Genomic DNA, 137,555 nt, shown 5'->3' on the forward strand with positions numbered 1-137,555 from the left:
CTGCCTTTCCCCGCTCTCCTGGTGTCAGGACTACACTGAAACTCCAGGGTCAGGCAAGTCCCTGAAGGCTTCTTTCAGCTGAGTGCTGCGCACACACTACTCATCCATTTCTTTTTTTCTTTTTTTTTTTTAAAAAAAGGACCAAAAAAGAAAATTTTCCAAATATTTAATTTTCTTCTTTATTATTTGACAATCTTGTATCCTCCGGGCTGTCCAGAAGCTGCATCCTTGATCCCTTCCACCTTTACTTTGAATGTAGTTCCTCCACCCCCATGGGAAAGAGAAGCTTTGACAGGTCACGATGCGCTGCTATAAGCCGGGGGGGGCGGTTTCTTTGTTTTGTTTTGTTCTTTTAAAATTTCCAGCCAAAACCAAAGATTTCCTAATGATTGTATAAACTCAAAACAAACAAACAAACCAAAGACAAAGGGCGTCTTCAGCAATCCCATCTGTGAGGCCAGCCCTGGTAGAGGAGGAAGGGGTTCCCAGCAGGCTGCTAAAGTGGAAAGACTGGCTTCCCATGGCCCGATACTGTGTGGCTCTTCCGCAGCAAAGTGGACTCAACCTGAGCCAGGCCATTTCCATCCCACCCTTTGCTAATGTGTTGCGGAGGAAACTTGCTCTTTAAGCTCACAAAAACCCAGGGTGCAGCCACGAGGGGAGGTGGGTTGGGAGAGCAGAAGGGTTGCTGCAGCCAATGGGACTCCTCAGATTGGTTGAGAAGCTGAAGACACTGGTGCATGATTGGCTGCTCTGATAGGTGCTTTAACCCTTTGGGGGCTGGGTGATGTTGATTAATACACGCTGAGGTGCACTTCTGAGCTTTTTTCCCTACCGCCCCCCACCCCCCTCCGTAACTGCTTGGAAGAGGCTGTCCTGATGTGAGAAATCTCTGAAAGAAGAGAGAGCTTTTCATTTCTCCTCTAGTTTCTTTTTTTCTATATTTTTATTATTTTTGCAGCACCACTGTGCAACTATGCATTGTATTTCTCAACCTTTTATGCTTGGTAGATGCCTGTGACTTTTTAACTTTTGGGGGGGATTGCAAATGAAGGAACTTTATACATGGATCTTTTTAATCTCAGTTGATTGGGGGGTGTTTGGTTCTAGGGTCATACAAGCTCTATCCCAAAGCAAAATCCAAATGTTAATAATATTAGCCTGATGCAGATACCAAAGATAATTTCTTTCCTGCAGAACCTTAGACTTGTGTATTAAGTACGATTACCCAGCACTTGCATTAGTCTAACCTCAGTAATTCCAAAGCTTAGATGTATATTTTGGTATATTTCTGGGATATTAAAAAAATTGTCGTTTAAATTCTTGTTTGTTTCAGTGTAATGCTCTTAAAGTCATAGCATGGAGATAACTGAACTGTCCTATTCTTAGTAGTTTGAAATAATAGTATTTTTGTATGTTTTGGGTGTGTCTATGTATGTATTAACATAACAGTTTTCACTGCCTAGGTGTTCATAATTAAAAAAAAGAATTAAAAAGTTCTAAAGTGTACATAATATTCCATAATGAACTTCCACCAGACTGTCAGTTTGGATTGCATTTTCACTGATTGCCATTCCCAGCTGGGATTCCTTTTTTTTTTTTTTTTTTAAGGAGACAGCATCCTTAAAGACCTGAATTTACTTTTTACATAACTGGGTCAAAGAGTGTTTTCCATTATTTTCGGAGGGGCGGGGGGGGGGGGAGTTAGAAAGTGGCCCAAGATTTATTTAAGAAAAATCTTGGAAGCACGTTAGTTTAAAAACTATCAGTTTCTCATTGAGTGAAAAGTTGGAATTTGGGGGAAAACCCTTTCCGCTGAAGCTGGCCAATAGCTTTTAGTGAAACAATGAGTTGTGAATAGTCTGTGGGGGAGTCCTTTTATGCTTCTCTTCAGCCAAAGATCAATTTGCAGTCTGGGTGTTAAAACCCTTTTTCTCACCTCTCCTCCTATACTATCACTTGTACACCTGGGGTCAGCTGAACACTTGAAGTCAGGGACCTTAATGCGATACTTGTACCCAGATGAAACACATTCTCATCTGGTCTTGAGACTGAAATGTGAAAGACCCCTATGATTTTGAAACTGATATCTTTTTCTTGATGGGGGGATAAAAGGGATGCTGTTTCTTTAAAGATGTCCCCCGTCCCCCCTGCCCCAGTGGCTGCCTGCAGGTGGCTATAGGCATTGAGAGATCGTGTAGATTACAGTGAATCAGGATGAAATGGTAGATTTTGTGTAGATGCATTTGTCTGCTGTAATTTTTTATATATATTAAACTTACTGTAACTGTACAGTTCATTTCTGTTGTAAACATCATTAAACCATTTTCCAAGTGTTTTAACATGTATGCACTTGTTTGTGGTTTTTAAATACATGTCAATAGTTTGCGGGCAAAAAATCTCCTTATTTCTGTTCCTCAGATCCACCAAGCTGGGCCTGAGAGATGTTCCCTCTTGCTATTTGTCAGTTGTGCCCAACAGATTGCAGGATATTGCCGGTGATCAGCTCTTATCTAGAAGCTTTTGCTCTACACCATTGCATTGTCCACTCTTCTTTTTTAAAAGAGAATCAGCAGCCTGGGTTGTCTTCTTGGGACTGTGGGCAAAGTTTCTTGAATGTAAAGACTGAATTTGGAAAATAGGAAAGGATGCAATTACCATGTGCGTAGCACTAGGGCCAGCCCGTTAGTCTTCCAACCACCTTGCATGTTCGATGCCTTGTGAGTCCTGGAAGAACTACTAGAGCCAGAGACAGCATAAAGGGGAACTCCCCCGCCCTCGGTTTGTGGTTGTCTTATTCCCTAACACAGATGAGGGGTTTTTTTTAAATCCACCTCTTTTTTTTCCTGTTTAATATGAAACTCTTGGCTTTACTGCCCTATAGCTGTCAAGTCCTAGCTTATTTGTGGGGTATATAACCATTTCTTTTTGGCAGTTGTAAACTCCGTGTCTTCTAATTTCAGTGACTGGCAGTTTGGTCTTGTATTATGAAAGGGGGTAAATATGAGTGCTGGATTTACCTTCTCTGTTTGTTATGTTAGTGAACACTCTAGCATATCCCCTCTTTACTCAGTCTTTCCATGCCTCTAATCATTTTGTCTCACAACAGGAATAGTAAGTCCAAAAATTGATATTTGAGAGGGCCCCCAATGCCATATTAAGGGGTTGTCTACAGCCAGTATTTGTATTGGTTTAGAAACTGTATAGTTCAGGTGGCACAAAAAAATGTGGTAGAACCACCAACACCTTACTACAGATGCATTGATAACACTGTGAAAGGTGCTTATATTGGTATCGCTCATTTCAGTGAATGTCCCTGTTTCTAAACCAATATAATTATTAAAGCAGTGCAAAAAAACACCTACATACAGACCAGGCCGGAAGCTATTGCTGCCACCAGCAGAGATTTCAGCAATACTTCGATGGAAGCCTTCCAGCAAGTCCTCACCCTGTCCAGCCTTGCTTAGTTTGACATCGCAATTGTGACAGTTCAGGTGGGTGCAGGCAGCCCTTGTGGTGGGATAGCAACGGCAGGAATGGCACAAGGCTCAGGTAAACACATTTACGCGTCCATGGCTTCCCCATCAATTTTATTACCTTATCAGAAACCGTCTGAATTGCTGAGCCACCATCACCTTTGTCTTGAATCTGTTTTGCTCATCTTTAAACTTATCCTGCAAGGTATTTACAAATTCTTACATTTCTTTCGGCTTTTGTACACTTTCCTTAGCAATATACTCATCACTTGCTGGCATTGTTTTATATAACAGGAACATACTTTGGTGCTGTACTTTAAGTGGGGAAGGAATAGCCCTTAAAAAATTGTGTGGCTTGAGCAACAGTGAGGGAAGAGAGAGGTCAAGTTTTGGATTGTCTATTTAAAAACTTCCCTTTTTAATTAAATCCCAACTTTCCCAGTGTTCTCCAGCATTATTTCAAATGTCAGTCCTTCCAGAGGCCTAATCCCCTGGCTCACATCATAATGGATGATGGAGGTGGTAAAATCTGTATGCTGCACCACTCCTGTTTTTACTGTGGAATCTCACCGGTAAAGGTGTCCTAGCTTTCATATATTTCCATTAGCATTTCTGGATGCCGTCCATGTGCTGCAAGAGCTGTTCACACTGGGATGTTGTTTTCTTGATAGCTTGTTGCAGCCGAGCACTGATTCCTCCTCAGCCTGCTTTTAGCATTTGTCTTTCACTCAAGGAACATGTCGTCATCCACAGTAAGAACAGCTCTCCACAGCTAAAACCAGCTTAGAAATAAAGCTAAATTTACAGCAGAAAAATATTGGCGCGAGACTGCCCTAGTTATGCTGATGCAGATTATTCTTCCTGTAGATAATACTGGGTGTAGCTATAGCACCTTCCTTTCGAGGACCTTAAAAGTGCTTTAGCCAGTAATTAAACATCAGCCACCTGTGAGGTGGGGTGTAGTTTGGGGGGTTTTTTGTTTTGCTTTTTAAATAGCTAGAGAAACCGGCTCAATGAGGAGGAGGAGGAAGAGAACCCAAAGTCCTAGTCTCCTGCCCAACACTTGCTGGTACAAAACAGCCACGATCATTAGGAATAGTTTTACAGATATGTACATTTAAAAGCTAAAGCTTGAGATAGTATAGTTTTGAAGGGGGGAAGGGAGGAGGGGAACTAAATCCAGACTTGTCCTGCTTCGTGCAATGAATCGCGCATATGTAATTTGCAGCCCTGAAAAAATGGGTGTTAACTGAATGGCCTTTTTGGATTGATGATTGTTTCCCTTCTCTCCTCCCCCAAAGCATCTGGACTTCTCAGTCTTGCCCATCCACTGCATGAATGCCACTTAGTGAGGGGGCAACGGCTGCATCTGGAGGGCATCATATGTGTCCTTGGTTGCAGAGCTGAGTCCCTGAAAGAAGAAAGAGAGGGTAAGGTGGATGAGGTAGACCGTGGACCAATCGGTCCTTTAGTCTTGTGTTCAGCACACTAATCTGGTCTGTAGCAGTGATGAGAGGCACTTGTTCAGATCACTATTTCCCTTGAAGATGAAAGGTCAATGGCCATCAGTTACCCTGAAGGTAAGATGCATGCTGAATACGGGTTAATGAAAAACACTGCTATAGTAACTTACCCTGAAAGCTCAACAGTGCTTTACAATACTAGCCTCAGCAGCAGCACGTTCACTCACAGTGGCTATGTCTGAACAGTGGACAAATGTGTCAGCTAGGCAGAGCTATGCACCACAATAAGCTATGTCCAACTGACAGTGCATTCTGCTTCCCTAAATTTGCCTCTGCACTGACCCAAGTAGGAATTTGGACAGGACACCTGAGTTTAACACCAACTTCTGCCACCAGCCTGGTGCATTTGGTATGGCAGCAGCACTGCAGATGGAAGAGTACTCATCAATCCCTTTCTCCCCAGTTCAGTCCACCGCAGCCCCTCTGATTTTCTATTCCAAAATGGTCTTGGGCATCACTCAGTTAGCTGTGACAAATGGCTTTATTTACTTTACTTGTCCCAGCATCCTTTGCACTGATTGCAATAGTATACTAAAGTGATGAACAACCAGCACACAAGACTCTGGGGTACCTGAGGCCCAAAGGCTCCATCTACAGCTAACTGAGCAACGAGCTGCTGGGACTCCTGCAGGCTGTAGATACTGGCTAAAAGCAAGATGCTCTGTGCCGATTTAAAGGTATGTTTCTTAGCTCAGTGGCTGATACTGAACATTCATAGGTTTACTTGGTCCTCCAGCCAGTCCTACCTTTCTGTGAGTCTATAATCTCACAAGGGCCTAGTTGAAACCGGCTTTGAACAAAATCACTGCGGCTGGTTAGAGCTGATCAGCCGATGACCATTCAGGTTCATGGCAACTTTTCAGGTACGTAAGTTATGTTTACTGGGGATGTGGAAGATCCAGGTTCAAGTCTTTGTTCTGCCTGATTGAGATCAGAGGGTTTTTCCCGACCCAACACATTCCAAATCAGGCCAAGTAGAGACTTTAACCTGGGTGTCCCACATCCCAAGCCAGTAACCCAACAACCCAGCTGTAGCATGAGTCAGTCTCCATTCCACTTCAGCAAAAATGTTCTGTTCTCCTACTGGGGAATCTGTAGTGATCAAGCCTGCAACTAAGGCCTTCGTGGAGAAAGCGTCTCAGGGAGATCCCACTCAGTCCTCAGCTACAAGTATGACCACCATGACAAAGTTGCTCACCGAAAGTTAAGTGTAGGAGAGAAGGAAAATTTCAGTCTTAGTGGAAGTAAACTCAAAGAGTTAAAACTTACAGTTGAAGCTTTTTTTATTTTGACCATTTATTTTTCAACTTTAACATGAGTTTTCATAGTGTTTTCTGTAAACTTTTTTAAGAACACTGTGTTTTAGTTCCCTCAGATCACATCTTCATCCATTTGCTCTTTCCTATATGGGACCTCTGCAGTGAAAGGATAAGTGAGTTTAGGGCATGGGCCCTGCCTTGGGGGGGGGCATCTGTAGGAACGTATTGCCCCGGGGATGGAGAGCTTTTCCCTTGGACTTGAAAAGTTACTAACTCCTGGGACCAGGGAGCATTCCACTTCTTCTCTCCCTACAGGGGAACCTCAGAGGCTATGGCTGCACAGCAATAAGAGACCCATGGCACAGGGTCTCAGAGCCCAGGTCAATGAGCTCACAGGGTTCATGTGGTGGGGCTAAAAATAGCAGTGTGGATGTTTTGGTTCTGAAATCGGTCTCAAAGGCTGGGCTTCAGCCTGAGCCAGCTGACCTGGGCTCTGGGACTCTCTGCCAGGGGATTTAATTGGCACATACAAATATCCAGCAATGCTTCATCTAGCTCTGGGCCCCCGGCTGCCTCATTTGGTGTACAGTCCTGAGCTGCCCCCTTCCTCCCTTTGTTTGTGGACTTGCCTCCTTCTATTCTCCTTACACTAGGGCTTGGTCTACACTAGCAACTTAGGTTGGTTTAACTGCGTCGCTACAGCACAGTTCTACTGACCTAACTCATGGTGTGGACAGTGCTATGGCACTGGGAGGGCTTCTCCCCTCGAGATAGGTACGGCCTCCCAGGGAGCTGGAGTGCCTGGGCCAACCAGAGAAGCTCCCCTGTCAGCGTGGGTAGCGTCTTCACTGAAGTGCTACAGCCTTTAGTGTAGACAAGCCTCAAGCCAGGCCTGGGGGTGGTTTCATGAAAGAAGTTCACAACAGCTTAAAATATTGAGCTTAAAAATGCCAAACCTTTATTTTAAACCCGTCACCCAACCTTTTTTCTTCCAGTTCAGTTCCGGTTCAGGTAAAAATACCAGTTTGAACGGGTGCTGCAGCGCTGGTCCAACTCCCTGCTGCTAACCTACCCTCTCCGCTAGTGATCAGTGCCACATGTGCCAGAGAAAATGAAAATCTCCTGATGAACCTGCCTGTTCAATACTGTGAGATAACAAAAGCTGCTTGTTGACTGTAGCTGGTGGTGAACTAAGGAGAACTAAGTTTTTGATTTCACCTTTGAGTTGCTGCAGGTGCTAGGCAGCCCTTAACCAACAGTTGCTCATATTAGGCAGCAGCTAAGTCGAGCTACTTCAAGAACAACCAGACACATCCTTTACAGGTTTCAGAGCAGCAGCCGTGTTAGTCTGTATTCGCAAAAAGAACAGGAGGACTTGTGGCACCTTAGAGACTAACACATTTATTTGAGCATAAGCTTTCGTGAGCTACAGCTTAGGCTCAAATAAATTGGTTAGTCTCTAAGGTGCCACAAGTCCTCCTTTTCTTTATCCTTTACATGTTACAGCTGACCTATCTGGATCAGGGACTACAGAGCAGACAGAGGGAGCAAATGATTGTTTTAGGAAGTCCAGCTGCCAGAGTTTTGGGACTAGTGTCGAGCACCTCCCTCTCCTGCTGGAAAATACAAATAGCAGGGACATTTAAGATGATCTGGGCTACTTTTAACAAAAGGTTACAGCGGGGTGTTCTTAGCTTTGAAGTAGCAGCAGCATATCACCTCTGGTCACACAGACACTCTAAAGCCCCATAGCATCATCCATTAGCAAACAAAGGTTAGACATACAGTTAGGGGCTGCAATCCAATTACTGAATTAGATGAGAACATTAATATGTGTGCACTCCCTACCTGGTAGACGCCATCGTTCCCTTTGCCTCGCCGCCTCTGGTGCTTTGGGAAGTAAGAGAAGCCATGGATTAATAGCCACTACTGCTTTGTGTAGTAGGGGCGCTGTGATTTACTGTATTTCAATATGTAGTGTTCACAAAAGTGCCTCCTATTTTATAGGCCAGATACAATTAAGAAACGGCCCTCATTTCTCAGGTGGTGACTGCTGCATGCCACGTGGGGACCAAGTGACTCTGCACTCCATTAAATACAGAGGACAATGCAGTAAGTTTCCTAACCTTCAGCTCTTCACCCAGCGTTAATTTTGTGAACAGCCTATGATGCAAAGGAAGCACTCATGGGCCCTTTAGGAAACAACAAACTCAAACAGCATTCAGTAAAATGACATGCACGTAAATAGCCCCAGAAGCTCTCGGTCTCTCTCGGCTTTCAGAAGAAAAACCGGCCTTATCACCTGGATTCCAATCAATGAAACATTTCCCTTGGAATGGTGTTTTGTCAGATCAACCAGCTGACCACAGCATCATGCAAGATGCAGGTTTCCAAGTGAACCAAGTGTGACATTTCAAAGAGTGGCTGCAGCAGTCCTTAGGCACTACGATGTATGTACGAAAGGGTGAGCTGACAAGCTGCATGCACACCCCCATCTGAGGGGGTTAGGTGAACATTATCAGCTGTCGTGCCCACTAAAGTTAAAGTTTACACTAAATACCCTTGTTTTCACAGCTTTCTGAAACAAAATACTCTTATTGAGGATGAAATTCTCCAATTTGTCTTTTTCTGAAGGTGAATTTTTGTTTGGACCTTTGGGCCCAGGCCCATACCTGTTTGAGTGACAGGAAAAGGAAAGGGGTATTTACCTTTTTTTAAAAACAAGTCTACCTATGCAATTTTAGCAAGAACTACCATAAAGATGCTTGAGAGTTGAAACTCAGCAAGGGTATGATCCTTACCCAGAACCATGAGTGCCTTTATTTGGTTTGAGGGGGGGAAACTGGAGCCCTTGTAAACTGTGCACCAAGCGTGCAAGGCAGACTTTTCCCAGTGATGTTTGCAAACTGACACACAGTCCAAAATTCACTTGGCATCAAACATTCAGAACTTTGAAACTACAGCACCGCTTTTCTTCAGACTTTCCCCGAAACTTAAATTAAGCTGGGAAGGAAGAAAATTGGTATAAATAGTTTTTAAAAATCAGCACATTTAATTTTTTCCCTGAAGTTATTCTGCAGGCACAGAACTGAATGCCCAGCATAACGGCAGTGGTGTAACCGTTCGTTTGTTTCTAGTATTGATGGGATACTACCTTCTGTCTAACCTCTAAGGCTGCACTCAAGTCATGAACAGAAGTAAAAGTTACATTAATAAGACCTGGTTTTTATTGAGTGCTTTTCATCAGTAGCTTTCAAAGCACTTCAATATTTAATGTATTAGCTGTTTGGAAAGCACTAGTAGACTGCGGCTGCTACTGGAAAGAAGTCAATTCTTGCTTTAGTGGGGTGGTTTGGTTTTTTTTTTAATTGGGAATTAACTTTGTGTGTGCTGTAGTGGGAACCTCTTATATGGGATGGAAAATTCTTTGCATCATTATACCTGCCCTTCTTGAAAAGAAAGGTACCACTCACCTCTCCCTTCTTCCCAATTTCACTGTATGCCTCGCCCATCTTGTCCTTCTGCAAAGACTGGCAACCAAATTTAGAGAACAGCATTAGCAGTGTAAGAAGCCGTGCTAGCCCCATTGATATCCTTAGCCCCACTGCAGAGTTGCTCCTTTCCCTCCCTTTCACTTCTAATCCCTCCCCTCCCTCAGACAACTCCTAGCCTTAGTTCCATCTATATGAGGTTGGTTCTTTGAGACCTTCTCCAGTCCAGTCTCTCTTAAAGCAGTTTCTTGGAAATCTGACAACTAATCAAATACTTCTGTATGACGTTTAGCTCAGTCTTCCAACCCTTGTCTTAAACTTAAAAATGGAGGGTATCATCCTGTTTCCTATATGTTCTTCCAATCTTCTTCTCCATCCTTCTAACTGCAAGCATCCAGCTTAATGCATTCATTTCCACTGTATTCAAGACCTGCTTCTCTCTTCCTCAGTGCCCAGCATTCAGAGCCATGCAAATGTGGAGGCCTTATTACTGTCTTGCAAGATCTTTGTTTTCAATTTGCTAGGCATTCGCCTATTGTAGAGCACTCAGCTCACTTCTCTCCATTTAGTCCATGCCTTTTCTGTTCTGCTTAAGTTAATTGCTGAGCTCACCTTTATCCTCTACTATCGAACCTAGGTCCTTGAACTTCTGTACCTGTTAGTAATGGCTGCCCTCCAGACAGTCTTGGCATCTTCCTGCAAGGTATCGAATCAACAGCCCCTATACTCTGTTTTATTGCAGCTGATTTTCATGCCCTTTCTTTCAAGTATGCCCCTCCATCTCTGAAATCTTCTTCCACTTCCTCTTTGCTCTCCCCCACAAGCACATCATCAGCTGCAAAAAGCATGCGGCAGGGTGCTATGCTCTGGCTGTTTTCTGAGAGTGCATTAAGCACCCATGTAAATAATAAGGGACTTTTTGCCAAGCCATGGTATACTCCAACTCTTACTAGAGACTGTTCAGTTTCTCCATATGGCCTTCTAACTGTGGTAACCCTGATACAGATCCTGGATGAGTCTGGCTAGCCTTCAGCCATCTGTTTCATTCTCATACACCACCAGATGACTTTTCTTGGACTGTGGTCATGAAGAGTCAAGATGGATTAGAACTATGTGCAGGGTTGTCCTCTATAGCTCACACTAGTTGGTTTTTGTGTGGCACATTGCATGGGACAAGCCAATGAATATGCAGCATGGATGGAATCTAACGGACTATTTATTCTACCAGTACTTCTTCATAGCACCAACTCAACTAACTGGTAATTGGCTCCTTCACTAGAAAATCCCAGGGTCAACCAAGGTTCAGAACAGCTCCTCTGGCTGTAGAGTGATGACCACATCATCAGGGGTTATAGGCACCCTATTTCGAGAGAAAAGCTGAACTGAGGGCCAGGCACAGGGTACTGCTCAGGCTATAGAGGGAGGGAGAGAAAGGAGCTCTGCAAGGTCAGAGGAAGAGGATATCCTCCTGGCTGTGCTATGGGAAGGGGTTTACTAACTCTCAGGGACCTGCTGCAATCAGAACCTGTGCTAACTCAGGTGGTGCTGAAAGTCTGTAAGGGAAACCGATGGACTCCTACATGCAGCTGTAAATTCCCAACACAGGATGAAAACCCAGGGAGAAGTTGAGCAGGACTCTAGTGCTAATTCTCCAAGTCACTATGGCTGTCTGCTACCCCTCAGGGTAGGATATTGTTCCCCTTCACTGTGGTAGTGTTAATGAACCAGTACCCTCAGTAAGATGCTTCTGGGGCTGCAGTTAGTTACAAGGGAAGTTCTGCCAATGCTGCTTCAGAGAGATCAGGCAGGGGGCCACCTGGAAGCAAAAATATTCCATAGACTGGGGCAGTAAGTGCTGGGGGTAGGCAGTATCTCTCTGTACAGTCCCCATCCTCGCCCTATGAAGTGGGTCAGTCTAGCTCATTTTGGGGAAAGGTGACAGCCCGGGGAACATATCCAAAACCTGACCCACACAACATCAGCACAGAGACACACTGCTGCGTGAGAGAGTGTATCAAACACTGCCTTTAGCACGCTGCAGCTCCTTCCTTTACTCACAGTGTAAACAGTGTCCTGAGGCTTCTTTCTTCTCTGCTGAAAAACAAAGGGGAAGAGCTGAGTACATAGCATCCTTTACCTCTGTGCATGAGCCATAGCTATGAAAATGGCATGGTTATGTCCTGCCATGTTTCTATGTATCCAGTGGACGCATATTACTGCCATCTTTTTCCACATACGGCTCTCCAGTCTGGCACCTGGACAGATGTGTGTAGAAGAGCTGCTGCTTTGAAGTTGTTTATTTTTATTTGTTATGCTTACTGAAGCCTAATCCTTCCTCCCTTGATCTGCATCACAGGGAAACACTGAGCAAGGGGAAGGCGTCCCCTCCCTTTTCAGCAGCAGTGAGGTCTCAGCAAGTGCAGTCACTTTAGCAAGTGCCAGTGAAGTAACATAAGAGTCAAAGTGTCACACAGATCTACAGTGAACCACTCAGCCCCTGTATGCCCTGCCCCCACATCCGTTGGGTTTGAGATGGTGTGTGATTTCCTATTCTGGGCTGTTGTGAGCTCCTAAGAAAGGCATGGGTAAAGATTTTACTGTCTGCACATCAAAGACTCCAGCCTTGTGTTGTGTTAGGACTCTTCTGTCTCTATCCAAGGTCGTCCCTTGCCTTGTGAGAGACCTGAAGAGTGTTAACTACAGGCTTCAACACGAGCAGCTAGCAGGGCGTTCTGAGTCCCCTGCAAGGGGGAGTGTTAGGCTAAAGATCGTTGCTGGCACAGCTATGTTAGGGAGGTGATTACCAAAAAAAAGCACTGGAGATATACTAGCAATGCCCTCCTAGAATGGACACAGGTATGCTGCCAAAACTGCCCGCAGCTTAGGTCAGTTCCCTGAAACAATCAATCAAGCTAGAGTGCCGTAAGTGCAGTTTGTGCTGGCCCAGCTCCGCTGGTTTAAAAAACAAAAAACACATACACCCCCCTCACCAACATAGCTATGCCAGGAAAAGGTTTCAGGGGGTTATGTGAATTATGTCTAGCCCTAAGCCCACTGTGGCTAAGGGCATATAGGACCCTTGTCACAAGAGGTTGAGCTGGTGCAGGATTTCCACAACCAAGTCAGTTTATATCCAGCAGCCCTCAATTCTAGCCACACCACGGCAGCGTGCCAGCTGCAAAAGCCTGCTTAAGGTTGAACTGTCACTTGAGAATCTCCAGTAACCTGCTTCAGCATTAAGGCATCTACTCCGGTTGTGGACAAGTCCTGAGGGGCAGCATAGATGGTACATCAGACGTGTGGCTAACAGAGGATAATGGTACATGTTAGCTAGGACATTGTGTGAATGGGTACATGCACATCTTTGAGAGAGGGTAAGCACAAAAGGAAGGAAGGAAAGTTAAACAAGAGTGCAGGTGAGAGGAAATTACCTGATTTCTCCCTCCCATTTCAAGGTCAGAGCCTCTCTTTTTAGTTCCCAGAACATCATAGTCATCTCTGGTTGTACGAGACAATTTCTGCAATGAAAAAGCAAAAGAAGTCAGAGTGACAAAGACTGTGCTAATAAGCAACTTAGATCTTGGATTAGTTAACCCTAGAAGGAAATTCCAGTTCAACATCCAATTTACTGCACAAGTTATAACTGATAAATAAGCCAAAAAGTAGTTTTAAAAGAAAAATAATCAACACTAATGATCTAGGGCTGTATGCATCAGCCACCCTGCTTGCTAGTCTATCCACTAGAATTCAGATCTTCCTGACCCTAGAGCTAAAGGCAAATCACAGTTAGTTGAAATAGGATTATGGTTTTTATACTGTCTCCCTCTAGTAGCTGGGGATGTATACTCATACACTGGAGCAGATTTGATTGTATTTAACAGAAGATACACTGATACCATATCTATATCAGCCATGACATTACACCATTGATTTTTCCCCCCTTTTAAAAAGTCTTGATTTGCATTCAATAAATTCAGGAAACCCTTTGCCTGAGCTCACTCTTGATTGAGACTGTTTATTTTACAAAGTAGACAAATATGAGAGGGCTGTGATAGAAGTACCCAAAATTAGGCATGATATAAAAAGAGGATAGATCAGGTGCTTCTGTTCTCCCCATCTCATATCAAAAGAATGAGGGGACAGTCAATGGACTTGAAAAGATGGCAAATTCAAAACATACAAAAGAAATACTTTTTCATCCATTCAACAATTAGATGATCCTTTGGCCACAGGATGTGGTTGAGGTCAAGAACATGGCAAGATTCAAAAAGACTGTACATTTACATGGATAAGACTATCCAGAGATTAATAGCTAATGCTAAAAAGTTTATTGGAAGAAATCTAATACCTTCATGCTTCAAATCTTAAACTAATCTCTAGCTATCTGGGGCTAGGCAAACACTTCATGAGGACCAGATTCTCACATCTGCCTACTGTGGGGTTGTTTGTATTATCCACTGCAGCATCGGATACTGGCCCCTATAAAAGACAGGATATTGGTCAAGAAGGACCATGGATCTGATCCAGTGTGGTACTTCCCATGTTCTAGGATACACAGCAAGTCACATGACTAGACCAATGGAGACATGGTGACTCGAGCCACAGGAGATAAAGTGATCCCTGTTACTTAAAGAAGAACCAGAATCGCCCCCGTAGTGCTCAGATTCTGCATGTCTGATCCCACCCCATCTTCCATTCAAATCCAAAACCTGGAAATGGACAGTTCCTACTTCTGGGGTCTAGCTCTGATCTTGCCTAGATCCCCCAGCCCCCCACTAGATTCCACGCTCACCCTTGCTGTCTTCTGGGAGGAAGAGCCACAAGCCTCCACCCTTCCTGGGCTCTTTAGAGTGGAGCCACCTCAGGGACTACACAAAGGTTTTTGGGTGTGCAGTTCCTGTGCGGCACACCCGCAGCAGGGAGCAGACATTGCTGCTGCTGCCCCTGGCTGCCCTCAGTGGGGAGAAGAGGGTCAAGTCAATTACTAGCTCTTGCAAAGCGCCAAATACCTAGAAGCCAGGTATGGGAAGGGGTTTGTGGATGCCTCATTCAAAAAAACGCAGGAGCAGTAAGTAGGGGCCCTATTGACAGAGAGGATGTGGGGGAACAGGGGTTGAGGGAGGGCAAGCAAGCAAACAAACATGGTGCAGTGAGATTTCCACCATTTGGATTCTAATGCTGGATCCAAATTCAGACCCAGACAGCTGTCAGGGTCAAATAAAAATACAACCCCCAAATGTTACCTCTGGGGGTATTTGAAGTTAGATCTGGACCCCAGCAGGTCAGTGAGCCTCAGTTTACACTGAAATTCATCCATTTGCTGCAGCTCAAGACAAGATCAATTTCTGACCAGTAGGCTCTTCCACTTACTCTGGTCTCACCAAGCCTGAGAGGCAGGTTAAAACATCAGTACAAACATATTCCTGTTCTAGGGCTGATGCTGAATTCTGGTTAATTAAGCAAGGGTAGCATGACATAACTCTCTCTCTTGTCCCCTTCCCAAGAGTTTACTATACTAGTGCCTTGTCATGGTTGAATGGAAGATAGTCATGCCACTGTGCTGTGCCATATTGTCCCTATCAGCAAAGGGAGAAACTGACAGGATGCAAGTGTGTAGAAGAAAAGCTATATAACTGAACAGATCTCTGAGCATTAGCTAGCCTCCTTACCTGAGAACAGGTAAAAAATCAGTGTAAATATATTAGTTTATAAACCTTTAATTACCCTCCCTCATTTCTAAAGGTAAAATAATAAAATTCTAGTAAATCTAAAATAAATTCCTGTCAGGAGATCAACAGCACATTGAGACATTGTGGGTTGTTTGTTTTTTTTTAAAAGACATACAATATTATGTATTTTTACAAATAAGTGTCTAATAGTGATAGTACAAGCATATGGAGCTATTACAAGTGTAGTGCTCTGGTCCATTACTAGAGTACTCTTTATGAGCATAGAGGTTAGACTTGGTACCTTACAGACAACCTATGGTCTACTCCCTTTCCAGCAACCCACAATGCAACATTCAAGCAATAGTTAATAAATAACCTGGGAAGAGTTCACATTTGACCCTTAAAGCGTTGCATTCCAGATATCCATATTCTAAACCCTACCACACAGAGCAGTGAAGAGACACAGGTGACTTAAATGGGGCTACTCAAATACGTACATACTACTCAGTGTGAGGTAGTACGGCAGGGTCAGGCCCCCTGTAGAGGAAAGCATACGCTGATGGGCACATGTGTGTTTCATGGACTTACAGACAGCACTCTGTGATCCACACACCAGCTCCTGTGCATGTATTGGACTGGCTGCATCTGCCAACTGGAGAGCACTGGCTCAATACTGGAATTAATTGTTCCCGCCCTTCTGGTGAATGGACATGCCAAGTGCACCTCCTGCACATTAATAGCGTCAAGCCTTAAACCAGAGTCCTAGTGTTCTGTTGGTAACAGGTGAGTGAGAAGGAAGTTTCCCCCACGGCGAGCCATTAGGAGCTCGCCCCAGTGGGAAGTCACTTCCTCTTGTAGCTACTACACTGCCCACTTGTGATTGTTCCTCATTAGTCTGCCTCATCCAGCCCATCCTGAGAGCCTTCCGGCCAGAAGAAAGTCACCTCATTCAAAGGACAGCAGGAGGAGAGAGCATGTCTGGATGAGCAAATTAAAAACATGTGGACATAAGAGCAGCAGTCACTTACATTATACACGTCATTCTGATCCTGCAGAGCTTGGGATTCAGGAGCGTTGCTGAACTGAAAGAGAGAGACAGCAAAGTGAGCACCTGGCAACGGCAGCATAGTAGACACAGCCCCCGGGGGAGTTATTCTTACCTTAGGTGGGGAACCTACAGACTAACAGCCCTGCCAGTGCCATCAAGAGTTTGCCATCTGGGGTGCCCAAAAGGGCCAAAAAACTATACAAATTCCTGCCCTGCTCTCCGAGGGAGCTTTCCTTTGTATTTCAGTCCACTCTCAGGATTGGTCATCCTTTTAATGGTGCTTTATAACAGCCCTTTGGAAGCTGAAACACAGACAGGATTTCCTACTGAATGTTCCCCTCCACTGTGCACGTGCACACCAGCATGCTACGGCAGGGTCACCGTCGAGCTCCAAGCCAGTTATTGGAAAGTCTCTTATGAGGGCAAGGGCTGCTAGCATTAATGCCAGATCTTTCGTGGGTCCCGCCCTGCAGGATCAAGCTCTAAAAGACTAAGGACACCTTTTAAGTCTCCAAGCTGCGCAGCGGCAGAAGGTGCTATATAGATTGGGGGAGGGGTGTTTGAAAATTTTCCTCTTAAGTCTGAATATTTTTGCTCCCATCTGCACAACTCTTGCAACCAACCGCACACACACTTCTCCTTGGCCTCCCCAGGCTTAGTTGTTTGTTGTTGTTGGGGTTTTTTTCGGGGGGAGGGGGGTGTGAAAGAGCAGCCATTTGAGTTCTGAGATTTTTCAAAAAGTGAAAAACCACCAAATTTTTACAAGTGTTTTAACCTCTCATAGCTCAAAAGGAGCTTGGCCTAAACATTTCCAATTTGCTTTATGCACTGAAAACTAGCAGACAGACTCCAGAAATGTAAACTTAGTCTGACATTTAGGTTTTTTTTTTCCCCCACACGAATGGCATAGCCTCCTTTGAATATTTGGCATGCCCTGTAGGCTACAGAGCTGCTAAACCTCCTTCTTACTACAATGGAGTTTACAAGGTCAGTTTGCATTGCCTATATTCATTCATTTTAAAAAGATGCATCTCTAGGGGCCCATCTGGTGCTCTGGGCCTCTGTCTCATACATTCATCACAATATAAGCAGACAAACGTGCACCCATAAATATATCCACGTCAAATGACACCCTCCTCAGCAGACTTACTAAGAGAGAGAAGAGACAAGCTTTGATGCCTGCTTGGAAGATTAAAAAGTCTGAGCTCCAACAGATTGTGGAGTGGGGTTCAAAATAGAGGACCCTCAGAGAGCACCCTGCTCGCAGCTCTTCACTTTTATAGTGGTCACGCCATTTCAGCCTCTGCTGATCCTGACTAGCATAGTACATATTCATGGGAAGACAGACAATCTCGGGTAACTAGGTCCCAAACCTACAACGTCTGCTAGTGCAGTTTGATCCCTACAAGCTGTGACAGCTCCTTAAGGCAGGTGCTTTGCCCATGCCATTTTGAATCAGGTACAGTAGGACATTGACTCAGTGCCAATACACTGGCTCCACGCACACCTCTATGGAGCAGCTGTGCCTGCCATGTTGGGGTACCCCCCCCAACTCCACTACTTTGAAGGGACACAGGCATTGCTGTATACCCGTTAGCGCCACACTTACAGCTAAAAAGAAAAAAGCAAAGGAGTACTTGTGGCACCTTAGAGACTAACCAGTTTATTTGAGCATGAGCTTTCGTGAGCTACAGCTCACTTCATCGGATGCATACTGTGGAAACTGCAGAAGACATTATATACACAGAGACCAGGAAACAATACCTCCTCCCACCCCACTCTCCTGCTGGTAATAGCTTATCTAAAGTGATCATCAAGTTGGGCCATTTCCAGCACAAATCCAGGTTTTCTCCCTCCGCCCCCCCTCCCCCACAAACTCACTCTCCTGCTGGTAATAGCCCATCAAAAGTGACCACTCTCTTCACAATGTGTATGATAATCAAGGTGGGCCATTTCCTGCACAAATCCAGGTTCTCTCACCCCCCAGTGGTCACTTTTGATGGGCTATTACCAGCAGGAGAGTGAGTTTGGGGGGGGGGGGGCGGAGGGAGAAAACCTGGATTTGTGCTGGAAATGGCCCAACTTGATGATCACTTTAGATAAGCTATTACCAGCAGGAGAGTGGGGTGGGAGGAGGTATTGTTTCCTGGTCTCTGTGTATATAATGTCTTCTGCAGTTTCCACAGTATGCATCCGATGAAGTGAGCTGTAGCTCACGAAAGCTCATGCTCAGATAAATTGGTTAGTCTCTAAGGTGCCACAAGTACTCCTTTCCTTTTTAGTATGGATCTCATAACCTCTGCAGTCTGAAGGTGCTTGCTGGCCCCTGTAGCAGGCTTAAAAGGGGGCTGGAGCAGTTGTAGTCGCACAGACCCTGCCAAAGCAGGCTGATGGCTTGTCAGGGGCCATTATCAATTCATTTATATACAATTCCAGTAGAGGGCAATGAGATAGCTAGCAGTTCTTTGAAGGCCTCCTCTGCCTATGCAGCAGCCAGGAGAGGTACCAGTTCTACAGCCTAATAGCTAAAGCAAAGAACTGACAAGCTCTACAGACATGCAGAGCCTCTAAATGCCACAAGATAAAATAGCTTCTATTCTAGTAATTTATGAGATCTGCTGGGGAAATGGTTACCTTTTTAATTGCACTGAATCTGCTCTGCGTCTCCTGGGGAATTCAGCAAAGCCTCTTTGTAGCCAACTTTCTACACAAGAAGGCATCACACAAAAAGCTTTCTACCTCAGACATGCCTACGTAGCAAAAGATTGATGGAGGGTTTGTCTACACAGAATGGTTTTGAGACTATATACAGGGGTAATTGGGAGAAATGTAGTGGCCTATGATATACAGATCAGACTAGAGGATCTGACTGTCTCTTCTGGCCCTAACCTATGAATTTAGGCAAGGGCTTTGCACTGAACGTACGTACAGAACTTTGTATACAGACACCACTTTCTAGAGAGAAGAACACCGGGTAGACAGGACTTGCGTGTACAAACTCTTCTTGCTGAGGGGAATCAGAACAGCTCCTCTTTGCTCTCCCCATCATGACACTGGGAAGGCTGCAGACTCCAATTTTATAGCTCCATCTTAAATAAATGGAGTGGTACCAGGGATGGGTTTGTCATCCTGCCTCTTCCTCTGAAGCAGCAACTTAGTTATTTGCTATCACTGAATTATTACTGTATACACATTCAGTTAACAGCTAGACACATTGCAGAAGGTAGGCTATTCCATCTCCTATGGGTAAAATCCACTACCTAGGACATCTCCAAGTAGATTACATGCACCTGCTGCCAATATTCAAATCACCCTGCAAATCTGTTAACCTTAGAAGGGGAATAAATTTCTCTCACTTTAGAGGAGTTCTGGGCTGGGAACAAGCAACTGCTGGGCTAGTTCAACCCTGCTTCAGCATCTTGCTGCTCCAGGTTCACAAGCTCCTGGGCAATTTTACTGAGCCGTCCCTAATGACCGCTCTCTTTCCCCAAACAGCAGGACAGGTCCATGACTCCTGCAGTCAAGTACAATGTGTGCGTGGAGGGGCATCTGTACATCTGTCTTTTCGCTCTGGCAGGCTCACACAGACTAGCAGTCCTAGAGCAGCACTTTCATCTGGATTTATAACGGCAGCCAAAAAAACCCCACAACTCCTTCCTGCCACTGCTGAGTTCCATTCATTTCTTCTAAAACTTTCTTCCTTCTGATTTTCGTGGTGCATATGCTGCCTTGGGACACTGTTTATCTGTGGAACAGATGAGTGCCAGCAGCTGCAGGGCAAACTTCCCCTCTGCCAACCCCAACTAGCACACCTCCGCCCTGCCTGGGAGTACCCACGAGAAGAGAGATCCAGTTCCAGGCCTATTCAATCCTTGGCTTCTCCACTGCAGGCTGACAAGGAAGGTGCCTGTTTTGAGTGGGTTTTTGGGCTGAACCCATTGATTAGAGTAGACTGAAACCAGAGGGAGATTTCTCACTTCGCCAGTCAGAGTGGAGATGCTGGGGAAGGGCTGCTTGCCTAAGCCAGGGAGAGGAGGGACGCTCTCCTCTGCTTTTAGCATAAAGCAGGGGTTGTGCTTTTCCCCGGCCCCCTCACATTGGCCTCTGGGGGGAACTGGATTGAAGCCACCAACTCCCTTCATGAGTCACTGAACAGCCCATCACTGCCCACTTACCCCTGTCACAGCTCCCAGCCGGAGCCAAGCCTCCTAAGACTCCATGTATCCATTACCTGTCCCCAACTCGACATCCAGAGTGGTGGTTTTAAACACAGTTTAGCTTGGGATTTATCCTAAGTGCTCAGACCCTGTTCCTGAGGTATTCCTCTCTCGCCATTTATCACGGTCTCTTCATTTCAAAGAGGCATAAACCAACTCACAGTGCTGACCCAGCATCTCCTACCTATTCTGTGCAGCCTCTGGTACTGGGTCCACCACTGTAGTATCAGAGCAGTGTACAGAGTTAAGAAGGACCCAGAGCTGCCCAGGTACTTCGGCTTCATTCCGTTGAAGCCAATGAAAGTTAGGAGGCTAAATACCTTTACAGCTCTGGGCCAAGGAGACTGGCATCTATCATGTGATGTTTCCTCCCCTTCAGGGAAAGGTTATCTCTCAGAGTTTTCACCTGAGACAGCCAACATCACTCGTCACTTTTGAAGTTTGGGTACAGTTGAACTGCATGGAGGCTACTTCAGTTAGAGTTCCCCAGCTACTGGTGTTCAAGTTTCCATCCATCCCTCTGACACCATCTCCTCTCTGGCAAAAATGCCCATCTTCACTGCCCACTTCTCCCACACCAAGCCTTGTGCAGAAGGAAAAAATAATCCCCAACAAAATCGGCAGGCCCACTGCTTTATCCTTCCTCAAATTCTTCCTCTGTTATGACGCCTGTAAACACCACTAGCAGAGAATGCCTCAGCAAGGAAGGCATTTGTGTTTATTTTGCACAAGCATCCACATTTTACTGTTATTTTGTCCCCCATCCCCACTCCTGTTTGTCTGTTTTATACACCCATTTTGTCTTGTCATAAGTTGAGATAGTGATCTTTCTGAGGCAGGGACTGTCTTTTCATTACCATGACTGGGCCCCATGGCACAACAATAACAAACATGCGCACAATGGCTACCAGACCCACAATTCCTTGCTCTGTTGTCAGGATGTGTTGGGGTCCCTAAGCCTTCAGGGCTGAACTATTATCACGTGACTGCCATGTGTCCTAAAGGCAGGAAGAGCTCTGACCACGGCTTGAATGAGGCAATATCAGGCTGGGGCTGGTTGGCATTGTTCTTTATGTCTATACCTCGTCCAAAGCCCAGGCCAAAGGTGGGGCGTGAGCCAAAAATCACCCACAAGTTCTAAGGTGGAGAGAGAAGAAATGCATTTTGGATTCAAGATCGTGTGGCTGCAGATGCTGAATCCTCACAGGATGTGGACTCTGGGGAACCTTGCCACCATCACCCACAGTGACTAGGTTGGCTACTTTTTGAAAGCTCCCAGGCCCCGCCTTGTACTTTCCATATTCTGGCGGTGAGTGGGTGCGACTCTTGAAGGAGCACTGCCTGTTTCTTTTTAATTAACCCACCAATACAGATCACCAGCTGAAATGTTTTGCTAGATTTTGCATTTTATGCTTGGGACTCGTGCACTTCTGGGCCCTGCTCTGGAAAAACAAAATCAGTTAAGAGTGCTCACAGCCCACTTCAGAAAAGGAAAAGCCTTAACACGAAGGAAGTTGCAATAATCCTACCATGCTTTCCCTACATCTTCAATGCTCAAATACTGAACTGCTTTCACTCCCGCCAGATCCCAGTGCTTAGCAACAGGCTCTCAGGCATCACAACGATCAAACTGCAAACCCAGCACTTCTCATTTGCAATGGGAGCCAAACGATCATAGGCTTATACTCCAACTTTCAAGCCAGGCAACTATCCAAGAAAATCCGATCTTCCCCCAACCACTTCCCAGTCCATAGACAGACTGGATTACTTGACAAACACCTAATGGTTCACTGTTTTGAGGAGACACTGTGGTAATTAGACTAACCTTAGCTTTCAAAAAGAGGGCCGTAATGATGACTGCATAGATGAAGAGGATCCCATCCAGTATGTAGCACAGTCTCGGGTCTGTCAGTCCCGGAACCGGTGCAGCATCTGTACAGAAATACCAAGTACATTAATAAAAACAAGGTCATCTGGGTTATAATATACAGGCTGGTGTGTATATGGCTTTGCTGCCCTCTACTCAACAGAGCAACAGCCACTTCAGTCTGTGTGATTATGTACCTCATAGCGGCTGGAGTCCTACAAAAGGACATACAAGGCCTAAGGCAACTGGCAGTAAAGGAAGACTCTCTTTTAGCACAAAAGGCTGAAGATGACTGTTATGAAGCAGAAAGTCCAGGTTCTATTCCCTGTGGCATGTGTGCACAGTTTTAGCTGGTGACTAGGACATCTGCATATCTATGGTCAAAGGTCAGCTACAATGCAGTTATTTGAAGAATGCCTGACATAGACAACTACTACCCATCAAGTCGGTCATTAGAATCCAATATTATCCCCTGCAGGGAGTCATGGCAACAAGAAGTTGTGACACAGAAATGCTGTTAAGTGTTGGTGTTTATGTCCTGGGCCCAGTCAGATGATATGGTTAAGGTTACCTCCCGATCCCATCTTATGGCAGGCAGCAGAATGCCCTGACTCCAGTGGCACCTATTACAGTCATGACTACACCTTTTCGGAGAACTAAGAAGAGGAGCCAGAGCAGAGAAATTCAGCTGTGGAGCCAAAAGTTCAGGTCCAGAAGTTGGAGCAGTCTTAGATCGAGGGTTCAGGTCCAGAACCATCTGTAGAGGAAAGGTTACAGTGTAATCTAAAAAGCAGAGAAAGATCACCTTTCCGGGAAACGGAGGAAGGTAACAGGTTATTTGAATTGCAGAATTAGAGGGAATTCAGAGAAGGGTGAAAAAAGTATCAAGAGTACAGAAAACTCATATGAAGAGAGAATGAAAAGTCTGGGATTGTTCGCCTTAGGAAGGAGATGAATAAGAAGGGACAAGTACATAAAATAATAAATGGTGTAGAGAAGGTAGACAGGGAGAACAGCAGTTCCCAGTCTCATAACACAATTAAATTAAAAAGGTGGCAAATTCAAAACTGATACAAGGAAATACTTTTTCACAAAACATGTGATTAAACTATAGAACTCATTACCACAGGAAATTGTTGAGACCAAGACTTTAGCAAGATTCAAACATATCCAGAATTACCATAATTCATTATAAAAATTGTGGAAGGGGTATAAAACCTCATGCTCCAGGGTCTAAGCCAACCTCTAACTATTAGAGATCACGATGAGACTCACATCTGCTACTGCAGGGTTCTTACACCTTTTTCTTTACAATCTGCTACTGGCCACTGTCAGACAGGATACTGAACTAGATGAACCCTGGATCTGACGCAGCCTGGCAATTCCTATGCACCACACATGACAGATGTTAGTCACGTTGCTTAATGCATTACTGGAACACATGCTGATATTACGGTGGGTGAGGGTGGTATAGGAACCTTTACAGAATAGAACGTTCTATATGCTGGATCTCTATTCTGATTGGCCTGTGTGGGAACACCACTCACTCTAAAAAGCTTTTTGCAGATAATGTTTTTTCTATAACAGCCACATCGATGTGAGGAAATCTGCCTTCTGCAGGATCAAAGTGTCCAGTAAGTTAATGGTGATGGATTTAAAGAGCTGTATTCATAGAGAGAGACTGGGTACACTCAGACTTTTAGTCATGTTTTAACTCTTGATAATACAATTGTAAATTCTAACGTGGACACTGTACCAGTATTTATTCCAGGACACAAATGTTTGCTGCTAGTTGTGTTTAAACTGAAGGGATTATTACACTGAGGCAGACAAAATTGTCAATACCATAAAATGATTTTTCTAAACTAGGAATTGACATTCAATTCAAAACAGTTCATGTGATTAGAAACCACACACCTACAGGGTATGTCTACACTTCGAGCTAGGGGAGTAATATCCAGCTTAAGAAGACACACCCATGTTAGCTTTGACGGAGCTAGCCTACTAACATAGCCGTGTCAGTGTTTGCAGCAGGAGGGGCTAGCCACCCTGAATAATTGTGTAGCATCTTAGAGAGGTATGTATTCAGGGTGGCTACTCTTCCACTCCTTGCACTGTCACGCCTAGGGAAAGAAAGTGGTATATGATCCTAACACTTCTATAAATGCCTTTTAAAGGATACTCAACATACTTAACAAATATCAATTAATCTTCACCACCACACTCATCTGATATAGGATTATACCCCACTTCCAAAAGGGTAAACAGAGGCAAATCTATGGCACAGCTGGGAACAGAATCTGGTCTACACTATGAGTTTATGTCGAATTTAGCAGTGTTAAATTGAATTAACCCTGCACCCATCCACACAACGAAGCCATTTTTGTCGACATAAAGGGCTCTTAAAATCGATTTCTGTACTCCTCCCTGACGAGGGGATTAGCACTGAAATCAACATTGCTGTTTCGAATTAGGGTTAGAGTGGACGCAATTCGACGGTATTGGCCTCCGGGAGCTATCCCACAGTGCACCATTGTGACCGCTCTGGACAGCACTCTCAACTCTGATGCACTGGCCAGGTGTACAGGAAAAGCCCTCCGAACTTTTGAATCTCATTTCCTGCTTGGCCAGGCGAGCTCATCAGTACAGGTGACCATACAGTCCCAGAATCGAAAAAGCTCCAGCATGGACCGAATGGGAGGTACTGGATCTGATCGCTGTATGGGGAGACAAATCTGTGCTCTCAGAACTACGTTCCAAAAGACGAAATGCCAAAACATTTCAAAAAATCTCCAAGGCCATGATGGATAAAGGCTACAGCAGGGACGCAACACAGTGCCGTGTGAAACTTAAGGAGCTCAGACAAGTGTACCAGAAAACCAAAGAATCAAACGGATGCTCCAGGACAGAGCCCCAGACATGCCACTTCTACGCTGAGCTGCATGCAATTCTAGGGGGAGCCACCACCACTACCCCACCCCTGTCCGTGGACTCCGATGATGGGGTACTCTCCGCCATGGCTGAGGATTTTGCGGACGGGGAAAACGAGGAGGACGACGACGAGCTTGAGGAGAGCAGACAGCACACCATTCTCCCCAATGGCCAGGATCTTTTTATCACCCTGACTGAAATGCCCTCCCAACCCAACCAAGCTAGAGAAGGGACCTCTGGTGAGTGTATCTTTTTAAATATAATACATGTTTTAAAAGCAAACGTTTTTTAATAATTAATTTGCCCTGAGGACTTGGGACGCATTCGTGGCCAGTACAGCTACTGAAGAAGTCTGTTAACATGTCTGGGGATGGAGTGGAAATCCTCCAGGGACAACTCCATGAAGCTCTCCTGGAGGTAATCGAAAAGCATTTGTAAAAGGTTTCTGGGGACAGCAGCCTTATTCCGTCCTCCATGGTAGGACACTTTACCACGCCATGCTAGTAGCAAGTAATCTGGTATCATTGCATGACAAAACCTGGCAGTGTGTGGTCCTGGTGTTTGCTAGCATTCAAGCAACATCCGTTCTTTATCTCTCTGTGTTATCCTCAGGAGAGTGATATTGTTCATGGTAACCTGGTTGAAATACGGGAATTTAATTAAGGGGACATTCGGAGGTGGCCGTTCCTACTGGACTGTTTGCCTGTAGCTGAAAAGAAATCCTTCCCACAGTTAGCCAAGTGGTGGGGGGAGGGGGCATTGGCACTGAGCTGTTCACGTTTGGCTAGCAGTGATCTTCCCTGATACCAGCCATGCAGTGGGGGGAGGGGTAAAGCGATCATCCCAGAGAATTGGATGGGGCGGGGGGTTAGTTTGGTTTCTGTTGCTGCACATTAACATGAAAACCACAGCACTAAATGGCCAACTCAACAGGCTTTGCTTGGTATGGGAAAGGAGGGCGCTGCTGTTATGAAGGTTGCAGAAGCTGAAAGACTATGGCTTACCATGGCCACCTGCAAGCCGAATTCTGTTGCCCGGCACTGCGTGTGTGATCTCTAATACCAAAGTTGCAGGCACTCAATATAAGATGCAAAATGCAACCTTGTACCGAAATCACATATGCTATGTAATGTGAATAGTGTTGTTCACCGTGAAAGAGTATAGCCATTGTTCTGTAAACTGTATCTTTTTAAATACTTCACTCCCTTTTTTTCCTCCCGCAGCTGCAAATGTTTCAAGCCTCCCTCCTCCATCCCAAAGGCTATCTCAGATAAGGTGGCGAAAAAAAACGCACATGCGCTGAAATGTTCTCTGAGCTCATGCAGTTGTCCGGCACTGACAGAGCTCAGCAGAATGTGTGGAGGGACACAGTAGCACAGTACAGGAAAGCAGCCAATGAATGTGAGGACAGGAGGGACGATCGAGATGAGCGGTGGCGGCAGGAAGTTCAGAGGAGGCAGGATGCAACACAGGGGCTACTGCGGGATCAAACGGACATGCTCCGGCATCTGGTGGAGGTTCAGGAATGGCAGCAGGATCACAGACTGCTGCTGCAGCCCCTGTTTAACTGCCCTCCCTCCTCCCCAATTTCCATAGCCTCCTCACCCAGACGCCCAAGAACGCGGTGGGGGGAGGCTCTGGGCACCAACCACTCCACCCCAGTGGACAGCCCAAGCAACAGAAGGCTGTCATTCAACAAGTTTTGAAGTGGCCTTTTCCTTCCCTCCTACCCTGCTCCCACACCCCACCCAGGCTACCTTTTGAGTTATCTCCCTATTTGTTATAATCAATAAATAAAGAATATATGGTTTTTAAACTATAGTAACTTTATTTCCTTTGCAAGCAAGCTGTGATCGAAGGGGGGAAGGCGGGTGGCTTACAGAGGATTAGAGTCAACCAAGGTGGGTGGCGGGGGGGTTCATCTAGGAGAAACAAACAGAAGTGTTCACACGGTACCCTGGCCAGTCATGAAACTGGTTTTCAAAACTTCTCTGATGCGCAGCGCTTCCTGCTGTGCTCTTCTAATCGCCCTGGTGTCTGGCTATGCGTATTCAGCGGCCAGACGATTTGCCTCAGCCTCCCACCCCGCCATAAACATCTCCCCCTTACTCTCACAGAGATTGTGGAGCACACAGCAAGCAGCAATAACAATGGGAATATTGGTTTTGCTGAGGTCTGAACGAGTCAGTAAACTGCGCCAGCGACCCTTTAAATGGTCAAATGCACACTCTACCACCGCTCGGAATGTCGACGCTTGCCACGGTACTGTGGACACACACCGCTGAATTAATGTGCTTAGCGTAGACGCATGCACCCGGCTTTATACAATCTGTTCCCAAAAATTGACTTTTATAAAATCGGAGTAATTTCGTAGTGTAGACAAGGCCTGAGAGTCCCAATGCCCATTTTCTTGTTCTAATCATTCAGTAGGCCACACTTTGTTGTGCAGCCTTAGCTCAAGGCACACACCTGGTGTATAGCAGCACAGGGCACTTGACTTTGGGAGACACCGTTTGCCAGAATGCCAGATCCAGGAAATCCCCATTCACATAATTGCACGCCTCAAACCTGCCACCCGTTTAAAAGATACAGTGGCCAGACCAGCCTCCTCAGTGCTTAAATCCTCTCTGCTTCTCTTTCAAGCGGATTAAACCCTTTTGATCCTTGCCAACTCAAGAATGACAAAGAACCTGATACCTTCTTGCTTCATTGTTAAAGAGTAGGGTATATAAAAATAAATAAAACAGGTTTATAAATGGAGACTTAAGATCAAGTATATGCTGAATCCTTGGCCAAAGATAAGCCATTTTTTTCATTGTACAGTAGAACCTCAGAGTTATGAACTGACCAGTCAACCAGATCCCTCATTTGGAATCAGATGTACACAATCAGACAGCAGCAGAGACCCCGCCTCCCCCAAAAAAGGGAAAGCAGCATTCCTCTTCTGCACAGTAAAGTTTCAAAGCTGTATTAAGCTCAATGTTCAATTGTAAACTTTTGAAAGAACAACCATAACGTTTTGTTCAGCGTTACAAACATTTCAGAGTTATGAACAACCTCCATAACTCTGAGATTCTACTGTACTCCTTATATTTGTAATAAGGAAATAAGGAATAAGGAAAGTTCTGCTATTAGTCCTACAAGTCACTTCAATGGGACTATTTTAGATTGAAAGTGCTTCAGGGCAGAAGCCATCTTCTGTTCTATGGTTGTATGGTGCCTAGCACAATGGAGCCCCAACCAACGCCTTTAAGGTGCTACCAAAATAAAAATGATAATATTTGTGAGTGAGGGTTTACAGAATTGGGCCTCAAGACTGACAAGCAGGAGATGAGCTGGGACAATGCGAATGACAGGCAAGGAGTGACCATAATTTAGCCTGACAAGGCAATAGGAAAGTTGCTCATGGAGAGCCTGCTCCTACTCACCCCTCCTCCACTCCCCCTCAAGCCCCACCCTCCCCCACAGCAGACCGCAAAACCCAGAGTAGCCAAGGGAAAAAGAGGGGGGGGGCCAGGAAATGAACCTGCCACAGAGCTGCTCAGACCAGCAGACAAGAGGTCTCCCCAGAGGTCACACAAGTAGACCAGAACAACCTTATGGGAGAACCATCTATTGTTGTGTATATTAACATACTTCCTACAGCATCTGTGGTATATTGTGAACACGGAAATATATATTTAGATATTTTGAAGTTAAAAAAGGAATTAAACCCTGCACAGGCCTCTTAAATGGCTTCTCATTTTGTAACTCAGGCTCTGCGCTATCGTTATCTTTTGATAAATGGGCTTTTTTGGCTTTGATAATTCACACACCAGTAACTCATTTAACCACAGACGCTGCAGACTTATGCTTACCTATAATTTATTTTAAATGGCTTAAAAGGATGGGGATATTTTTGCTTTAAGGCGTAATCACTCATCAGTGGCTCACTGTGGACAAGACGACAATGAAAGTGTCTGTGTCCATTCACTGTCATACATTAACATACTAAGATACAAACACAATGACACACATTTTGGACAGTATTTTCTCTCTCTCTCACACACACACACACACACACACACACACGTTTTAAAATCTGTGAAAATTCTTTTTAACAGAATAAAGACTTTTAATTTAATAATCCCCCTATATGATTCTTACCCTAAAAAAAAAAAATCACACAGAGCTCCTTCAATATTAATGATTATTTGCAGTAGTGCCCATTGGTGCTGGGTACTTCACTGTCCAGTGAGCATTACATGTTCCCTCGGCAAATCCATAGAGGTTTAGGAGTCTGCTGCTGCTCCCAGCGAGATGAGTCTAACAATAGACAACTAACGTTTTTCAAGCAGGAGGTCCTACCGTCAAGCACTAGTGATGGTCCAAATGGGGTGAGGTAACACAAGGTGTTTTCTGAACAGAGAACACCACAACACAATCCCTGCCCTAAGGAACTTAAATTAAAGGTAGGCAATGAGAGGGGAGGGAGAGAAGGTACTGTTATCTTAATATTTTAAACTAGTAAGCGATTTCCAGATTACTCCTGAAACTTGTCACAGGTAGTCAGCAAGTTCACCTTAGGCATCACACACAATTAAGTCTCTAGGAGGAACTTAAATGCAAAGATGGTCAGGGCTTTGCGGATGAGCTCAGGACGGGCAGATGTTCCACACCTACGAAGGCAGCAAGGCTAGGTCTTGGGAGGTTCCGAGCTCTAAGTCTGCCTCTACCCCACGCCCTGTGTGGCTTTGGGTGAGTAACTGCAACTGTGTCTCAGCTGCTCTACCGGTACAACAGGGACAATATTTAATAATAATATTTATATTTACCCACTGGGGCGTTGCAAGGACTAGCTAAGATCTATACGGTGCTTTGATCATCTATGTAATTGCTCAGTGGCAGCCTAAGGACAATGCACAAGAAGCAGTCACTCGGGTTGATGAGGCTGGCACGGTAGGCAGAGCAGAGGGATGTGAGGAGACATGGAATGACACAGGGTGGATAAGCAGGAGGGACAGAGTCCTGCAGGACTTTGTAACACAAACTTTGAACTTTACAAAGTGAAACACACTTAGTGTTTAAGATCGCTAGCCAGACTTCCTCCCAGCCTAGCCTAACTCCCGAGAAATTTCCTCCCAGCCCCCTCACACAGATAGACTCTCCTCCCAAGTGAAGCAGCCTACCCTCCACAGCAAGTGGTCAGCTGGAAGCAGCCATTCTTTTGCTCTGCTGCAGACTTACTACCACTTCCAAATCCCCTCCGACTCTGGAATCCAAATACAACTGAGGCAGCCTTAATCCCCCTCCGCATTTATACCTACGGCCCTACCAAATTCACGACCATGAAGAACACATCACAAGCCGTGAAATCTGGTCTCCCTCTGTGCAAATCTGGTCTTTTGTGTGCTTTTACCCTATACTATACAGATTTCACGGGGGAGACCAACATTTCTCAAATTGGGGGTTCTGACCCAAAAGGGAGTTGCAGGGGAGCTGCAAGGTTATTTTAGGGGGGTTGCAGTGTTGCCACCCTTACGTCTGCACTGTCTCCAGAGCTGGGTGGCTGGAGAGCAGCAGCGGTTGGCCGGGCACCCACCTCTGAAGGCAGCGCCCCACCAGCAGCAGCGCAGAAGTAAGTGTGGCATTACCATACCAGGCCACCCTTACTTCTGCGCTGCTGCCTTCAGAGCTGGGAGACCGGAGAGTGGCGGCTGCTGACCGACGGCCCAGCTCTGACGGCAGCAGCGCCAAAGGCAATATCATACCATGCCATCCTTACTATGCGCTGGTGCTGGCTCTGCCTTCAGACTGGGTTCCTGGCCAGCAGCCACCACTCTGCAGCTGCCCAGCTCTGAAGGCAGCACCATCAGCAGCAGCAGCACAGAAGTAAGGGTAGCGGTACCTTCCTTTGGAGGAGGGGTAGCTCAGTGGTTTGAGCATTGGCCTGCTAAACTCAGGGTTGTGAGTTCAATCTCTGAGGGGGCCATTTAGGAATCGGGAAAAAATTGGGGATTGGTCCTGCTTTGAGCAGGGGGTTGGACTAGATAACCTCCTGAGATCCCTTCTAACCCTGATATTCTATGATAACCCTCCCCGCACTCAACTTCTTTTTGGGTCAGAACTCCTACAATTACAACACTGTGAAATTTCAGATTTAAATAGCTGAAATCATGAAATTTATTATTTTTAAAATCCTATGACTGTGAAATTGATCAGAATGGACCATGAACTTGGTAGGGCCCCGTTTATACCCCACAGAGCGGGAACGTCATAGACTATTTCCAGTTCCCATGAGGGTAACCCACTGCACCTTTTTCTTAAAAAGAAAAAAAAAAGAGAAGAAAAGAAAATGAAAAAAACCCAAACACCACCACACTACTTAGTGACAACTGAGTGAAATAGAACTAAAGGAGAGGAAACCTGTGGGCCTGAGAGAGAGGGGCCATGCTGAAGTCAACGCAGAGCTCAGCTCTGAGCACAGCCCGAGTGCTCGGTGTGGTTACAGAGAGCAGTTTCAACCCCTCCTCTCAGAGCTGACAGCTGTGTCTCTTGAGTGCGAGGTTTCCTGTGCTATGTTGCAATCCCAGGGGCTTATCTCCCAGTCATCTATCTATTCGATGTACACATACACGCAGCACACACACACCCCCGCACCTCCCCCCCCCCCAACGTAGAGCCAGAGACTAGCAGCCTCACAACACTGTGAAAGTTTTCATGAATGCTGGTCTCCAGTGTCTCCTAGGAACTGGTGAGCGCTAACAGAATTGAGCCCATTATTCTAAGGTTGTGCTTTGAGACAAGAGGTGCTATTCAGACATTTCATAACTTACATATATCCTCCTAAGGGCAGAAGGGAATTGGCCAGGACACCAAGGCAAACCCCTTGTGCAGAATGTGCTATGGGATCTGGCACGTTCATCCAGGATGGTGGATTTTATGGGCTTCTCTCCAAGCCAAGAAAACAAGAAAGCCAAGAATGCGTCCGATGAAGCGAGCTGTAGCTCACAAAAGCTTATGCTCAAATAAATGTTAGTCTCTAAGGTGCCACAAGTCCTCCTTTTCTTTTTGGATAAAGGAGTCATTGTTTCTAGACCACCACCGCTCTGCAGTTTCATAGCAACTTCTATCCAAGGAACTCAAGCTGCTTTACACACATTAAGGAATTAAGGCCTGCAGCACTTTTATACTGTAAGGCTAGTATTAGGCCAATTTTACAAATAAGGAAGTCGAAGCACAGAAATTAAGTCCAACATTTTCGAACCTAGTCACTATTTTGAGTTCCCATCTTCAGACACGTTGGGATCCACTTTCACAAACACTAATTTGAGTCAACAGGAACTGCAGCCGTTCAGCACTTCAGACGTTATAAGACTGACTCTTCAGCAGTTGAGCATCAAATATTATTTATAGTACACTAATGCCTCTAGGAGTCCTATTCATGGACTAGGACTCCATTGTGCTAGGTGCTGTACAAACACACAATAAAAAGAATCCCTGTCCCAGAGAGCTTATAATCTGAGGCACCCAAAATAGTGACCAACTCTGAAATTTCAGCTGTATAGGACTTGCCAATGATCACTCAGCAAGGCACTGGAAGAGCTGGGAACAGAATCCAGATCTCTGGCCCTATACTCCATTCGCCAGCCCATGCTTCCTTTCCTTTGGGAAAAGACAGGAACAACCCCTATGTCTATTGCTGACCTTAAGTGCTGAGCTGCTTTTGTGAAGGAAAAAGCAGTTCAGGCATCAGCTATTGGCATAGTTTATTTGCTCACTTAATATCACAGGCCCCAAAAATATGGGGCTGAAGTGTACATTGTGGAGAAACCCAGGACTGAACAAACATGGGGACCAAATACCCCTCTCACCATAGGATGCCGAGGGGGAGGAGGGGCGCAAAATCCTCTAGGCCAGAATTTACGCACCTTGGTGAAGCAGTGTGAAGGAAATGAGCCAAGAAGGGAATGAACACAGGGACTGGCTATCTCTCACCTCTCCAGTTAGCAAGTGCAGAATTGTTTATGGGTCTAGTAAATAATGCTAGGAAGCTGGAAATGAGTAATCACAAAAGTAAACAGTTCCTGTGCAGAGTTGGAAATAAGAGTTCAGGAGGCTCCCCCCGTGTATGTGCAAGGTCTACAATGTGATTGCTCACATCATTCACCGCAGCTGGAGAGTTGCAGAATGTGTTTCCAGACAGAGATTTTCTAGCTCTGCCTTTTCAAGCCAGACACTTTCAAAACCAGCAAGTGAATGAGTCCAAAAGCCACTGATGATGCAGCAGAAGATCTCCCCTTCCCAGGTGGTATTTTAGAGCTCAGGAAGAACTCTGTATTCGCTACTAGCTCATCACCACCCATGCGCGTAACCCACAGTGACCAAAGTGCAGCTGGCATTCCATGGAGTTCTACAACATGGCCCGTTGTTGCTCTCATCCTTCAAATGGAGGGGCAGCCCAGACAGACAGACTGCAGGGCCCATGTTCTTTCTGAGCCTGATAGGCTGCTTAGATAAAGACAAACCATTGCATGCTGGTAGTCTCCACATGCTACACTTCCATATGGAAGATGAAGGAAGGTACAGACAGCTCCATTTCTTGCCATTTTGTGCAGCCCTCAGGCTCCTAGCAAGTCCTTGGAGCTCCACTGTTCAGGCACACTTAAGGCAGACACTTATGGGAAGGTTTCATGAGGAAAGCAACGGGTTCAAGAACAGGAGAAAAGAGCACCGTCTTTCCTCCATGGGTATGGCCACAGCTTAGAAGGTGTTATTACAAACACAGAGATCTGAGCCCTACCTACCACAGCACAGAATAAAAACCACTGATAAAAAGGTCCAGTGTATGGTGACAGAAGCAAGTCAAGAGAGTCTCCTCCCAGCTGTCTGAGCTATTTCAAGGGGACTCAGCACACTCACAAGCATGAGAAATCACCTGCCTTCCCAATCTGAAGGGCTGTGGGGGAGACGAGGGGGAGGAGAAAAGAGATGAACTTTCAACATACCCATAAAACACGGTAACCATCCTCATCTCTGAATGTCTCCTGATCCTCCGTCAGAAGCAGACGGGAGGGAGAGTCTTGCTCATCTCTTGAAGGGGACTCCTACCTTCATCAAAACAGTCAGTCATTCTCAGAAAAAGCAACTGCTTGCAAAACTGAGAAATGAAAGAACTCTGCACAGAGGGCTTTCCTGAAACAAACCTGATTAAGGCTCCTAGTGACAGCAAATTGAGCAATAATGCCATCAGAACCCTCCGATCCAGCGGCTTCAGGACACGGACATCAGCTACGTAGCCCCTTTCAGCTCTTAGAGGTGTATTAGACTAGACAGGTGTTGTTTTTCTAGAGTGAGCACAGAACCATATTCAGAGATGGAAGAGACCTTAGAGGTCAAATCTAGTAAATGCAGGACTGTTCCCTACAGTATATTTTCTACTGCTTTGTCCAATCTATTTTAAGGGCCCCCAACTGACAGTTTCTACCACTTCCCTTGGGAAATTATTTTACAGACTAATAGAGTTTACAGTCAGGAGCCCAAATCAAACGGATTGCATAGACTGCAAAGTAGAGATTGTTTGAAGCTTTCAAGTCCCCTTGTGGAAACCAAAATCGTATTCTGCAGGAATGCCTAAAGTACTACAGATTACAATAGATATACTGTAGCAACGAGGACCATCACTATTGTATTATATTTTTAAAGGTTGCTTCTAGTTTGGTGGGTGGTAGCTTTTTGTCCCTCCTTTGGCCCCCTCCCTCACCCAAATTCAGCTCTCCCTACCAGACAACCAAACGTCTAATGTAGCAGCCTCTCTTTTGGAGTTTGTGTGTTTAAAAACCACACCAGTACAGAGCAATACAACACATGAGAGGGTGAGGTAAGGATGACAAGGACAATCAATTGCAAATATATTTTTGCACATGTATCCACCATTCAAGAAGGCAAAAGCATAAGGCTCTTAAATAAATGACCAAGGTAGATCATGAAAAAAAAAAACAAAAAAACCCCCAAAACAAAACAACCCCCCCCCCATACACACACACGACAATATGTAACTAGACAGCCGCTGCCCTCATCCCCTCAAAAAAGCCTCCGCTCACGGAAATTTTTAGTAGCTACAGATTCTTCCAGCTGCTAGTCTAGAAGGACATTTCACACGCCACTGGAAAGAGAATTTCCCCTACATTTGCAATCAAGTCTTGACAATGAGATCATATGTCATATCAAGAAATAAGCAATATTATTGCAATGATATGCAGCTAAATATGGTACTATATTTGCAGAATTGCTAGAATTGTGTTTGTCATTTTTAGACGCTAAGATTCAATTTGTAGAACTCATCTTGACAATCAATTGGATGATTTAAAAAAAGAGCTGAATCTGTGTATTTTGGGTAAGGGGGAAAACTTGATAACAGCCAACAAACTTGTAAAGGGTGTAAACAAAGAAGGAAGAGAAAATATTTAATGTAGAACTGGGAATAATCAGAGGACATTAAGAAAATCAGACTAAATTTTCCCCTATCAGAAATAGCATCCTGGGACAATGAGAAAGACAAAATATGAGGAGTTGGGGAAAGGATGACACAAGAGTGATCAAGTGTAAATATATTATTGTGCACATATCCAGCCACATTCAAGAAGGCAAACGCATCAGGCTTTTTCACTGTGGAATCATCACCCAAGAAAGATGGGCGTCCCACCAACGTGGAATGTCAAAGTTAGACTGAACAAAACAATGTATTAGAAAGATATTAAGTATTAAGCACCAAGCAGCTTGGGGCAGGGACTATGCTTGGTAGAGCACCCAGCTTCCTGCTAGTGCTTAACACAAATGAAGAACTGCTAATAGTATAGAGAACAGTCTTGGGCTGGATAACCTAACTGGTATCTTCTCTCCCCACCACCCCAACCCTGCAAATCTCCATCTTGTAAAATTCAACTTACTGATACTGCATATACCTATTCCTTGGATGGGGAGTTCCATCAGCTGGATGATTTTGTAATAATGTTACCTGTGCTCAAATAGTCAAAACTGAGCCGTATATTTGGACTGCTAACAAGAAGCCCATTAAAACACAATCTCAGCCACAGAGCCCAAATGACTCTTTCATGCCTAGAAGTGATCTCGATGGCAGAACTGAGGGACAATTGGCCAGGGTATCCAAGTGGGCTTTGGGGGATGGAAAGAGAGCCTTGCTCTCATGCCGGTCGTCGACCTCTGCTCAGGCAGACACTGGCTTCCAGAGCTCACTGGCTTTGTGCAAGAAACACTACTCTTCTCCCCTGAGCTCAATGCCAACTCTGGAATTCCAATTCAGCACTCCAAAATCATGCAAACTGGGACTCAGGGACAGGAGGAGAAACTACAGCAGCAAGTGTTTTATAGACATGCTTTTGGGGCACTCCAGTCACCAGCGTGGAAGTGGCACACGAGCAAGAGCTACAACGTATGAACAACTTGTTGCGACGCAGTCAACGGGGATCAAAGCTGCCGCAGCTGCAGGTGCTGCTGCTGGTGAGTACTTGAAAGACCTGGTCGGGCTGCACGCAAAACACACCCCATCCTGCTGGCATGAAGCCCGTTCTTCTTCTGAAATCAACTGCTTTCTACACCACTTGGGAGTGCCAAGTCAAGCCCATGCCAGAGAGCAAAGGCACATACAGACCCTTCATTTACCTCATAGTAGGGGGCACAGCCACTTGACATTCAAAGCCATCCAAATTTGGATTAAAGTATAAAGGCACTTGTAAGGTGTCTATCGTTCAAGGTTCTCAATAGACTTTACAAACATTAATGAAGGCTCACGACCCCTATGGTATAGCGAAGTACCCTTACACATGAGTCAGTAAAAGGTACCAAAGAGTTAAGAGACTTGTGCAAGGTCATACAGTGACAGAGCTGGGACTAGACTAGACAGCCTTAACTCCAAGCAGGGCCGGCTCTATGTTTTTTGCTGCCCCAAGCTGCAAACAAAACAAAACAAAACAAAAAAACAACCTGCCGAATACGCCGCCGCTGGAGAGAACAGGAACATTGGTGGGAGCTGCCATTGAATTGCCGCCGCGGGAAACCATGGAGAGGTGCTGCCGCCGAATTTGCCACTAGGGCTGCTGCCGAAGTGCCACCCCAAGAACAGCCGCAGTGCCGCCCCTTCAGCAGCACCACCCCACGCTCCAGCTTGCTTAGCTGGTGCCTAGAGCCGGCCCTGACTCCAAGCCCCCTGCTCCAACCACTAGATGAAACTGCCATCTACTAGGGAGGGAGAAGTGATAATCAAGAGAAATGATTGGATTCGTTCAGAAATGCCCCGAAATTGAGGGTGCTACCCAGAAAGCAGGTTCTTCTGCTCACTGCCCTGAATCTGAATACCTGCAACAGTAGCATTTACCTAACTCAGACACATTCCCACCTAGTTAGTAATTAGATTTTAACCATCATCATCGGCGGCGGCATGTGGAGAGAGATTCTATGGATTTCTGCTGGGGAGTTCAGTGGGTTTATTTTGCATTGTGTGTCATAATGCACTGTATGCATTGATTTGAAAGAGCTGTGACTCAAGGTGATTTTATATCTGTTTAAGTATAGATATATACTTGCAAGCTGGCTTCTTTGTACGTTTACAGTCAAGGGTGTAGATGCATGAGCAACGGCACAGATGAAGCATGGTGCCAGGCAGGGAGAGAATGATAAACATCCTGATGAGGAGGGAGCAGGCAGAAAGAAGTTTACACCAGTCATAAGGTCTGAGGCTCTGTATCTATGTCTCAGGCAGGCAGAAGGTTAAAAGCAGGATTTCCCATTACATTCAGTCCCCTGCTGCTGACCCATTTAATGAACAGCCATTTGTGTCACTTCCCCTGCCGCTGTTCCCTTCTCATGTGGTGAAAGAGAAACGTGGCCAGAATAAAATGCAGCTACAGTAAATGCAGAGTAAAGAGACAGGTTGAGTTTGAACGTTGGGGTGGGGTTTTCTTCATTATTATTATTATTATTGTTACCGCCTTCAGACATTCTCCCCTCAACATTCTCCCAGCATCTCATCCTCTTTACCGGAATGTAACTTTGAACATTTAGGCATTTCATAAGCCTTGTATCAAAGGAGCCTGTGAAATAACTAAAAATATATATATAAACTAACATCAACCAACCAACCGTGCTTTAGAGGTACTAAGAGCCTTTCATCTGCGTACCTCAGACTGTCTGGCAAATACTAACTAGTTAAGCCTCACAAATGTCCTTTGAGAAGACAGTGATCACTTCACCCACAAATAATCAAATTATCTTTTCCTCTGGGGCAGATAGCCATCGATATTTTGCAGTGCACAGTGTAACAGTTTGTTATAGACTTCAATTTAAAATCAAAATGAAATATTGCTACACAAGCGGAGCATTGCACCCAATTTTGGAGGGCACTAACTCAGATTAGTGTGTCATTTTATTTGTATCGTAATACTTTACATTTACCAAATTTTTGTGATGTACTTACTTGTATGGTATATAAACAAGGAATGTTGTATGTGTGAATGTACAGACTTGCGACTTTAAATTATTGAGAGCTGGCAAATTTGCTACAAAATAATGAATTCTAGTAACATGAAAAGACCGGTGGGCAGAAATACCCACATCTCAGTTCTGCCACTGACTTCTGCGGTGTTGGGTAAGGTGCTTCACACCTCTGTGCCTTCATTTCTTCATCCATAAACTGGGAACAACAATATTTAGTCACCTAACTCAACTGGGCATTGAAGTGCTCTCAAAATACCAAGTGCTAAGCATTTTTATATGCTTAGATACTTCAGTGCTGGGTAGAGCTGGTCAGAAATATTTTGACTAGACTTTTGTTGGAAAAATGCTGATATGTCAAGACCTAAAATGTTTGCGGGAAGTGGGTTGGTTTCAAATTTCTCATTGAGAAAAAAAGGTTTTAAATTGAATTGTCTGATTTCAAAATGACTTCTTTCAAAATTGAAGTTAATTTATAGTAAATATGTTTTAAAAAGTTGAAATTGAAATGAAACATTTAAACGGACCTAAATACGTTCTTTCTTACAGATTTTTGGTTTGCAAATTTTCTGAGTGAATTTTTCTTCCCAGTTGTTGATGGGAAAATTTTTGAAATCTCAAAAGTTCTCCTGGAATGAAAAATCTATTTCCTGCCCAGCTCTAATGCTCTTGCTGTAGAAAAAGTTAGCTATTGTTCTCTCTCTATCTCATGGAAAAGGCAATTCTCTTTAGATTTACCAGAAGGGCCCAGATCTGTCCTTGATGTCAGACAGTGTTGGTGATAGACTTTCAGGTAAACAAGCATATCAATATGTGTACGTTAAAAATTAATATTAGTTTGCATGAATTATCAACCAAATGTTGGTATTCATTGCATGTATCAATTTTTATTACTAATAAAATTAACTTATCAACACTAATGGATAGTAGTAATTGTTAGACAAAAAATTTAAGTGTTTTACTTACAGTTTTTATTCATGCGTGTCACTTGTTTTGTTATTTCATTTCTATTAACAATATGTATTAATTTATTCAGCACATTTTTTTAAAATGCAGTTGATACAATCAAACAATTAATGCTGAAAGTGTGCAACTATCCCTAAACAAAATTACCTAGATTAATATGTAATGAAACTTTACAGTACTTCATAATCTGCACTGAACAAAGCACGACCTCTTCTATCTTTGAAGTCAATTATAAAAAGTTATATATTTTTTTTGGTTCAGTTTTTAGGTTAAAAAAAATCACAATGTAGCATGTTTTCTGAAAGAACATTTGCTTCTGTACTTTTAAAGACTTTTGGTTCTATTTGGTCCTAACAGCCAAGCAAATTGTGTAGTATTTAAAAAGCTGCTGTTGTGGATCCACTAAAATAGAGCCTTCCCAAAAAACACTCACGTGTTCAGTTCTGGAGTCAATTGTCTGACTTTGTCACTAGTACAATGTTCAAAACGGTTGCTGACAAAAGCCACTTTAATTGCACACAGCAATACTCAGCGTCACATTGCCTGAAAATATTGGGTGCAATCCTACAGCCTCTCCATGCATGAAATTCCGATACTCTCACTGGAGTCAACTATCACAGTTCAGGGAACTGTATCCATATCTCTCCCTTGTGGTTCAGCTGAGGCCCACTCTAGACTCCAGGCACCTTGGCTGTCACCGCTCTTGGGCAGAGTCGTGTATCTCCCCCTGCTGACTGGGATTTTTCCTGTCTGCACACTTCCTTGCCTACACCAAGTTCCCAAGCAAGTCAGACTGCCATAACAGGCCTGCTTTGCTTTCCCCAAGAATCAATCAATCTATCTATAAATAGCATAATTCCCCATGGAAGTTACCACACAGCCCTTTCTGAGCAAGCACATTTTTTTTTAAAAAAAGGTGAAAGTGTTACAGAGAAAACACATTAAAACAATAAAAGGAACCTACGAACATGCTAATAACCTTACCAGAGATCACCCCAATTCCGTGGCCTCCAACAGGTGATTGGTCATTCAAACCCCACCATGGGGTTCTCTGTGGTTACAAAGTTCACAATACTGTTAGCTCACAACAAACAGACCCAAGAATCTGAAACTCACTCCTTTATACAGTTTGGGCCTTTGATATTGGGACCCTGAGAACAGATACTCAGCAGACAATAGCCCTCTCATCAGGTTGTAGCTTCAAAGGGCTGGATTTTTGCAAAACCGGGGGTGTGGGAAGAGAGCATGAAGTGAGGGTACTTGCATTCACATCCTCCTAGATATTTCCCAGGAAATCCACTTCACACGTATCGTCCCAAAAGTTGATTCTTGTCTGCCACATTGGTCAATATAGTTCTTTGATCATCCAGGCCCACAATAATACTTAACCTTCGCATGGAAGACAAGGGACTCGAAGGGTATCTAAACTCAATATTTCCCGAAGATATTGCAAGAAGTTGCCCTATCTGTCACAAGAACTATGCAAAAAACAGCTGCATAACCAGGTCAAGTCAGGAAATGGAGTGCTGTAAAAAAGCCACACACAATGAAGATGGAAAAATAAATTGGGGACATGTTTATAGATATTCTGGCCTCAGTCAGAAAAATATGTTCCGAGAACAAACATGTTGACATTTAAAATAAAAAATATTCCTTAAGAAAATAATACCACAATATTCTACCGTAATGATTAAACTACTGGAGCAATAGCACTGGAGGCTGATGTCATCCCATTACTAGGAATACTGTAGGGTTTTTATCTATCGTAGTTTTATTAAGGATAAATCTTCATAGCAGGAGAATCTTCTGCACACTTTCAAACTTGTTATTTTTAATACAAAAAATCCTAAACAAAATTAACAGACTGAATTACAAGAGTATGAAAGCAGAACACAGTAACATATGCAAAAAGCACTGTAAACCCACAATTATCTTATTGATGGAGCTCTATATATAGATGGTACTTTATAGATCACTTAGAAATATAGTATCCTTTTCCCAGAAGGTCTCTCTGACCAGGTCAGACAAACGCAGTGAGGGATGACAGTTTATGCATGGGAAGGTGATTGTTGTTCTATAGAACAACAAGCTAATCTGTGGAGTATGGCATTCAAAATGTATTTGTTTTTCTTTTGGACCTTTCTGGGAAATGATATTTTATCTGAAAAACACTGCAGAGAGAAATTCCAGAAGCCCAGTCCTGCTTTGGTTGCATATACGTATATGCATTCACCTCCTCCATAATTGCAAGAGAAACATCAGAGATACTCCACCATAGTCAGACTCTTCATATTGCAAAGACTGCTCTATGGATCAATCCCCCGTCTCGAGAGACTGCTTTAAAAGTACCTCAGTGAGCTTGATCCTATATTACTAATGCTGGCAAAACTCCATCAATCTAATGGCATTTTCGCCTGCATAATCAGTACGTGTTTACACCCAAGATAGATTCCAGAACAATTTTGTTCAACCTTTAATTTCTTAGATGACCATTTATTGCATGGCCCCGAGGTGAAATAAAATAAATTAAATTAAAATAAATTACATTCATTATGTATCTTTTTTCAGTTTAATTCTGTGACTGTAGAATCCTTGTTTGTACCACTATTAACCTGGAAAATAGATGAGTGGGGTGGGGGGGAACCATTTTTTTTTTATGGACTTTAACACTGGGTCCAAGTTGATAAGGTACTAAGATGAGACTTACTGTAGAATTTCTGTTGCTCCATACCTTTGTCTTTTGGGGTTATTTCTGTGGCCATATTTTATATTTTACTCTAGAAATAACTTACAGTCAGCAACATGTAACCAGAGTTTGTACAATACCGATGGGATACTTATTTGGATACATAAGCTTTCAAAATCCACCATATTGGAACACCTCTGGGACCATGAACTACGTAAAAAGGCTGGCTGGAAGCGAACTTATTTTCTAAATGCAACTGAAATTGTGTTAAAGTACCAATGTGATTCTGATCGGTCTGAATTTGTTTCATACAGCTTTTAACTATTTTTAATTCATAAAAACTACAAGCAATAAAAATACAATTACAAAACTATACCAGTGGCGAGTAATTAAAATGTCTATACAACAGAAACTATTCAAGCATGTACAGGATTTCTGGTGTCTTTTATACTTCTGTTGAGCCTGCCGGCTGTTTATCCCACATGAAAACCCTAGTGCTACTATTATACATTACATTTCTTCTTTCCACTAAGGAGAGTCTGCTTTATTTTGTGCTAATCAGAATACATTCCACAGAATAAGCCATTTTTAAATGAATGCTGATGATTTCAAATCCACAATTTGAGAACTATTTACAGACCCTATGATGCTCAATTCTGATCTCACCCATGCTGGGGTAATGTCATTAGAATATCATTGATGAAAGGGAGATTATATTCAGGTCCATTGGATCCAAATGAAATGCAAGTGAATGCAAATAAATGACACAATTCCATTCTCATCTAAGGCCCCATCCCTGCAGTCAGTTCTGTCGGAGCAGACATATGCAAAGCACAATTGAGTTTAAGGAGATTTGGCAAGGGCACAGGGATCCACCTGCATGGATCTAACTGCAGGATAAAGATCTAAGACAAAACAAATTTTGCCATCAACTTCAGAAGTAGCAGGTTTGGGCTCTAAGTGAATATGCATAAGCCACACAGGGAATACAAAAAGACATGCAGTAATACAGAGATATGCAGTAGCATTTAAAAAAAAAAGAGGAAAAAAACCAACTTTATTTTGGAATATATATAATGTTCTGAATATTATACTAATGCCTAAAGTTCCTGGGGCCCATCTGTGACTAAGCCAAAAAACTGTAGGCACTGCATGACAGGGTTCTGTTCATATTGCTCTGAAAAAATACTTACAGTGTGAAAGTTTAATTTTATATTGCATGTTTCACATCAGTTATGATTAGTATTACAAGAAGCTGTTTCTTACTGGAAAGTCATTGTTGAGTTCTGGAAGCTATGAAGATTAGCAGATTTTCCTGCAAAATTATTTTTCTCCCCCTCTTCTACGGGTCTGATATTTCTACCAATCCTGCCCTGTTTTCAGATTAAGGCTACAATCAGTTATAAAAACAAGTAATTTCAGAAGCATATGCACCAGAGGTCAGCAATGAAGTTACTGCAGGACCTTAACTCTGAATTGCCTCACTTTTGAGCAAATAAATTCCCAGTGTGCACGGTTCTAATAATTATCATTCAAAAGCTGGAACTGCATCAGCAGGGTTTATTCCTGGAGAGCAAAACCAGAGGAGGAGAAGAAGACACAGACAGTTTAGCTCATTTCAAAGGCAGAATTTGATCCTTTGCATGTATGACTCTTCAAACAATTTCACTGGGAATCTCACACACACACTTGCAGACATGTTCTGGATGTGTTAAATAATGAAACAGTTACCCTTTGGATCAGTATAACCCAGGGACAACTGCTCCTATTTCAAACAGAATTATAGATTTCAGAAATCACATCAAACATCATGATTTGTGTATCCTCTCCATCAATTTTGCATCATTTAGACACAAAACCAATAAATGTCACTGCTTAACAGCTTGCATATATAGTTATACACCTACCTCTGTAAAGTACTTTAAGACCCATAGAGAGGGTGACCAGACGTCCCAATATTAGGAGCTGTGTCTTATATAGACCTTATTGCCTCTCCATCCAGATTTTTCATACTTGCTATCTGGTCACCCTACCTTCAGATTAAAAGGGCTAGAAAAGCAATTTAACATAACGCACAGCAAAATGCATTTTTATTTCATACGCAGGTATTATCCAAAATAAAGAGCTCTGCAATGGAGAAATAAAAGCAAAGTTTGATTTCCCCAAATTCTCATCGGCATACACACGCACGCACATAAACACACAGCCAGATGTACCTCGTTCCACTGAAACGGTTCTGCAAACCTTCCAAAGCTCTCCTTCTCTGGTAGGAGCTTCAGTATGCTCCAGTACACAGCCACAACACTATAATCAATGTAATACTAATGTCCCTACGGGAGAAAAGTCAGCCAGTTGAAAGGTGAGAGGAAGCTTCTATGCAGTTATTTGATGAACATGTTTGGTGATGAGTGACCCAGGTTATACTGTTTTAGGACACGGTTCATCACCTTTGTATCAACATTCCATCCTCCTGGCCATGCCTCCCACAAATAACATTTTTGCCTGTTAAAAAGATAATACACACGAAGAGCAAGATATGTTCTTACCAAGCATTGGTTGATGAATTTTAAAAACAGAAAAAATATTTTACCCAGAGCTTAACAAATCCTAGACAAAGCTCTCTCCTACGTAATATGCTGCACACTCCGTTTCTCTGAATAGCTAGAGACTGTCAGGTTTATATTGAGATTTATAAACCATATATCACAGCTGAAACTATGGCACTGAATACTCTGCTACAATTGAAGTTCTCAACTGGCTGCAGTTTAGAAATAAACGTCTTCTAGACTGGTTGTTCCGAGATTAGAATAAGTACATATTCTAAGAGGTTCCATTAACTTATCAAAACCACCTGCAGAAAAGAGCAATAGGCTGAATGAACACAATCAGATCTAGTGCAAGATTATATTTCATATACAATGGGTTTGTAATTTGAGACCTGAGTAGCTAACAAAGGGGGAAAAAAAAAAGAATGAGATCTTATTTCAAAGTTAGTGGTGCTCTTCTTCCAATATTCCATGTCATTAAATTATATTTTCTCTGAGCCTATATTTTAGAAATGACATAATTTACTAAGATAATTTTAAATATTAGAATTAATACAATTCAACTGAAAGTCACACATTTGCCTGTATATCAGATGAAGGGAGACAGTTTGTTTCTCATCAAGGTCATGTTTCACATTTGAGATTTTAATGCAAAAGTAGGGTGAAGTAACTCTCTCATGATATACTCTGTATTACAAACAGTCAAGCACTAGTCATAGAGGAGCAGTTTAAATCTTACCGTTCATTCAACCTCCATTGCCAACTTATTATTAGTGGTGTTCAGAAGATCCAATTATAAACATATGGAGACATATTCTACTCTCCTTTACACTGTTGTAAATCCAGAGTAACACCACTGACTCCAGGTTTACCTCAGTGCAAAGGAGCGCAAGATTAGGTCCATGATGTCCATAATGCTCACGGCAGACGCTTACAACAGTTTTAGTTGTTGCTCGTTCAATTTCAATCCAAGCACAAAAATAGAGAAAAAAAAGATAGATGTTTTTACCTAATAGGGCAAAGATTATATTATGGAACAGAATTCTAAAACTAGGGGCAGGTAACTCCAAATCTTCAGGAATACCTGGGGTGAGGAGAAAGGGTCTCTCTTTTCATACACCTATACCTATATTGGGGTGCCGTACACCCTGGAGGCCCAATCTTGCTTCCATGAAAGTTAAGATTTTTTTCTTCTCTTATTAATTCTGATAAAAGAACATACAGTAATGTTTATAGGTAGGAATAAAAATATATTTACACAGTTTTAACCTCAGCAATCCTTCCCAAACAACTGATATTCTTTGTGAATACTTGTCATAAGGCCTTTAGAGGAGAAACAATTTTTATACAGAGAATTTGTATCTGCAGAAAACCAATAGCCTGAATATTTAAAATTGTTTTCTGCAACTACACAGAATGTTGAGGAAGTTCTCCTAGTCTTTTGACTTTCACTCTACTATCAAAGGGATCTAAATAAATGAAACTCTTCTGCTCATAGTCTGAATAATTCGTTAATGCTTGTCAGGATATTTTAGAAAAGGGACAAAAGTACAGCAGGGATTTCAACATAGAGGATAGTTTCATGTTCACTGTTTCCTGTGTGTGCATTGTACATTAAACAGTCTCATGAGCTGGTTTAGCTAATAGCTCTGTAGGTGTATTACTATGAGAAAATATATTACTATCTTCTTCAGACGGGAACTTCACATTTCTAATACTAATATGTGTTTAGCTCTTTGTTACATTTCTCTGTCCTTATTGATAATTTTTCCTTTTACAAAATTTCTTTCCATGCTAGTAAGCACTCATCTTTCTTAGGTCAGCGGTTCCCAAACTTGTTCCGCCTCTGGTGCAGGGAAAGCCCCTGGCAGGCCGCACTGGTTTGTTTACCTGCTGCGTCTGCAGGTTCGGCCGATTGCGGCTCCCAGTGGCGGCCAGTATGTCCCTCGGCCTGCACTGCTTCCAGCGGCTCCCATTGGCCTGGAGCAGCGAACAGCAGCCACTGGGAGCCGTGATAGGCCAAATCTGCAGACGCGGCAGGTAAACAAACCGGCCCGGCCCACCAGGGGCTTTCCCTGAACAAGTGGCAGAACAAGTTTGGGAACCACTGCTTTAGGTGTTACAAAACTTTTGGAAACCTCCTTCTCTTTACCCCCTCTCCTCTACCAAATTCTGTATATGCTGCACATTAGAACACGGGTCTGATCCTGGAGGTGGGCTAGGTCAATTCAGAACCTTACAGCATCACTCCTGAACATCCCAGATATTCCTTTCCTCCAGTAGAAGTCTGGGCCCTCAGTCACATGGCACCGTGGACATCTAAAGGCAAGGAGAAGCAGGCAAGCTAAAAAGAGATTCTTGATGGAACATATTTTCAGAACTGCAGAAGGAGAAAGAACCAAAGGCTATGCTGGCACACAGCTACCAATTGGAAGTGTTCATGAACACCAGCTGATAGGTTGTCTCATCTGCATTATGCCCATACTTTCCCAAGGTTCATATACTCATACACCATCATAAAGAGGATCACTAACATGGCAGGCACTATTAGAAAGATCTAACAGTGTGCTTAATAAACCGAAGGAAGAACATGAACACACACACCTCTGCCTGCCTACCATGAGAAAGCTTGCTCCCAGGGATTAAAAGTTGCATGCTGTGACACATGGAGTGTGTACCTGCCAGCAGCCACAGAGGCAACAAGGTCAGGTGTTATCTCTAGCTATGCCCTGCCCATTGTCCTTCTGTTAAATTGACCCCTGAATTCTGATTCCATGAGTGCTGGAATTCCTGAAGGTGGTAAAATGATGCCAGTTTGGCATTGCACCTCAGTGGCCTGCTACTATGCGCCAATCCAGCTTTGGAAAATTCTCCCTCATTTCCAATTAAGGGAAACTCTTCCTAGCATGCCCCCTTAAGGTAGTGTCAATATAACCCTGCTTTTCATGAATGCCTTCAGGAAATGGCTTCTCCACAGATTGCATGCTAATACTCCCCACCAGGCAGGCAGTGCAACCAGCAGAGTACCCTTGGCTCCAGGAGCTCTCTAAGGCTCTCTGAACCCATTTCCAGCTGCACTCCACTTCGCTCTTGTGGCACAAACTGGCTTCTTTCACAGAGCCACGCCTGCTGACCCCTGAATGAGGTTGGAAGGAAGAAAGGGGACCAAAGACAGGAATATTTTAAATGCCAGTAAGGTCAAGAACTTTCCTGATCCATTTCTTCAGCCTTTCTTCTTTCTTTCTCACTCAAGGCCAGCTGATTCATGAGATCATTCATGACACTTCTGCAACCCAGTTGCAAAGATGGTTCTCAATCCCGTTGGTGAAACCAACAGCTCTGACCTCTGAGATTTATTCCCATTGCTGGCAGACAGAGAACTGTGAGCTTCTGTAGCAACCAACCACAAAAATCACAATGTCCGTAACCACCAGGTCCTTTTAATTTAGTTCCCTGCAGCAGTATATAAGATGTGACACATGCTCATTGTCCCCCCACTAGCACCCCCCTAGCAGCTCTGAAACCTCAAAGTGAGTCACTACGCTTTCCTTAAAGACAGATGTTAATCTACCCCCCAACCTACCCGCCCTAGCAAACACACATCTGAGAAGTTTGTTAGCAAAGACAGACAACACCAAGCTTATCTGAGGAAGGACACAAAGTAGCTGAGAGCTGCAATACCTGAGCTAGAAATTGTTACCTCAGAAAAAACTAAATATAGAATGGGCCTTTATTTAGGCCAAAATGTTATTTGGGTGGTTTTTAGTGCTCCGGTCCTTTTATAAAGTATGAGATAATATAACCAAGAGTTCCATTAACGCATGGCCAAATTCACATGGTTTTTCTTGCATCTCAGTCATCAACATCCTCCTCCTATGAATACTGTGCATTTGGGGCTTTGCGGATTTCAAAGTGAGCTGTCTGGGTGCAGCATATGTCCCCAGGAAAGCCATGTAGTATCTGACAGATTCCCCCATGGAAGTTAATGTTGCAAGAAGCAGCAGTAACTTCTGATCTATGGCTTCTCACTTTCTGGGGGAGAGGAGAAAGAGTACAATCTCCTGACTAACATAAATATAGTCACAGAGCCGCTATGCTTAATCCTGCCTCAGCGTGGAATGGGCTAGATGACCTGGAGGTTCCTTCTACCCCTACATTTCTGAGTCTGTACTGCCAAAGGGGAACACAGAGCAAGGTATATTTCACAGAGGGGCTGGCAGCTGGACCTGGAATTCCTGTGGCACATCTGGCTCCTTTACAACTCCAGAAGCGGCATCTGCTGCCCCTTACACACCAGCCTGAGCTAAAAACACTCAAACCTCAGTGTGGTCCAGCTATTAGCGAGAAACAGAAAACCACACTCATACAGTGTGAGTTACACAGCCATTTCTGGAGTGGATCATCACAGCTGCCTAACTACACAAAGCAAAACTGGCCAGCACTGGGTGCTTGTTCAGTTTGGAACAGGAAGTGAAGAATTTTGTATCATTTGCAGCTGCTGGGTTCACTTAGGGAGGCAGAAGATAGTTAGTTACCTTTGTGGGAATTTGGCCAGGATACCAGAGCTGATGAGAAATGAAGCAGCCAGAAGGAAATTGAAACTATACAATTTCACATCAGTTCAGTCTGATTACTGGTACACAGGCTATCTTCTCCTTACATACACACAATAGCGATCAGGGACCTTCCGAAAGTTTATGCGATGTTTTTTCCATATCTAAAGAGCAATCACGTGCTTTCAGTCAGAATGACTTCTATTGTAGATTTAGGGAAAAACAACAAGTAAAGTTTCCACGACAGAGAGCAGGAGAGAGCACTGTTTGTGCACTTTGTAACATGCTGCATCAGCTCTGCCTCACACAACAACCACTGCCTCTGCAAAGCCGCAGACTCTTGGAAATTTAAAGATGCAGGACAGAAAAACATCGTTTTCCAATTACATAGCTATATGCACCACCGTTCAGACATTGTTTGAATAAGCATCTGAAAGTTCAGATTCATATCCTGATAGCTTAGTCAGGAGACCTCATGAGATCACACTTTCTTGCAAGAATTCTGGTATTTCCCAATTTTAGTCAAGTGGGAAATACAAGACATGTTTTATTCCCATAATATTTTAGGGCTTCTAGAGTTAGTTTGCGAGTAGAAATGCATTGCAACAAAAGTTGACAGGTTTCAGAGTAACAGCCGTGTTAGTCTGTATTCGCAAAAAGAAGAGGAGTACTTGTGGCACCTTAGAGACTAACCAATTTATTTGAGCATGAGCTTTCGTGAGCTACAGACTAACACGGCTGTTACTCTGAAACCTGTCATTATGCAAGGCACTGCATTTAGCCGTATGGAGTGGAAATCTATTTTTTGCATCCGATGAAGTGAGCTGTAGCTCACGAAAGCTCATGCTCAAATAAATTGGTTAGTCTCTAAGGTGCCACAAGTACTCCTCTTCTTTTAACAAAAGTTGAGTGAACTTTTTCAAACTTCAGAAAGAGTTCACTTTGGACAAAAGTTCAGTGGGTTCTTATTTAATCCAAACCTTGTCATCCCATCCTGAGAGACTGGAGAACCAGTCAGAATGAAGTAAGGCTATATCAAGCCTTCACTGAACATCTGTAGTTCAAAAATATTCTGCTCATTTTCTCCCTTCCCCATTACTTCCCATTTTAAATGTAGCCTCTGTGTGTCCTGCTTCTGGGACCAGCAGAGACAGGCAGAAATGCCATTGTCATCATGTTGCCAGTAGGAAGTCTGGAGAGATTTTTCAGAACCATAGAATTCAGAAAGATTGTTAGGTGTTTCTCAGAGTCTAACCAACCCCCCAAACCTTTAGGGTTCAGCCATTACTACTTTCTCCTTGAAGACCACAGAGTGTGAATGCTCGCTCACACATACCCCTCTTCTCCTCACTTCTCCCCTCACCCCAATCTGCACAAATTCTCCTTCCCAGGTTCACTGTGTTCAGCAGCACAGAATGCAACTCACTGGGGCAAACAAATCGCTAGTGTAACAACATTGACTTCAACAGGCATGAATCTGGCCCACTGTCTGTCTGTCTGTCTGTCTCTCTCACACACACACACACGCCAGTGTGACAACAAGACCATTTCAGTAACAAGCCTGGCTTTCCTTTTCTGATAGAGAACCCCCTGCCTTACCCCAGCAGGAAGGAACATTGAAGCCACAGCACAGAGAAAGTCACATCACCTTTGTAATTGTTCTTGCAGTTAGTGCAGTGCTAAGACCTCCTACGTGATTTTCTCTGCAGGGTCCCTTACCAGGTTCTCCCTTCTACGCTGGGTTGGAAAAGAGTGCCTGTAGCCGGCATGAAAGCACCTAATCATCAACACAGCCCAGCTTTCCTGCCACATCACTCTCAGTTAGACTGGTCTCACTGCTTAGACGAAGAGGGTCAGAGGGAGTTATAGGAGGGTGAAAAAGAACAGGATAAAAGCGGGGTGGGGGGGGAAGAGGGCAGGTGGGATTATGAAAAGGAGGATAAGGGATACAGAAGGTTCTATTAAAAACTGGACATTTACCATCACCTCATTTCCAGTCTGAGGCATAGCGATTACTGCAGAGCAGCAAACTCATTTTTTTATTTTTAATTCAGCTGACAGTATTTAAGGATGGGAGGAGGAAAATAGGGAAGCACGGAAAGAGAATGGAGGAAAGTTAGACCATTACGTTCACATGCCATTTGCTGCTCTGCTTTGGCCAGAGCTCGTTCAGTGACCAAGTTCTGCCTCCTATTCAGGAAGCGTCCCTAGGGCACACGCGAGCTGCCAAGATGTACTGCTTATCACAGCACAGCACAAGCTGCCAATGGATCACTAACCAGAAGCCTTAGGAGCACTGGTGAGGTTGGGCGAGCTAGTGTTTTTGACCCAGATCCAGTTGGCAGAGTTTAACCAACCTGCACTTTGTTGCAGACAGAGACACATACAGGGTAGAAGCCGCTTTTATTATGCTCCTCACAGTCACCAGCTGGGGGTAACCCAGCCATATGTCACTAACCCCACAGGCTTGCTGCAGTACCCCAGGGTGGAATGTGCAACACCCATGGAAAGGTTAATGTGGAGGAGGAGATGTTACAAATAATGGCATGCCCTTTGAGCATCATCCAGTATTGTCAGCTCCAGGTATTCAAACAAGCTGGACTCAGGCCACCTAAAATCATGTTGTTGGTTTGTTTGTTTTTTAAATTGGGGTTTTTTTCATTTGCTTCCTGGCTTGAGTCTTTAGGGTTCATGTTTTCAAGCTTTTTGTCCCATAGGCATGAGGGCTAGAAACTTACTTTTTTGAAAACGATACACCAGATTCTCAGGTAATCTCCAGGAACTCAGGTAATGACTCCAGGAGCCAGGGCTTTAAGAATAAAAAACCCCAATACTGAGAGACGTGGGATGAAATCATGAGAGTGGAGTAGAGCCACCAAGTTGTTCTTGCAGTGCAAACCTTCTAACCTGGCATTTCTTTTAGCAGCATGTTATCACTCAGTAGCCTACAGATGAGTTTGGGGTGGGATTTTGCAAAAGCCCAGGTTTATTGTCCTCTTCTCCAATATATTCAGGTCAATTACGATCTTATTAAACTCAGCCATTATTCCCACATCCACAATTAGCCTCCAAACTGTTTATTTCTGTTGCTCTTAGCTTCTGTGCACTTGTTAAGACAGATCACTGCAGCCACAGAAGCCCTGTACTTCTGTCACATACAGCCCTGGTAGCGTTCCCTCTCTGGCTGGAGGCTCCCCAAACTGTTGTGCTGCCAGCCTCTCTCATTGGGTTCTGCCTGTGTGCTCTTTAAGCCTCAAATCTGAACAAAGTGCAGACACCACCCCTCGCTGTGGTCTCTAGGCATGCTCTGGAGGCGCCGACCCTCTCTAGCACCCTCTTCCAAGAGCTGAGACCCTGCACTCAAACGGCCTAGCCCCTGGGACTGGTTCTGACCCCTCACTGTCCTTTAACTTAAGCACACCTTCTCCCAGACCTCCAGCCAGAGGGGCACCCTGGATTTATAGTTTAACTCTTCAAGGGCACATGACAGTTGAAACCAAACAGAGCCAGACAAACAGACTCAGCATGGGATTCCGAACACCACTGCTCTTTACTGAATAGCACAAGCAATACACAGATCTATACAAAACAACACACCAATACACACTACCGGGTCTCAAGTTCCTTACCACTGGAGAGAACTTTGGGCTGGAGCCAAGTTCTCTGGGGTGCCCAGGATCCTTCCCCTACAACCCATGGCTTGTCTTCAGAATCAAAGAGCTTCTCTAGATTGGTTAGATTTCCTTGACCCTGATTAGTCCCACAATTAAAGCTAGACCCATCTTGCTATCCATCTTTTCCCCTCTCTTGCCCCAGGCTTCCTGTCTCCTGTTCTGCAAGTCCCCCAAGTTTGTCTCCCTACCAACACTTGGGGTCTTTGTTATGTTGCTGGCCATTTTCCACTCTTATTCCACCAGCCCCCCCGACGAGAAACTTAGTCGAACTGGTTTCCCCCACTCAGGTACCCTCCTCAGCACACCCATTGTTCAGTCCGAGCATAGTCATTAAAGGTAACACCCCTTCATTGTCCCTGGCCTGGCAGTGATGTGCTACAGCTTCCCCCATCCATCAGCAAATGGTGGATTCCACATACATAGAGAAATTCCATGATATTGCAGTTTCAAAATAGCAGCTTCATTATATCAACCAGAATTCATGACTTATACATTGACAGATTCCCCAAGTTGTCAGAACTGTCAATCAAGGTGACTATAAGAGAATAAACAAACTAAAAAGCAAGGTCTCTCTGGGAGAGTGAAATTTATCTCTTTTCTCATATAATGCATTAACGGCATCACAAAATAGCCGCCACCTCTGCAGACACTACACCCCTTAGAAGTTTAAAAGTTGCATCGCACAGAAAACAAAAATAACTAAATTTACAATATCAGGAATAGTTAATGTTTGATCTGCAACTAGAGGCCTTCCATATGCGGTCTCTGCGAACCATTTTGGGGATCTGCTGGCAGGACAAAATTACCAACCTGGAGGTTCTCCAAAAGTCAAATGCCATAAGTATCAAGGCCATGTGGCTAAAAGCCTAACTACGCTGGGTTGGACACGGCATTAGGATGCCTGACTATTGACTCCCCAGAAAAATTTTCTGTGGAGAATTGGCACAAGGACATCGGAATCAAGGCCGCCCCAGAAAGTGCTACAAGGACAGCATCAAGAACGGTATACGCTTTGGTGCAATGGAACCGAACGATCTTGAGAAGGCTGCGTTAAATACATCAGCATGGCAACACACAACACTCAGAGCTTTCCAAGCCTTTGAAGAGGACAGAAATAATTGATTGTTAGCTGCAAGGGAAAAGCATCTTACTACTGCTATAGATACCAAGATGCTCACCGATGACTTTGTCTACCCAATCTACTCATGAGCATGCGCGTCACGCTTTGGACTTCAGAGTCACTCCAAAACCCACAAAAAGAGATGCATGAAAATGTCATCGTCAAACTGACGGACTGCACACACACACATAGTTAATGTTTGTAAAGCACTTTAAAAATAGGGACTGTGGGCTAGTCTAGACTAGATGTGCCTCAGCGGTGAAGCAGCCATGCTGAGGTAGTACATCTGGTGAAGACGCTGTACGCTTGCAGGAGAGAGCTCTCCCATCGGCATAATAAAGCCACCTCCACAAAAGGCAGTAACTATGTCGGCCGGGAGAGCTTCGCCAGCTAACAGCACTGTCCACCAGCGCTTAGGTCGGTGTAACTCATGTCACTCAGGGAGCTGGCTCATTCACACCCCTGAGCAACATAAGTTACACTGACATAAGTGGTAGCGCGTGTTGTTAAGCCCTGAGTATTGTTAACAGCAGGATGGATAGAAGTCACTTAATTTTATTTAAAGCATGATTTTTTAAATTGATTTTTATTTACATGTTGCTAGTTCTTCACTTTCTTTCAATTTTATAGTTTTAAATCACTAATAGGATTTGTTTTGTATTTGTGTCTGTAATTAATTAGTTTTTTAACTGTTAGAGAAAATATCTATAACATCTGAAATTCTAAGAGTTTTCACACTTGAAATGCTCATCTGTGCTGAAAGAGACAACTTCCTTGTTGCAATAATACAACAAACTCAAAACTGATAACCAAATATTTGCCGCCACCACCATCTTCCAATAAATCCAAATTTCCAGAAGTCAAGAAAGCTGAAATGCTTTGACCAGGCTATAATCTTCCATAGGAGTTTGCAGTTTGAAGTCACTTGGACTTGTGCTCCTAAATAACTTTGGTGCTTAAAAAAAAAATCACATCTCTCGGTGCCTAAATATGGGTTTTATTGCATAACTTTAGGCATGTGTGAACAGACTTACTGTGAACTTTTTAATTTATTGTACATCTAAATTACTTTTTTTGTTAACATTGAAGTTTTATTTTGAAACTTAGCCTCTGATACTGCAAATTCTTATGCACATGTTTAGCCTTTAGCTGTAAGCACATGAATACCTGAAATCCATGAGACTGTGTGAGAATGAATTTCCATACCTGTGCAAGTGTTTGAACGATCAGTCTTAAATTTTCAATATTTTGGTGGGTCAGGGAGAGGGTGTTGCCTATAGCAGTTTTATAAGATTCAAATAAGATGCCCTAACTGTAATTCCATTTAAAACAAAAACAGCATTGTAAATCAGTTCATTATAAATTTTAATCTAGAGTTGCAATAGCACAATTTTCAGATTAGTTTTACAAAGTCTAAATTGAAGTAAATTCAGTTATTTAAAAATCACTGATTTAAAAAAAAATTGCTCCACCTTAGTTAACAGGTTACTTTCTTTGGGGCAGGGACTGCCTTCACCTTTGCATCTTATACAGCACTGAGCACGCTGTCAGTATTTAACAGATGATATATAAAGGCATCCTGTCAGAGTTCAGGCTTGGCACATTGCTGAGCTCTGACCTTTAAGGGCAGCAGTCTGTGGCTTACATTGCTTGGCAAGAGCCGACTCAGCGGCATGCTGCTACAATTTACAATAAAAGGCAGTACCAGACCCCCGGGAGCCAGCATCACATGCATGCACAATGGTTCACAGAAGTCATTGTCTTTCTGGCCATATGTGGGGTTTTTTTCCTGTTTGTTTTTAATCTCAGTGGCGTAGCTACATATGTTCCATTGCGGAGGTCTGTGCAGAACTTGCTGATGCTATGACAACTCAAGTTGTTGACTGATCATCTGCAGTCACCGAGGCTTTCCTCCATTTCAGTCTGACCTGTCAGTCAGTATACCCTGCGCCACCGCAAACACCAGGCTTTCCTATTAGTCAGCACAGCTGCCCAGACACAGGAATGATCTTTTGAAGTTTTAGAGCAGTGTGTATTAAGGTGAGAGCAGAGAATACATGATGGAATAATCATTAATTAATGAACTTCCAATACATGCCAAAGGAACTCTCAGCCATTTACACAAACTGGAATCACATCACATCCCACACACACACACACACACACACACACACCACAAAAGTGCAGTCAGTGTTTGGAGGGGTAAGATAGGATATGATTGCTGCTTAGCAGAGCACACGAATAGTGCCCAGCTGTTCGGGATATGAACCAAAGCAGATCATCATAGCCAAAGTATTACTAACTCTAAAGTTCAACAGTCATGAGATCCTAGACAGACAAGGTGGGTGAGGTAATATTTTTTATTGGACCAACTTCTGTTGGTGAGAGACACCAGCTTTACATAGAGCTCTTCTTCAGCTCTGGGAAACATACAACCTGAAGAAGAGCTCTGTGTGGCTCAAACGCTTGTCTCTCTCACCAGCAAAAGATGGACTAATAAAAGATATTACCTCATCTACCTTCTCTCTCTAATATCCTGTGAATAACACTGCAAACAACGAGATATCATGATAAAAAAAAAATTAGGGTTCTAGTCCTAGGTCATGTTTTCAGTCTTTGCTCCGCAACGATGAAAGCTTTAAAATAAATAAATAAAAAAGCTGAAATTCTCCTGTAGATCAACAGTCTCCAGGAGCGGGGGCTCTAAGTAAAATGTGAAATGCCACAAATACCATAATAAAAATCATGTGAGCTGGCAACACGGATGCGGCGAGCGTGTTAAGGAGATTCTAGCCTGCGTAGCGATATGTAATTCACCATTCACACCCCTAGGGTCCTTTTGCCCTGTAAGCAAGCAGGGAAACCGCATCAGCAGCTTTCTGTCAAGAGCAATGTCTCAGTACAGTTCTCTGGAAAGCCATGCACCTTCTGAGCTCACAGTACACAACACCATAACACCATAGCGGTCATCAGTCTTCATGAATTCTCTCAAGGCCCAGTCTTGCTCCTAAGGAAGCCAAAGGCAAGCTCCAGGAGCAGGCTCAGACCCTACACGTACCCATGATATTTCTGAATGTTTCCAGTAGCTGTGTTATAGATGATGCTGAGAAGGGTATTTCATTCTTAATTAACCTAAGCTGCATTTTATATGATGTTAATTAAAATACATTAGAAGTAACTGAATGTGCAATACGTTTGATTATAGCTGCTGTTGGGGGAAACAGCTTTGAGTTGGTGCTGCAGCCAAAACGTTGCATTAAGATTAAGCACTTTTGCCATTCATTCCCTCAGTGTAAAAAAAGGGCAAAACAAAACAAAAAGTACAATACATCCTACAACTAGAGAACACATTCAAGACATTTGAAGGAGGGTTCTGACATGTCAGATGAAATGCATTGATCCGAGTGCCTCATCACTGAATTAAATGCAGCAGCAGATGCGAGACACAATAATAGTATGGACAAATGAACTGGTTCAATTAAAATAAAAAAAAAATCCCCACAACAGTGATTCTTCAGCTACCCCTAGAACTGGGCCAAAACTTTTTTGAAATTCAGAGAAGTTTAACTGACAGCCCTCTTCTTAATCTCCCTCCATGATGTTAGCAATTCCTGTGAGGAGGGGGAAGGTGATCTCGTGAGCTAACTGATTTACAAGTGCACAATACAGTCTGGGGCATAAATTGCAGGGAAGCCGCAGAGTGCTGCTATTCCCCCCCCCCCCAACACACACACACACATACACACTTTTTTTTTTTAATTAAATAAAAACAAAGATAAATTGGCCTCTGTGCAAGTTCCTGAGCCTGGCTTCCCCAGGAAAGGTCGGAAGGGGGGTGGTGGAAGAAGCCTTTAAAAACAAGTAGGTGAGGAAGAACTGCCATCCAAGGGACTGCCTGAAAAGAAGGCTTCCCACAAGGGGACACCTCACTTGGGGTGTGGGCCACCAAGCCACCCCCACTCAGAGAGTCAGTCATGGTCAAATAAGTGAAAACTATTGAAGATTAATCTAGGGATGGCTGGGGCGTTTGAGGATGGGATGTGTTAGAAAAGAGAAAGCTCAGGCCTGGTGCACATCCACCATAAACCTGGATAGTCCAGATTAAGGCTGGATAAGCATAGTTGAACAGAAAAAACGCCCAAGCTTTGAGAAATTCAACCAGTACTGACCATATCTGCTAAATACTAGAGGATTTCAAAGCTTTCATTGGGATTTTGTGCTGACTCTCATTGCTGGCAACAAAGATTTGGGAAGAGCAATTCTATCATTGCCTCAGAGGTCACGATTAAAGTGATATCTGATTTGCATTTTTTCCCTGAATCACAGCCTGGCTTCCACAGATCATTTCTAACATGAAGGGGACAACATGAAGGTAAGTTAGCAGACCATCATGTCTTCAATTCTCCCCCTTAATCTAATACTTTGCTTCTTATCCTCTGATCCACTAACTGATGCTTTCCCTTTTGTTCCCATCTTGGCTGCCTCCACAAGAAGTTTAACCTTTTACAGCATAATTTCTCCTTCCAACCGTATTCATGATCTTTTCTCCTTTCTCCCTCTCTCACTCTTTTCATCTCTCTCCACCCACCCCACCCCCAGAGAAAAGCTCTTCAGTTTCCCTTCGTAAGATAAGCATTAATTACATCAAGCTGAAAATGGAACATGAATGACCAAAGCACTGTCTCTGATCTTGGAGAGCCTGCTTTTGAGAGCTGCTAATCTTCTACTCTTCTTATGGATTTCAGTGGGAGCTGTAGGTGCTCAGCACCTCACAGGATCAGGCCAAGTGCTAGCATGTGAAACTCCTTACAAACTACCTAGTATTTGTCTGGCAGCACCCACAGTAACTTTCCATGTCTCCCTTTAAATACCATGTAATCTTTGCTATGCTCCAGTCACAGCTGCTTCCCCCCATTTATTTGCAGGAAGGAAAACATAAGAATAGCCATACTGGATCAGACCAAAGGTCCATCCAGCCCAGTATCCTGTCTACCAACAGTGGCCATTGCCAGATGCCCCAGAGGGTGTGAACCTAACAGGTAATGATCAAGTGATCTCTCTCCTGCCATCCATCTCCACCCTCTGACAAACAGAGGCTAGGGACACCATTCCTTACCCATCCTGGTTAATAGCCATTAATGGACTTAACCTCCATGGATTTATCCAGTTCTCTTTTAAACCCTGTTATGGTCCTAGGCTTCACAACTTCCTCAGGCTAGGAGTTCCACAGGTTGACTGTGCGCTGAGTGAAGAAGAACTTCCTTTTATTTGTTTTAAACCTGCTGCCCATTAATTTCATTTGGTGGCCCCTAGTTCTTATATTATGGGAACAAGTAAATAACTTTTCCTTATTCACTTTCTCCGCACCACTCATGATTTTATAGACCTCTATCATATCCCCCCTTAGTCTCCTCTTTTCCAAGCTGAAAAGTCCTAGTCTCTTTTATCTCTCCTCAGATGGGACCTGTTCCAAACCTCTAATCATTTTAGTTGCCCTTTTCTGAACCTTTTCTAAAGCCAGTATATCTTTTTTGAGATAGGGGACCAGATCTGTACACAGTATTCAAGATGTGGGCATACCATGGATTTATATAAGGACTATAAGATATTCTCCATCTTATTCTCTATCCCTTTTTTAATAATTCCTAACATCCCGTTTGCTTTTTTGACTGCTGCTGCACACTGCGTGGACGTCTTCAGAGAACTATCCACAATGACTCCAAGATCTTTCTCCTGATTAGTTGTAGCTAAATTAGCCCCCATCGTATTGTATGTATAGTTGGGGTTATTTTTTCCAATGTGCATTACTTTACATTTATCTACAGTAAATTTCATTTGCCATTTTGTTGCCCAATCACTTAGTTTTGTGAGATCTTTTTGAAGTTCTTCACAGTCTGCTTTGGTCTTAACTATCGTGAGCAGTTTAGTATCGTCTGCAAACTTTGCCACCTCACTGTTTACCCCTTTCTCCAGATCATTTATGAATAAGTTGAATAGGATTGGTCCTAGGGCTGACCCTTGGGAACACCACTAGTTACCCCTCTCCATTCTGAAAATTTACCATTTATTCCTACCCTTTGTTCCCTGTCTTTTAACCAGTTCTCAATCCATGAAAGGATCTTCCCTTTTATCCCATGAAAACTTAATTTACATAAGAGCCTTTGGTGAGGGACCTTGTCAAAGGCTTTCTGGAAATCTAAGTACACTATGTCCACTGGATCCCCCTTGTCCACATGCTTGTTGACCCCCTCAAAGAGCTCTAATAGATTAGTAAAACATGATCTCCCTTTACAGAAACCATGTTGACTTTTGCCCAACAATTTATGTTCTTCTGTGTGTCTGACAATTTTATTCTTTACTATTGTTTCAACTAATTTGCCCGGTACTGACGTTAGACTTACCAGTCTGTAATTGCCAGGATCACCTCCAGAGCCCTTCTTAAATATTGGCATTACATTAGCTATCTTCCAGTCTTTGGGTACAGTAGCTGATTTAAAGGACAGGGTATAAACCATAGTTAATAGTTCTGCAATTTCACATTTGAATTCTTTCAGAACTCTTGGGTGAATGCCATCTGGTCCCGGTGACTTGTTACTGTTAAGTTTCTCCATTAATTCCAAAACATCCTCTAGTGACACTTCAATCTGTGACAATTCCTCAGATTGGTCACCTACAAAAGATGGCTCAGGTTTGGGAATCTCCCTAACATCCTCAGCAGTGAAGACTGAAGCAAAGAATTCATTTAGTTTCTCCGCAATGACTTTATCCTCTTTAAGTGCTCCTTTTGTATCTCGATGTCCAGGGGCCCCACTGGTTGTTTAGCAGGCTTCCTCCTTCTGATGTACTTAAACATTTTGTTATTAGCTTTTGAGTTTTTGGCGAGGAGGACACTCCAAGCTTACCCATTTGTTTTCCTCCTCACACTCTTTTTCTATTTTTTTCAGTGTGAAAATCAGTGCTGGTGGAGGGTTCTGCACTGACAGTCCTGAAGACTGAATCCCCTACTGAGCCATGGGACAGATTCAGAATCTTTTTCACACCACCTCATTGATAGGGCTCAAACCTGCCATGGTGGACCCACATCTAGGGATGAAAGCACAAATCAGTCTCCACGGTCCATTCGGTCATTGGCCTTGTGATGCTGAGACAACCAAGAAGGGGGTCAAATTAGCGCCCATAGGATGGAAAAGGGCTATTGTAGCCATGCATTGCATCTTTCAAGTCATTCAGCTGTCCCCGGTCCCACAGTAGCCCCCACAACCCCTTCTATGGCTAAGGGGAGTAAAACTGCAGCCTTCTCCAAGCCACAACCTCTTACTTGGCTCCTCTTTCGCTCTCCCGACTACTCTGGAGCCCACTTTGTTGCTGGGCCCCTGAATGGAGCCAACACTCTCTTCATAGTCCAGCTTTGTCCCTCTCCTCCTCGATTTGAGGGCCCTACATGCACACCTACTCACAGTAGCACCTGTGCATAATGGATACAGAGAGAGTACATATGATGTGGTGTAAAGATTTGGGGTAGGTGCATTACTCAGGAGTGGTGAAGCCAAAAGTGAGCTGGGCAGCTACTCCCAAGTGATTGTCACTAAAACTTTTGTATCCCCCACGCATAGGGTGACCAGATGTCCCGATTTTATAGGGACAGTCCCAATTTTGGGGGCTTTTTCTTATATAGGAACCTATCACCCCCCATTCCCTGTCCCGATTTTTTACACTTGCTATCTGGTCACCCTACCCACACAACATCATGTCTTCGGTACAAGGCACGTCTGTTACAGAGAAACTATTTTACAAAGCTTTTAAAAATTATTGACTGTTTCCCACATCCCTGTCTATAAAGAGAGGCACCTTTTATACAATACAGCTTCTGAAGTCTCAAAAAAGTTACCCATAAATAGCTCTTCTATATAGAATGAAGCCATGGTTTTGTGAACCAGTATCACAAGGACCTACACTAAGTGCTGTATATTCCAATGGGCAGCTTTTACAATGGTCTATATATAGGTTGAACTCCCATTGCTAGTGTGCAGGGTCCTGAGATATTAAACCTCAAACCTATTCTCTTACAGATCACGGCCCTTTAGCCAGAGTATTTGAGAATGAAAATAAGGAAACTTTTTGTAGCAGGTTTTTTTTAAAATGCTGGGTCCCTGGAAGGTTAGAAGTTGTCTAATGGAAACAAGTTAGCAGGCAGTATTTCCCCCACATAAGTGATTTTCTGTATAAACTCTCACTGTACATACCACATGACATGATCATGAGCATACTGCCAAAACACAATCATAAAAATCTAAATCTTCACCTGTAGTATACTTTATCTAATCAAAGAGTCTGCTGTGAGGGTATTTATTCTGAATAACTGAATTGCAGCAATTTGTTTCCTGTGGCTTGGAAAAACAGATTATTTAAATAGTTCCCTTCTCCCTCTGGTACTCTATAGCTATGCCATGTATAGCTGTACTATGTAATTCTGTTATGTCTGTTATTAATTCTGTTATTTCATTCCGTAACTTTGTTATTGAATCTGTACTGCATTTTGTGATACTCTTGCAAGAAAAATACTATGCAAAAAAGTGTATATATTTTTAAAAATAAGCATCTAAACAATTTATTTTCTTCTATCACGCCTTCTCTGAAGCAATTACCCTGAATTGACCTGGCCATGGCTCCTCTTTTCGTAATTTATACGGTACCATCCACATGCCTGACTTTTCCTCACTTAGCTCTTTTCAGTCATAGTTGTCCACGTACTTCACAAAATGAAGCTGTATTAAAGAAAGGTGACAATGTTTACACTAATGTATCAACACTGATGTATTACCCCCATTTCAATAAATCTTGTACAAAATATGTTATGTAAGGCATCATTGGAAAAGTTTTAGTCAGCTAAGTATGACCAGCCTGGTTATATTCAGGAATCATCAATATATATGAAGATATGGAACGTTGCTATGTGTTAGTAACAGGAACCTGTTGCCTTTCTGGGTAACACCCCAAAACAGATTTACATCAGAGCTAGCCTGCCTGCTTGGTGGCCCATTAAGGATAATCAGCTCTTCCAGGGACCCCTCCCGAGGTCTCTTCTGGCAGCACATAGCCAATGAATGCCTCATGACTCAGCAAGGCACGTGACCAATGACTCCATGTTTGTGCCAGTAACTTTCCATGCACCTGGAGTAAGTGGTATAAATTGCAGACTGTGACATCATTCTTGGTCTTCATTCCTGCTCCACATCTCCGGACCATGATTTCTAACAAAGGGAAGCTTTGAGCAAAGGACTGATGACCCCCAATCTTCACCCAATTCTTGGGTGATCCAGAGAGACTTATTGAAAGCTAGCAGAATTACCATCACAGCTGTATCCTGACCTACAGACTCTGAAATCAACTGTGATGTATAGGATTCCTTGAACCAATTAATAACTCTTTAGTTTACTAAAGGAATTGACCACCTGCATGATTTTTGGGTAAGATCTGAACTGTATGTTGACCTGGGATGTTTGGCTGGTTCTCTGGAACTGGAAAAACCTTATATGTGGTGCTTTTGGTTTTAATAACCTTACATCACAAAAGTCCATTTGTGTGGGTGGTGATAGGGGCTGGATTGCCTATGGGGGCTATTTTAGCTCCTTTTTAACTAGTGTAGTGATACAGGAGCTCACTTTTGTTTTGGGGTGTGTCTGTCCTGTTTCCTACAGTCTGCCCTGAATTTGGCACTCTCAGCTATGACCCAAACCAAGCACAGAAATATCTTTTTACAGGTGAGGAAACCAAAATAGTGAGGAGCGAAGTGATTTGCCCAGGGTCACACAGCAGGTGGGGGCCGAGTGATGTCACGGCTAACCTGGTGGCTGAACTTTGTGACTTTGTCCTTACCCATAACTATTTTACATTTGGGGACAATGTATACTTTCAAATCAGCGGCACTGCTATGGGTACCCGCATGGCCCCACAGTATGCCAACGTTTTTATGGCTGACTTAGAACAACGCTTCCTCAGCTCTCGTCCCCTAACGCCCCTACTCTACTTGTGCTATACTGATGACATCTTCATCATATGGACCCATGGAAAAGAAGCTCTTGAGGAATTCCACCATGATTTCAACAATTTCCATCCCACCATCAACCTCAGCCTGGTCCAGTCCACACAAGAGATCCACTTCCTGGACACTACAGTGCTAATAAACGATGGTCACATCAACACCACCCTATACGGGAAACCTACTGACCGCTATTCCTACCTACGTGCCTCCAGCTTTCACCCTGACCACACCACACAATCCATTGTCTACAGCCAAGCTCTGCGATACAACCGCATTTGCTCCAACCCCTCAGACAGAGACAAACACCTACAAGACCTCTATCAAGCATTCTTACAACTACAATACCCACCTGCGGAAGTGAAGAAACAGATTGATAGAGCCAGAAGAGTTCCCAGAAGTCACCTACTACAGGACAGGCCTAACAAAGAAAATAACAGAACACCACTAGCTGTCACCTTCAGCCCCCAACTAAAACCCCTCCAACGCATTATCAAGGATCTACAACCTATCCTGAAGGATGACCCAACACTCTCACAAATCTTGGGAGACAGGCCAGTCCTTGCCTACAGACAGCCCCCCAACCTGAAGCGAATACTCACCAGCAACCACATACCACACAACAGAACCACTAACCCAGGAACCTATCCTTGCAACAAAGCCCGTTGCCAACTGTGCCCACATATCTATTCAGGGGACACCTTCACAGGGCCTAATAACATCAGCCACACTATCAGAGGCTCGTTCACCTGCACATCTACCAATGTGATATATGCCATCATGTGCCAGCAACGCCCCTCTGCCATGTACATTGGTCAAACTGGACAGTCTCTACGTAAAAGAATAAATGGACACAAATCAGATGTCAAGAATTATAACATTCATAAACCAGTCAGAGAACACTTCAATCTCTCTGGTCACGCGATTACAGACATGAAAGTTGCGATATTACAACAGAAAAACTTCAAATCCAGACTCCAGCCAGAGACTGCTGAATTGGAATTCATTTGCAAATTGGATACAATTAACTTAGGCTTGAATAGAGACTGGGAGTGGCTAAGTCATTATGCAAGGTAACCTATTTCCCCTTGTTTTTTCCTACCCCCTTCCCCCCCCCCCCCGAGAGGTTCTTGTTAAACCCTGGATTTGTGCTGGAAATGGCCCACCTTGATTATCATACACCTTGTAAGGAGAGTGATCACTTTAGATAAGCTAATACCAACAGGAGAGTGGGTTTGTTCGGGGGGGGGGGGGAGAAAACCTGGATTTGTGCTGGAAATGGCCCACTTTGATTATCATACACATTGTAAGGAGAGTGATCACTTTACATTAGCTATTACCAGCAGAAAAGTGGGGTGAGGGGAGAGAAAACCTTTTGTAGTGATAAACACCCATTTTTTCATGAGTTGTGTGTATAAAAACAAACATCTGTATTTTCCACAGTATGCATCCGATGAAGTGAGCTGTAGCTCACGAAAGCTTATGCTCAGATAAATTGGTTAGTCTCTAAGGTGCCACAAGTACTCCTTTTCTTTTTGCGAATACAGGCTAACACGGCTGTTACTCCGAAACCTAGAATTAAACTGAGGTCTCCCAAGTCCCAGTTGTCGGAGCACTGGACTGGATCACACTAGAAGCAAAGAGGAACGGAGAGAGAGAGAGAGAGAGAGAGAGAGTTAAAACACTGAGAAATGACAAAGCAGAAGAGATGGGAAGATAAATGCATTTGGGTGATCCCTGTAACAATGGGTGACAGATTATACCATTTGGTTCTGCTTTGTCTTTTCCTTTTGCATTTATGTAAAGAAGGTAGGTGCCAGAGCAAAAATTAGTCGCTGTAAACTGGTGGAAAGTGGTGAATTCTGAAGAGGGATTTGAAGCATAAAGTCTCTTAGCGTACATAGATACACACAAACACACAAAAGGAGACATGGAGTTTCAGGTGGGAGATGGAGATGAGGAGAGCGTTAAGGTGGAGGAGGAGGAGGCAACAAGAACTGTGCTAGACTTTCTTTTAAATAACTGTATTTCTACAGAAGGCACCACCCTGCAGAGTTGCATGCGCTGCATTTTTATCCCCATTTGTTTTTTCTTTTAACAGAATCCCTGGTTGTCAAAATGAAGCTGTCATTTCAACCAGCAGCAGTTTTCACTCCGACCTCCACCCAACAACACTTATGACAAGAGATTAAGAAAAACAGCTACCCTGAGCAGCCTGAGCTGGCGCATAATAAACGGTTTAACCCTGGATAAATCAGATGACAAGTGCGGGTGGCTTTGATTGAAATGACAAGGCAGTTTGTCACCCATTGTTCTGTCACAGAGATTGGTGGCACTAATGTTTTCCGCTGAGTTGTGGGGAAAGCAACCAGACACTTGCATATTTCAAAAGCTGTGCACAACAAGAGACTGAAAACAAAGGGGTCAGCCTCCTCATTGGTGAAACCCCCTTCTTTGCACCAAAGGAGAGTCACCAGAGGAAGAGGCATAGATTGTGAGAGTTATTTTTAGCAAGAAAATTAAAATAACACCCTCAGAAAAGAAAGGACACCTTCTTCCAGATGTACTGAGTACAGTTTGCCATAGGCTGGCTCCTAGCTTTTGTCAGTGTACGTGGCCATCTGTCTTCCCTTCACCTTGTATTCCAGGCTTCAACCTCAGACAAGTTTTGACCTTTGATATGTGTGTGTGGCTCCCATGGAATGACAATTTTATGTTGTGATTATTAGTAGTGTTATTTAACAGCATCCAGAGGCCCCAACAGAGATCCCAGAGGCCCCCCACAGAGATCAGGGTGCATTGTTCTAGAACCCATACACATGCATAATAAAACAGCCCCCATCTCTAAAAATGTATAGTGCTGCACCTGCAAAGACTTATGCATCTGCTGAGCTGACCTGGTGCATGGCCCTGGCGAAGTCATTTCATTTCGCTGTGTCCATTTCCCCAGCCTCCCTTTGTCACTTGCTTATTTAGGCTCTGATCCTGCAAAGTCTTAATAATCCATTTAACTTTAGGCACTGTGTAAAATCAACGGGGCTCCTCACAGAGTGACAAAGGTGGTCGGGGAAACAGGCACAGAGAAATGAAGTTACTTGCCCAGATCACTGGCGGAGTTGGGAATAGAGACCAGTTCTCCCAGTTCAGTTCTCTATCTGCTACACCAAGAGAATTAATGTGGCAACCCTAGACCTCATTTATAAATTCAGGGTTTCCACTATATGATTTTAAAGGTTTGTGGCCTCACCATACTTTCATTTTCAACACCAACCGGCACACACTTGGAAACCTCCCCAGTTCCTACCGTTAATTTAGCCAAACAATTATTAAGTAATACATTTAAGATATTTGATTTCAGCCTCTCCCAATCTGGAAGAAATTCAGATTATGATAATGTGATGGCTCCTTTGCCTCCTATCCCTCTACAGTCCTTTTCAACACCTTGAAAAAAAAAATTCTACTATTCACTTAAATTTCATGACATACTGTGACAGAATACACACCTGTATGCACACCCTCCACACTATTGTAATAATCTTTGTACAAAGTATGCCTTGTAAGGGATCATTTGAAAACTCATAATTTGCTGGTCAGTATTGTCCTGACAAAAATGTGTCAACACTGTATGTGAAGTTTTAAATTTCACCTGTATGGTTAACACATGTTCCAAACCCCACAGCCCTGCCCAAGCAGAAGTCAGCAAACAGATCTGTCCTAAACAAAGGACTATGTGCTTGCCTTAATTTTCATTTAAGCAGTAAACAGAGTCATCAAGCAGGAAGGGAAAACAAAGAAAAGTCAAATAGGTGGTGGGGAGGGGAGAAAGCCCATCAGGGAATATCCTTCCACATAGACTGTCTCCTGGGTCTCAGCTGGAAATATTTTTTCAAGAGAGGAACTGAGACTATAAAAAGGAGGCGCAGGCATCCCCCTCTCTCTCCCTGGCCACTTCATTCTCTGCACCTGAGAGGACAAAAGGAAACAAACATTGAACTCTGCGGGGGTTCCTGACCTGAAAGTTTGGTCAGTACTCTGCTGGAGCATGTGGTGAGAAGTTTGCTTTGAAACTAAAAATAGTTTAAGTAGATACTAGTAAGTGTTTTATCTTTATTTCTCTTGTAGCCATTTCTGACTTTTATGCTTCATTACTTGTGTTCACTTAAAATCTCTTTGTAGTTAGTAAACGTTTGACTGTTTTATCTTATCCAGTATGTTTAAGTTGAAGTGTCTGGGTAACTCCATTTAAGACAATAGACTGGCATATTATACCCTTAAAAGGAAGAATAGACTTAATATATTTGTACTGTCTAGCAAAGGACTGGGTAGTGCAAAACATACATTTCTGGGGGAAGATGAGAAACTGGGCCTGTATTGGGGTCACTCTGTGGTATAACCCAGGCTGGTGAGAGCCAGCGTGTAGTTGGCAGGTTGCAGTTACACACAGACATTCGGGGCATGGCTTTCATGAAGTTTGGATGTTTCTGAGTGACCCATGTGGGAGCTACTACAACAAGGCACTGTAAGGCACCCCAGGTTTCAGGGCAGGGGTGACAACCTCCCACTAGTCTGGATTGTGCCCTCGTATGTCACACATATTCCAACTCTTTGACTAACTCAGACACCCACCACCTGCCTGCTCCTTGTTGGAGATTGGTACCAGGCCTGGACGGTATTTGTTACTCTAGCATTAATATTGATATAGTCTCTAATTTGATACAGATGTGACACTCAGACCTGTAGCAGCTCCTTTAGTATTCAGGGCCAGCCTTTCCCTGCCACTTTTTGCCCAAAGGTTATGCTGATGCTATTAATGTCTCTGTACACCAACTCTGACTGCATACGGTCAACCCCCGATGGAGGGCGAGGGAGGCGAGGGTGACCAGCACGGCCTCAACATCACATTTGGTGAGGGAGCAGTTCTGCCAGGGGGATGGTTGGGCTTCTTCCAACTCTCTATGAACCCCCCACATTCCATGGGATTTCCCAACAATGGTGATACCATCCCTGAGATTAGATGGCCAGAACTCCCAAACAGATGCCAACTCCCAACTGTCCTTGACTGGATGGTTTGACTGAGACTCTGAAGCCTCAAGGTCTCAGTTTCCCACCCAAGTTTGGCCTTCCCATGACAAAGCCGTATTTAGTCCCTTGTTAGTAGTGTCCATTAGAGCCTTGTATCTGACATCAGATAGGACTTTCCCCTCCCAGGATCCCTCTTCCTGCTTTACCATGGTATCTGACTGACCAGTCTCATTTACTTCCTACCTCCAAACCCCTCCACTTGTCCTTTGGACACATTCCCCTCCCAGCTGTTTATCTGTCTTACTACTGTGCTCCCTCTCACCCTCTCCATCTTGATAGATGCTCATTCAACTGCCCACCCTCCCCATCAACCCAACTTGTAGATTTAACTAGCATCTCATCTCCCTTCACCTCCAAGCACTTTAAATAGGTCACTTACAATCCTGCCCCAACTTCCTCTACTTTAACACTGCCTTGGATCCCCTCTGTTCTGGCATCCACTATCTCCAAGGTTTCCAAAGGCCTCTTCCCTTGCCAAGGTGTCGTGCCAGTTCTCCTTGATCTTTCTGCAGCTTTCAATACAGTTGATCATGCTCTTCTTCAAACAGCAAAGGTCCTCCCTTAGTTCTGCTCCCTTAATAACTACTCTTATTTTTTTTACTTTTAGTGGTGGTTACTCCTTCTCCCCTCTCTATTGATATCACACAGGGCTCTCTTTGATCCCTTCCCTGATCACTCTGTACCTTGTCACTTGTGGAGATTCAGGCCTGGTAGTTTTGGGAGCCCAACTTGGGATACCTTGAAGGGGCCTGATTTTCCAGAGAGTGTTCAACATCCATTCCCTGAATGGTCTGGCCCCTTGAAGGTGTTTCAAGTTGGGCTCCCAAAAATCACTAGTCACTTCTGAAACTTTAGGCTCTTATCCCTGGTTGACCTCATCCATCTGCATAACAACATTGCAGACAGGCCTTGAAGTCATCACAGAGACCTGAACCATACTCTTATCTGTGTCCCAGCACTTACCCCTGGAAACATCTCATTCAAAGTGCGCATCATTTCATCTCTGTTGTAATGAGATCTGATTCTGATTTCCTTTGCTCCCAATCCATTCACCATCAGATTTTACCTTGCCTGTTGCTTGGTTTTTTGCTGTCTTGGTGGTTTGAATTGTAGTTGCAGTATCTCACCGTTCAGCTGCCTTTTGCTTTGGCACTGTATTTCACGATCTTTCCTGCTACAGCAGGATGTTTTGTGGGACTCTGCTTATCTCAGCATGGGTTTCTATTTATAGCGCTGTTTTTCATACAAATTAATTGCTAAAAGCAACCCCCACCCTGCTTCAGAGGAAGATTTATGAACAAAGATCCCGAAGTATATTTCTGAGCCAATAGTTTCTAGCCAGTCCCATTCTGTTGGTCTGAGAGTCAAAAATTCACAGTCCTTGGAGAGGCAGTATGTCTAGAGGCTAGAACAGGAGATTGTTCTATTCCTGGCTCTGTAACTGGCTCATTTTGTGACCTTGAGAGAGTCACGTAACTGTGTTGTTCCTCGGTTTACCTATCTATAATAGAGGGTTAATACATATCTACCTCAAGAGTTGTGAGGGCTAATTAGTGCTTGCCAGGGCCAATCAGAGGGGCCCCAGGAGGGCCATTTGGCCTGGGCCTCAAGCTCAAAGGGGGCCTCAAATTTAGACACTTGTTAATTTTTCCTAATATCACAATTGCATTGCATATTTTTGTCAGTTTGCCTGCATCAGTGGCTTCAGGTGAATGCACCTTCAACATGTTAAAGCAGGTAAAGAACTATCACCGTTCAACTATGGGACAAGAGCATTTGAATGGGCTCGCCATGCTGAATATCAACTGTGACATTGCACAAAATCTAGATTTTTCCTCAATAATTAGTGCATTTGCACAGAAAAAGGCTAGAAAAGCATTTGTTAAATAAAAAAAATTTCAAATTATGTTTCACTCTTTTTTTGGTGCCTTACTTTTTATTTTTATTATGGCTAGCGGCCTCAAAAGCTGGAAGTGGCCTGGGCCTCTCTGGATCTCTGAGAGGGCCTGGTGCTTGCAAAGCACTGAGTTCTTGAGAAGCCAGACAATCACTCAATAAATGCAAAGTAACATAAGTGGCAAGCACGGAATCATAGAAACACACGACCACACTGTGAGGGGGAGAAGAAAATCCGATTATAAGATGGCAGTTTCTAAATCCTGCACTAGAACACAGTTCATTCTTGCAGTGTAGATGGTGCCAAGCCATGTTCCCAAATCATGTGACAGCCCAGCTGAAGTGAAAGGCTATAGCATGGTTCAGGGGTATGGTTAAGACACAGTTCAGTCCTGTCTATGCTACAAGACCAAATTGTGCTTTAACCACATTGTAACTGGGTATACCTGCATGGTTGATTTTGCAGTGTAGATGTGACTTCTCTCTCTGTCCATCTTCACAGTTGGGCCTAGTCAACTCTGAGGTTTTCTCTGAAGAACTCCCACATACTGTTGCAAGAATGGTGCAGCTCTCCACAGGTTCTAGCAATGGCAGAACAGTGGCATGGTCCAGCCACCAGCACTTTAACCCCCATATTGTCTAGAGCTGTTCAGATGAGGACTAGTTGACTCAGCAGCTCTACACTAGCACCACCATTGCTAGCTTCTGTAAAAGCAGCACCAGTGGAATATTTTTCCAAGAAGAAGTGTACATCTTTGCAGGATGCTGGCTACAGTATTTGTAGCTATAAAGGTTCTGTGGTGGTTTCCTCGCCCAGCTTGAGCAGGAGTTCCTCCTCTCCAGAGAGCCAACCCTTATTAATACCTTTACACAGTCAACAGCATGGTTACAGCCATCATTCCCATGTATGTACAATTGTGTGGTCATAGAATTCTCCAGCTGTAGGAACCACTTCTTTTTTTCCCCTCAAGTTATGTTTCTTGCCCTTTAGTTTAAGAAAAATCTTCTCACCTGAACAGAATGTAAACTGAGGCAGCATTCCATCTTCCTGAACGAGCAGCCAGCCTGAAACCGTAGCCTTGAGACATGAACTACCCCCATTCATCCCAACTGAGATATTAACATTGAAACCTAATGGCCATTTCACTGTTAACATTGTTAACTCTTTCACTGCTAATCATTTTAATAGAGTCAGTCAGCTAACATACTTATCCATACTCATTAGATTCGGGAGCAGATATTGCAGGGGAGGGCATTGGGGAGGTACATTAGGGCTACTGGCTTCTGTTAGTATGTGGAGTAGGGAACTAGGAATTCGAGTCCCTTTCTCCCACTCCACTGCCTAAACTTTTAAGTCACCTTTATGTCTGCCTGCAAAGGGGACAGGAAAAAAGGACTGCAGAGATGATGCTTCTAAAAATCTTCAGATGCCTCATCTGTTTCCCTTCCTTGCCCAGATGCACCCTATCCTGTTGTTAAAACCGCCCATCTTCCACTCCCACTCCACATCATTTTCTATGGTGCAGTTCTTCATAGATTGTCAGAACAAGATTCTGCAGCATGCTAAAAATGGAAAATTTTGGGTAGGGACATTCCAAAAGGGAGATTTTTATTGAAATAACAAATACAGAGTAGTGCACTTATATCATTCCTTTCTATTTTAATAAAGCAAACCCTGCTTTGAATTTAATTGTAGCTGCCAGAGACAATATCACTCTACTGCAGACTTCAGCTTTGCTCTGCTGCAGAATATAGGTCCAGTGCATCACAGAGCACACAGTTATAACATTTAGAACAGACAAAAAAATTAGCCCATTTAGAACAGACAAAAAATCCCCACCTCCGACATTTGGGGAAAACATGCGAGAGGGCTGCTAGCAAGACTTGTGTTTACATTTGGTTGTAGCTAACGCAGCTCTGCTCTCCATGTTAATGGGTGTGTGTGTGTGTGTGGTTCTTCTGTCTCGCTGCCTCAAAATTTCCAGCTACAAAGCTTTGTCCTGTTAGCAGGTGCCTTCCCTGCTCTCAGGACATAGCAGAGGCTCTGACTAACTGGCTATTTTTCCTTTTTTTTTTTTTTAATATTTCAGCAAGCTCCTTCGCCATAAAACAAAATTGCTGCCAAGTATAGTGCCAGGTTTTAGGGACTGGGGTGCACAAAGCCAATTAAAAGACAATAAAGCACCTATCAACGGAACAAGAGGACAGAACAGAAAGAAAGCATCACAAGAAAAAAAAACAGGAGCAGCTTCGGTGAAAGGAAGACATCACCTACATATTCTCACTTTCATGTATTTCCCCAACAAAATGCTCTGTACAATCTAATGAAATACATTCTAGCAACAAAAATATTAAGTCTCATGACACCTTGTGGGATAGCTAAATACCATATTATATTCCTTTTACAGTCATACAAACAGAGTTTTATTCGCAGCTCTGCCACTGCAAGATGCGAAGCAAGTTGTTTGAACTCTTTCTGCGGCCATTTACCTGCATGCAGAACAGGGACAATAATGCTAATGTTGACTGTACAGAGAGATTGTGAGGCTTTAATTCCAAAATAAACTTTCATCACAAGTCAAGGCTAAAATACACATTCCTTAAATAAGAAGTAGACTTTCAACATTGATTAGACTTTTGAAGTTTGACAAACTTGTGTTTGAGAAGGTCAAGAAATTTGGAGTTAAGGTTCCACAGACAAACATAATGCTGTCCCATGCCTGTAACTTTGTGGCCCTGGTCTACATTACAAAATTGAACTGCATCTGAACACGTTTTTTCAATCAATCATGTTAGCTATCTATGTGCTGAATGCTGTTTAGTAGCCTGTTTGTCCTGGTTTCCACTGACCAGGATACAGTGTTGAACCCTCATTCAGTTAACGTGTTTGTTACCAAGAGGATTTCGATACAGTACAATTTTGTAGTGTAGACCAGGCCAGCAAATCATTTGTATAAAGTAGATACACATCTAAGTATTTCAACAGCTTTCCAAATCTTAAAATTCCTAACAATAAAAGGTGTATGCACAAGTCAACTCTGTTCCATATATGTGGACCAGATAAAGTAAAATGCTAGTTAGCCTAACATTTGGGGGTCTGCAAATACTATTTGTAAAATGGACAGAGTCAAAGTGAACATCTTTATGTGGGTAGCAAGGTCTTTGAAAGGATGGAGAAGTATAGGGACATTTCTACCTGTGTGAAAAGGGTGAAATAACTGCAAAGTCCGATCTAACCTAAGGGTGGGTGGGTGGATAGAAGAGATGTTAGCCGACTGTCAAAGAGGGTACGTGTTGTTGGTTTCTTTATTATAGTGAGAAGGTGGGTTGGGAATAAACAGGTCTTTGATGTGTGTACGGAGAATAAGAGGTGAGAAGTTTTAACTGGTTCAAAAGGGAGTGAGAATTGGAGGCAACATGTGTAGTGGGTGCATGGTGGGTGGATGGTAGTCCCGTCAGCCTGTAAAGGGTGGGGTGGAACAGTGGGGAGCAGGTAACATGTTGAAAATACAGAAGAGGTAGATTGTGTAGGTGTCAGGATAGTTCAGGGATGTAAGTGTAAGGTGGTCAGGGAAAGATTTAGGTTGTTTGCTGATCACACCCCTGGATTTCCTGACTTCCAAATAGTCTCACAAGGCTCCTTTTGATTAATACAAAAATCATTGTATAATTTCTTAGACCTGCAGTAGATGGGCAGAGGATTCTACTGCTACATGCCTCTTCTGTGCAGAGGGCTGGTGGTGAAGTTTATCACCTCACACCCCCATTAGTGGGAGAGCAAATATAGAGCAGCAGTGTCTGAGGGGACACAACTGAGGGAAGACGTGCAAGGGAAGAGGGGGCAGGGGAGGAATGGAGAAAGAGGCAGCAGTAGCGGTAGCCTCTGAACAAGGTGCATAGACCTAGCAGTGAACTGTTGCTCTGCTCCTCTGGGCACCAGCTGGGAGGCAATTGCTCTCCCCCTGCCAATGTTTTCTCACACTAGGGCAGATGTGAGAGATGTGATTGCAAGATGCTAGGAGATTTTACACTACTTCACTAAGCATGTACATGTATGGTACTACACAACGCCTGCTAAAAAGCACTTATGTTCCTGGGGGGGAGGGGCGGGATGAAAAATTGACTGTGGGGAGTGGAAGAGGATTTGCTTCCAAGTTTCTGTCTACACAGCAGCCGGAAGGGTGAGTCCCAACATTCATGGACAGACATGCTAGCGCTGCTCAAGCTAGCATGCCAAAAATAGCAGTGTAGTCCCAGTGGTAAGGGTGTCGGCACAAGGCCCTTTAAAGAATAGTCAGCATTTCAGTGGAGGCAGAATAATTAAGAATGTGGCATATTAGAAAACACACAACCGAGTTTCCTTAGGAAAAGGACATTAAATAATTTGAACATAAGTGAAACTGCAGGAGCAGGCTAAAGAGGGAGAATTCTAGATCCATGGGAACTTCACCCATCCAAGATCTCCAGAAGGAAATTAAGTTAAAACATTACAACTGCACAACAAGCTCCCACTGACCGATCACACCCTGTTGTGAGAGGAGAATACTGCTTCTACCTACTTGCAAGCATTTTCAAATGAACCCTTTCACTGGTGTCACATTCATCACTCAGTGGTGAGCATCTCCAACATTTAAACTGTCAGAAGATATTTAGACCTATTTAGGCTATAAACTCATAAAAGCAGAGATCCAGTCTTTGTATCTAGCTATAAATTGCCCATCAAGTTGTTAGTGGTATGCAAATTATAATGAGGAATGGCATAGCAAACAGTTTCTTACAGTTTACAAATAGTCTATATGGGGGGGAAATCACTTCTTCCACCACTAGGGTCAGACAAGAAGATACAGGCAGCCCATCCCAGCCATTGTTACAAGCAGCTCAGGGAATATCTTTAGCGCAGCACAATTTTATTTTTTGGGAAGGTAAGTGGAGGAAAGGTTTGGGCTTTCCAGAGAAAGAATTAAATGTGTATAGGGGCTCCACTGAATTGCTCTCTCTAAGAGGAATATACAAATTAGTATTATTTACTTACATTTCATTGTAATATTAGAGCACCTAGTTCACTGTATATTTAAAAAAAAACAAAACACTTTAACTTACTAGGTTTCCCTTCTTGGATTTGTTCTTCTTTCTCTTTCTTCCCCCCCCCCCCCCCCCCCAGCAAGTTCTTTTCCTTTCCTTTTATGATAGATGCTGAAATCATTTTCCCCTCAGACTAGCTTTTCAGCTATGATAAAATTATTGTTTTCTCCCTCCAGGTTCTATTTGCTCCATCTTTCCCCTATGTTTTTTCAATCTTTTCTCTTCCTTCTATTTCTCCATATCAATATGATCATTCCCTCTTTCTACAGTACCCTAAACCAACTTTTCTTCTTTCCACACATTCTTGCACTGTGCTCCCTTAACCTCTTAATTCCTGTTTACTGACATGCCACACAGCTGCCCAAGCTTATCCACTGACACATCTGCACCTCATAGCCACTCACTACCACTGCTTGCCTTATCCACCACACACTAGAAGGGGTGGGGGAGAAGACGGATAGTTTAGTTGAACTCTACTTTTATAGCCCAAAATGGAAGCAGAACCCCTGCTGTTCACAGATGATGTCTCCTAGCCTGCACCACCAACTCAAGAAGTACCATAAGTATTAGAATTTGGAACCGTCTATAGATAAGAGGCAATGTAGTTTGATCACTAGGCATGGCCTGGGAATTAGAAGACCTGGGTTTTATTCCTAGTTAATCTGGTGACTTCGGGTAAATCTGTGCCTCAACTTGTCCTCCCCCCATAAAATGGGAAGATGAAATGGTCTTTCCTTTCCTTTGTATGGCTGAAAAGCCCTAAATAGGGCTAAGCACTTTACATATGGGCATGGTAGCTTGGAGGGAACTCCCTTTCTGGGGACCTGATCTGTGGCCTTTCCCCTAATCCTGCCTGCTGATGAGCCTTGAGGAATTCCGTGTGTTGCATTTAAAAGGGGAATAGACAGCAGGCCCTATCGCTACTTGTATTACAGTACTGCCTTCAAACTGCAACTAAGATTAGGGCCTCATTATGCTGGGCACTGTACAAGGTGCGAGAGACAGCTGCAAAAAGCTTACAGTCTAAATAGGCAGACAAATATGAGAGAAAGGAGGCATTATCCCCATTTTACACATGGGGAACTGAGGCACAGATAGATTAAGTTACGTGGTCACACAGAGTGTATGGCAGAGCCAGGAACTGAACCCCAAGCTTTTGGCTCCCAGGCCATTTTCTCCAATAAAGCCCATTATTCTTATCGGGAGACTTGCAGCTGCCCAGGACTGCCAGATTAGAGAGGTGGGCACCCAGCTCTGTTGCTGCTGCAGCAGCACTCCCCAGGCAGTGTTCTAACTTCAGAGTGTGTTCGATCTCCCTCCCTCTGTTATCTGTATCCCTTGGGTACTAGAGCTGGCCTGGACTCTAGCACTTTCCCCTGCATCTCACAGTAGTTTGGAGAACCGGGCCTAAGTGATCAAGGGATGAGCAAGTATGGCTTCAGGAGTGGAAAGATTAGGGTTCAGTCACAGCTAACCACATGGCAGCAATATTCATATTTCTGTTGTACTGCAGGTGGGAGAGAGCAGCAGCTATCCTGTGGTCCATTCCAGAACCTCCCACATGCCAGAGCCTGGCTGGGCAATCCAGACTTGATGAAATGCAGTCAATTCTGAAGTGCAGGGTAGCTATCAGTGGAAAGGGAAATTTTTGGGCAAAGGCACTGGGGTGGGGAGGGCAAAAAACGATCCTTACCCAAAGGACATACAGAACTGGCAAGACTGTGGTGTCCTACCTTGTCTGAAAGAACAACAGTGAAATGCATGGTGTAACCCTCACAATTTCTGGGTGTGGTGTTCTGTCCCATCTAGTGGCACCGAGACCACTTAAAGAGCAAGATAAAATGAGTCTGCTCTATAGCCTTAGCTAACAGCCAGTTGGTTTTTAGCTCATGCAGTCGAGAGCCTCATGCACTGAGGTCCCAGGTTCAATCCTGCCCGCCGACAACCAGAGTCTGTTGGCGTTACAAGTAGGGGCTCATCTGGGATTTCAATTGGGAAGACTCCAAAGCTCAGGATGCGCTTCCTCAGCTAGGGGAAGTATGTAACCCACATGCCTTCTGGGTGTGGTGTTCTGTCCCATCTAGTGGTACCAAGACCACTTAGAGAGGGAGATAAAATGAGTCTGCTCTACAGCCCTAGCTAACAGCTAGTTGGCTTTTAACTTACACGGTAGAGGCTCATGCACTAAGTTCCAGAAGTCCCAGGTTCAATCCCACCCCGCAACGACTGGGGTCTGTCGGCTTTACAATGGCACTTAATTAATCTACTTTGAAAGAACTAAGCTCATCCTGCTGGGGTTTGAACCTGTAGTTCCTGATCTAACAAATATAGGTATTTTAAAGCTAATATGTAGACTAAGCCATCACTTTTAGCAAACAGGCCTGTGGCTTCAATACCTAAAAAGAACAACAAGAGAGAAAGAGGGCAAACCTGCCAGCTACTTCTTTGCAGCTGAGAGAGATAAAATCAGATAAAAACATCTTGGAAAAGATGTTACAGCAAGATAGGTTTACATCTGACACTTGTTTAAGAGAATTATAAAAGTAGAATTATGTGAAGCCTGAAAATCTGTTACTGTTCCTCAGCCAATGCAGACATACCGAACCACAGCAACAACAAATACATTTTAGTAATGTTGGGTCTGGATGCAGGTTAGTAAAATAACAACTGAGGTTATTCAACCTAAGAGATTAATTTAACTGCATGAACAGGTTGGCAACAGAAAATTCCAGTTCTGTCCACTTCACGTAAGCTCCGGCCACCTCAAATGCTAAAGCAGGAGATCAAAGCAATGTAGCCAACTATCTTGATTTTATTGCGAGTCCCGTGATATTTGATGGTTTATTAAAGCCACAACTCCTGGAGACAAGTGGTTATATGAGAATCCCAGCTTTCATTAAAAAAGTTAAGTAAGTTTCTAGCTCTCATGATTACAGAAAAAAAAGCTGGAAGATGCGACCTAAATGAACCCTACAGGCTCAAAACCAGAAGGCAAATAAAGAACCCCATATTTATTTATTTCTAAAACCTCATAATTTTAAAGCCAATTTCATGTATTTCTGGGGCATGACTCATGATTTTGGAATGGTTAGGGTTGGCAATACTTTCAAAGTTACAAGCGTTCATCATCAGAACTTCCGGTTATACCCTGAGACACTGCTACTAATTGCTTGGGGAAGCAGCTGGGTTGTAATTATACTAGAATGGTAACTGCCCAAACTATGTGGCTGTCCATGACAGTCCACTATTACTTACGCATCCTCAAGCTACCCAAGGGATTATGGGTGTTTTGTTTTGTTTTTCCACTATGTTTGGTGCAATCCGGCTGCGCTCATATACAGACAAAACCCCCACTGATTTCCCACTAACTTTTAAGGACCAGATGGGATCAGGCCCTACTCTAAGAAGCCTTTGAATGTTATCTGTTCTTGCCTTGTCTTATATTAACTGTGCAGGTTTTTTTTAGTTTAGACCTGTTTTTCTGTCCCCCTCCGACAGCACAAGAACAGACATTTATTTGAAGCAGGGTTAGAGATATTCATAGGTCTGTATTTATTTTTAAAAGTGATTACAGTCAAATGGGCTTGTGAAAACGGACTTTTATTTTCACCTATATCCAATAATAAATTTTGCTTTTAAGAAACCAACTTTAAAAGTGACCTGGAGTGCGATGTTCAACTTTCAGTGAAAGATCAAACTTTACCAGACTATTAGTTTTCACTGGACTTTGAGGGGTCATTTTCACAACAATACCTATCTGCTGAGCTCTGCATGTTTGTTTAAAAATCAAATTTTAAAATTCCATACTTAAAAAATTAAGTGAAAAATGAGCCAAATCATGACTGACGTGGGTGTTGTGCACTCCCTCCTGCACAGGGAAAGGAAACCAGAGCAGAGGTGATGAAATGCTTAATCTACTTTTCAATGCCCAGCTCCTGCAAGGATTTATGCGCCTGCTTAACTTTATTCATGTGAGTAGCCCCAGTAAAACATGTGCACAAATTTCAGGACCCAGGCTTAAAAAAATTTCAGAAGGAGGTCCAGAGTTCAAAAATCATAATGATCAGAAAAGGTCCATTACTAGTGGTGTGAGAATGTGACCCGGAACCTGGGGTGAAAGCTGAAAGAAAGAGAGTATAGGGCCAAATTCATCCATGAGGCGCACCTCTTGAAGTCAATGGATGTGCAGCACAGATGATTTTGATCCTTATCAGGGGAAAAAACACTTACAGATTTGAATAGTCAGATACAAGTTAAATCAAATGCAGAAGAAAGGTGGATTGAAAGACTAGCAGCCATTTATATACCCCCTTGGAATTATTTAAATAAGAAATGATGCCACCGAAAAAAGATCAAAGACAAAAAAATTATACATACACACACTCTACACTTGTATAGCACCTTTCATCTGAAGCTCTTAAATAAATGTTTTGTGTGTGTGTACACACACACACACACACACACACTTTTTTAATGAATCAAACCTTACAATTTCCTTATAAGGTCAGCATTATTGTCTACATCTTACACATGGGCAAACTGAGGCTCACAAAGAGAGAATAAGGCCCAATCTTGCAATGGGATGTGTAAGGGCAAATACTTGTGTTTGCACAGAACTCCTGTGGGATTCCACATGGATGCAAGGGTCTGTCCACATGGATCTGGTTGCAGGATCAGGGCCCTTAGTGATTTGTTTCAGGCCACACATTTCATATTTACAAAAAAATAGCCTGAGTTACTTAGTATGAAAATACGATTTGTGTTTAACTACTGTACAGTGCATGGTAAAGGTCAGCGATAAAAATGAATGCAAAATGGGTGATTTTGAAAGATCAATATAAAACAAAAATTCCATTTTTATGCCGTGCAATATTATCACTGTTTAAGCATTTTCAGTGAATTGTGTGTTAGTGAAAGATACCAGCCTGATAACATTGGTGACTAAAGCCCTCTAGTCATAGAACCTAATTTTGTTTTGACGATTATAACTCAAAAATGGCTGGATGGTTTGTATGACATCTTTTAAAGGACTAAATACATTGGATTCCTGGGTTGAAATTATATACTGCAGGTTGCAGCTCACAGCAAATATTTACAGCTGAATTTTAAAACCCCGAAAAGAGAAGGACTTAGATATGATGGCATACATTTATTGCCGCACAGAAGCTACATTCTTGGATTGATGGTGGGTAATACTAATCAAGACAAAAATAAAATCCAAAATGGAAATCTGTGGTATGAAAGGTTTCAGAGTAGCAGCAGTAACAGAGTGTTAGTCTGTATCCGCAAAAAGAAAAGGAAGACTTGTGGCATTTGTTAGTCTCTAAGGTGCCACAAGTCCTCCTTTTCTTTTTGGTATGAAAGTAATCTCTCTCTCTCCAACTCTACCAATTTTATGGTTTTCAGTTGCTGCCTATCACCATATTATCTAAGCACCTTCCACGTAAAATCAATAGCAAAGTCCTCTGAGGATTATCTGCTAAAATACTTCTCTCCAAGATGAGTGTATGCACAGTACAAATACCATGACTTTAGGCTCCCAACCTACTGTCCAATCCACATAGGCCAAGTTCAATAGGTCTCCACACAGGCATAGGGATCCACCCATGTGGATCAGAATGTAGATCAGAAATGTGATCCATCTCATTAAGAAACTTGTCCCAAAGGATGGGAGAAGGGGGAGAGAAATATTATATGACTGAGGTTTTAAAAAATAAGGTCCAATCTATGCTGAAAAAGTGTGCGTCTAATTTAGTGAACCATTATACTTCATTAATTTAGCTTTCCGCTTGTGCAATGTTTGCAGCAGATCAGAGTTTCCCCCAGGTTTTTTTTTTTTTCAAGAACACTGTTTTAACTGTATGGATTTGTTGATCGCAAACATCTTACTGCCATTCTTCAATACACGACAGCCCAGCTGTGTCGTTTAATTGGGATTTATCATCTAAGCCAAATACATTTGTTTCTGATCCATGACTGGATTGGTGGGCAAGCATTGGTGGGATTGTGGCATGAATGTTTGTCCAAGTGGATTTAAAGTTTGGTTGCTGCATTTATACAAATAAAACTCCACCACTCTAATGTTGATCGGAAGTGAACACAAAAGGGGCATGTGTATGGCTAGAGCAAATTCATTACAAAATCTGAATGACTATCCATTTTTAAAAGTGTGCAATATTCACCCAGGTTTGTTGTATAATCACTTTTTTAAAAAAAAATATCAATATTCTACCCCAAAGTTACCAAAACACTAAGGCTTAAAATACCATTAGTGCAGTGTTTGGGTCCAGTCCTTGTAGACCAGTGTAGGGTCAGGTTTTGGGGTTTTTTTTAAATAAAGGTGGTTTTGTCTGCTTGTTTTCACTACTCACAGTTGGGGGGCAAACACAGAATGAAGACACTGGCAATAGATTTTGCCCTGGTAATGTTGGCGTAAGACACTGTCCTGATACTAAATCCTTTGTCACTCTCTCATCAGAGTAGGCTTTTTGGGTGTCTTTCTAAAACTCGGAGCAGGTTACTGAGAGTAGCCATTTTCCAGCTCTCATTTAAGAACTGTGTGTCTTAATGTACAGGCTCCAGAGATTTATTTTCACTGGAAGAAACTATGGATATCCCCACTCCCTCTAAACCAGTGGTTCTTAACCTTTACTGCAGCCTGCACCCCTTTGGTTCTCAAAATATGTTCTTGAACCCCTTATCAAAAAATGTTCTTGCACTCCTCATCAAAAATCATTGAAATAGGTCAGTTCTTTAAACCTAGATATATTTTTGTTTGTATATTACAGTAATAGTTAACATTATACATTTTTAAATAAATACATAGGTTTGATGAAACAAAGTAGTTGTATTTATGTGCCGGTACTTAATTTGTGTTTTCGATGATTTACCTTCTAAAAAAATCTGGCATGTCTCGCACCCCCAGAAAGGGCATCTCGCACCCCCAGGATGCGCTAAACTATCTGTTCCCTGGCTCTAAAAGTTCAATAGCTTTCCGGTCAAAGAATGAATTTTCAATATTGCCAATCCATAGTGTTCAAAAATCATGATCAGGTCCCCTCAAAATCATGAGATTTAAAAAAAAAAAAAAAAATTCAGGGAGGAAATTTGCTTTCTGATTTTTGAGCCTTTCTGGTTCACATTGTCTGGCTTTGAATTGCAATCCTGAGGGCTGAAAACTTTTATTTTTAATGGAAGCTGAGATTCACACCTAATCCCATGATTCCAGGAGTTGGGGCTTTAAGAAAATCACCAAATATTGCAAGACTTGAGAAAAAAACATGAGAGTTGGTAACACTGCTACCCCCTACGCACTCCCATTCTGTTCTACCGTGCCTTGTATTATATCAGTTGCTTGGTAATATTACAGTCCCTTCCTCCACCACTTCTATTCACTTCTAAGTTCTTATACTGTAGCATTTGTGCCTCCAAAGAGCATAACGTTATTCGGGTGGCTTCTCCTTCACTCAGAAATTTCACAAATCAGTCAGTACTATTTTCTTCAGAAAGCATCAGGAGACAGGTGGAGATGTGCAAGTATTATTTCACTGTGATTATGTCAAAACAACAACATGTAGGCTGTATGTTGTACACAATAATATTTGAATTGGCTCAGGAACCTGCTTTCAGCCATGTTACAGCATAACAACAGTGGTGCAGAAAGTGGCCGTGTACCAGCTTTTTCGTTTTGTCTTTTTTCCTTTGGTTTAGGATTCTTTTTCTCTCCAAGTTGACTGTAGTCATTTCCAATTCAGTAGACTAACTAATCTTATAAGAAATGATCACAAACAAAAAGCAGAGAGGGCTTTCAAATTACAGTGGGTGGTTTCTAGCAATTTTGGTTTTTTAAATATTTGAAACATATTTAAAATTAAAATTCAGCTTCCACGCCCTTGAACAAAACTTGTACACGCACTGACGGGTGTGCGTGTTTAAGGGTTGGGGAAAGAGCATGGCTAGGTATGGTCTTTCTTCTCTGTTTTTAATAGCTAAATTGTCAAAGGAGGGAGCAAATGGAGCACCCACAAACACTTCCATTTACCCCTTGCACACACACAAGTGCTCACACACCAGTTGCACACAGCTAAACATTCACACACCCATTTTCTTCCCAGTTTTCGGCAAACAAGTATTTGCATGTGCAAATTGAGGAACTGCAAACTCAACTACTCATATGTATGCAGTTATCTGGTTTGTATATGTGAATACTAGTCACCTGTGTATGGCAATGTGGGATTTCACATAGCATAGCTTTTATCCCCTTCTTTGAAAAATTTGATTCTAAACCTCATTCCTAAGGGATACAGATTACACATACTTTTTTAAAGAAAGAGAAATAAATGTAGTTAACAGATCTACAATCAGAGCTAGTCTCCAAACATCAGGTAACACATTATTGCACATCAAAAAAAAGGTTGTAAAGCCCAATTTCTCCAAGATTCAGTAAGTAGAGACACTTTCTTAGCAATAAAATAAAAGGAGTAACAACATTTTAATGTAGGTTTTGATCCAAGTTATATACATATGACACGGAAATATTTTCAACACACACAGACAAACAGAGGAGATGCTTTTGGCAGGCCTGACATTTTCTTGGGTTTTTTTTTTTTTTTTTTAAATGCTGTGTCTTCTGCCCATGCCTTCCTAAATGAGCAAATGTACCATATCTGTTATTTAACAGGCCCCCATCTGTTCCTTCACGGACACAGTTTAAAGTTCTAGATGGTGGCCGGGGGTGTTGTCTTGGCTATAGTTATATAATGATAAGGACTTTAAAATTCTTACTGCTGTAAACATGGAGTTAATTAGAATTTAAAAAATTTGGGAGGGGGGGATGTTATTTTTTGAGATTTAAAACTTTTTGTTGTTTGATATTTTGTATTTCAAAATCATAATTTAACAGTGTGCATGGATTCCACAAATAATGGGTATCTAAACTACATGTTGTATGAATTTGCATCCGTTATTAGCAACCTACCCAATTTCTTCAATTTATCTACATAGTCCAACAGTATAACAAGGATAGACTTGTACAGGAAATATAGTTATACATTTTCAAATGGCTCCTTCCATTTTAAATACACTCCCTATTGCATGGGGGGGAGTCAGATGGAGTGAATCATTAACCTGTTACCTCACTCATTAAGAATTTAACATGGTATTGTTTTAAGAGAGCGCTTACGATATAACATATAACGATCGCTAAAGAAACTGAATTTAGCACTGTAGGAGCTTAATAAATACCCCGTTATAAAGAAGGACTATATTTGCCTACATTTTGTCTGATGCGCAAACGTCCCATTTCTGAGTATTTATCATGAATTATTAATGAATCATTGTGAGTAGAAAGAAGCACAATTATTAAGTCCCTGGTAGATTTTTGCGTTAGTGCCAAGAATACAGCAAGGACAGTGTAGATGATATGGAGGGTGGCACCTAAAAATATTCTCTTTACATTTGTTTGAAGTATCCAGGATGTATTTGTAAACAAGAATTTTTTTTTCTGTTTTTTAAAGTGTAGATCTTCTAAATAACTATTTTAAGGAAGGAAGGAACAAATGAACCCTTAACACACAACGCTGCCCATTTCTTCCTGTTACCCATGTGGTGATTAGCAAATCGTTCCTGAGTTGCACGCTACCCTATGGGTAGAAGGAGCAGTTGCATAGGGCAGCTAAATGTGTGAGTGATGTCTTTCCATGGTGTGAGTGATGTCTTTCCACGGTGGACATTTCTAGCTTCCCTACAGCCAACACAAATAATCCAGTGCGGGGTTCAATTCAACAGGAGATTTTGAGAATTCGTCCCTTTTAGGACCCTGTTGCATGTCTTCATATGGCTCTCATATTAAGCTGACCCCCCCCCCAGGAAAAAAAGGCAGTACTGCCCCAAACACTGCCATATTGCTATTGGAAACTGCAATGGTTTGTGTCCATCACTGCAGCATATTGCAGGGCTTTCAGGGGTTTTTTTATTTTGGGGGCGGTTCTTGTAGGACAGACAGAAGAAATGTCTTTTAACAGAATTTCCCTAAACAGCAGAATACAGCGTGATAAACAAAATCACTCTGCTCAAAGACTCAGAACATATTTATTTTCTTTTATAAACGCCTTCTAGTGAAATATTTATAGGAGGGCCTGAACCAGACCTCTAGATCCAATCCCGCTGAACTTTGGAAAGGGGAAGCATTCCAAAATCCAAACGTGGATCTGAATTTCTCCAGCAGCTCCTCTCGCTTTATTGGTCAAACCCCAACTCAGAACATCCTCAAATTTGTGGGCTGGGGTCGATGGCTAAATCAGAATTTTGCGGCTTTAGTCCATAGCTTGAACTACTCTTAAAAAAAGTTTCTGGTGCTTGATGTATTTGGCTCAACACTGTTGAGAGCAAAAAGAAAATGCATGGTTGCTCTCCAGCTACCATTCCTGGGGCCAGCACCTTTTGCTGGACTAACTACAAAACAAGCAGACTCCTATAGCGAAGAAGACTGAAAATCCTGAGCGCCATAGTATGAATGCATTGTAAAGTGCCATCTGCAATTCCACTTAGTGATGGTCTGCTTAAAGCAAACATGTTCTGTGAAAAATAAAAATATACTTTGTTTTAAGAGGGCTCCTATTTACTCTAAATAACGGAAGGTCCCGGATTCAGGGTTCTTAGTTTTGACCCCAAAAATTCATCTGCCTGGCAATATGTTTAGACTAAATTAATAGTGAAGAGCTCACATCTTTGTTAGTGTACCTATATACCATTTGAATTATTCCATGGAATCTGCACTATCATCCTCTTACCCTACATTCAATCCAAAATGTGAAAAGGTCTTCATAATATTGCAACTACCCAGCCAGAACTTCTGCCCTCAGATACATACACAACCATCTCCATTTAAATCAACAGGAATTGTACATAGAGCAAAATTTGGTCCAGGGTGTGTCATAGCTAAATAGTCTCTTCCTGTGAGCGTGGTTATCCCCAAGGTGTGTGAACAGAGAGACCTTAATAAAGTTGATATTTTAGTAATTAGGAGATTTGATTAAATTGCTCTATTTTTTCAGTACGGCCTTTCTGCTAAAAAAAGAACAAATAAGAGCAAGAACCTGTAGCATGCTAGATTCTGATGTTTTATAAAAGAATGAAAGAGGAAGGATCAGAGAAACAAATGTTGACCCTAAGTAGTTTCTAAATCTTTATGTGCTTATAAGTACAATCACCTTTCCTTCAGACATCCTAGGCCTTTGTGCATTTTGAAAATATTCTAAGAGGACAGAAAAATGCTTTTCCTACTTTTGGTACACATACTTGTGCATGGGCACACACAGCTCAATGTATGTAGAAACACATTAATCTCTCAAATGGATATATTATTGTTATATATTAACATAAATGTAGCTGTGAGTACTTACTGCGGAGAATGCAAATCTAGTTTAAAATCCTGTTGAAATATATGGTACACAGGTTAACTAGAACATGATTATGTCGCACAGCAGCAGTGAATGCTTTGGGTCATTTCCCTAATCACCAAAAACCTTGTTTATTTGAAAGTTTATTGAGGTCCCCAAAACACTTCATGTAAAAGCGCTGTTTATGGTGCATTGGTTGTGTACATTGACTAGAGAAAACGATGAAACTCTTCATATGGATTTTCTACATACACTTGAAGGTGGCCTCACTGTCTTTCATGTTTGCTGACTTACTCAAATTCAGGCCTTTTCCTGTCCCTTCTCTAGATGCAAATTAAATTGATCTAGTTTTCCTTGATTTTACGGATTAATAAAATGTATGTCCATCTTCCCCCAAATTAACTTAAATCGTGGATGTTTGCATGTTAAACCCACTCCACTGTCTGCCTGAGTGGAGTCGGTTTATAAACACCCACCAAACACACACACAAGGTAAGGAAACTTCATTCATTTTTATTAGTTACATCTGCTGAAAGCAAATGTACAGGTATAGAAAAAGATGGGGGGAATCATAGCCTTTTTACCCTTCCTCTAATCCCTCAACAGCAGCTTCTGAGCTGCTAGGGTGTGACGTTTATTGGAAACCAAGCACTGAATGTGCCACTAAAGATCAACGCAGTGCTTACTCTATCCAGCTAAATTAAAGGTATCTCTTGGGCAGCATATTGAAGGTGGTTGCACTCAGCATATCAACTTTTCATTTTTTAAATCCCAAAGAGAGAACTGTTGGGGGGAGGGTTAGAAACCCCATTTAATTACAAGATGTTATTCAGCTGTCATATCTTTTACTGTGACACAACAAAGGCAGGCCTCATCAATGGTAGGTAGCTGCTGCTGCTGCCTCATTTGCCCCTCCCCACCTTTCAAAGGATTTCTTTATAGCAAAGACTTCATTTTCAGCAAGTCCTGCAGCTGCCGGTTCTGAACTAGTGCATAACTAGTCATAATTAGGAGGACAGACATGCTAGAGGTTCACACGCAGATGCCCTCCTGCTACCAGAAGGGCGGGGATCCGACAGAAACGTTGTGTTCTGTCCCCACCTCAAAAAGGTTTTAAAATAGTTCCTTGTAATATGAAAAGCTGGCCATACCTGTAATTGGGAGCTGTGCCTGCAGGACAGCAGAGATAACAATCCCCTTCCACTTCATCTTGCTCCCCCGGATTGCACTGAGGGGCTGGAGGCCGCGAGTTAACAGAGAGTGGGATGGTGAGGAGAAAAGGCACCTCCACTGGCTTTGTTCTTCTGGCTGTCTCCACAGGAAGTGCGAGGTCTATAAGATCTTTCAGAGTCCACCTGCCGGCAGTGTGGTTGAAACACACGCTCCTTCTTTTGCTTCACAACCAGGAAGCTTTAGAGGTTTGGTTTCATATTCTTGGTATTGATGTGTGGGGTTCTCTTTTTTCCCCTCTTTTATTAGTTTTTCTGATAGAGCCTCAGAAATTCTAAATCAGCAGCAGCTGAACTTCTACAAGAAGCCTATAAAGTACGCAGGACGCGATATTCATTCATAGTACAGTAAATCAGAAACAGAGGTGAAAACACAACTCGGGGCATACCACGCTCATCCTCGGACAACAACTGGCTCAGGGGACTGGCGGAGCTCTTCATCTTGGGTCACTGATTTAAATCCAGAACCGGCCACCAGTGACCACAACTTGTTATCCTCTTTCGGCTACTCGGTGGCCTGAGTGAAAGGAGTTGGTCTCAATTTTGTTCCTTGTAGACAAGCGTCCACATGACAGGAAAGCACCATGAAATTTGGAACTAACAGGCCCCTGTTGGGTGTAGGTAGCTGGGAAACTGCGATGCCTTTTGTTTTAAAGGTGCTGCCCCTTCCTTTACATAGCTAAGAACGGCCTCTCTCGCCTCAGAGTTCAGCTGCCATTTTGTTCTCAGAGTTGCTGCAGCCTTTAGGGGAGGAGACGCACAGCGTGCACTCTCCCGCAGAGACTCAGTCGGCGCCCCCTGGACAGGCTGCCACAACTCAGAATAAAATGGCTGCTGACCTCTGCACAGAGGGAGAGTTCTTAGAAAATGTAAAGGCGTAGTACCTTTAAAACAAATGGCATTGCAGTGTCCGAGCTACATACACCACATCTCCTCTCACTAAAGGCCTGAGTGGGCCAGGAGACTGAACAACCCTCTCATCCCTAGAAGCGGTCCCTCCGTGACGCCGTTGAGACACACTAGCAGGGTGCAGTCGGGGATGTTTGCCCTGCTTCTACCAGAACAGTTATGCTCTGGGAATTAATAGGACTCCTTGGGGCTTTCAATCTAACACCTTCAACCAGCACTTAATATACAATTCAAAATAAAAAACCCAAATGGGGGACTACCGAGGCGCCTTTTAGTAGCCCAGTTCAAACTTAGCAAACTATATAGGCAGTAACAGAAGAGTTATTTCAAGTGAACAGTAACTTGGTAGATTTCATTCTCCAGGGCTCTTCTCTTAGTCAGTTGGCTAGCTGTTGTCGGCTGACAGTGTTAATAATACTGAGCCATTCCACAGTGTTTTCACTTGAGGAGCTCAAAGAATTAAATTAGTCTCACAAACATGCCTGATGCAGCAGCTAAGCATTATTATGCCCAGTATGTAGATGGAGAAATTAGCTTGCCAAGGCAGGCAGAGCTGGGAATAAAACCCAGGAGTCCAGAGCACTCTGGGGCATGAGGCCCCAGAATTTTTAAAGGGACAAAAGGAACAGCAATGGGAGCCAGAGGGTGGTCAGGGCACATATCTCCCTGAATATTCCCCAATAAAATTTTTTACCACTGACTTGAGCAGCAACAGGCCGATAAAAGGAGTAGAATTATTTAGGCTGGTACAAAAGGAGGTAAGTCTTAATTTCATCTCATAATTCTTAAAGGGAAATTTTAGTTTGAATACCCAAAAAAAACTTCGTAACAAGGAGATCTATTAAGTTATGGCAGAGTCTCCACCAGGAAGTGGTGAGGAACTCCGTTTCTCAGAATATTTATAACAAAACTGGACAAAATGCTCATCAATGCAATGTTGTCAAATCTTGCAACTTTATAGTGAGTCAAGTCCACAGTGGAGACAGCAGACCTTCTCTGAAGGGTTAAGAGAAGCTTTTAGCTACCTTGACTATATGTCTAGCACCATGTCTATTGGGGAAATTACCCATTATTGGCAGAGGGAGATGGGTTAATCATGGTTTCTGGACCTGTACTGAACAGTTTGGTATACTGTACACTTCCATTTCAACAGTGCTCAGCGTGGTTAAGCTGCACCTGTTTCTGGCACCTGTTGTCTACGATTGGTAAATTTCCTAGAGTACACAAAGCATACGTTCACCAGACGCTGTGTCAATATGCCACTCTCTCTCTCTCTGGCCACAGGCAGGCCTAGCACAAGCTTCTCTGATGCAGGAGGCTAATTCATCCCCAAAGGCAGCCTGTTTTCATTCTTGCTGGGTGTGCTTGCCTGAGGTATAAAGAAGCAGCAGGGTTTGGAGTTTAAACAGGAAATAAATGAAAACTAAAAATGAACCTGCTCCACAGTCAAGCTGGGGATAAAAATAATGACACACTGCCCTCTGGCTCATGCACTGCTACCCCAGAGACCCTACCCATAATCATCACCACAGACTGCTGGGATTAAGGGCAGATCTGTTATCAGCAGATCTGATTCTCCTGATCCTACCTAGTACAGTTAGTATTCGCAGACAAAGTTAATACCTCTGTCACCTGTTAGAGGATCTGGAAGACATTGGAGAAAGTCAATGTCTGTAGAGCCTGGCCTATTTTCAGCAATAAATGGTAGTATTGTAGTCCCCAAAAACTAATTCAACACCAAGCTCTTACAATAATTTTTGGAGATGCTCACACAAAGATAATGGATACTGAATAGACAGTAGAAGTTCTGTATGGTGAGCAGGCTGTAGCCCACAGCTGGACCTGCCATTCATGCACAAGACACTGCAAAGAAAAGAGAAGTGTGCATATCACTGTTTAAAGTATGCAAGCTAGTGACTTATATTGACAAAACATAGTCTAGAGCAGCGTTTCTCAAATGCAGCCACAGCCTCCTGGGCTGGAGGAACTGGGGGCAAAGTAGAGGCCCGTCCCTGTTGCTCCTGGATGCCTTGCCTTGGTGTTGGTTGCTGGGGCTGCCAGAAGGGGTTGGGCCCTGCCCCCTCTGGAGACACCCAGGGCACAATGCTGGAGGAGCAGGCAGACGGCGAGTCCCCAACCTTCCCAGGGACGGTGGGGCTCAGGCTATGGAGTTCAGCCCTGGGGTAGCAGGCTCTCGCCGTGGTCCTTCGGGCTCCAGTCCCGGGCTCTGCCTGCACAGCAACAGGCTGCAGTGGCGGGGCTTCAGGCTCTAGCCCCCCAATGCTGCCCCTAGTCCCCCATCCAGGGCTTAATTTGTCCCCAGGCTTGGCAGGGCTGAGTATGTGCATATTTATTTGTTCTTCCTAGAGCTAATTAAGTAAGTGTGAGAGCGGTAACCAGCAAGAGTTGGTGGCCACACTCTGAGGACACCAAAAAATTTGTCCTGAGAACCCCTGATCTAGAGGCAGTCCTATACTGTGCCTCTGCATTTTAGTGCATTGGAATTTATAGTGAAGCTTCACTCTGCCCTAATTGCCTCTATGTGCTAATCCCCTTGAAATGGAGCAATGATTGCACAAGTATTAATTGTTGCATTCCAAGGGGATTATCTCCTCCCCCTCTGCACATTTGCCAATACCCTGTAAGGAAAAGTATAAGGAAGAATTCCTGGCTTCTGCTCTTGCTTCAGATGCTGCCAACAGACAGTGAAGAGGAGTTTGTCTTACTGCAGCTGCTCCCCTGGGGGAGTGAAAATATTGCTTTCCTAAGGCCTCCCACTCAGCTGCCAGTATCCCTTGCAGCTGCAGAGTGTAAACAGAAGCCCTGCCACATCTAAAGTGACAGGCTACTGTAGAATAGAAGAAAACAGACACCTGTATAACACAGGAGATAAACATGTCCGTGAATGTACATGTCCCATGGGAAATAAACAGGCATCTGTGTATTCTACCAGAAAACTCCCATCCACTGCTTAGTTTCTTGTGATTTGCAGTCATCTGTTTCTGCTTTGTTTTTAAGCGTTCAGCCTGATTAACGTGTTAGAAATATATCTAAGACATTAGAACAACATTAATGTGGGGCCCCTATGAACATGCACCAGTTCTCAGCCTGTTGAACAAGCACTATAGTGTCACTTTCAAGATGCCTGACATTGAAAAGCAGCAGCTGGTTCTAAAACCATCAACAACCTGTTCAGACCACAATTCTCTGGAGAACCTAATTGATTATGAGAGAATGTAAGATGTAGGCAAATCACATTAACCTACAGAAAGGGAAATAAGCAAGCCTACTGGTTATTAATGATTTGACCTGTTAATTCCACTTTGATTTCTGTTATAGCCTATTTTGCTGGCACAAGTTTCACAGGTTTACAGTCCCTTGGGCTGTATGTAGGAAAACTCCATAATTCTTTTCAAAGCACACACTCCCAATGTGTTGACTACAAATATGAACCAACTTCAGTACTTTATTCCCACATTTATATAGACCTCACTAGCTATTATGCATTAGTTTGGCTTATGGTATAAAGTCATGGTGAACACCTTGACACTACTGTGATCTGTGAGGCATTTCTCCATTTCAGGTTCTCTTCCTTGTTTCTCTCACTTTTTCTTTTAGGAGCTTTTCCACATACTTAGTTGCAGGGCTAAAACATTAAAATGAGTGTTTTTTTGTTTTGTTTTGTCTTTTTTTAATCAAGGCCCCAATTAGTAGTTGATTATGTAACTTGGTCTTGACTAAATGCCAAGAGGCATAAACCATATTGCACACTAAAATTGCCATGAAGTTTTAATAGAATCATCTCTCTATTTCTTGTCTAAACAAAGGCTGCATTTTGGCCTACAGGTAGCTAGATTGTAGCACTGGATGAAGTGATCTTTAATGGGGACCATGGGCAAAGACCCAAACTTATACACTCCTCTGTTGGGCTTTGTCAGCTTACCATGTTTTTGTGGTAGTCAGAACAGGTCCTATTAGTTCGACTTAAAAAAAAAAAAAAATCTTTCAGTTAAAGATGTTGAGCTGCTTTACAAGCATTAGTCTCACAAGGGGCCTGTGAGGTAGATATTATCTACATTTTACAGACAGACCATGTGAAGGACAGAGAGATTAAGGTCACAAAGCAAGTCAGTGGCAGAACTACAAATGAAATCACGCAGTCCTAACACAGCCTCTCTCAAATGTGACCACCATGGCCGCATGTGGCCAACAGGGACTTTTCTTGCAGCCACAGCCTCCTGGGTTGGGGTAGGAGGGGCAAAGTAGCAGCCCCTTCCCCCCGTCCCCGCCCCCGTTGCTCCTGGATGCCTTGCCTTTGTGTTAGTTGCTGGGGCCACCAACAGGGGTTGGGCCTTGCCCCCCTTTGGAGACATCTGGGGCACAACACTGGAGGAGCAGGCACCCAGTGAGTTCTCTACATTCCCAGAGGGCAGTAGGGCTCAGACCTTGGGGTTCAGCCGTGGGGTAGCAGGGTGGTAGGCTTTGGCCATGGGGCTTCGGGCTCCAGTCCCGGGCTCTGGCTGCACAGCAACAGGCCCCAGGCTCCAGCAGCAAGGCTTCAGGCTCTAATCCCCTGATGCCTCCCCTGGCCGCCGCATCCAGGGCTTAATTTGTCCCCAGGCTTGGCAGGGCTGAGTAAGTCTGCTGTGAAAAATGATACTAGTATGTTTGTTAATATCACTTTTGACAACAGACTTACTAGCTAGCAATAAATTACAATGATTTGGACGTGTAAATGTGCATATTTATTTGTTTTTCCTAAAGCTAATTAAGTGTTTTAGGAAAAAGTGAGAGCGGCAACCAGCAAAAGTAAGTGGCCGCACTCTAAGGCCACCAAAAATTTGTCCTGAGAACCCCTGTCCTAACGTCTAGTTCCTTTCTACCCTCCAGGCAACATTTTTGAGGGACAACCTCCTCTCACTCAGCAGCTGCTTAAGGAGCTTCACTGGGAAGTTCCAGAGAGTCTCATCCATTCTATTTAAACTGGAAAGCTTATATGCACAAGGCTGATAATGAGAGTTAGAATCTAGTGGGTAACTGGGGGGATGACTGGGGCTCTCTAGATGTAGGATTAGCAACAGGGAGAATTTTTAAAACAAACATTTTCAAATACATTACTTTTATTGGTTTGCAGGTTAATCATCATCACAGCAACTAGGCCCTTTGTGTTAAAAATTAAATAAACCAGCCTCCAATGACAGCGAATTATCACTTCTCTGGTCTCTTACTACCTATATGCCTTCATCCCATCACAAACCCAAGTGATACCAACTACCTATTATACTGACCTGAAACAAGTTCTTGTTTTGGAGAAGCCTTTGGACCAACTCCAAGAGTTTAACCTTAGAAACTGATGAATTGAGCTTCTCAGCCATGATGGAACATAAAACAAGAAGTCGTCTAGTCTAACAAGGTCTCAGTAATATTTCAAGTGCTGAATGGTCTATCTCCTTGAATACTGTTCCTCTGTGTAAGAGCCTGCACAGCTAAAGCCTGGAACCATTGGAGTTCTGGGTGCTGACTCCTCCACATCACCACAGGAGGCGTAGGCTAGGCTCCCATGGGAGGACCTAGCGAGGCTGGGCCCAGCAGGAAGTACTGCCTAGCAGGACCTGAGTGGCAGCTCCTTGCAGCCCACTGATTGGCTGGGACTGGGACTTAAGCCAGAAGCTATGCCAGAGAGTTGTTTGAGCAACAATACAGACTGCCTGCGATTTCAGAGAGAGATCCCAGACTCTGGTTTCTGACCTGCTGGACTCTTGGTTTATTCCCAGGCCTATCTCAGACTCTGACTTCCAGTAACAAGATGCTTCATGCCTACTGACAACTGATTACTGGTTTGCCCTCTGGCCTGTCTTGGACTCTGACTTTCTGGTACCTGATTCAGCCTGACTTCTGACTCCTGCTCTGATTCACCACAAGCCGCTCATAACACTCTAGACTACTTGTTCAAATCTGTTCCAGATACACAGCAAACAAAAAGGTTAATTATCCAGTGGCTATTTGACCATTAGGAAAAGAGATTTACATATCTCAGTCCATTTGCTAGTGGACAAGTGTCCACATGACAAAACCGCCACGACAGTCAGCAGCGTTTGTCTCCATTCAGCAAAAGTGCTAAGGACTGAATGAACAAGGAAACCTGTCAACCACTGGCGGTGGTTTCTCCCGGAGAAGGTTGAGACAGGTGTGGGAAAATCTGTGATGCCACCACCTCTGCTAGACAAGTGTGAATTTAAAACTTTTAATTTTCAGGGCTGCTAATCCAGCACCTTTCACAACATAAATTAACAACAAAAACAAAAGAATGAGTGTTTTATTAGATAGCTGTAATAGAATGCCTTTTTTGGTGGACAAGAGCATACAGAATTTAAAGTGTTAGAGAAGTGAACTCTCCGTATTCGACCCCCAGACCCAGCATTCTTCTAAGCTGGATTTATAACAGGTCAAAATCAATCTATTTTAGGTAATAGTTTGAAAATGTATCAACCCAAGAAACTAAAGTCTATGGCACCCTCTTGTGGCCAAAAGTGACAACAATTTACTAGAGTTTGGTACTTCCCACTTTTGTTACTGGACAGGAAACACCAATGTTGTAAACAGCTCCAATGAGTATGTTTTGCTGGGTAGATAGTCTCTAGGGAGGGAAGCATGACTCTAAAACATGACAATTAACTAGATGACTAAAGAAAGACTCAGCTAGGATTTATTTATTGTTTTGGGCAATAGACTGACTATATTATGTATAGCAGTTTAAGATCAAAAGGTACAGCATTGCCTCAAACACCGTAACTTAAACTGCAAAACTAACACAGTTATTCGTTCCATTTCTGTTTTGACATGTTTACCCCATACTCTTCAGTTCTTAGATCCTCAAATGAAAGGTGCTGTCGAGCATTTTGCAAACAGTTAAAACATCACATCTATGAGCTACATAAATATGACCTCATCTTACAGATTGGAAAACAAAAGTAGCAGTGAAGTCTCGCCCCCACATGGATTCCCCTTTTGATCTGGGGCCCCTTTGCCCCAGACCCTCTCCTTTCTAGGGCCCTGGTCCTCACCACTCCCTCCTTTGGGGCAGTTTTCGACCCAGCCCGATCCTCCAGCCTCCCCCTCTTTCTCTGGGGGCAAGGCCATCTTACCTGGCCCACCTTGTGGCACAGGAAGCACATCCAGTGCCTTTCTTTGGCCACATCAGGGCTAGCCTGGGCCCTATGAGTTCCATAGGGGTACTCCCTCTTCCTGTGCCCAGGCTCCCCACAGGCCCAACAAGTTTGGAGCCCCCCTGTTGACCTCACAGAAGTTGCGTTTTCTGGGTGGGGCCTCCTTGCTCCATCCCAGTAGGGGCACTCACATCGTAGTGTCCCAGTCGCCCACAGGCGAAACAGTCTTTAGGCCTGGCACCAGCCTCCAGCCCCAGGCCCCTAATGAGGTCCACGTGCCCTCCACCACAGCAGCTGAAGCAGTCCTGCTTGCTGCTCAGCAAGCCAGGCCACACAGGCTCCATTAGAGCAAGCCCGTCTTTGACAGGGCAGGTCCCCCATTCCTTCTGGCAAATAAGATGCATCCACAGCTACACGGCAAGAACTGGGAGGGGGGAAAAGAGTAGAAAAAATTAATAAATCCTGTGAAATAACTAAACCAAATAGTCCATCCTTTTTCTCCACCCTTGGTCGCTCAAGTCTCTGATCCAGGCAATAGTCCGACACAAGGGACAGGGCAAGGACTATCAGGGGTGGACCACCTATGCCCACGTTCTCCACCACTTTGTATTGAAGTGAGACTCACCAGTCCGGCGCCTCCTGCTGGTCATCTTGGGAATTAGCTCTTTCCAGCCTTCGGCGCACCCTCTGCAGGCTGGTGTCTCACCTGCCGCTGGCATTCATGTCCCTCCCGGACCCCGTGTCCTTTACGCTGGGGTTCTGCCCCAGCAGTACCCCCACACTCTGGGTCTCTCCTCCCTGGGGAACCCCCAACCCTCTAAACCCACCTTGCGTCAGTGGCTACTGCCAGTCATCTAACCCCCGCTCACTGGGGCAGACTGCAGTGTAATGGCCACTTATCATTGGTAAGGACTTGGGACCAGCTGCCTCTGCCTATCCCCAGGCTGCCCCTCTGCAGCCCCAGTACCTTCCTGGGCCTTTACCAAGGCCTGCAGCCAGGGGGTTTACCAGGCTAGAGCTCCCCAGCTCCCTTTGCCTTTGCCTTTGCCCTTCCCCTGCTCTGCTCTGCTCTGCTCTGCTCTGCTCTGCTCAAGGTACCTCGCTATCAGGCAGCTAGCCCTTCCCACTCCAGGGCTAGAGTGAGACTCCAGCTTCTGGCCCACAGCCCTCTTATAAGGGCCAGCCCTGATTAAGCCAGCCACACCTGTGGTCAGCTACATAGCCAGCTTCCTCTAGCTGGTCTTAATCCCTTTTCCCAGCTGTAGCCCTCTCCAGGGCTGCTTTTACTATTGGCTCTCCCAGGGCTGTTTTAACCCCTTCAGGGCCAGAGCAGGGTGACCACCCCACTACATATCCCTTAGCAAAGGAAGTCAGATGTTTTACTGGATTAGCACTGATAGTAGTACTACTTTCAGGGGGGGAAAAATTTTATACTAGCTTGGATTCCAGCCAACTGTGCTATCTTAACAGTGACCTGGTGAAAGCTTTTTAACCCAAATATTCTACAAGTCCTGTAGCCACACTAGCACCTTAAGCTAGGATCTCTTAAGTTCAGCTGCGGGGGTTCCCATCTGGTTTCTATCTTATGTTCCTAAAAGGCTTCAGCCAGTCACCTGCAGGGGTTAAGAAAGCTTTTTCCATTATTCCTCTTCCCCATCTGTCCTGCTCCCAATGTACTGCGGGAGGAGGAGGGTTGATCATCTTCTGGAGCATCAGAGACTGGGAATGGGACATTGGATGAAGTAAGTCAGGGCTTCTAAGGTGGCACCAAGCATTCTCTCTCTCTCTCTTCAGGTGCTTCTCTGGCTTATTCGTTCTTCCTCACATGTTCAGGGTCTAACTGATCACCATATGGGTGAGGTCAGGAAGGAATTTCCACCAAGGTCAGACTGGCAGCAACTTTGGGGTTTTTTCCTTTCCTCTACAGCATGTGGGTATGGGTTATTTGGTCAGATTCCCTGCCACTGCAGGAGCCTTGGTCCTACCTAGTCTCTGCCTGTAGCATATAATAGGTTAGTCTCCTGTTACCTGTAATACTTCGGTCTAATTTTGGTAATTTCGTTTAGTGTGCAGGTGCTGTTAGTGGCTCGTGAGATACAAGTCACACTAGATGATCTGGTGTTTCCTTCTGATCTTAAATTCTATTACTAGTCCTGAAGATCCAGGCCCTTGGAAGCTCAGAGGCCTACACTGGGCACCTTTGGTAGGAAGAATGCATATGTGGCCAGATCCTTCTGGTTGTCATATCACTCTTTCCAGAAGAAGCATTCATCCTAGTATTCTGCCCCAAGTGCTAATGTAGGCCAAAATTCCATTACTATAGACTCTACTGGAAAAAAATATTCCAATTTATCCTAAATAATTGTATAACATTACTGGAAGGTAGTAACAAATGGTTCCACCCTAACCCACAGAACAGCAAAGGAATCTGTGCAAGGAGAAAAGACTAATATAAGGAGACTGTCATGCTAGGCAGGGGCAAAGGAGAGAGTATAACTGCTTACAGACCTTAATAGAGAACACTCAGGAGGATAGTCACATTTAAGGTTTAAAGAGAAAGTCAGTGACCCATTTCAGTGATCAACTAAAATGACAGTAAGAACAACCACAGTGATCCCTTACATGGAAAAATGTAGTCTTAAAAAAACATTTAGGGGGTCAGAACTACACAAAACACTGAGAGGGTTAATATACAAGAGGAGGAAGATGAATACACTTTGATCACTACTAGTAAAATACAGAGCAATGGGTTTAAGTGAAAAACAAAGTCATGAAAACAAGAAAATGTCAGCAACAAGGACAATCAGTGGAATAATTTTAGATGTGGTAAAATATGGAAAGAGGAATGGGCAAATCAGACTTGTTGCCTATTAGGTCTAGTGTTGACCCAAAGAGTCCTTCCTTTCCCCAGTATAGTATAACATCTCTAGGTCTTGGTTTATGTGAATGAAACCTTCTCCCCACCCCCAAATAAGATCAGATCGCTCTCTAGACTACCACAAAGTGACAGCATTAATGTAGGGAAGGAATAAAGAAGATGGAGGCATAAAGCCGCATAGATTAGAGCAAGCCAGGCTTTGACAGAGCAGATCCCCCATTCCTTCTGGCAATCCACGTCCACAGCTACACGGCAAGAACGGGTGGGGGGGGGGGGGGGAAGAGGAGGAAGAGTGGAAAAAATTAGTAAATCCTGTGAAATAACTAAACCAAACACCATTTACCATAAAAATAGATTTTAATTGTTACGGATGCCCAGCACCAGAGGTTGTTCACACAGAATAAAATATACTGAGTCATAAGTCACTCTCCTGAAGCACAAGAAGAGCATCCAAGGACTTCCATTAGAATGGATGCAACGAGTCCTTCTGACAATTTAGAGTCACTTAAGAGCTCTCCAATTTTTTAAAATATATATTTAAACATAAAATTATTTGCTCGTTCTGCATCTAGATTCAGCATTATCTATCCAACATGAGTCATTTCCAAATTGCAAGCTTCCTCAGTTCCCAATTAGTTTACCAAAAGTATTTCAAAATGTAGTAACTTGGCTAGATTTTCCCTTTACATAGAAGGGAAGGGAGTAGTTTACCTACAGCAGACTGATAATTTATCAGAGATAATTAAAGTGATTTACAAATCTTCCAACACTTTATAAGGTAAATAGTAATACAGCCACACTATAGAGAAGAGGAGAGGTTACACAATTTAACTATGGACACTGTTCCCTTTCTGTGCCTGCTACTGACTCACTAAGGCATCCTGATTCTCAAGTCCCTTGCTCTAGCCACCAGACAATACTTCCTCATTATGAGTTCAATTTAAATTAATCTGCTGAGGTGGTCCTTTCCTGACACTTCCTGTGAACTTAGCACTTGGGAGATCAGCTAGGACAGAAACAGAGGCTTAATTCTGTAATTCAATCCTGCTTGACGGAGGGAAACTTTTAAAGAGCAAGGAACTAAGTTTTTCGTAAGTGTTTTCATTAGCTAATGTGAACTAAGACCACTTCAAAGGATGAAACAGCTATATTACATTTCATAAACCTCTCCCCCACTTTTGGGTTACTCACTGAAAAGTTCCTTATATGCTTAAAAATACCTGCCTCACAAACCAGTTCTATTGTTGGGAGAAAATAAAGTTGTTCAACTATCAATTTATTAGATTTATAAAGCAAAAGACTTTTCTTCATGGATTCAGAAGTTAGACGCTACTAGCAAATAATGGACCCCTTTTTCACAGTGCCTACACTAAACTCACAAGCCAAATGTTATGTAGGGGACAAGCGAATGAGGGCTTGTCTACATTACCCAGAGGATCAATGGGCAGTGATCAATCCAGCAGGGGTCGATTTAACGCATCTAGTCTGGATGCGATAAATCAAGCGCTCTCCCGTCGACTCTGGTACTCCACCGGAGAGAGAGGTGCAGGCAGAGTCGACAGGGGAGCGTCAGCTGTCGACTCACCGCAGTGAAGTCATAATGATGAGAGCTATACAAGTACCTAAACAGAAAGTGTTTCAGACTGCAGCTGTACTCATCAATAATGTTCAACTGAGGTTCCTGGAGCCTTCAGGTCCGCAGCAATTCACTCTCCATCTTGATGTGATTAGTTCATTCCATATTCTAGATAATGTCAGCCCTGGGCCACACTGCAGAACGTAGCTAGTTACAGTTTACTCTGCCCCAAAGACTATGACCCAGAACATAATTGATATTTTAAGAAGTTCTCTCTTTCTAGAGAGCCCACAAACAGTAATGATTTAATTAAGGCACAGAAATGTGTACAACTGAGCTAATACTCAAGTAGTTTTAGATAAACTTAGCCCTTTTCTGCATGCGGACAATCCAGAACAAATCATAACCCGAGTTATTAGTAAGGCTGCAAGTCTGTCACACAGGGGTCACAGATTCTGTGGATGACATCCACAGCTGCAGCGGCCAGTGCGACTGACCCCAGGGCCGTCTGAGCAGCGGCACCCTAGGAACAGCTAAGAATTACTCAGGGGAATTTATAGCAAAAGTCATGGACAAGTCAGGGCCCTGAATCTTTGTTTATTGCCTGTGACCTGTCTCTGAGTTTTACTAAAAACACCCATGACCAAATCTTAGCCTTATTTATTAGGCATAATTGTTTAAAACCATACAGATTGATATTTGCAAAACTGTTTGTACTCAGACATATGATTTAAACTGTGCTGATTAGTTGTGATTAACATCAGTAGCACAGCTAGGAACAGAAATTTGACTGGGCCCCAATTTATGGAGATGGGCAATGATGAGAGAGCTTGGCTGGGCTTCACATGGCAGAAGCAGCAGCCTGTTTCTCTGTTCTGTAGCTGACGCCACTTGGTGCCGATCCCTGATGCCACTGGTTGCACAGCACTCCACCCTCCCCAATCCCTGGGGGGTATAATGTGTCTTTACATGACCATGCAGGGCAGCTGTGTTCCCCCTTCTAGTAGGCCCCCTCCCTCCCTGTTGGGGGAGGCAGTTACTATCCAATCCAGAAAAATTAAGGAGAGGAGGGAAGAACAGAGGCTTTCCATTTCCTTCTCCATTCCCTGGAACAGTGGAGGGAGGGGACTCACATGGGCTCAGATATGTGTAGACTTGGGTGTGGCCTACCCATGGCTATGCCCTGATTAACATATTTTCCTCAACAGTCATACTTGCATGAGATTTGGAAATTCACTTTTGTGATCATCATTATTGCCAGTACAAGCTCAAATCACACAAATGTTTGTGAGATGTGAATACAAACAGATGGGAGTATACCCAAAGCAAGCTCATTAAAAATTGAGCACATCTGTGATTTTTTTTTTGTCATATTAACTGAGCTCTAGAAGCAAATGAGAAGATAGTTTCTCTTGAAACAGAAAGCATGGCGAAAGGCCAGGAAGTTAGTTTGTATGTCGATAATATCCAGGATTTTCTTCTACCTACAAGAAGGTAAAAATAAGAAGAGTTATTAAGTTGAATCTATAGGTAAAAAGTTATACCAAGAAAAATTTTGGAACTTCATTCTGCAGCCTTCTGTCCCATTGAACAAAGGTTACGTAGCAGGACTTGTAGACACCCAGTATTGTGATAAGAGACTTTAGGCGTTGTGTATGACTCTTGAGTATTCTGCCTCAGAATAATCCAGCAACCGGTACAATGATCTATCAAACAATAAGAACCACATCCTAGCATAAGTGCATTTGAGTGTTCTCACAATTCTTAACCAGTACACCAAACAAGATATCTTTCCATCCTGCACTTAATAAAGAGACAGCACTGTCTCTCAGTGCTCCTTCCAAAGGAGCCTTCCCCCTGGAAATTATGTTTAAGTTAGAGGTACAATTACAGCTGTCCATAATGATCCTTCTTAAAAAGGAAAGTGTCCCAAACTTTTGTATTTCACAGCTTTTAGTAGATACACCTCTGGCTAAGATTACAAGTGGGTAGAATTCCTGCTCACATACCAAAAAGTGTATACAGAAGGGTGAAAGGAAACAAACTATTGAAGGGAAAGCTTTGTTTCTCAGGGGGTGATCAACAGGAATATTCACATTATAGCAATTTCTTTACGCTAGGGACGAACATCCACTTAATAAATCACTTGGGGGAAAGACATCAACAAGGAAAAAAAAAAAAAACCACCCAAGACCACCGTTCATATCTGCTGTCTCTGATGGGGCTGTTCTAAGACTAAGTTTGCAGTTTTCCGGTATCAGATGGACAAGTATATGACAAACTTAGAGACTTACTAAGGTGTGACATTGTAATATTCTTGTGGAGTCACAGTTTTCAGCCCACCAAAGTAGTCCAGGACCCAGATATTGGTGATGTTGAATTTGGCAAAGAACCAGTTATGATCTCGAGGCCAGCTTGCCATCTCAGGGTGTCGACTGAATAACGATAACTTTGCAAAGACAGCTTCTGTATCATTCACCTAACAAGTAACCAGCAACATATTACAAAAGATGTAAACTTCATTGGTAAAAGACTAATTTAGAGGCATTTAAAATCAACTGCCAATAAGAATATTCTACTAACATGAGAGTAAAATAAGTTTCCCTCCCAAATTATAGTACCCCACATCCACCCAGACAGGGAGGATTCACCAGATTGAGGTTTGCCCCAGAAAGCTAGATACATGTACCAACAGGAGTTCCTCTGTAGCATGGATATATCCACCATTCTAAGTATCACCTCTGGAAATTAACAAGCAGTAACTGTTATAATTAAATATTATCCAAAGAGAGAAATAATATCCATAGAAAAGCACTGCACCCTGAGTGATGTATGACAATTTAAAGTGAGGAGAAAGATAAATCCCATGAAAGTTTGCATTTATTCAATATTATTTCTTTAAAATATCAACTAATGCCAAAGACGATATCTGTTGAAGAGACCAATCATTTGGTAATAGTGAGTAAAAAGTAAGAGAGAGAGCCATATAGCAGCTTTGCAAGTTTCCTTGTAGGATACACAGTTTCTTTCACCTGAAGAAGAGGAGCGTTCTTGAGTATGTTTACTGGATATCATTGACACTTGTTTACTTACTAGTTTGATCTCTTTCGAAATTAAGAACATTTGATATTCCCATTGCTCTTCTGGCCACAATAAAGTACTACTTCAGCTACAGATTAAGTTCTTTCCCCCATAAGAGAAAAGCTAGTTTCAGACAAAGAATAGTAAGGTAATATCTTTATGAAGAGATAATTTTGCTTGGGTACAAAGATTGGCCCCAGACTGAAACTGCACTGTTTGGGAAAAATCATAGGTAAATCTTTGAGACACTAATGAGACTAGGTAATGGTAGCCAAAGGCTTGACTACATTGTGGGACACTGCGCTTTACAGAGGTGCGGTTTCTAAAGCACACTAACGTATTGCACGTTAATTGGTCCAGGTAGAACCTATTCATGTGCACTACACTAAAGCACACCAGCAACGTTTACATGGAGCAATTATTGTACATCACATTAGTGCGCTTTAGAAATGACACCTCTATAGAGCACATTCTACAAGAGCTGAAAAAGGTGACTGTCTCAATGATGCAGTACCTGGTTTAATTCTACTTCTCAACTGGATAACTTAATATTGATACAGAAACAATTTTTAGGAAACAGAGTAGGGAGCAGGGATGGTAGCTTCATTATTAGGATAAACAAGCAAGTTTCAGCAAAAATGAGAAAGTTATATTAGTTCCTTTAAAACTAAGAGACTCTGGCAAAAAATGTCAAATCCCTGTCTGGAGAGAGAGTAACCAGCAACACTAGCTATTCATTTATGCAAACTGCAGCCTGACGGTACTGTCTTTTGTAAATAGTTCTGCAGTGGTTCAATAATGTACTGTGTATTAAATACAAGTTTATCATGCATATATTTGGGGGCCATCTCGCTTATTCTTGTTTCATGCTGGACACCGCTTCCTGCGGCTCCCATTGGCCAGGAACGGCGAACCGCAGCCACTGGGAGCTGCTGGCAGCAGTGCCTGCGGATGGTCAATGTAAACAAACTGTCTCACAGCCCGCCAACGGATTACCCTGACAGGCTGCAGGTTGCCCACCACTGTAGTTGATCCTTTCTACATGGCTGATGCAATATTCCAGGTGCAGTTGTATCTTCTGGGCACCTAATTACCAAAAACATATTAAACTGGAGGGAGCTCAAATGAGTAATAAAAGTGATGCAGGACTGAAGAACAGATTTACAAAGTAAGATTGAGAGCTAAATGTGGGAACAGTGAATTAAGGGGTTGGGAAAATATAATGTACTCATATCTGAAGGGCATAAACACCAAGTAAGGAATTATTTAGGATATTGCTAAGAGGGAATAATTATCAGTAATGAGATGATACTAAAGGGAAAAATTCAGGCTGAATGACAAAGTGTGTCTAGTGTCCCACAGAAGGCTGATAAAACTAACTTAGATTGAAAAAAGCACTAGTAAATGGCAGGAAACAATACAGTACTGCACTGGCAGGAAGATCAACAGATGATGCAATATTTTTTCCATCTTTGAACTCCTACAATTTTATGCCTCATACTAGCTGTTAACCAAGCAAAGTGGTAGAAGCCTAATCATTCAGGTCATTAAAACCGGACTGAGCACTTACCATAGTATTAAGTTATTTTGTACTGACTGAACCTTGGCTTAGATTTGTTAGTTCTTAAACAAAGAACCACAGAAATTAGAGACTTCCCTCACTGTAGTAGCTCTGCCAAGAACAGCTCTATAGAATTCTCTCTAGAGACTCTCAGTGATACTTTGAGTATTGGTCAGAAGTTGTGACTTAATCTACTAATGCAAACTATGAGCTAAATTGCTATATCGTCAAAGGGCTTAGCCTGAATCATTCGATTAGTGTGAATCTTTTCTGTCAAGTATGTAATGTTACACTTCTGTACAGATTTCTATTCTCTGTTCACTAAAGAGTACTGCTTTGTACACAATACTGTCCTGTTCAGTGCAGACTTTCAGTTGTTTACCTTATCAACAGTCCCAGAGAAGATAACGTGGGCACACAGGGGATTCTGGGGATCATACCCTTTCTTCTTGCAGTAAGGAGTCTGTGCCAAAGACACTGTTAGGGAGGCATTTGCATCCACCTGAAATACAAGCAGTAAAGTAATTGGCAGAGCTGTCCCAAAACAATGCATTACATAACTAAGTTTGTTAAAATAAACTGATTGCAGGGTTGTCAATTTCCCAGGAAATGCCAGGTGCTGGTGAATACCAGCCTAAACCCGGTTTAAAATAATTGCATCAGTGTCCAGCAAGTTCAGAATGCATCTTTTCAAACTATGGATATATCCATTCAAAACTGAGGAACAGTCTCAATCTATCCACTACATCAAAGCTGGTCTTCTGCTACAGAGGGCGGCGGGGGGGGGGGGGGCAGCCCTGAGTCCTCCGGCCCAGAGCCACCTTCACACCCCCTGCACCAAACAGGAGCTCCCCCAGGTAAGTGCTCTGCACCTCCTGCCTGCCCCAGCCCTGAGCGCCCTCCCACACCCTAACTCCCTCTCAGACCCCACACCCCACCCTGAGCACCCGCTGTATCACAAAGTGTTAAACCAAGATTTTAAAAAATAAAGCATATTCAATCACATTGCTCTCACTACAAATATTAACTTTTTTTTAGTGAGAGCAAAAAGGTTTTTTGTACCGTTAAAATAAAATTTTTTGAAAATATTGTTTGTTTATTTCATCTTTATCTCGTCTTTTAATTTCTATTTTTGTGTATGTTTTATAATTTACATAATATATTAGTACAGTAGTACATGTATATAATTTATACATAAATATACATATATTGGGGGTGCATGCTCAAAAATTTTTTACTGGTAGGGGTGCGCAATCAAAAAAGTTTGGAGACCACTGCCCTAGATAGATGGCCTCTGAATAGGTCTGAAAGACCACACAGTTTAGAACAGGGGTCTCAAACACGCGGCCAAATGGGGCCCGCGGGGTTCTTTCGTGTGGCCCACCAAGCTCCCGCGCGCCCCTCTGCCTACCCCGTGGTGCCACGAGCCCCGCACCGCTCCCTGAAGCAGCCGGAACCATGCCCCTGCAGCCCTGGGGAGGAAGGAAGAGGGCTGCATGCGTAACTCTTGCTTCCAGGCACCTCCCATTGGCCGGGAATGGGGAACCGCGGCCAATGGGAGCTTCAGGGAGGTACCTGGAGGAGCAGCAAAAGCAGCACACAGAGCCGTGTGCCCCCTCCCCCACCCCCAGGGACGTGGTTCTGGCTGCTTCCTGGAGCGGAGCAGAGCAGTGTGGGGCAAGGACAGGCAGACAGCAAGCCTGCCCTGGCCCCGGTGCATGCCGCTGCCACCCTGGAGCTGCTCTAGGTAAGTGGCGCCAGGCCAGAGCCCACACCCCGAACCCCTTCTGCACCCCGCATCCCAACTCCCTGCCCTGAGCCCCCTGCCTCACCCGGCACCCCTGCTGCACCCCAACCCCCTACCCGGAGCCCCCCTGCCACACCCTGCACCCCGATCCCCTGCTGCACCCCACACCCCTGCCCTGAGCCCCCTGCTGTACCCTGCACGCCTCCTGCACCTCAACTCCCTGCCCTGAGCCCCCGCCACACCCTCTGCTCCCTCTGGGGGCAGCGAGGGGGCGGAATTGGGGTGGGGACTTCGGGGAAGGGGTTAGAATGGGGGCAAGGGTGGGGCCTCATGGAAGGGGTGGAGTGGGGGAGGGGCCAGGAGCAGCAAGCGTGGGGTGTCAGTGATGCAGCCATTGGGCCAATGCACTAGTCCTCACGTGGCCCTCGTGGTCATTTGAGTTTGAGACCCCTGGTTTAGAAGGTTCTAACAGGAAAATCTGTCTAACGTACAATTGGAGGCCTCAAAAAATGGGCCTTATTAACACCTGAATTTAATGTATGATCTATATATTCTCAACTCCATTAACGTTTGAAGCTAGTTTTAAAAATCCAGTTTAAGTTAGGAGTGTAAAAATCTATTTGAAAGCAACTTCAACTGTTTAAAATAAAAAGCATTCAACTCCATTCTGGAAGCACAAACATATCTGAAAGACTTACTACCTAGTTTAAAAAACAAAAATCCCTTTTCGCCTAAAAATAAGTATGACAAGTGTCTGTCCAAGAATAAGTTAGAAAGGCCCAAAAGCTGATATGATGAGAATGCCTTAACTATAACTTGTCACATTTAAAAAGAAAAGGAGTACTTGTGGCACCTTAGAGACTAACAAATTTATTTGAGCATAAGTGAGCTGTAGCTCACGAAAGCTTATGCTCAAATAAATGTGTTAGCCTCTAAGGTGCCACAGGTACTCCTTTTCTTTTTGCGAATACAGACTAACATGGCTGCTACTCTGAAACTTGTCACACTTAGTAGTTGTCAACACATGCATGGAGATTTTTTAAATTTTACAAAAATTAATTTGTTGAAAACATCAAGAAATTTACATAGAAGGTTTTGTAGTAAGAATCCAGACCAGGAAAATCAGTTTCTTCCAAAGCCAGATATAGAGGCGGTAAAAGTCAGTATGCATTTAAGGTACAGGGTATGGGGCCTGACCACATTACCTACATGGATACAAATTCCTGGTATAGATATGTTGCATCTGAAACCAAGACACACTGCAATAATGCAAACCTTGCTTTAAAATGGAGCAGTGCATCTATATCAGTGCAAAGGCCTCCTAGCGTAGTCAGGCCCTAAGTGTTTGTCAGGAAACAAACAATTCAACCAATGTTATCCCTCCAAAGTGGGGCCAGAGGGGGAATACAGTACTTCAGAGAACTGCATTCCCATCATGGAGTGAACAGTCACATGAACTTCTTCATTTTCAATATTTAAAAGACCATAACACCCTCCCCCCAGTGTTGTAGTCAAATCACACGCGTAGCCCCTTACACCCATGCAAAGCCCTACTGGTCAATGGGGTTCCACACAGGGACAAGAGTTCGTCAATGCAGATCCAATGGTGGAGGACTCATGTTTGTTTACAAGTCTGTTTAACCAATAATAGAAGATAAACCTCATTCCTCTCAGTTTGGTTTCAGTTTACCAGGTTAGCAGTAATGGACTTCAGAAAAGGGCAAAATTTAAATAAGTTCTGGTCCTCTAACTGATAAAGTAGAAATTATTAAGGCTTCTATCTCCTGAGGACAAGCTTCATATCTAAATTAGGTCCCAAATGAATTTAATTTTGTAACTGCAAAGATCTGTAGAGCTTTTAGCTAGGCAGAGAAGGAAGGATATTTGCACAAACTTTATGTAGGTCTGCATAAGTTTCCAACTTTCTTGTGCATTTCTTTGATTTCAGAATCTGAAGTCTCCTTTCAAAACACTAGATTATTTATATAATTTGACATTATATTTCACACCTTCCCCCCAAAACACAACTAAGAGTTCAATGTGCATCTGGGAAATTCCATTAGAATAGCTTATTTCAGCAAAAAAATTTAAGCGACCTAAGCATTATACAAGTTCCCACTGCATTTATGGAACTACAGCCACCACGAGACTATGACAGTGCAAATGCTCAAGTTGATCAACTCCAAAAAAAGCTGAATCATAGTTATTTGGTGTTATCTGCTGGCACAGGTCTCTATGTGATGGTGAACCAAACAGTTGACCTCTGTGCTGCAACAGCAGAATATAGATAAGAGAATACATCATCTGTGGGGGAGCTTTCTGATTGGAAAGAGCCTACTGAAACAGTAAAATCTATAACAGTGTCAAAACAGTTAGGCAGGGGTCATAAAATGCAGTGTTTGATCAAACCTCCATATTTCTTAAAACAAATAGTTTCATACATGAAATATTACAAATAGAAATTAAAAAGGGAAAAATGGTAACTACAAAGCATTCAGACCAACCAGGTGAGGACTACAGACATAATTCAAGAGGCAAATTGACATTAGTTATATAGGCAAAGGCTAAAACAAAACTTCATGAGTGTTTTGCCCACGTTTTAGTTTTCTTTACAAGGAAAACAGGAGTGAAGAGAGGGGGAAATCATGTAGTGGATTCTCCCCCAAATCTGTGTTTTTTAGACTGCACTCTTCAGCAGGGACTTGAGTGTCTGCAGACATGTAAAAATAAGTAGCACCATCCTGGGTATTACATAGTTTAATGATTTCCTTAAACAATACCATCACTATTGGTTCCTCATTCTTGGATCTCATGCCCCCAGTGGGAATCATGACACACTTCTACTACTTTTAAAATTCTTTACAGAAACCAGTAGCAGTGACTAGTGCACAAAACCTCTCCCGTCCCCTCCACTACTGCATTGTATATACCAGGGCTTTGGAGTGGAGCCTGGAGCTGGAGCGCAGAGCAGCTCCGGAGCAGTGGAGCTGCAGGTTTTTGCCTGGAGCTGAAGTGGAGCCAGAGCACAGCTCCAAAGCCCTGGTACATACAACCAACTGCTGCTATCGCCTTAAGCACACTAAATCAGTCTAGTTAGTCCATTCTTCACCAAGCCAAGAAAAGAAGTTTGGCAGGAGCTGGTTAGGGACTTTCAGTGGTTGCTGCTTTGACTCTTTGTCTCAGTCTGCTCTCATATGCCTTTTGTTTCAGCTATAAATGAATTTAGTAAGTATTTGGGTCTGAGCATCTCTGAAGCTCTTCAGGCACATCTACACTGCAAAAGACTCTGAATCAGCAAATCTCAGAGCCCATGCCAACTCACTTGGACTCATGGAACAGGGCTAAAAATAGCAGTGTATATGTTCCCGTTCGGGCTCTCAAACCCAGTCAGAGCCCCGGCTCCAGACCAGTGGTGGGCAACCTGTGCCCCGCATGAGGCCCATCAGTCTGCTCGCTGTTTCCCACAGCTCCCATCAGCCAGGAACGGCGAACTGCGGCCACTGGGAGCTGCGGGGGGCCGTGCCTGGGGACGGTCAACATCAGCAAAATGTCTCACGGCCCGCAATCAGCTTACCCTGATGTGCCGCATGCTGCCCACCACTGCTCCAGACCAAGTGGGAACATTCACACTGATATTTTTAGCCTCATAGTGCAAGGCCCGTGAGCCCAATTCAGTCAATCCGGGCTCCGAGACTAGCCGCCTGGTTTTTTTTTGTTTTTGTTTTCCTGAAGTATAGACACACCCTTGGTTGCTTTAGCCCAACAGAGCCACTTTTTCAGCTCCCAAGTCCCGTGTGGCTCATTTGGTGCCCACCCTCCTCTTTCTGAAGTCCTCTGCTTCTTTACTCAGTGCCCTCTCTTGGAGCTTCAGCAGTTTCATCTATTGGTGCATTTTTGTCATAGATGACCATGACATGTTTGAGGAGAGTTGCCTAGAGATTACTTTTCTGGCTGCTTGTAACACTCCAGTCCTCTTCTATACATTTAGCAGCTTCACTGTCTTCATTTTATACTTCTGATGTCTCCAGATGCTGTATTCCATAATGGCTATATTAATCAGCACTCAAGTCATAGTAGTCGCAGAGCAAACAATGTTCCAACTCCTGAAGAAAATATCACATACTACAAATATATTAGCAGCAAATAGGTTAGGAAGTAAGGCTGTTTTTTCAAATGTCTGAGCTAATTCATACACCATTATCCCTACTTTTATTTCAAATTTGCACACGCTAATATTTGCAGCTTTTGCAAGGATGCTAAGGAAAGGATAATTGCAATAAAGGAGTGATGCATCTCGCCATTTCCACATACCATACCACAAGATGATTATTAACTTTCTTATTATCACCAATTATGAAACTTGTTGGCCAAGGATGTTTGCTAGTAACACCCAAATTAAGACTGATCTCAATATAAACTTCCTTTACTCTTCAAAAGGAATTGGGGATCTTGGGATGCTTGAGCCCTCGTTCAGTGTGAGCTCTCACGCGTACCACAACTGGCATGCGTGCGATGTGTGTGCACGGGATATCGCAGCAGGGGTATGACACCACTCACAAATGGGGGAGGAAGGGCATGCTCATCAGGAGCTCCCCTGTGGCCTGAAATAGCAGACCCAGTCCCCTCTGCTGCTCGATCAAGCTGTGTCCCCTCTGAGGGGCACAGACGGGACACACCGGCCTAGATGAGCTCGGCCTCGGCACATGCGGCCGGGACACGCCCCCCCTCCAGCGAGTGCAGCATTTCACCAGCACCAGACACTGACTCACTGAGGGGCACCGGGCCGGGGGCAGATGGCCCCGGCGTTGGGGGGGGGGGGGTCCAGTGACACGCACGCGAACCCCACGGCACAGTCTCGGGTCAGCGATCGCCCGCTGCGCCCAGCCCCAACCCTGCGGGCCCGCCCCCTCCCCCGCCGGGGCGAGCAGGGCCCGGCGCCGCGCTCACCTGCAGGTCCTGCACGGACACCTCGAGCGCGGTGAGGTAGAGGTAGGGGACGCCGCTGCCGCGGGGCCCGGGCGGCCCGTCGCTCAGCGAGAAGACGTTGGCGAAGGGGCGGCCCCGCAGCGGCTCGCGCGCGGAGAGCGTGGCCAGCGCGCCCCAGTCGCACTGGTGAGCCACGTAGCGGGCCACGCGCGCCGCGTCCTCATGCGGCGGGATCCCGGCCCCCGCGCCGACCACCAGCGCCCAGAGGAGGAGGATCACCCGCTGCCTCATAGCTAAGAGCGTAACTAACCCTGCTCGCAGCGGGTGGCCAGGCGGTTTCCTCCTGAAGGGGCGGGGCCACGCCACTCTCAGCCAATGGGCACCCGCCACCCGGCCGTCTCCACCAATGAGGGCGCGTTGGAGGCGGAACAGGACTTCAGTGGGGCGTGGTCATTCTGCTTTCAGCCAATGGGCGCACACCGCCCTCTCATGTCGGCCAATGAGCTCTGCCAGAGGGCGGGGCGAATGGGCACGAAGTCCATCGCGGGTAAACAAAACCGATTCTCGCACCGGCTCTGTGCGGCGGAAGGAGTCGCTCCTATGTCAGCCAATGAATAAAGCCCTTTCGGAATCTCCTCCAATAACGACTCGTCCTGGGCGGGCGGAGGCGGGGTTAAAGCGGCTTGGGACGGAGTGAGTGTCACTCACACGCTTCTACTGGTTAGGTGAAACATAAACAAACTGGTCACGTGGGAGGAGGGGCCCCTGACTGCCCAGGCCGCGGCGGGCGCGCAGGTCGCTCTCACCTCTCGTCACAGCCCCCGGGCCCAGGCAACGGGGGCCGTTTGGTGCCGGGGGCTCTGGGGGGAGCGCCCCAGGTTTGGCCCAAGCACCCTGCCCCCTCGAGGATTTTTTGCACGGCTGTTGCAAGGGTGGCGTAACAGCAGGGGGTAGGGCTGCCCCCTGGTTTTGCAAGAGCTGCTCCCTGGACACCATGGATTTGTAGAGCGGCATTGTGCTAGGCGCTATCCCATTGTCTGTGCCTTTCCTCATGGCTCCTAAGCCGCTCTTAGCTTTTTCGATGGCTGCTGCGCACTAAGCAGATGTTTTCAGAGAACTAGCCACAGTGACTCCAAGCTCTCCTTCTTGAGGGATAACAGCTAATTTAGATGATGGAGCCCGTCATGCTGCATGTATCGTTGGGATTATGTTTTCCAATGTGCGTTACCTTGCGTTTATCAACATTAAATTTAATTTGTCATTTTGTTGCCCAGTAACTCAGTTTGGGGAGAGCCCTTTGTAACTCATAGTTAAATCCAAAACTGACTGCCATCTTGAATACTTTTGTATCAACTGCAGACTTTGAAATCTCACTCTTTACCCCCTTTTTAGATCATTTATGAGTATGTTGAACAGCACTCATCCCAGTACAGACCCTTTGCTATTTACCTCTCTCCACTGTGAAAACTGACCATTTATTCCTCTTCTTTCTTTCCTATCTTTTAACCAATTAGTGATAAGTGATAGGGCCTTTCCTCTTATCCCATGACTGCCTATTTTGCTAAAGAGCCTTTGGTGAGGGACCTTTTCAACAGCTTTCCAAAAGTCCACACTCTATACACTTGTCCACATGTTTGTTGACCCACTCAAAGAATTCTAACAGATTGGTGAGGCATAATTTCCCTTTAGAAAAGCCATATTGACTCTTCCCCAACATATCATGTTCATTTATGTGTCTGATAACTGTTCTTTACTATAGTTTCAACCAATTTACGTGGTAGTGAATTTAGGCTTACTGGCCTCTAATTACAGGTTTCAGAGTAACAGCCGTGTTAGTCTGTATTCGCAAAAAGAAAAGGAGTACTTGTGGCACCTTAGAGACTAACCAATTTATTTGAGCATGAGCTTTCGTGAGCTACAGCTCACTTCATCACGAAAGCTCATGCTCAAATAAATTGGTTAGTCTCTAAGGTGCCACAAGTACTCCTTTTCTTTTGGCCTCTAATTGCGCATCACCTCTGGACCCTTTTTAAAAAATCAGCAATACGTATCAGGAATGCTAAGTCTTGTTTTCCCTGACTTTTGCTGAAAGACTAGAGAGAAGTCTACCTTCCTACTCTAGTTATATCTATATTGCAGTCAAAAGGTGATTGCAGCTTGATTAGACATACCAAAGCTAGCATTAATCTAGCTAGTGGAGCTGCAGCAGTGCATGCTTCAGCATGTGCTAGCCCTGTGGGTGATTATTCAGGTTTCTTGGCTTCACTGCTTTGGGACCTGAGCTAGCTAGATTAAAGCTAGCTGAGCTGCACTCACACCTTGTAATTGCAGTACAAACATACCATTGGAACAGATAGGCAGAGTAATCTGAGTACAGAGCAGTGTTCTAAGCAGCATTTCCTTCAAAACTTCCTTCCTCTCGCCTCTCTGTTCAAGTCCCAGTTGGCATTTAATACATCAATTAATAATACAAACCCCAGCTATATAAAAGACTGAATTTGCTCTGTGAACTACTGTGACAGCTGCACTCTTTTACAACAATGCAGATCACAAAACCTTGAATGAAGCAGGTGAGAGCTGGGAACAGAGCATTCTCAGTCGACGGGATCTGGCTACAGAGAAAACTTCTAGAAAAGATCAAGTGAATCCAGAATTGGACCATTTTTAGGAAACATTGCAAAACCTGCTTTGAGAAAGGCTTTCCACCATAAATGATGCTCATAACAGGAGAGAATGTTAGTGAGCAGGGGAGAGAGTGACTGGGACAGGAAAAAAATGATAGGGAGTAATGGAGACCAGTGGAATAAGGAAAGAACACCACAGGGGAAAAAAGAGAGGGACGGGAAAGAGAGGAATGGAATTGAAAGAAGGAAAGAGGGAGTTAGCAATTAAATACAGTAACTCCTCGCTTACCGTTGTAGTTATGTTCCTGGAAAATGCTACTTTAAGTGAAATGATGTTAAGCGAATCCAATTTCCCCATAAGAATTAAAGTAAATAGGGGGGGTTAGGTTCCACGGAAATTTTTTTCACCAGACAAAAGACTATATATACACAGAATAAGTTTTAAACAATTTAATACTGTACAAAGCAATGATGATTGTTAAGCTTGGTTGAGGTGGTGAAGTCAGAGGCTGGAAGACGGTGGGATATTTCCCAGGGAATGCCTTACTGCTAAATGATGAACTAGCACTCAGCTGAGCCCTCAAGGGTTAACACTTGTTAATGTAGCCTCTCACTCTACAAGGCAGCACGAATGGAGGGAGGGGAGAAAGCATGGCAGAGAGAGACAGAGACACACCTTGCGTGAGAGACAGAGAGAGATGTGCATTGCCCCTTTAAGTACGCTGACCATACTCTAAGTACACTGCCTTTTTAAGTAGATCAGTTGAGACAGCAGCTGCTGCCAGCAAGCTCCTTCCGTCCTGAGCCCTGTCGTGTTCCCCCCTGCTCTGTGCAGATAGCCTAATGGGGTAAAGGAGTGGGGGAAGGGGGACACCCTGACATTAGCACCCCTCTTCCCCCCCACCCCTGCACAGTAAGGAGGAGGCTCCTGGGAGCAGCTCCAAGGCAGAGGGCAGGAGCAGCACATGGCAGTGGGGGGAGGGACAGCTGAACTGCCCGGCAACTGATAGCCTGCTGGGTGGCTGCTGCACAGGGAACTTAGGGGAGCAGGGAGCCGATAGGGGGACTGCTGATCCATCCTGGTTCCAAGCCCCCACCACTAGCTCCAACTGGCTGCTCTTTCTGCAAGCAGTGGACAAAGCAGGTGGCTACCAAACAATGTTATAAGGGAGCATTGCACAACTTCAAATGAGATGTTCCCTAATTGATCAGCAACGTAACAACGAAACAATGTTAACAGGGATGACTTTAAGTGAGGAGTTACTGTATTGTAGAAAAATTAGATTGAGGGAAACCAGACAGCTGAAGAAGACAGAAGAAAAAAAACTAAAATACAGTAGATGGAACAAATGGGGCAAAGGAAGGGAAAAGGTGAACAATGGAGATACAAGGAGGAGAACAAGGAGACCTACTATGTTTTATTACTTCAATTATTAGACCAAAAGTGTATTGTCAAAAAGTAACAATTGCCAACTTCCCATTAATCATGGTGTTTGGTTACAAAAGTGCTCAGCCACTGTGGCAATCAGTGCCATTGAAAACCGTCTACAGCAGTATTTTTAAAAGAACCTTTCACTACTATCCCAGGAGTAGAAGTGTGTAAAGTATATTATGTATTTCACACACACTTCTAGGGATTTTTTTGTGCCCAGCCATCTGACCCTGTTGGATTCTATTGCTCTCACAAGCTACCAATGCCGTTATAAATCCTGAAACTGGTGCAATAAAAATCTGCAGCTATTGTTAATTATATCATTCTTTAAAAAGGGGGAATAAATGGAAAAGGCGGTGTTGGAGCATCCTCCTGACATGACAATTTCAACAAATGTCTAGAGCAGGGGTGGGCAAACTTTTTGGCCCAAAGGCCACGTCGGTGTTGTGAAACTGTATGGAGGGCTGGGCAGGGAAGGCTGTACCGCCCCAGACTGGCCCCTGCCCCCTATCCATCCTCTCTCACTTCCCGGCCCCTGACTGCCCCTGTCAGAGCCCCTGACCCATCCAATCCCCGCTGCTCCTTGTCCCCTGACTGCCCCCTCCTGGGACCCCCCACCCCAACCGCCCCCTGGGACAGCACCCCCTATCCAACTCCCCCTGCTCCCTGTCCCCTGACAGTCCTGACCCCTATCCACACCCCCATCCCTAACTTCCCCCCGGGACCACACTCCCTATCCAACCCCCCCCCCGCTCCTTGTCCCCTGACTGCCCTGACCCCTATCCACACCCCCACCCCCTTAAAGCCCCCCCGGGACTCCCACACCTATCCAACGCCCCCTGTTCCCTGTCCCCTGACTGCCCCCCCCCGAACCTCCGCCCCATCCAACCGCCCCCTGCTCCCTGGCCCCTGACTGGCCCCCGGGACCCCCTGCCCCTTATCCAACCTTCCCCACCCACCCCCTTACCATGCAGCTCAGAACAGCAGGAGCTCACCGCCCGGCCAGAGCCAACCACACCGCCCACACTGCCCAGCAGGAGCAGCGGGCCATAGCGCTGGCAGCGTGGCGCACTGAGGCTGAGGGGGAGGAGGGACAGCGGGGAGGGGGTCAGGGGCGAGCCTCCTTGGCCAGGAGCTCAGGGGTCGGGCAGGACGGTCCCGTGGGCCGTAGTTTGCCCACCTCTGGTCTAGAGGTTTCTTTGAATGTTTATCTTACTTTAAACTTGAAATGTTCATTCTGCTTTCCCCCATTAGTCACAAGAGGGTGCTATTCTTTCAGCTTTGGTAGTTTGAATTGCAGAAGTTAATTAAATGGATTGAGCCTGTAGAATCGTTCCCTGGATGTACTAGATGAATGAGAAACTGCTGGATACAGTATACCAATTGAACAGAGTGTACCAGGCTGAACAGTACTTGCTGGACATATTGAACTGAATAGGATTTACCAGGCTGAACAGTGCTTCCAGAATGTACCAGTTTGGACTCAACGGGGTTCATACTTGCACAGTGCTTTCTGAGTGTACTGTATTGGATAAGGTATATTGGACTGAAGAATGCTGGCAAAATATCCTGAACTTTGGCCTTAGGGGCAGACACTTAATGAGCAGTCACTTTGGGCACTCGGTGGGCAAGGACAATTACTGTGTGAGTCTACTGACGGCTTGTTTGCTGAAAGTGTCGCAAAGCAATGGCAATAGTCCCAACATCAGGAAGAGGAGGCTGCAGTGCCAGTTGATGCGTCATTAGCACCCCTAGCCCCAGCCAGTTCAGATCAACAGCTCATCTGAAATAAATCTGGGCTTCTCTCTCTTCCTCAAATATTTCTTAGAGAAAGGAGAAGGGCTCTTCTTCTTGCTCCACAAGGAGCTTGGGGTTCCAAAGCCCTTGCATAATGAGGTTGAGGGAACACTGCCAGCTGCTAGTTCTGTTTTTAACTCACATTCTTACCCCCTTTGTAAAAATAACAAATATGCAGTACAGTCTTTCCATGGGCTGGTCCAGCCCTCTGTCCACATAATCTACTCCCCTGGGGGCTGGGCCATCCCTCTGTCCAGATAACATTGTTTGTGAATTAGTCTTGGTTTCATTCCAGGGGCTGGGCTTGGGCCTTGTCTATCTCTGGATAGCATAGTCTAGCTCAGGGGTGGCCAGCCTAAGAAGGAACCAGAATTTACCAATGTACATTGCCAAAGAGCCACAGTAATATGTCAGCAGCCCCGCATTAGCTCCCCTTCACCCCCGCCCCCCCCCCACCGCCCCGCTCCCAGTGCCTCCCACCCACTGGCAGCCCCACCGATCAGAGCCTCCCTCTCCCTCCCTGCACCTCCTCGTCAGCTGTTTCGTGGCATGCAGGAGGCTCTGGGGGGGAGGAGTGAGGGCATGGCAGGAGAAGGGGAGGGGGCGGGAAGGGGTGGAGTGGGGGCAGGGCCTGTGGCAGAGCCGGGGCTGAGCAGTGAGCACCCCGGCACACCTGGAGTCGGTGCCTGTACAAGGAGCCACATATTAACTTCTGAAGAGCCGTATGTGGCTCCGGAGCCACAGGTTGGCCACCTCGGTCTAGCTATAAGCCGGGCAAGATTTCTGTCCATCCTACCTGGTCTGTCTGTGGGAACAACCAGCCCTCTCTGCAGATAACACAGTCCATCTTTGCACTAAGCCAGCTCTTAGTCTTTCTGTGGGCTAGACTAATATTCTCTTCAGATACCACAGGCTAGCTGTGAGCTGGGCCAAGCTTCCTGTCTAGATCATATAGTCTCTCCATGAACAGGACCCTTTCTTTGTTGAGGGCTATGCAATCTCTGCTTGATAATGGTCAGTTTGTGAGCTGAGCCAGCTCTGTGCATTCAAGTGACAAGCAGAGAGATTAAAGTCACTTTTCCGCTGTGTACCACAGAAAAGATTGACCTCTGATAGAGTTCTGTCAGAAAACTAAAGTATTCAAGGTTTGAAGTACCAACCACTCAAAGCCATGTGAGAGCCTCCATGCAAATTTGTGACTAAAAATGTTTGTCAGGTAACAGCCCCAACAGATCAGCCAATTCCTGTTCTGTTACAATTAGGAAATTGCATAAAACTTACCCTAAACATTGCAACATAAAAATATTGCATGTTTGAACTATAAGCCTGTATTTATTTTTCAGGAAAAGGTCCCAGTTCAAACTATGTGTATTTAACTTACACAGCTTCCATTGATGTGCTTTTTAAACATTTTTTAAAGTGAATTTAGTGCTGGTTAAAAGTGCCAGCTTGACAGTCAGAGAGCCTGAAGTCATCTTTATCCGTACAAGAGTCATAGCACAGGCAATGACATTACAAACTTCGTCCTCACAGTTCCGTACTCATGTGCCCCAAGCCCTCTCCTGGAGAAGGGGCCACCTCAGGGGACTGAGCATGTGGTTCAGTCTCCAAGATCCAATCAGTTCTTGGCCTCTCCATTGAAACAGCCGAAAAAGAGGCCAGTTGTGATTGCAGTTTCTGTGATGTTGGTGTTTGTCCACTGGGAATTGGACCTGATAGCACCAAATTCAGAGACATGCTGACATCTGGTACCAATATATAGAGATTAGCCCAGCTCCTGGGCTCTGACTGTATTTTTTTAAATGATATCTAAATTAAGGCTTGCTGTATATTAAACTGGTGATTTATTCTATTTGGAACAGTTTTGCCATGGCCAGTGACAGGATGAGTTTTGTGCTGGTGGTGAGCTTGTCCAGTGACTGTATTTGTACAGTATGGCATATGCTTGCAACCTAACCACTTTGTGCTCCCAATCTTTGTTCTCTCATGCTACATGGACATAGCTGAATCAGTTCTGAAATGGGAGATCTCCCAAGAAATTTAGGTGCTGTAAGAGACAGTAATGGCAGTTCGGTGTTTCTGTGATCCAAGGACCTCCTGATGCCAACTGGCAGAGGGTACAGGGATGCATAAAGGTTACAATAATCCCTGGGTCTAGTATTCACATACTAGTTCACTAAAGACTGTCATGTAAGGTTTCTCCTGAAAGCTTGTGCCACATTGGTCACCATAATTTTTGCAAAATGTATGTCTGGATACTATGTAAGGAGATTGTATATATATTGGATACTATGGTCTTAAGGCCATGTAGTTAAAGGTGGGTCACCCAGAGATAGTATACCTTGAGACAGATTCCACCAGACAGGAGGTGAGAAACCTTTGTACCCCTAGGTGACCATGGCATTTGGTGGGTCTTACAATAGAAGTCTATTAGCATACTGAGTCAAATGCTAATGAAGAGATTGCTGAGACTTCAGAAAGGAAAAAAAGAGGTAAACAGCAGGGAGACGGGACTCTGTTTTAGAGGTGAAGAACAAAGGACTGGTCTAGTATACCTAGGGATGCAGAAAGATACCCTGGCTTCCTTCACTGGGGGAAGACAAGCTGCCAGTGGGGCTTGTTCTCCTGAAAAGAGGGTCTCAGCTACTCGTTGGAAAACGCTGTGAGAAGGACATTGGGGTAAGCAGTACCTTATCAGACAAGAGGACATCTTGTTAGCTGAGTTGAGGCTCTAGAATGCGTGTTATGAATGTATTTTATATGTAACCCTTTGTTTCCAATACTTGTTTGCTATCATTTGAATCTCTGTTCTTTGTTAAATAAACTTATACTTGCTTTCTCTATAAAATCTAAGGGCTGTGTGTTCAGCAGAGTTGTGTTCTAAGGTGTAACTGGTAAGCTGTGTGTACTGTTCCTTTGGGAACAGAGGATCTGATAATTCTGAGGCCTGGTCTACACTGGTGGGAGGGGAATCGATCTCAGATACGCAACTTCAGCTACGAGAATAGCGTAGTTGAAGTCAACGTACCTTAGATCGACTTAGAATCACTTACTTCGCGTCCTCGCAGCGCGGGATCGATGGCCGCCGCTCCCCCGTCGACTCCGCTTCCGCCTCTCACCATGGTGGAGTTCCGGAGTCGACAGAAGAGCGATCAGGGATCGATTTATCGCGTCTACACTCGACGTGATAAATCGATCCCTGATAGATCGATCACTACCCGCCAATCTGGCGGGTAGTGTAGACACGGCCTGAGTGTCCAGTCAGCAGGGATGGCCAACCTGTGGCTCTGGAGCCACATGTGGCTCTTCAGAAGTTAATATGAGGCTCCTTGTACAGGCACCGACTCCGGGGCTGGAGCTACAGGCGCCAACTTTCCAATGTGCCGGGAGGTGCTCACTGCTCAACCCCTGGCTCTGCCACTGGCCCTGCCCCCACTCCACCTCTTCCCGCCCCCTCCCCTGAGCCTGCTATGCCCTCGCTCCTCCCTCCCCCCCCCATGCCTCCTGCATACCACGAAACAGCTAACTGGGGAGGGAGGGCGAGGCATTGATCGGCGGGGCTGCCAGTGGGTGGGAGGCACTGGGAGCGGGGTAGGGAGCTGCTGACATATTACTGTGGCTTTTTGGCAATGTACATTGGTAAATTCTGGCTCCTTCTCAGGCTCAGGTTGTCCACCCCTCCAGTGGATAAGGGGCTGGACACTGCAGGGCAATGCTCAATGGACGGAGTGTGCCTATTGCTAGCATTCATGAAGAACAGTGGAGCCCACCTGGGCTGAAAAGGGAGTGCTTGTGTTGTCTGTCGCTGATGGAGTTGGGGACCTGACCCCTGACAGACACAGACAAGGCTTCCTCGCACTATGGGCAGGTGTTAGCGAGGTGCCTCACAGCCCTGGGTACCTCTGGGAAGTGTCACAATGTCACTCTTTCCCACTGAATACTGAGGCCTTGCCTGGTGTTAGAGAGTGCAATGCTGTTGGAAAAGACATCTTTCAATGTAATATTGTTTCTAAAACCAAAGCAGACAACTGTGGATTTATTTTCATATGGTGAAATACTCCCTATCAAGTATTGTCAGTAGGGCAATTCCTATGTTCCTAGTATATTCTGGGGATACTCTTCTTCACAGAAGAACTTGAGAGTTAGGAAGGAAGACTGACTAATCTGGTTACACAGTGCTGGCCTCTGCATAGCAGAACCACCATGTTAGTAGATACTGCCTGACAACCATATTACAGCCCAGCTCACAGGAAGGTTTGAAACACTCACAGGGTTAGGATCCATCCGTTAGCTATTTTGTATATGGCTACAAACTCAGTAAAGTCCTGCGCTCTTGGGCCAGTCAGAATGTGTTAGGAATCAGCTTAGCTGGAATCATATTTAGCTCAAATTTAAACATCCTTAATTTGGTTTGAGCTTCAGTGGTGTCAGGGCCTCAATTGCCCCCTCTCCCATCAATTCCAGCAGGTCCTGGATATCCTGAGCAATAAGTTAGTGCTGGGTTTGTGTGTGCTCAAATGTGCTTAAGTGCAGCTGCAGAAATAGAGCAAAAATGTCAATAGTACAAAGCGTTCCAGCTGACTTCATTTCCTGCAGATAAGTCCCTGAAGAGGAGGGTGAGGTTTGGAGCTTGCACTGTTAGTTTATTGGTGAGGGATGGGAAAGGGTTTGGAGGGGTGAGTGGGGAGAGAGATTTCGGGACACAGTTAGCAGGACACAAGGTTAAAAAAGCAAGGGTCCCATATAAAAAGGCTGTTCACATTTGCTTCCTGTCAACTTGCCATTGTCACAAAAGGGTTACAGGCGCTGATGTACACAGCCCCTACATACAAACAGGATGTTGGCTTTTAGAGTTGATTAAGCTATGAAAAGCAGTCTCTTCCATGACTGCACTATCGTCTTTTCTTCTGCTGAGACTTAAACATTCGGGTTGGAACAGGAGAGATTCAGAAGGAAACTTGGCCACAACTTCTACTTTGCTGACAAGTGGTGTGTATAGCCAGCCAAATACAAAAATACAATCCTGAACTGAATGCTTCTACAAATCCTAAACAAACAGCTTCCTAAATTCATCACACAGACACCCCTATCCCCCACAATAATTCATCACTCTCACAAACATATACTCCCAGACTAACTGCCCTCACAGACACACCCAAATGAAATAGCTGCACTGACATACACAGCTAAGTCACAGGGTCTCACAGATAAACTCAAAATGTAAACGCTTTCCTTCTTAGGTAGTCTCTGAATATAGAATTGCCATATCCCTGCATATCGTCTATCTGTCCAGGTTCTTATAATTGTACCCATCATCACAGTATATGAGCTCCTCTCAAGGGTTAATAACCAAAATCCCAGGAGGCCAGCAAACACTGTGCATAGTGTTCCTGAGCACAGCTAGGCTAATTATGCTGCCTCCTCCATGGGTGTCCTGGGAGGGAAGGAAGGAGCTCCTTGCGCCCTTTCCCCTACATTTTGTGCACTCCTACAGAAACAGCAGTAATTAGGCCCTAAGTGAGCTTTCTGGACTGACCTTCTCCCACTGCAGTATTGATCAGCTGGGAAGCTACAAAGCCCAAATGGACCACAACAAAATTATTTTCTAACCCCTGTTCACCAAAGTCTGATTTCATGACACTTGCGACAGCTAGATTTTTTCTGCTGAACAGAACAGAAACAGAAAGATTCACATGTTCCTTTCTATATACAAACACATCAGACAGACCCGGAAACACTACTGTACCCTGAGAAGATCCATAACTAAATAGATACACAATGTGGCAGATAGGTACACACAAGGATATCTTTCACTTGTCGGCCTCTTCACACATGCAGTATGTAAGGGCACACAATTCCCCTTGCCTTCCCCTACCCTACAGCCTATAATTGCCCTTCCCAAACTTTCTGCCAGAAGACTTTACAGAATTAACGAGTGTGGCTGGTTTGGCTCAGATTTTCTAGTGGTTTTCAATCCAGAAACCTCCATTTATACAAGGGATTCTAGAACAAGAGCATACTTCACATTTTCCAGTCTTGAAACTTCAACGTCCACCAGGATTCTACATGTTCACATTCTGCTTCTTCAAAAAGAAAACCCTCTCTTTGTTATACTGAAGATGCTGGACTGTGCTCACAGTATTTGCATTTAAACTGCTGTCTGGGAATCCTGTTTGTAGGAAAACCAGAGAAGGGCCAGTATTTGCCTTGTGAAGTGATAGTTTGTTGCAGGGATAACTACAGAAGGCAAACAAAGTAGACTTGATACTGGGCAGTTGCAGCTATCTTCACTTTGAAAATACGGCTGAAGTGATACTATCTTTGCCTAACCGTTTCCTTTTTCACAGACCTCAGCTGGCAACTTCCGCTCCCTGTTTTGTGAAGAAGAAAAACACCCTCTTGCAATACACATCCCCCTCAAACCAGAAAGAATAACGCTGAAATAGAGCCTCAGTGAGATGAAGCAATTGTTATATTCGGGTGAGAAGTGTGGTTTTTGAAGGCCTATTATTGGACAGACTTCTCAGCAACAAACCCAGGTGAAAGATGTCACATTGAAATCCATGGAGGATTAAGTCCTCTTGCTATCACCAGAATGGGTACAGCAAGAACAGCCAAAGCGCCCCCCTACATTCCTCCATCAATGGTAACTTAAGGGACCAACTTAAGTTGCAAGCATGTGCCAATTTAAGGGACCATTTAGGAGTAAGAGGGGAGTTGAGTCTCAACATCCTGTTCAATTCTTAGTCTCTTTGCTGAGGTTTCCAGTTGTAGCATTAGTGGTTTGTTGTGATATGGAGGTATGAGCTAATGGAATGATTCACCAGCCAATAGCCAGTTTTAGTTAGTAGAGTCTCTTCCCCCTATATTTACTCTGGAAGGATAGAAGCAGTATTTGCATGAAAAAACTAAAATATATTAAAATAATCAGAAAATGTGCTGCAACCCAGTCCTATTCCCTCTGCTGGGTGGAGACATACCTTCCCATGGGCTTTCTCCTCCCTGATTTCCAAGCAACCTCTGTTTTAGCACTTCCCCCATACCACCTGTGCAAAGGAAGGGGGAAGCAGAGCTGGAGTTAATCTTTTATTCATCAGGAACCAGTTAATACCCCAGACCTTGTCACACTGTTGACTACCTAATGACTAGAGACCACCAATGCATTTTGCACATGGCACCAATCCCCTCTGCATTTACAGTTGTTAGTGTATGGCTATGGTTTGTGTGTGTTATTCAAGTGAAGTGTATTTGTTGTGAATGATACTTTCCTCTTTGGAATGTGCTTTGAAATCTATTGATAAAAACCACTATAAAAGAACTAAGTATTATTATATCTAGAGTTTAAGTTACTAATACCTGTAGGTATGTTGCCATCTGAAGTGACAGTGAAACAGTATGGCTGCTATTTATTTGTATTTGTACCAGGATCAAATAATCATGTTGGAACAACTATAAGCCAGATCCTCTACTTTGCCCAAAGAACGTACAGCGCAGGTTGGGGCTGATGCTTTGCACATCTTTGTTCCTGGGTCAGCTGTTTGCCCAGGACCGGCTCTAGGCACCAGCAAACCAAGGGGGCAGCACAATTCCAGGGGCGGCATTCTGGGTGGTGTTTTTTTTTTTGCTTGGGGCAGCAAAAATCCTAGAGCCGGCCCTGTGTTTGCCAGGCACTGCCCAGGATCTAGTCCTGCGTCTTCCCACTGCATCAGTGAAAGTATTATCACATGCTGACAGTGCCATGACCTGAAAACTCAAATCAAGTCACAAAACAAACCGGGGCTGATTCTTTAACTATCCAGTGAGTTGCAAGATTTGGGACCAGCCCATGGCAATTCGAGCACACATTCTGAGAGCTTTTTGCTGGATGGGAGCTGAGGATATGTCTACATTGCAATGTAAACCTAGGGTTAGTGGAACTCGATTCAGCGGACCTTGAGTTACAGAACACAGGGCTTGAGCATCTACATTGACTGTCAACCCCAGGTTAAGAATTTTCTAACCTGGGCCTGAACTTGAGGTTCCAGCGTCCACACTGCTGTATGCAGACCTGAGTCCAACCAATCATATCGCAGATTTCCTAACACCCTCCTGCTCTAGCCCTTTGTTCATGGTGCAGTGTGGGAAAATGTGACTGTCTTAGCAAGACAAAGAAAGTTGGCCTGTAGGATTGTGACATACTTTTGGTGGTCTCCCAGAACACAAGTCCAGTGGGGCTGCATCTACACTGCAAAGCAATAGGGTTTGAACCCTGGTCCTGGCTTTACTCAGGCTTGGACCCTCCACCTCTGTGGGGTCCTGGGACCCTGGGTCAGATTGTCTCTGGATGGAATTAGTATTAGGTTTGATCTTGAGTTCAAATCCTGGGCTTACATTGCAGTGCAGACATACTCTGAGTCACAGAGTAGCCTAGCGCGCATCAATACTGCAATCAAGAGGTAAAAATATCATGACTTAAATCTATTTTATTCCAGGATCTGCTAAACAATAAGAGGGTTTGTATGCAAAGCAGTCACTTTAATAGCGCAAGACATAAGTATGCTATCCGGCCATATAGTTATGCTTTGATGGCATCTAGGTGGCTAACATCACCACAACCATGAGGATGGTCAGGTTTAAATCTTGAACCTGGCTTTCAGAAAATACTTTTAAATCTTCTTTCACCTGTCCTTGAGGCAGAGTTATGAAACAGGACTGTCCAGCGGGTTGTATCACTTCCCAGCTCTGGAGGATGGAGACCCTGCAATTGACCCCCGACCCCTCCCCCCCCAAAAAAAGTCTTTCCAAATTCGTCTGCACTCCTCTCCGTAGGTGGGAATCTGATCCTCTGCACTGATCTCTGTAAATGGGAATCAATATTCTGTGGTTGGCGCATGTGCATGAGGGCTGCTAAAACAGGCATGATAAGAATTTGTTTAGTTGACATTTCTGTAATCTGTATGGAAAGTGAGACCTTAGCAAAATGCTCTTGTGGTTTAATTCTTCCTAACTTAGGCTCTGTCTACACTGGCAAGTTTCTGCACAGTAAAACAGCTTTCTACATTGTAACTCCCGAGGTGTACACACTGCCAAGCCACTTAGTGCGCAGAAACTGCGCAGTTGCAGTGCTGTAAAAACAACACCCCAATGAGGGGCGTACAGCTTTCTGCACTGGGGGTACAGCACTGCGGTGCCAGTGTAGATACCCTGGTCAATTACAGCACTGCAATTGGCCTCCGGGAGGCGTCCCACAATACCTGTTCTTGCCTCTCTGGTCATCGGTTTGAACTCTACTGCCCTGCCCTCAGGTGACCAACTGTCATCCCCACCCCGTCCATTCCTTTGGAATTTTGAAAGTCCCCTTCCTGTTTGCTTGGTGACGCATGCAGTGGTCTCAGCACATCTTTCCAGGTGGCCATGCCTGCTCCACGCACCAGGTGAGCCCCCGCTTGGAGCAATGCCGAGCTGCTGGACTGCATCAGCATTTGGGGAGAGGAGGCTGTCCAGTCCAGCTGCGCTCCAGCCGTAGGAATTATGATACCTGTGGGCAGATTTCACAATGCATGACAGAAAGGGGCCACGACCGGGACACACTGCAGTGCAGGGTCAAAGTGAAGAAGCTGTGGAACACCTACCACAAGGCTCAGGAGGCAAACCGCCCATGAGCTGCCGATTCTACAAAGAGCTGGACGTGATACTCAGTGGCAACCCCACCTCCACTGCGAAGGCCACTGTGGATACTTCAGTGGCTCGTGTGCCAGTTGAGAGTGGACTGAGCCAGGAGGAGATCTTAGAAGAGGAGGAGGAGGGGGACTCAGAGGCAGAGGATGACTCGGAGATCAGAGATGCATGCAGTCAGGAGCTTTTTTCTACCCTGGAGGAGGCTAGCCAGTCACAGCTGTCGAATCTTGGCGAAGTGCAAACAGGAGAGGAGGCCCCTGGTAAGTGGATTTGGTTTTGGGAATCGCTGAAGCAAGTTGTTGCGGGCAGGAGGGCTGCAGAAAGCAGGGTTGTGTCTGTATGATGCACGTACCACCACATGCCTAGTCTGAGGGGCGGAACAGGCTGTTGATTAACTCTTTCACTTCACGGGAATCTGCCTCAGAGATCTCCAGGAAACTCTCATGGAGATACCGGGCAATCTGCTGTCGCAGGTTCTTTGGCAGAGCTGCTTTGTTTCTTGCTCCATTAATGGTATATTTCCCGCACCACTGTGCCGTCACGGAGGGCTAGGGGGAGGACAATTGCTACACACATTTGAGCCACATAAGGGCCAGGGTGGAAGCTGCAGTCTTAGAGAAGACCCTCCCTTGATTCCCTGCTCACCCTCAGCCGTGAGATATCTTCCATAATGAACACAGCCTGTGGAAAATGTGGGGACAGGAATCATTATCAGGCCCTCCCCCTAAAGTGCTGGCTCTCCCCAAGAGCCACATGCCCAGTGTACAGTAGGGTCCAGGAACACTGATTTACCCTGCCTCTGGGGCTACTCACCATTTTGGGGGTCTTGTGGCTCATGTGTGCTTGCCTGGGGTCAGCCAGTTAGTGACAGGTATGTGAATACTGGCTGTGTTTTAAACCACTGAATCAGTGTTCTGTGTGTTGCAAACAATACTGCTTCTGTAGAATGCTGCTTTTTGGCTTCACATAGATGACCTTGGGAGCCAAGCCTCCCTCTTTGTTATCGCCAGCTGAACGGCTGCTCAGAATTAGAAAGCAGCCACAAAGAACTAAGGAGGACTTTCTGCGTGATGTTATGATGCACTCTGCCGCCGAAAAACAGGAATTGAAGGAGTGGCGGGACAGCGAGAAAAGGGACTGAAAAGAGAACGCAGTATGCCAGAAATGAAGACACGGAGCGGCTCTTAAACATTATGGAGCGCCAAGTGGACACGCTCCAGGCGATACTAGCACTGCAAACCGAGCAGCTCCACACCCAGCCCTCCCCTGCAGCCACTGTTGCAAAACTCTTTCCCATGCGCCCCCCAGACACTGACAACACACTCTTATCAACCTCCTGGCTCCAGTCTGTACTTGCGGCATTCCACTCCTCCCCGATCACAGTCCAGCCCTGCGGACTCCCAGTACCCACTGCACTCAACACCCATCCCTCTGCAGTTTGGCCCTGCTGAAGTACAGTACCCACTGCACTCTACTCCAAAAGAGAAGGTTGGATATGATCCCTGGACATACACAAATCTTTAGCTGTCCCGGGATTCCACCTCCTCCTAGGACCTTCCCTTCTCCCATCCCCCTTAGTGCTGATGTGTTTTTTTCTTTGACATTCTCCTCCAATTGTTGTTTTTTAATAAAAGACATATGGTTTTTAATATGGTGTGTTGGTTTGAAAGCAATCTATATTCTATTAATTGAAAGCAAACAGAGCTCTACAAAGCAACAGACAGTTATCTTAAACTGCATATTGCATCGTCTGCACCAATCACAATAACCTCCTAGCATTACAAGCACTGCACTCCCGAGCATAGCAACAAATATTAGTGGCTTTCAGCTTCAAATTGCTGCCTCAAGGCATCCTTGATCCTTATGGCTCCGTGCTGAGCCCCTCTAATAGCCCTGGTCTCTGGCTGTTCAAATTCAGCCTCCAGCCACTGAGCTTCAGTGGTCCAGCCCTGAGTAAAGCTTTCAACATTCCCTTCACAAATATTATGGAGCATACAACACACGGCTATAAACATAGGAATATTGTCATCAGCCAGGTCCAACCTCCCATATAGGCAGCACCAACAGGCCTTTAAACGGCTAAAAGCACACTCAACAGTCATTCTGCACTTGCTCAGCCTGTTGTTGAACTGCTCCTTGTTGCTGTCAAGTTGCCCCATGTATGGCTTCATAAGCCACAGCATTAAGGGGTAGGCCGGGTCTCCCAGGATCACAATCAGCATTTCAACTTCCCCTATGGTGATCTTCTGGTCCGGGAAGAAAGTCTCTGCTTGCAACTTCCGGAACAGGCCAGTGTTCCAAAAGATGCATGCGTCATGCGTCTTTCCGGACAAGCCTGTGTTAATATCTGTGAAACGCCCATGGTGATCCACAAGCGCCTAGAGAACCATTGAGAAATACCCCTTCCAATTAATGTACTTGGTGGCTAGGTGGTCTGGTGCCTGAATTGGAATAGAGGCGAATCTCATCTTACACGCACTTAACATTCGCAAATTCAGCTTTGCGCAGTCGGCAAAAACAAAACAAAAAATAAAAAAAAGAGAAAAATAACAATTTAAATACTGTACCTGTAGCGTGGGCGATTCCATCTGCCATTACACTCAATATAATTTTGACTATACGTGATTTTTGGTTTACGTGCTGACTGCGGAATGAAACCCCAGCGTAAGATGAGACTCGCCTGTGTGTGTGCCATCTATCGCCCCTCCGCAGGTAGGGAAGCCCATTTGTGCAAAGCCATCCACAATGTCACGCACGTTGCCCAGAGCCAGGGTCTTTCGGAGCAGGATGCAATTAATGGCCCTGCACACTTCCATCAACACGAGTCCAACAGTCGACTTTCCCACTCCGAACTGGTTAGCAACCGATCGGTAGCAGTCTGGAGTAGCCAGCTTCCACAATGCAATCGCCACGTGCCTCTCCAGCGGCAGGGCAGCTCTCATTCTTGTGTCCTTGCACCACAGGGCTGGGGCAAGCTCATCACACAGTCCCATGAATGTGGCTTTCCTCATCCAAAAGTTCTGCAGCCACTGCTCCTCATCCCAGATGTGCATGGCGATGTGATCCCACCACTCAGGGCATGTTTCCCAAGCCCAAAAGCGGCATTCCACTGTGGTCAGCACCCCCATGAATGCCACAAGCAATCTCGTTTCATAGCTAGTACGCATGGCGAGATGAATGTTGCACTCCTCTTGTCTTTGTAGTTTAAGAAATAACTCCAGTGCCACTCATGACATGTCAGTCAGAGCAAGCAGCATACTGGTCAACAATTCAGGATCGACTCCTGCAGACCGAAGAGGCAGAGCACGCAGTACACAAACCATTGAAAGATGGCACCAAATGTGCACGGAAGCACAGGGATTGCTGGGATGCGAAGTAATGCATCATGGGGCATTGGGACAGGACCAAGGATGACCCATGACCCCCTCCGTCTTCCCACAACTCTTAGTGGTGGAAGAGGAAGAGATGCTCTGCAGGATAGCTGCCCAGAGTGCACTGCTCTGAATACCGCTGAAAGTGTGAATACATTATTGTGCGGGCAGCTGACAGTGTGAACACACAACAGCAGTTTCCCTTCAGCGCTCTCTGAGTGGTGCTGTAACTGCCAGCGCTGTAACTCTGCCAGTGTAGACATACCCTAAATCCCGTGCATCTACCAAAAAATAAAAAAAAAAGAAAGAAAAAACAGCTTCACCACCACAACAGTAGCTTTATTTGTCAGTGCTCAAGTCTTTACTGAGGGTATGTCTACACTACGGAATAAGGTCGAATTTATAGAAGTTGGTTTTTTAGAAATCGGTTTTATATATTCGAGTGTGTGTGTCCCCACAGAAGTGCATTAAGTGCATTAACTCGGCGGAGTGCTTCCACAGTACCGAGGCTAGAGTCGACTTCCGGAGCATTGCACTGTGGGTAGCTATCCCACAGTTCCCGCAGTCTCCGCTGCCCATTGGAATTCTGGGTTGAGATCCCAATGCCTGATGGGGCTGAAACATTGTCGCGGGTGGTTCTGGGTACATATCGTCAGTCCCCCCCTTCCCTCCCTCCCTCCCTCCGTGAAAGCAAGGGCAGACAATCATTTCGCGCCTTTTTTCCTGAGTTACCTGTGCGGACGCCATACCACCGCAAGCATGGAGCCCGCTCAGGTAACCATCACCGTATGTCTCCTGGGTGCTGGCAGACGCGGTACGGCATTGCTACACAGTAGCAGCAACCCATTGCCTTCTGGCAGCAGACGGTGCAGTATGACTGATAGCCGTCCTCGTCATGTCCGAGGTGCTCCTGGCCACGTCGGCTGGGAGCGCCTGGGCAGACATGGGCACAGGGACTAAATTTTTGGTGACTTGACCAGGTCATTCTCTTTAGTCCTGCAGTCAGTCCTATTGAACCGTCTAATGGTGATCAGGCAGGCAATACGGATTGCTAGCAGTCGTATTGTACCATCTTCTGCCGGGCAGGCAAGAGATGACGATGGCTAGCAATCGTATTGTACCATCTTCTGCCGGGCAGGCAATACGGATTGCTAGCAGTCGTATTGTACCATCTTCTGCCGGGCAGGCAAGAGATGACAATGGCTAGCAATCGTATTGTACCATCTTCTGCCGGGCAGGCAAGAGATGAGGATGGCTAGCAATCGTATTGTACCATCTTCTGCCGGGCAGGCAAGAGATGAGGATGGCTAGCAGTCATATTGCACCATCTTCTGCCAAGCAGGCAAGAGATGAGGATGGCTAGCAGTCGTACTGTACCATCTTCTGCCGAGCAGCCATGAGATGTGGATGGCTTGCAGTCCTTCTGCACCGTCTGCTGCCAGCCAAAGATGTAAAAGATAGATGGAGTGGATCAAAACAAGAAATAGACCAGATTTGTTTTGTACTCATTTGCCTCCTCCCCTGTCTAGGGGACTCATTCCTCTAGATCACACTGCAGTCACTCACAGAGAAGGTACAGCGAGGTAAATCTAGCCATGTATCAATCAGAGGCCAGGCTAACCTCCTTGTTCCAATAAGAACAATAACTTAGGTGCACCATTTCTTATTGGAACCCTCCGTGAAGTCCTGCCTGAACTACTCCTTGATGTAAAGCCACCCCCTTTGTGGATTTTAGCTCCCTGAAGCCAACCCTGTAAGCCGTGTCGTCAGTCGCCCCTCCCTCCGTCAGAGCAACGGCAGACAATCATTCCGCGCCTTTTTTCTGTGCGGACGCCATACCAAGGCAAGCATGGAGGCCGCTCAGCTCACTTTGGCAATTAGGAGCACATTAAACACCACACGCATTATCCAGCAGTATATGCAGCACCAGAACCTGGCAAAGAGCTACCGGGCGAGGAGGCGACGTCAGCGCGGTCACGTGAGTGATCAGGACATGGACACAGATTTCTCTGAAAGCATGGGCCCTGCCAATGCATGCATCATGGTGCTAATGGGGCAGGTTCATGCTGTGGAACGCCGATTCTGGGCTCGGGAAACAAGCACAGACCGGTGGGACCGCATAGTGTTGCAGGTCTGGGACGATTCCCAGTGGCTGCGAAACTTTCGCATGCGTAAGGGCACTTTCATGGAACTTTGTGACTTGCTTTCCCCTGCCCTGAAGCGCATGAATACCAAGATGAGAGCAGCCCTTACAGTTGAGAAGCGAGTGGCGATAGCCCTGTGGAAGCTTGCAACGCCAGACAGCTACCGGTCAGTTGGGAATCAATTTGGAGTGGGCAAATCTACTGTGGGGGCTGCTGTGATGCAAGTAGCCCACGCAGTCAAAGATCTGCTGATATCAAGGGTAGTGACCCTGGGAAATGTGCAGGTCATAGTGGATGGCTTTGCTGCAATGGGATTCCCTAACTGTGGTGGGGCCATAGACGGAACCCATATCCCTATCTTGGCACCGGAGCACCAAGCCGCCGAGTACGTAAACCGCAAGGGGTACTTTTCAATAGTGCTGCAAGCTCTGGTGGATCACAAGGGACGTTTCACCAACATCAACGTGGGATGGCCGGGAAAGGTACATGACGCTCGCATCTTCAGGAACTCTGGTCTGTTTCAAAAGCTTCAAGAACGGACTTTATTCCCAGACCAGAAAATAACTGTTGGTGATGTTGAAATGCTTATATGTATCCTTGGGGACCCAGCCTACCCCTTAATGCCATGGCTCATGAAGCCGTACACAGGCAGCCTGGACAGTAGTCAGGAGATGTTCAACTACAGGCTGAGCAAGTGCAGAATGGTGGTAGAATGTGCATTTGGACGTTTAAAGGCGCGCTGGCGCAGTTTACTGACTCTCTTAGACCTTAGCAAAACCAATATTCCCACTGTTATTACTGCTTGCTGTGCGCTCCACAATATCTGTGAGAGTAAGGGGGAGACGTTTATGGCGGGGTGGGAGGTTGAGGCAAATCGCCTGGCTGCTGGTTACGCGCAGCCAGACACCAGGGCGGTTAGAAGAGCACAGGAGGGTGCGGTACGCATCAGAGAGGCTTTGAAAACCAGTTTCATGACTGGCCAGGCTACGGTGTGAAAGTTCTGTTTGTTTCTCCTTGATGAAACCCCCCGCCCCTTGGTTCACTCTACTTCCCTGTAAGCTAACCACCCTCTCCTCCTCCCTTCGATCACCGCTTGCAGAGGCAATAAAGTCATTGTTGCTTCACATTCATGCATTCTTTATTCATTCATCACACAAATAGGGGGATGACTACCAAGGTAGCCCAGGAGGGGTGGTGTAGGAGGGAAGGAAAATGACACAGCACTTTAAAAGTTTACAACTTTAAAATTTATTGAATGCCAGCCTTCTGTTTTTTGGGCAATCCTCTGTGGTGGAGTGGCTGGTTGGCCGGAGGCCCCCCCACCGCGTTCTTGGGCGTCTGGGTGAGGCGGCTATGGAACTTGGGGAGGAGGGCGGTTGGTTACACAGGGGCTGTAGCGGCACTCTGTGCTCCAGCTGCCTTTGCTGCAGCTCAACCATACACTGGAGCATACTGGTTTGGTCCTCCAGCAGCCTCAGCATTGAATCCTGCCTTCTCTCATCACGCTGCCGCCACATTCGAGCTTCAGCCCTCTCTTCAGCCCGCCACTTACTCTCTTCAGCCCGCCACCTCTCCTCCTGGTCATTTTGTGCTTTCCTGCACTCTGACATTATTTGCCTCCATGCATTCGTCTGTGCTCTGTCAGTGTGGGAGGACAGCATGAGCTCGGAGAACATTTCATCTCGAGTGCGTTTTTTTTTCTTTCTAATCTTCACTAGCCTCTGGGAAGGAGAAGATCCTGTGATCATTGAAACACATGCAGCTGGTGGAGAAAAAAAAAGGGACAGCGGTATTTAAAAAGACACATTTTATAAAACACTGGCTACACTCTTTCAGGGTAAACCTTGCTGTTAACATTACATACATAGCACATGTGCTTTCGTTACAAGGTCGCATTTTGCCTCCCCCCACCGCGTGGCTACCCCCTCAACCCTCCCCCCTCCCTGTGGCTAACAGCGGGGAACATTTCTGTTCAGCCGCAGGCAAACAGCCCAGCAGGAATGGGCTCCTCTGAGTGTCCCCTGAAGAAAAGCACCCTATTTCAACCAGGTGACCATGGATTATATCTCACTCTCCTCAGGATAACACAGAGAGATAAAGAACGGATGTTGCTTGAACGCCAGCAAACATACACTGCAATGCTTTGTTGTACAATGATTCCCGAGTACGTGTTACTGGCCTGGAGTGGTAAAGTGTCCTACCATGAAGGACGCAATAAGTCTGCCCTCCCCAGAAACCTTTTGCAAAGGCTTTGGGAGTATATCCAGGAGAGCCGCGAATGCCAGGGCAAAGTAATCCTTTCACATGCTTGCTTTTAAACCATGTATAGTATTTTAAAAGGTACACTCACTGGAGGTCCCTTCTCCGCCTGCTGGGTCCAGGAGGCAGCCTTGGGTGGGTTCAGGGGGTACTGGCTCCAGGTCCAGGGTGAGAAACAGTTCCTGGCTGTCGGGAAAACCGGTTTCTCCGCTTGCTTGCTGTGAGCTATCTACAACCTCGTCATCATCATCATCTTCTTCGTCCCCAAAACCTGTTTCCATATTGCCTCCATCTCCATTGAAGGAGTCAAACAACACGGCTGGGGTAGTGGTGGCTGAACCCCCTAAAATGGCATGCAGCTCATCATAGAAGCGGCATGTTTGGGGCTCTGACCCGGAGCGGCCGTTCGCCTCTCTGGTTTTCTGGTAGGCTTGCCTCAGCTCCTTCAGTTTCACGCGGCACTGCTTCGGGTCCCTGTTATGGCCTCTGTCCTTCATGCCCTGGGAGATTTTGACAAAGGTTTTGGCATTTCGAAAACTGGAACGGAGTTCTGATAGCACGGATTCCTCTCCCCATACAGCGATCAGATCCCGTACCTCCCGTTCGGTCCATGCTGGAGCTCTTTTGCGATTCTGAGACTCCATCATGGTCACCTCTGCTGATGAGCTCTGCATGGTCACCTGCAGCTTGCCACGCTGGCCAAACAGGAAATGAGATTCAAAAGTTCGCGGTTCTTTTCCTGTCTACCTGGCCAGTGCATCTGAGTTGAGAGTGCTGTCCAGAGCGGTCAAAATGGAGCACTCTGGGATAGCTCCCAGAGGCCAATACCGTCGAATTGTGTCCATGGTACCCCAAATTCGACCCGGCAAGGCCGATTTAAGCGCTAATCCACTTGTCAGGGGTGGAGTAAGGAAATCGATTTTAAGAGCCCTTTAAGTCGAAATAAAGGGCTTCATCGTGTGGACGGGTGCAGGTTTACATTGATTTAATGCTGCTAAATTCGACCTAAAGTCCTAGTGTAGACCAGGGCTGAGAAAAGTAGCATCCTGAATTAGCACCTCTGACTAAGTGGTGAAAGAAAAAGACTGGAAGTGGAAAAAGTCAATCCAGTTTCTGTCTTAGCAATTTACATCTCCAGTTGGGACCATCTTTTTATTCTGTGTTTGTACAACACCTACCACAATGA

At 44.4% G+C, this 137,555-nt stretch overlaps 3 protein-coding genes across 4 annotated transcripts; all 3 read right to left on the reverse strand.

The window, feature by feature from the left end:
- Positions 1 to 3,728: 3,728 nt before the first annotated feature.
- CD247 (CD247 molecule) lies at positions 3,729 to 89,221 on the reverse strand. Of its 2 annotated transcripts, none has more exons than XM_074946919.1 (8): positions 89,164 to 89,221; positions 22,509 to 22,615; positions 16,447 to 16,500; positions 13,181 to 13,267; positions 11,808 to 11,843; positions 9,732 to 9,788; positions 8,107 to 8,148; positions 3,729 to 4,887 (listed from the first exon to the last, which is right to left on the reverse strand). In XM_074946919.1, the coding sequence occupies exons 1-8, from the start codon at positions 89,219 to 89,221 to the stop codon at positions 4,822 to 4,824; spliced, it is 507 nt and encodes a 168-aa protein (XP_074803020.1). In that variant the 3' UTR covers positions 3,729 to 4,821. The 2 variants fall into 2 exon arrangements, with proteins under 2 accessions (XP_074803020.1, XP_074803029.1); XM_074946928.1 differs by lacking the exon at positions 89,164 to 89,221 and adding an exon at positions 23,122 to 23,274.
- Positions 89,222 to 104,063: 14,842 nt separating this feature from the next.
- On the reverse strand, positions 104,064 to 113,376 carry CREG1 (cellular repressor of E1A stimulated genes 1). Its single transcript, XM_074946778.1, has 3 exons — positions 113,107 to 113,376; positions 106,795 to 106,914; positions 104,064 to 104,249 (listed from the first exon to the last, which is right to left on the reverse strand). The coding sequence occupies exons 1-3, from the start codon at positions 113,374 to 113,376 to the stop codon at positions 104,064 to 104,066; spliced, it is 576 nt and encodes a 191-aa protein (XP_074802879.1).
- Positions 113,377 to 113,535: 159 nt separating this feature from the next.
- LOC141983829 (uncharacterized) lies at positions 113,536 to 137,217 on the reverse strand. Its single transcript, XM_074946850.1, has 3 exons — positions 136,461 to 137,217; positions 135,434 to 135,872; positions 113,536 to 113,683 (listed from the first exon to the last, which is right to left on the reverse strand). The coding sequence occupies exons 1-3, from the start codon at positions 137,041 to 137,043 to the stop codon at positions 113,536 to 113,538; spliced, it is 1,170 nt and encodes a 389-aa protein (XP_074802951.1). The 5' UTR covers positions 137,044 to 137,217.
- Positions 137,218 to 137,555: the final 338 nt, after the last annotated feature.

Source organism: Natator depressus, chromosome 1, assembly GCF_965152275.1.
Source record: "Natator depressus isolate rNatDep1 chromosome 1, rNatDep2.hap1, whole genome shotgun sequence".
Lineage (NCBI taxonomy): Eukaryota > Metazoa > Chordata > Testudines > Cheloniidae > Natator > Natator depressus.

Coding starts and splice junctions, on each gene's coding strand:
- CD247 (XM_074946919.1), bottom strand. CDS start 89,221: ATGAAGTGGAAGGGGATTGTTATCTCTGCTGTCCTGCAGGCACAGCTC. Junction 22,616..89,163: donor GGCACAGCTCCCAATTACAG/GTATGGCCAGCT, acceptor ATTTCTGTACAG/ATGCTGCACCGGTTCCGGGA. Junction 16,501..22,508: donor CCCTCTTTTTGAAAGCTAAG/GTTAGTCTAATT, acceptor TCTCTCTTTCAG/TTCAGCAACGCTCCTGAATC.
- CREG1 (XM_074946778.1), bottom strand. CDS start 113,376: ATGAGGCAGCGGGTGATCCTCCTCCTCTGGGCGCTGGTGGTCGGCGCG. Junction 106,915..113,106: donor TGTCCGTGCAGGACCTGCAG/GTGAGCGCGGCG, acceptor CTTGTATTTCAG/GTGGATGCAAATGCCTCCCT. Junction 104,250..106,794: donor TCTCTGGGACTGTTGATAAG/GTAAACAACTGA, acceptor GTTACTTGTTAG/GTGAATGATACAGAAGCTGT.
- LOC141983829 (XM_074946850.1), bottom strand. CDS start 137,043: ATGCAGAGCTCATCAGCAGAGGTGACCATGATGGAGTCTCAGAATCGC. Junction 135,873..136,460: donor AGGCGGAGAAGGGACCTCCA/GTGAGTGTACCT, acceptor TTTCTCCACCAG/CTGCATGTGTTTCAATGATC. Junction 113,684..135,433: donor CCCAGACGCCCAAGAACGCG/GTGGGGGGGCCT, acceptor TGGCTGACATAG/GAGCGACTCCTTCCGCCGCA.